The sequence below is a fragment of the Xenopus tropicalis genome, chromosome 6, assembly GCF_000004195.4.
Source record: "Xenopus tropicalis strain Nigerian chromosome 6, UCB_Xtro_10.0, whole genome shotgun sequence".
NCBI lineage: Eukaryota > Metazoa > Chordata > Amphibia > Anura > Pipidae > Xenopus > Xenopus tropicalis.
The window spans coordinates 58,754,214-58,898,392 of NC_030682.2; the positions used below are offsets into that span (position 1 = coordinate 58,754,214).

General features: G+C 37.4%; 4 protein-coding genes across 10 annotated transcripts in view; 3 read left to right on the forward strand and 1 right to left on the reverse strand.

Moving 5' to 3' along the window:
* The first annotated feature begins 3,818 nt into the window (after positions 1-3,818).
* On the forward strand, positions 3,819-26,771 carry slc6a19 (solute carrier family 6 (neutral amino acid transporter), member 19). The gene is given in 12 exon segments (NM_001127113.1): positions 3,819-4,169; positions 10,776-10,916; positions 13,422-13,559; positions 15,636-15,817; positions 16,139-16,249; positions 17,438-17,550; positions 19,398-19,526; positions 21,526-21,682; positions 21,966-22,170; positions 23,591-23,750; positions 25,544-25,706; positions 26,030-26,771. Coding segments are annotated over 12 exon segments (1,911 nt in total). The 5' UTR covers positions 3,819-3,967; the 3' UTR covers positions 26,240-26,771.
* Positions 26,772-41,106: 14,335 nt separating this feature from the next.
* On the reverse strand, positions 41,107-73,778 carry tert (telomerase reverse transcriptase). Of its 5 annotated transcripts, none has more exons than XM_018094976.2 (17): positions 73,694-73,778; positions 69,034-69,279; positions 64,861-66,439; positions 63,317-63,512; positions 62,255-62,441; positions 60,735-60,917; positions 59,565-59,726; positions 55,582-55,677; positions 54,290-54,375; positions 53,286-53,399; positions 52,507-52,578; positions 49,387-49,572; positions 47,737-47,863; positions 46,184-46,245; positions 44,849-44,973; positions 43,899-44,036; positions 41,107-41,350 (listed from the first exon to the last, which is right to left on the reverse strand). In XM_018094976.2, the coding sequence occupies exons 2-17, from the start codon at positions 69,259-69,261 to the stop codon at positions 41,247-41,249; spliced, it is 3,645 nt and encodes a 1,214-aa protein (XP_017950465.2). In that variant the 5' UTR covers positions 69,262-69,279; positions 73,694-73,778; the 3' UTR covers positions 41,107-41,246. The 5 variants fall into 5 exon arrangements, with proteins under 5 accessions (XP_017950465.2, XP_031759447.1, XP_017950466.2 ...); XM_031903587.1 differs by lacking the exon at positions 73,694-73,778 and adding an exon at positions 73,566-73,687; XM_018094977.2 differs by lacking the exon at positions 73,694-73,778 and adding an exon at positions 73,504-73,687 and having other exon boundaries at positions 64,861-64,927.
* A 94-nt stretch (positions 73,779-73,872) lies between these two features.
* clptm1l (CLPTM1-like) lies at positions 73,873-95,322 on the forward strand. The gene is given in 17 exon segments (NM_001126072.1): positions 73,873-74,164; positions 76,236-76,336; positions 77,573-77,762; positions 79,667-79,815; positions 80,065-80,143; positions 82,111-82,228; positions 82,667-82,761; positions 84,220-84,304; positions 86,447-86,550; positions 87,251-87,316; positions 88,606-88,656; positions 88,968-89,050; positions 90,287-90,321; positions 91,811-91,866; positions 91,955-91,999; positions 93,136-93,251; positions 94,394-95,322. Coding segments are annotated over 17 exon segments (1,620 nt in total). The 5' UTR covers positions 73,873-74,002; the 3' UTR covers positions 94,479-95,322.
* Positions 95,323-102,434: 7,112 nt separating this feature from the next.
* The window catches only part of pkd1l1 (polycystin 1 like 1, transient receptor potential channel interacting), a 75,003-nt gene continuing 33,258 nt past the window's right edge, over positions 102,435-144,179 (forward strand). Inside the window, exons 1-32 of one of the 3 annotated variants that reach the window (XM_031904004.1) lie at positions 102,435-102,563; positions 105,702-105,873; positions 107,703-107,942; positions 108,483-108,615; positions 109,951-110,157; positions 112,447-112,628; positions 115,252-115,473; positions 116,490-116,647; positions 118,329-118,535; positions 118,614-118,709; positions 119,563-119,664; positions 121,822-121,893; positions 121,974-122,135; positions 123,741-123,818; positions 125,596-125,738; positions 125,932-126,055; positions 126,717-126,837; positions 126,917-127,112; positions 130,236-130,292; positions 130,960-131,175; positions 132,880-133,116; positions 133,652-133,765; positions 134,530-134,687; positions 135,827-135,927; positions 136,851-137,046; positions 139,468-139,551; positions 140,915-141,122; positions 141,336-141,442; positions 142,202-142,359; positions 142,557-142,615; positions 143,546-143,719; positions 144,056-144,175. In XM_031904004.1, coding sequence (XP_031759864.1) covers positions 107,938-107,942; positions 108,483-108,615; positions 109,951-110,157; positions 112,447-112,628; positions 115,252-115,473; positions 116,490-116,647; positions 118,329-118,535; positions 118,614-118,709; positions 119,563-119,664; positions 121,822-121,893; positions 121,974-122,135; positions 123,741-123,818; positions 125,596-125,738; positions 125,932-126,055; positions 126,717-126,837; positions 126,917-127,112; positions 130,236-130,292; positions 130,960-131,175; positions 132,880-133,116; positions 133,652-133,765; positions 134,530-134,687; positions 135,827-135,927; positions 136,851-137,046; positions 139,468-139,551; positions 140,915-141,122; positions 141,336-141,442; positions 142,202-142,359; positions 142,557-142,615; positions 143,546-143,719; positions 144,056-144,175 — 4,197 coding nt within the window. In that variant the 5' untranslated portion in view covers positions 102,435-102,563; positions 105,702-105,873; positions 107,703-107,937. Of the gene's footprint in view, positions 102,564-103,109; positions 103,500-105,701; positions 105,874-107,702; positions 107,943-108,482; positions 108,616-109,950; positions 110,158-112,446; positions 112,629-115,251; positions 115,474-116,489; positions 116,648-118,328; positions 118,536-118,613; positions 118,710-119,562; positions 119,665-121,821; positions 121,894-121,973; positions 122,136-123,740; positions 123,819-125,595; positions 125,739-125,931; positions 126,056-126,716; positions 126,838-126,916; positions 127,113-130,235; positions 130,293-130,959; positions 131,176-132,879; positions 133,117-133,651; positions 133,766-134,529; positions 134,688-135,826; positions 135,928-136,850; positions 137,047-139,467; positions 139,552-140,914; positions 141,123-141,335; positions 141,443-142,201; positions 142,360-142,556; positions 142,616-143,545; positions 143,720-144,055; positions 144,176-144,179 lie in introns of those variants that run through there. The other 2 variants (XM_012965489.3, XM_031904003.1) reach the window with 2 other exon arrangements.

Consider the following 144,179-nt stretch of genomic DNA (forward strand, 5'->3'; position numbering starts at 1 on the left):
TACAGGCACAGCGTGTTGCTCTTAAACTGTTATTTTATATAGGAAACTAAGCAATTTAGATAGAGATTATCACCTAATATACAGCAGGAACAAGTTTCAATAATTCTGCCTGGGGCCCAGGGTCAGCAAGTTGATGTTCCTACAGCATTCTGCTGCATAGTTAATATAGGGAATTTGGGTTGAAAAAGACATCTGTCAAGTTCAGGCCTTCAGTGTATCTACTGTCATGTCTAAGTACCGTATATTCTCGAGTATAAGCCGATCCGAATATAAGCCGAGGTACCTAATTTTACCTAAGAAAACTGGAAAAACATATTGACTCGAGTATAAGCCTAGTGTGGGAAATGCAGCCGCTACTGCTAAGTTTCAATAATCAAATTATTTAATAAAAGGACACTCACAAAAAGTGTGTAAGTAACAGGAATGATACTGAGAGTTCTACAGTGTATTAAAGCTCTCAAAGATAGAAACAAAGATATTTACATGTTAAATTACACAGAACCATATGCAAAGAAACAGACAACTTACTCAAAAGAAGGTTTTGCAAGGTTTTCAGCAACCACGCACGTCGGTTGAAAGTGCATGCAGAAGAGCTTTAAGGGAACATTAAACTCTGTGTTAGATTTCACATATTCTGTGAATAGTGCATCTGTTTCACATGTTTTAGCAAATAGAACCTCCTCTCTGTTACTCTTTTGCAATGAGAGAAACTGACATTTATTAGGGACACCAATATGTATGAAAAATGTTGCTTCGGCGTGAAAAGCCATATTGTGAGGTACAGGGCATGTATGCTAAGCTTTTTCATGACTCCACTAAACTTATATTTATGTAACAGGCACATCGCGCCGCTTCCAACCGCCCACCCCCCCGTGCGTCGCCTGAGTGTCACCGAGCAATGTGCCTGCAGCGGTACTAGTTGGTAGGATTGAGAGTGAGAGTGCTCGGGCGACGCACGGGGGAGGGGGCCGTACTACTTGACTCGAGTATAAGCCGAGGATTCCTTTTTAAGCACATTTTGAGTGCTGGAAAACTCGGCTTATACTCGAATATATATGGTAATTCAATTGTACATTAAGCAAAAAAAAGACATTCATGTATATATTCATTCATATCTATTCTCTCTTCCTCTCTATCTCTAACTCTATATATACATAAAACTGTATATTTTACCCTCTTAAAAGCATTAAGTGAAAGTATTTGGATAGTGCCATGTAAGTGATTACTCTATAAACCTGATGTTCATCCCAACAGGTTTTTTAAACCTGTCCAAATAAAATCTGGTCAATATTCAGCCAGATATTGGTTGGGTAGACCCATCTGAGTGCCCCATACACGGACCGATAAACTGCTGACCGTCCATGTATGGCCACCTTAACTTCCCAGCACAAGAGTTGGTGATAATTATTAGTTGCTTCTAATTTAGTAATATCAACAGTAAAAAGAAAAAAAATGTTCTAATACAAATCCCTGATACACTACAGTGTGAGACAAATCTCTATCCTTAAATAGGAAGGTTGCCATTGCAGACCAGGTTTATAGAGTAATAATTTATGTGGCACTATCCAAATACTTGGATAGAACAGATAAGACAGATTCGTTCTTGATATATTACTTCAAATATAATCCAAATGCAATCCCCTTCTAACTATGAAAACACATGAATCTAGAAAGTAAATAATCCTACGCAAGTATAGAGGTAGTGGTGCTAGCCTCAGTGATAATGATGACTGGATTAAAGCAGGATATGATTATGGTGCCAACATCAGATTGTTAAACAATTCTTAAATTAGCATTATATTAATGAGTAGCAGCAAGTATTTTTTCTTTGGGTAACCCTTACTGAGGAAGGACTAAGGCTGATGTCCCATAGAGAGATTTAATTGCCCACAATAGATCTCTGCTACCATAGGCAACAAGTATCATCAACAAGTTTCCTCCTTCAGGCAACTTTGCGCGACTTTAGAAAACCAAATTAATGTGTAAGCCTCGCCACCAGCAATTCATATTGTGGAAATAGCAGAGATCTATTCCGAAATAACTCTCTCCATGGGACATCAGCCTAAGACTGTTTGAGCATATTATTTTTATTCGAAGATTAGCAAATATGGATGTTAGATGCCTTTTAAAACCACTTTATTCCATATTTTTACTTACTTATTTTCTGTAGAGAAAAGATCTTTACATATTTAAATATGTTTCTGTTTTCTTTCACAAGCTGTAATTGTCACTTGTTCATGACAACATAAGACAAGTTGTACTCTTGTGTTTTAAAGGTTTTGCTGTTGCAATGAATGTTCACTTTTGACTGTGACTGTAACTTTAATCTCACTTGCATTGTAATCTATATTAGATTGTGTTACTATAAAATAATAAAACAATCTTTTATAGTTATTCATCTAGGATAAGTATATAATTGAAATACATGTCTTACATAAAATAAATGAAATATCCATTTAAGGTAAGCTTAAAGTACTTGATCTTCGTACAAACCAAAGGCTTTTATGCCGTGAAAGTCTACTGGTTTCTGAGAATTATAACACCCTGTAGGTCAGATTCTTTTTTAAAGAAAAAACAATTCTTAAACACAAATCAAATTCATTATATGAAGCAAACAACAAATTTTGTAACTGCTATAGTAGTTCTTCATAATCAGAATGGTTATCTTCCATCCCTGTAATGGCAAGAACATTTTTACACAAAATAAAAATGCCATAATATTTTCATCAATTCCTTTTCCTTGTGATTGTCAGTGACTTACATCACGTGAGTCATCGTTATCACCCTCTATTATACCCTTCATCCCATCATGCCCTTTGACCAGTTTGAGCCTATTTTTCAAAACAAAAACTTGTGTAAACCCCAAACATCAAGACAAAGATACATAAACTCTCACATTGCCAGCATCTTTTCCACTAGATTCTGTAAGTACACCTTATTAAACCATAAAAGCCAAGTTTAGCCTCACTGACTAAATAGTCTCGCTACAGGTGCCCCGGGCTGGTGAGGTTTTTCTCCGAACAGGGGCACCAGCCCGGGGTACAAGGTAAGCGCTTAAAGTCACTTGGGGGTGCCTAACATTTTGGCACTCCCAAGTGACTTAGCCTTTCCTTCTCCTTTAAGCATTTTAACCCTTGGCTGAAGGTATATGATCCATGTTCTCTTATGGAAAGTAAAATGATTAAAGTTGTCAACCTCCACTCATGGACATATACTTCCACTACCATCCTCACTCAATCAAGAAACAATTTAAACTTTCATGAACAAAATCAGAAATCAGTTAACAATACATTTTAATATTTTGCTGGCACAAAAAAGCTGAAAATGCTTTATTGACATTTCATGCCATTTGGCCCATAAGTGGTTTACTGAGATTGATCAGCAACCACACTACTTGATAATACTGAGCATTTCCTTGTGCTGAATATCAGCAATATGGCAAGTGGCCACTATTGAATCATTAGATATACCACTGTTTTTTGAATACTCATAAAATAACATATTTTTAGTGCTTTTGTTAACCTGATGCAGGGCTTAGAAAAAAAAGAACATACACTTGCTCACTTTAGAAAACAGACCGCTAAGTATTTGACTAGTTTTTCTTTACATATGTTAAGGTAATAAAAGCATATAAACATGATGGGGAGGGGCAGTTATTTTTCCAAATGACTCAGGAAAACAGTAAAAGTTAATGGCTTTTGCAATGACACATATTCTGCCTTTGCAACAGTTAATTCAGCACTCAGTGAAGTTTTCACTGATAAGGCATTAATAATTATAAGAATTGCCTTTTAAATTAGAGGTTCTGCTGACAGCTCCTTTTCTTTTGGTAGTGCACACTAGGTGCCAAAGGTTTTTTCTAACTAGCATTTCCTTAAGTTGACAGCCCTTTATTAATTTTGCCACTAGCTGCTTATTTCCTTTCACCACCTGCAGCTGGAAAGGGTGTCTTGGAGAAAGGTCCACCATGGTAAAACTTGTTTTACCAAACCCAGGGCTGGAGAATAGGATACAAACATATGAAGAACTAGAAAAGCTAGAAACAGAAGAGGCAGGTGAAAGACCACAATGGGATAACAAAGCTCAGTACATGCTAACATGCATAGGCTTTTGCGTCGGACTTGGAAATGTCTGGAGATTCCCATACCTTTGCCAAAGCCATGGTGGAGGTACAGTATGATTTCTATTTCATTTTATTTGCACTAGCATGGAATAAAAAAATAAAAAATAGACGGTGTTTAATCTAACTACAAAAACATAACTTAATTATAAATATAGATATAAACTGAATTCAGAAACTGCTGTAAGAATAATGGTGCATTTAGCTTTACTTACTTTTACACCAAACCATTTGAAAAAGATTTATTATTTTGCATGCGTAAATATAATGTTCTGTCAATATGTATTAGCCTCAAAGTTTGCAAATTCCTCTAATTAATAATTTTATTGAGCACTTGCTCCTTCTTAGCATTATTTCATCAGTAAAAGGGGTAACTGGCATAAATAATGCATTGTGGTGCAAAAGCTGCTGAAGGAACTGACAGATTTGCTTGGCATATATTTATGCTGGGGAAATGTCAGTTGATGTACATTTTAAAATAATGCTGTTGTTTTAAATACTGTAGATACTGTACATCATCTTGACACATTTTAATGTTTTTATTTTTGTTTGAACAACCTTTGTTTTGCATTATGAAAAATATTATTTATATGAAAAACCATATAGGAACAGTGACTATAAATATGTAAATATTCCTTTAAAAATTCTGCTGGTTCCATATTGTATCTTGCAATCATAACAGCTGATAGTTTGTAGTACATATATTTGGTAAGTAATAAAAGTACATGAAGCTATTAAGTACTTGCTTTCGAAATTTTATGTAGGAAAAAGATTTTGATGAGACAAGCAGAAGAAGGGGTTAGAAGGGAAATTGGAAAAAATGTATTTAATGGTGAATTCTGAATCATACACATGATGTGGACCATATACTGGCATTAAAACCATACAAGGTTCTTAGTTGTTCAATCAGCAGTGTTAAAGGTGGCCATACAAGCACCGATATTATCATACGAAACCTCGTTTCGTACGATAATCGGTGCGTGTATGGTATGTCAGCGAGCCGACCGATGTCGCAGGAAGCTGCTGAAATCGGTCGGCTCGTCGATCGGCCAGGTTAGAAAATTTTGATCGGGCGCCATAGAAGGCGCCTGACCAAAATTCTCCCTTCAGAGCTGAATCAGCAGAAGGAGGTAGAAATCCTATTGTTTCTACCTCCTTACCTGCCGATTCAGCCCTGAATGGTGTGTGGCGGATCTGACGATGTTTCGTGCGACCGATGGTCGTACGAAACATCGTCGGATCGCCACGTGTATGGCCAGCTTAAGTCCTAAAAAGTAAACAGCTTTCAAATGATCACAGCTGTACTAGTTGAGTTACAATCTAAGGTCCCTATCACATTCACACACACGGGCCACAATTAATTTGCCTGTTTTTTTGGTGTGTGGGAGGAAAACAGAGTGCCTAGTGGAAAGCTAAGCAAACATTGGAGACTGTGTCCTGACTAAAATCAGACCTGCAAAACTACAGCCCTTAAAATCAAACCAAAGTGATCTAGATGGTACTGTTGCCTTAATTGGAATGCATGGGAATTGAAGCCAAAGCTTGTGTGAGAAGGGAATCGTATTTATTTTACCATGTGTAAATGATGCCCATCTCACCTTAGCAGTGAATTGATTATCTGCTATATGTGCTATTTTAAAGGGTTCCTGTTGAAATGATAATGCATTGCAATGGAACTTTATGGTGTTCAAGGGGCTACAGTAATTATTGAAGAGTGACATGTAATTCCCAAGCCTCCCTCTGGACATGTTGTTAGTTATTAGTTAGTAGTTGTTTGATTAGTCAGTTATTTTGTTGTTAAATTATCTAGCTTTCTCTCTAGCTAACAATCTTTACCCTTCATCATAACGAACAAATTGGTTTAAAACTGTTATTTGCATTTTGTTTAAATTAAAAAAAAAATCTTATATGCTCTGTTAAGACATTCCAAAATGGCTAAACAATACAGGGGATAGAGGAAGAATTTTAGCATGACTATTTCAATCAATATCCCTGTATAATATATATTACTTATTATGCTTCATAGCATACTTTAGATGAAGTGTGTTTGGTAAGGATTATAAGGTGGATAAGTTGAAAAATAAATCAACGTGGAACAAATTTTGAGCACCACTTGTTTGTGGGCTATCACTCTACAGAATTTAGCATTAGAAAACACAGGTGCAAGCTTTCGCTAACCCCCTTTCTCATGTGAGAAATTCACCTGAAAGATAAGGCAGCCCCTAAAAGCGTGAGCCTTAGTGTTTTGCTTTACAATCTAGGTGGAAGGGTGATTGCCCTCAAACAAATATGTGAGACCTCTCCCTTTATCTGTAATTGGTATAACAAGCCATGAGATATTAAAATAATAAAAACTATTGCCTTAGTGTGTTCTCTATACAAATCCTCTATATTGGGCTTGCAGAGAGGTTTATACTGGGGAACAATATTAGTAAATATACCTGTTAAATAAGTCAGTTGCTTTTGCATGTTATTAAACATACAGTGCAGTCCTAAGCTGCCAAACTTAAAGAAGACACATCTTTCTACTTCTGAATGTTTATTTGTGCCACATTTTCATAGTGAGAGAACATGCCTGTGCCCTGCAAGAGCTACAATTGTGCATACTTATTGCCAGTGGTTTGGACTCTGATCTGGATGTAAACTAATGTTTAAAACAGAGTTCCAAACATGCACAGAGAGAGAGTGATAGCAAAAAATAGCTATACCTCATAGTTGTTTGGGTCTAGGGCTTATAGGTAAGGAAAAAAAAAATAATAGGGTCCAACAATGAGGGAGAATTTGATCAAATATCATGAAATGAAGTGAATGTGTATCGTACCACAAGTAACTATGTGCTTTTCTGAGATGCATGTCACTGGCATTTAGTTGGTTACTAAGTAATGATTTCATGTCATGCCATAAAATGAACATAAAATGTTAGGTACAAGCTATTAGGCCAAAGTACAACAGTTCCCCCACCCCTCCCCACACACACTTGTACTATTTGTTTAATTATTACAAAATCCCAGCTTGTCATTTCAGCAAAGAATTTTTTCCTGGAATAAGATGGCATAGCAGTCCTTTCCCTTATCTGTTATTTCTCTAAAATATTTAATTACTAGTCTAATAAAACACTTTAATTATGGGTCAGATATTTTCTGAGGAAGTGTTCTTCTGTTACCCCTTTCATATAAATTGTAATATTTAGTTTAGGAGAAACCAAACTAAAATCATAAGGATTATGCCTGGAAAGTGATGGCAAGAAATGACCGGTAGGCATCTGCCCATTGCCGCTGGAGCTTTCAGTACAAAACATATGAATTATTTTTAGTAGTCAGAAAGGTCAAGCAGTAGAGTTATGATATCAGTGTGCTCAAAGCCATTGGTTACCAGTCACAAATCATTAATAGTTACTAGTTTCTTTTTAACACTTGTGTGTGGATTTGGTGTTAGGGTGGAAATGTTTTTGTTCTATATATATGTGCTTCATTATGTACGAAAGGTTCCTCTCGTGTTTCATGTCAAACAACCCATATACAAATACCCTGCTTCATCCAAATAATTTTTTTTCACAAAATTTACTTTTTAGTAGTATGTGCCATTAGGTAATTCTAATTAGCAAAATACGGGACAGCCCCTGGGATCATAGTGCACATAAACAAACCAAGGACACACATACATATGTACTGTAGGTCACCCAATTGATGTTGGAGTAAAAGGTCTGTCTTACTCCTACACATCTTCCTGTTACATTTAGAGCTGCTTTATTTCTGGTCAGGTGATCTCTGAGGGAGCACAGAGCCCATCACAAAATGGTGGCTCAAGGGAAAAGATGTAAAAGGCAATATTTACCTTCTGTTTTGGAATGCTTTGTAAGAACCCCTATATGCCAGTTATCACAAAAACAGATGTCTCATAGATATTTCAGGATATATAGCATATAGCTCAAACACAGAAAGAGCTGTGCTTAAGTGTCATCTATTGTACTTAGTACAATGGGTGTTTTAAAATGAAAGAACTAGAATAAATGCATTTACCATTGTTCTAAAACCTCTAAAATATTTCCAAACTGTGAAAATTGCAAGGAACTTCATTGCTGGTCTTAAAACAAGCAAACTTATTGTTTCATTACAAATCCCCTTTTTAACCAAAGAAGTGAAGAACCTCTTGTTTAAGCAGTCAATAAAATATTCTGTTTATTATTTGACTGTGATTTGTTTTCTAAATCTAATTGTTTAAAGGAGAAGGAAAGGCAGTATCACTTCGGGGGGGGGGGGGTGCCAATTTGTAAATCACTTACCTAAGACCCCTGGCCAGTGCTCCTGTTTGCTGATACTGCACCAGCCCGGGGTACTGTAGTAGGAGTGCCACGTACCCATCTTCTTCCACTGCATAGATCCTCTGTAGGGCCCTGGGCAGTAGAGCAAAAAGCCAGCTTTTAAAAAAGTTCAGCTTTTCAATTCATTCCATTACAAATGTGTACGGTGAACATTGGCCTCAGAGGCTTTCTAGGAGATAGAGGAAGATTGCAACATGATTCTTCTACAGTAGTACTACTATAGTACCATAGTACTAGTGTTGCTGGAAGGGATTGATGTGATTTGCAACTAATGAACATTTTGATCATTTTTAAAATCACCATACAAAGACTATGCTAATGTTGCTTAGCAGACAATATGTCCCCTTTAATTTCCTTACTGCTTAGTGCGTCCATGTCTGTAGTGACCTGGAAGTGGACTTAATAATCAGTGGGGTCATGAACAAAAGCAAAAAAAAAACAGTAATACAATAATAACAAAAACAAACTCTCACTTAATTTCCTCTCTGGTTTCTGAGCTTTGTCTATCAACAGAATTCCAGATGTCAAATAGAAAGTAAACAATACAGACCATTTGCTAAACCAGTAGATTATAGAGAGTATATGCTTTTAAAGTCATGTGAGCAAACATGTCTAATCCAGTATTGGTTAGAGCCAATTTTTTTCATAGCAGATAATAGACAAGCTATTTAGCATGACATCGTTTTTATAGTTTTACTACCTTAGTGTAGATAAGAAAAGGTCAAATGTCATTTTTGGCTTCAACACACTTATTGGCTGAAGACAATTCTTTTATAAGGTGGGGAAAGAAGTTGTTGAAAACTGAGACTGTCGGTGAACCAGACTTTATTATGGCTTGTTCTAAAGTATATTCCACCAAATATCTTAATATATTTATTTGGTTTGGTCTGGTTTACCTTTGTTTACATCTGAGTTAACTTGTAGTTGTTACATTGAATTAATATTCAATCTTCTGTTTTTATAGATTTCAAATGATTGGCCTTTTTCATTTGCCTCTTTCCATCTCATTAATTGAGGTCAACATCTGTTTTACTTTTTATTACTGATTTTTTTATTCAGGCCTCTACTATTTTCTACTAGTCTATATTCAACTTTTAGCAACCAGATAGCTGCTAAATTTCCAATTTGGAGAACTGCTGAAGAAAAAGTAATCCAAAAACCCTAGAAAAGAAAATTGCAGATCAGTAGCAACGTATACCACTGCCTACTTTCAAGGACAATTCCGAGGTTGGCTTTCTGATTCTGAACCCCTTTGCCTTTGCACCTGATGTTTAGAGCTTCGGCATAGGTCAAATGGTGTTGCATCTATAGTACAGAGAGTGCAAATGTTCAAGCCAACTGATCAAGTTAAATCCTTTAGTGTCTCACAGTGCCACATTAGGCAAAAAATAAGTAATAAAACCAGACAAAAGAACACAAAGCAATTCAGAAATAGGCAATAAAATTTAAATGAGAGGGTAGTTTAAAATATACAGCTTGGCAAGCTGAAATGTATTGCCTAAGAAAAGAAGTTCTTATAAATAAAGTGATTACAAATGATGTGGATTCCCTTTAGGCAAGCAGTACAGCCATGGTTATAATATCATATAATATTAATGTAGAGTACTACATTTTTATTCAAACCAGTGGCGTAACTCGTGGCTCACCAGTGAAAAAGGTTGTGGACCACTGCTGTATAGCATAGAAATTGCCCCTCCACAGCAACTGAGCATCAGGGGGTGGATGCAGGTCTGGGGTGTTATGTGCCCCAAACCCCACCGTAGGTTTTTTTTCGGGGGCGGAGGGGCCTGACGCCCTCTTCATACGCCACTGATACAAACTCTACATTTACCCAATAACACTGCATCAAGCTTTCTAGAACAGTGAAATAAAAACAATTCATTATAATATAAAATTTCCTATTTAAAAAACTGAAAAAAAAACTTTTGGACCCACTATTCTAGTACACAAACTTGGGTCAAGAGCCATTTCAGTTGAGATTCATAATTCAAGATATAAAGGAGAAAGGAGTCCATTTGTGCCTTGGCAGAACTGCAAGCAAGCCTTATAGTTGACGAAACACTGCTCTACAAGGTAGAATCCTTGCAACTAGAGACAGTGTTAAAAACCTGCTTAGTGATTATCATTATGTGTTATTATTAACAATACTTTTACTTTCTTTTTTAAAGACATGTTTCATAAGATGTATCCATAATAAAAACAATGGTTCATTACACAGACAATGGATGTTACTGTATTAGCTGAAATAAAGCAGTATACCAATCTGTTTTTATTGCCACTCATCGATCTAAAAGACACTAAACAATCAGATATATTTGTCACCTTTTTTTGTAGGTGCCTTTATGATCCCATTTCTTATATTACTGGTATTTGAAGGCATACCTCTGTTACATCTGGAATTTGCAATTGGGCAGCGCCTAAGAAAAGGAAGTGTGGGTGTTTGGAGCACTATTCATCCAACCCTAAAAGGAGTTGGTGAGTATTACTGATGCAAATCCTTCAATATGTTTGTAAAATGTAATCATATTAATGTAATTTTATATATATATTAATGTAATTTTTTCTTAATTCCTGAAATAAATGTAGCAGCTAAAGCATAAAGACATACTGTATATCAAGTGGTCAGACTAATGGAGGGGAAAAAGATTTCCCACAACACAAGTACTACAGTTGCTCCAAGTGGAAGTGACCAGAATAATTCCAGTTTATATATGGTTCTTACATATGAGTGATCTTACATATGCTCCTGTGGGATGGCTTTTGTATGCATTCTGTTCCATGGGAAAGCATGAGTTAACAGAGCCCCAAGCTTTGTTCTGTCTATGTTTGTCAGTTAAGTGCTGTGCAGTAGATACAGGCATCAAGGAAAAGAATGGGCTCAGTTTACTGATATGTTCCCAAGCAGGGGCTCCCTTTCACCTCTCTATAGGTATGGTACAAAGGCAACGCAGTGCTCCAGCATTTATACTTTTATCCATAGGAAAATCAACCATACAGACTACATTTATACATCTGGTGCACAAACCACACAGTCTTTATTTAAGTGGCAAATACTGTAGGGGGCTGATTTATCAAAGTCCGTTTTTCTTACTTTAAAAAGTATGAGTGGGGAAAAGATGTTCAGATCGCATCGTGGTTGTTCGAAATTATTGTGGTACGATCCGAAAGTTCCGAAATTTTCATATCAAAATGATCGTAAATGGCGCAAAAAACTTTATGATTTTGAACCTTCAGTGCATGATTTTGGAAGCCTCCCATAGGACTCACTTACACTCTGCAGCTCCAACCTGGCCAAAGGAAAGTCACGATACCGAAGCTTGAATGAATCTGAAACTTTCATACTCGTTGCGACAAATACGATTTTGTCGCATAAATTGCTGCAAAGTACGAAAAAATCACAGAAAATACACACAGTTCTAAAAAATTTCTAATTGTACCCAAATGTATAAACAACCGCAAAAGATCCTCTGCACTCACCCATTATCAATATGTAGAAATAGGACATTAGGACATTTCTGTGCATTCAGCTACTAAGAAATGCCTTCCCCCCCCAGACCCAAAAGAGGGATTGTTTGTCCATACATTGCAATATACTTCAAGCTGGCCAACTGCGTCAAAGTCATCCCTTCTGGCCAGTCCTACCCTAACTGACCTATATAAGTAATTTAAGATTAGTACTGAGCAAAGGGACTAAGTTTTACCTGCAACATGCTTGCTTATAAGGTTAAAACTCCCATATGGTTGCCCTTTTATTGGCTCCATTGGGATCACCTTACTGTAGCTGGGAAGAGTGGGGGCTACAACATGGAGCTGGCCACTGCTCCTGTATAAACAATAACATGAGAAAAAGGGAAAGTTGTGCTCAACCACTAAATTGTAAACCGTTAGGCAGGGGTGCAATGAGGCTGTGACCACAAAATACATATAAACAACCGCAAAAGTTCCTCTGCACTCACCCATTATCAATATGTAATTGTACCCAAATGTACATTGATAAATGGGCCCCTAGGTGTGGAGGTGCCTACTAATTCAATATTGTCAATATGCCAGGGGCAACGTAAACAGGCAGTGTTTATAAACTGATATTCTGAACATTGTACAAAAGAAGAATGATCTGAAAATGAGGGACTATGACATTCTGTATACTCCAGTTATATATGTAAATTCCGTTAAAACAAAGAATTATATTTTACACTTACTCAATCATCTATACAGTTTTTGTGGCACTTTTAAAAGACTTGGCAAACTCTGTGTACGCCACATCTTCTGCAACAGTGAATTAGTTCATCATATGAAGTAATTTAAATAATACTTTTTGTATTTTGTAGCACTATCCCTATTTATGTCCATGAGGGGAGATGTAGAGTGCCACTGGAAGGCTAGAGTCCTATGAAAGGCTTCCAAAATCATGTATCGAAGTTTCGAAGCCAGAAAGGTTTTAGCGCTGTTTATGATCATTTGGATACTAAAATTTTATGACTTTCGGATCGCAAACAAAATATTTTCTACAACCAATTTTCGCACATCAGAAATTATCGTGGTTACTCCAAATTTTTTCCAATCGTGCTTTTAATTGGCAAAAATTTGTGGTTTCATGAATGGGCCCCTTTGTGTCAGAATTATATTTTTCCCCTGATCTGTAAAAATAAAGCGGTCTCTCCTATATAGTTATATTGCCCTTCAGTCTCCTATTTTTCCTCAAAATAAAATATGGTGAAAGGCCTGCAGCCTAGTTCTACCATAGCAGAAACAAAAACAGATGGTATTGCTCAGACAAGAAGGTACAGATTCTATCTTACTTTTTTGTATTTTATGAAGGAAAAAATCAGGTGAGACTGAAAATGACAGGTGCCCATTTTCAGTTTAGATAAAGTATCATTCAAAACCTACTTTATTTTCTTCTTGCATTGGAATAAGCTATTTAAATATGGCATGATAAAATGCAATAATATTTATAACATATATATTTTGATATTTCAGGTATTGCATCAATGCTGGTATCATTCTTGGTGGGTTTATATTACAATACCATTATTGCTTGGGTCATGTGGTATTTTTTTAACTCCTTCCAAGAACCTTTGCCATGGAGCGTTTGTCCACTGAATGCCAACAGAACCGGTAATTTGCTTTTCTCTTCTTTTTGTGCATGTGTGTGTGTTTGATACTTCTTTGCTTAAGACAAGGGAATGCAGTATGTTTGCAGGTGGTGTGGCAAATGGATAGAGTTCCGTACATCCCGCTCTTCTAAACTTTTCCCAGGCTGATCCCCGCTAAGTACAACATTATGATGCATGTGACCTTGACAAGCAGGTTTCTACTATGTGAGAAAAGAATATACAAAATGCGTATAGATTATATGTAAATATGTATGTAAAGTGCCAGACATTCTTGATATTAATCCGTCAGCATTTCACAGGGGATATGCACATTGGTGCTTTAACTATTGTACCATCTAGTGGTGAATATTCAGTGTGACATAGTGAGGGGCTTGTTTTCAATATGAATTACTACGGGCAGTTACCATTAGTATGATATTCTATTTTTCAACATAGAAAAAGAAATCTGTGCAACTTTACAATATAGCTTTATTGCAAATTTTAATGTTTTCAATGCTACTTGTAAATGTTATTCATATTGAAAGCAGTATATCTCTCCCATGGTATTATCTGCATTGCTTGTGCATATTGAAACCATGTTGCAGACACCAAATGACAGAGCTTTACAAACAATTAGAATATGAGAAAATTTGTAATTAATGTAGATGGGAAAGTTGCTTAGAAATAAATATTTTTCCACTAGAAAATCATTTTTGAGGGTTTACGTCTCCTTTAAAGCTGATATAGTCACTTTTCAACATCGGTAAGTATTTAAGATATAGGTAATAAATATGTAAATGGTTACTGGTATTGATCTGTTTGCTGTTGATATTAGGATTACATAATAGCTGGTTAAAATGTACTCTACACCATGATGAAACCCTGCATGAGGTATAGTACATACATTTAGGGCTATAGTCTAAGACAGTGCTGTCCAACTTCTGCGGTGCCGAGGGCCAGAATTTCTCTCGCATACATGGTGGAGGGCCGCTAATGGAAGCCAGTTTTGACCACTCCCCCTTTAAACCACACCCACTTCAAACCACACCCATTTTATCACAATGGTGGTAGTGCAGCAAAAATCCAAATGCTTCGTCCTCACTGCAGGGATATCAACCATCATTCATATGTGAAAGAATTATATTATGTCATATTAAGACGTACCCTTAAATCCATATGCCTCCTCCTCCCCTGTGGATAGCACAACAACCCCCCAGCATATAATTACACACCTTAGGGACCATTTAATCGCTATTTCCAACTGCTAACAAACTCCCAAAACAAACCCCTGCCAGGTTTACCTCCCACAGGCAGCATAGGGTAGGCAGAGTATGGCACACACAGGCAGCACTCTGCCTGCCCTATGCTGCCTGTGTGTGTCATACTCTGCCTGCCCTAAGATGCCTGTGTGTGCCATACTCTGCCCTATGCTGCCTGTGTGTGCCATGCTCTGCCAGCCCTATGCTGCATGTGTGTGCCATACTCTGCCAGCCCTATGCTGCCTGTGTGTGCCATGCTCTGTATGTCCTATGCTGCCTATGTGTGCCATACTCTGCCTGCCCTACCCTGCCTGTGTGTGCCATACCCTCCCTGCCCTATGCTGCCTGTGTGTGCCATACCTTCCCTGCCCTATGCTGACTATGTGCCATACTCTGCCTACCCTATGCTGCCTACAGAAAGGCAGCATAGGCCAGGCAGTACAGACAATGTGTGAGATGTGAACAGGAGAACAATGTGGGTGATTACAGCTTGAGCCTGAGGTGTGAACAATGCAGTGGGTGAACAATACAGAGATTAAAAGGTGTGAACAGTACAGGGGATTACATTTTTAAACAATAAGGGGAATTACAGCCTGAACCTCCATGCAGGGGGCCAGTTAAACTCAGTACTGATACTGATAAATTAAGCCATCAAAGCAGTCAGACAGGTGGGGGGCCACACAGAAGGGGGTCGGCCGCCAGTTGGACAGCACTGGTCTAAGACATCCACTCATGAGCTTACAGAGCAATGAAAATTTACCTAAGCTTTAAAAAAAATAACAGAACTGCACTTTTCTATTAAACAGTATTAGGAACTAATTTGTGCGTCTTTGTTACAGAATATGTATCAGAGTGTGCAAGAAGCTCTTCTGTAGATTACTTCTGGTACAGGGAAACATTGAACACCTCCACAAAAATTGATGACTCTGGCAACCTCCAGTGGTGGCTGGTGCTCTGCTTAGCCTGTGCCTGGGGTGTTCTATATGTGTGCACCATCAGAGGCATAGAAACAACAGGAAAGGTGGGTTATTTTCTTTATATATTAAAGGGGTTGTTTTCCTTTAAGATAACTTTTTGGGGCATATTTATTAACATTTCAAACAAACATCACCTGTGGTGTTGCCCATGGCAACCAATCAGCAATTAGAGTTGAATGGTCAGCTACAAGGTAAAAAAAAACAGAAACAAAGATCTGCTGGTCAGTGCTACAGCATAGGAGCTTTGTGTTACATCTAAATTCCCGAGGTAGTGCCTCTGAGCTTCAGTAAGAGATTTAACCTGTTTGAGCTAACTAGTAATCCTGCATTACTTTTTATTTTATTAATACTTTTTTGTGTTTCAGGCAGTTTATGTAACATCAACTCTACCTTATTTGGTACTTACAATTTTCTTGATTCGAGGTCTGACACTGAAAGGATCAGTGAATGGAATCATATATTTGTTTACCCCAGATGTAAGTGATCCTTTTCCCCTTGCTTTAACGCACATACTGCTAAATATGATTCTCTCATTAAATGACAACATTCTGAACAATATTTGAGAAAGCATTATTAATCTTCAGAGGTGCATTGTCTCCATGCCAATTAGGTGATTATTAGCGCAAGAAGAATTTCATAAGGATGCAAGGTGGAAATTAAATATAGTCCCCTGGCCCCAAAGCTTATGTATATTCTAATCAGTTTTTTCTATGTTGTCTGCTTTATTGGCAGAATAGAAATAAGTATTTTTTCTTTGTTTTTTATGTTTTTGAGTACAGGTATCGGACCCCTTATCTGGAAACCCATTATCCAGAAAGTTCCAAATTATGGAAAGGCCATCTCCCATAGACTCCATTTTAATGAAATAATTCACATTTTTAAAAATGGTTTCCTTTTTCTCTGTAATAATAAAACAATACCTTGTAATTGATCCTACCTATGATATAATTAATCCTTATTGGAACCAAAACAATCGCATTGGATTTAACTACTGTGTAAATAATTTTTTTAGTTGAATTAAGGTAGGAGATCCGAATTACAGAAAGACCCCTTATCTGAAATACCCCAGGTCCCGAGGATTCTGGATAATGGGTCCCATACCTGTATTAAATTTAGAACTGATACATTTCCTAACATGAGTGATCGGGGCCCATTTATCAATGTACGATTGGGTATGATTCTGAGATTAGTATTTCCAGAACACCTGGAAGACTGTAGTAAGATATGTTTTTTTAGTTGGAGATACCTTTCAGGCAGGTACTGTATATTAGCTCTCTATACAATGAGGGTTATATTGTTCCACTCCAGGCATGTTTAAGACCATTATTCATGTTATGATTTAATGTGAAGGCTTTTGATCTCTTGCCCGAGCAGAGCAACATCAGTACACTTCTCTGTTTTCCTTCTAAAGGTATATCTCTGCACAGATACAGGAACTGACCATGATTATATTGGCAGTTAATAAATAGTTAGATAGCTCTGAAACTGGAAAAAATAAAGAATTGATGTAAATTGCAAAGTGTTTAGAAAAGCACCCTGAGCAAATGTATATTTAGATTTTAAAGTCTACTTATCCTTCAACAATAATTTTTTGGCAGCAAATTAATTGTAATTAAGTAATGGCTTTACATGCAATTATTTTAAGAGTGTGTTATTTATTCCAGATTTCGGAATTGGCAAACCCAGTTACTTGGCTGGATGCTGGTGCCCAAGTTTTCTACTCTTTTTCCCTTGCTTTTGGTGGCCTTATTTCCTTTTCAAGTTACAATTCTGTTCAGTAAGTACAATAGCAGGATAACATATTTTATATGTATACATGTATATAGGTACATGCAGAATATAGGTAACACCCTTACCCCTTACACTCAAACCCTTACATACATTGTCAGGTGTGTGTGTGCTTAATGCGGTTCATAATCACTCATTTACAAGAGCAACAGTCATACAAATACCGAGAGTAGCATCAGCATTTAGGATTCTGCAACAGCAATGCAGTTTCTCTTTGCAGGACTGTGTTTATATATAGGTATCCGAGGGCCTGTGCCTAGGGCGGCAGCTTTTGGGGGGGGCAGTCCTTGGGTGACGTAATGCGCAAAGTATTTCTGCCTAAATAGAGCCCTGGCTCTTTGGTTACAGTACTCACACTTTGGCTCCGACAAGCCTACAACCTTTGACTATGTATCTTTTATATATGAAACGTGTCAGGACCTTCTTTGTTTTAAGATCTCTACAATAAAGACAAGTGTTAGCGGAGCAAGGCGTATGTGCCATTTCTCTTCCAACAGATTACTAATCTACTTCCACTTCGTGGTGGAGCCACAGTAATATAAATTTTTAGCTCTTTATACTGTAACGCAATTTACTAAACATTGCAAGAAGGTATTATGTTGCCTCTCATTTGGAGGTGCTTTCTAGCAAAATGTGTGTAAAGCCAAAAGTGGCACATAATGCAGCAAACTTAAAGGAGAATTATACCCCCAGGTGCTAAAAGCCCCCTTAACTATCACTGCCTTGACTCCCCTCACCTCTCCCTTATCGCATAGTTCTTAAGTTTAAACACTGTCCCTATCGCTAAGCCCTAGCTAAAAATGCAGAGTAGTGCAGCAGCGTACCTGGCCGACATCTTCATAGCAATTAAAGACACTTTGGGTCTCACCGCTGACACGGATCCTGCTTGCGTACGGGCAGTTGAAGCTGATTTCCTGCTACCTCCAACTGCGCATGCGCAAGCAGGTTCGTATCGGCGGAGAGACCCAAAGTCTCTTCAGTTGCTAAGAAGATGTCGGCCAGGTACACTGCTGTACTTCTCTGCATTTTTAGCTAGGGGTTAGCGATAGGGACAGTGTTTAAACTTAGGAACTATGTGATAAGGCAGAGGCAAGGGGTGTCAACGCAGTGATAGTTAAGGGGATTTTAGTTCTCCTTTAATTAGGGTCATTTATCAACACTGGGCAAATTTGCCCATGGGCAGTTACCCATGGCAACCAATCAAATTATTTCATTCATTTATGGAAAAGGCCTAGCACTGATTGGTTTCCATGGGTTATATCCCATGTGAAAATTTGCCCAGTGTTGATAAATGAGCCACTGTGTTTACAGAGTCTCAGTGTCTTTACTGGGAAATATGGCCCTGGGCATAAAACAGGCTCTCCTCAATTTAGGAGTATGACATTCTGTGGGGCTAAATGACTTGTCTAATAATTTGCCTTCTACAATATTTTTGTAGTATTTTCCATTGGTGAACCAGATTAGAAGAACATTAATGTGTTTCTTAATGGAACACAGTCCCCTTATTTAGGCTTTTTACCTGGCCAGAGCACATATTTTCTTATCGCTACCTCTTTTATAGCTATAATGATGCAGGATTTATAAAAGAAAATGCTATAAAGACTACTGAGTTGCTCTGATCCACAGTGTATATTTATAATATTTGCCATAAAGGAAACAAATTGTTTTTTGATTGCAGAAGGGAAAAGCAACACCACCACTAAACCATAAAAAAATAACCCCTTTAAGTTCTGAAAGTAAACTAAAGCGCCAAGAAACAGGAATTTAGACTAAATAAAATACTAACCATGTCTTTGACATTGCACCTTACTGTACATCTTGAATTTCTATTTACAGTAACAACTGTGAAAGGGATGCAGTTATCATTTCTGTAATAAATGGCTTCACATCCGTATATTCTGCTACTGTCATCTACTCTATTATTGGTTTCCGTGCCACCGCCAGATATGATGATTGTGTGGACAGGTAAGTTTTTCTTATTAATGTTCACTTGCCAAAATATAGATGGAATCTGTCAAACTCTATGAGTGGAGACCATAGCAGTGGATATAGAATTAAAGTACATACAGTAACCCCCTTATGGTTGTACTTAGCATTATTATAATAGAAAGTAAAAAACTGGATGAAACTTTCCATGGTTTCTATGGCCCTTGTACTGCCCAAGATGTCTTTTATGATAAACTAGAATATATTAGAGCCTACAAACCTGCACTGACATTTGGTAAAACTAGCAGGAAAAATACGCTAGTGTTTAAAACCCTCATAAAAAGAGCTTCAGTGTATGGTCATACAAGTTAGTGTGAGACTACTGATTACATATATTACTGGCTACCAGACATTAAATATATTATTGAGGTAGTGCTCCTCCCTGGACATCAATTTATTGCTGCCTTGAGAATAATTTCTAGGTGATTCCAAACTGTTGAATGCTATACTGTATATATATATTGTGACATGCTGAATGCCTGTACACGCAATTTTGGGGGAATTAGCAATGGTAGGCAGGTAGGCTTACAGAGGATCTGGAGCATAGAGACAGGGACACCAAGGGGCTGATTTACTAACCCACGAATCCGACCCGAATTGGAAAAGTTCCGACTTGAAAACGAACATTTTGCGATTTTTTCGTATGTTTTGCGATTTTTTTGGATTCTTTACGAATTTTTCGTTACCAATACGATTTTTGCGTAAAAACGCGAGTTTTTCGTATCCATTACGAAAGTTGCGTAAAAAGTTGCGCATTTTTCGTAGCGTTAAAACTTACGCGAAAAGTTGCGCATTTTTCGTAGCGTTAAAACTTACGTGAAAAATGCGCAACTTTTCGTGTAAGTTTTAACGCTACGAAAAATGCGCAACTTTTTACGCAACTTTCGTAATGGATACGAAAACTCGCGTTTTTACGCAAAAATCGTATTGGTAACGAAAAATTCGTAAAGAATCCGAAAAAATCGCAAAACATACGAAAAAATCGCAAAATACTGATCATTACGAAAAAAACGCAATCGGACTCCATTCGACCCGTTCGTGGGTAAGTAAATCAGCCCCCAAGTCTTCAGGCAAAACTCAGGTTTATTTAGAGCCAATTCTTCCCAACAGAAACATAAGACATAAGTTCATAAACAGTTCAGGGTTGTGACATGTCCCTTCTTCAGGGTTCTCGCCTTCCAGGGTTGGTTCCACACTCTGGAACACTCAGGCGTCACATTAAGCCATGCTGAGCCCTCTCAGCACTCATCCACCTGGTCAGAACTCCCTCTGCTCCTCTCAGTGGCAGGTGGCACCCCCAGCTCCTCTGGGAGTTCCTGACACAGGCAGCCTTCCTGCCCTTTGCCCTGCTCTGAGAGTGACCTTCACTCAGTGAAGGTTCAATTCCAACTCCTTCTCTGTGTAAATCAAACAGCCCTTTTATTGGCTGCTCACCTGCAGCCTAATCAGGCAGGTCCCTACAGCTGGCCAAATCAAACCTTAAAGGGAGATTTACTCCAACTCTGCATTACCTGCTGTAAAACCAGGTATTTTACCTGGTGCCATTTGTATCCCACCTTAAACACTGGTGGAAAACACACCAAACAATGATCTTTGTCATTGCATCTCTCACAATATGTATATACAGGCAAAAACTAGAATCCCATCATTGATAAAACATTAGAAGCATAATTAAAGCATTCTTACAGAAAACATTCATAGATAGAATCTAAATGAGTTCACTCTACTTGTCATGTCACTTTGCAACTTTCAGTGCACATTTATTTGCATATCTGTATTTTAGCCTATAATGCTAGCACAGCCCTCTTATTGCAAAAAAGATGTGGCACAATAATGTAAAAAGTAGTAGTGACACATTATGGGGGAATATAATAGCCAGAGCTATCAAGAAAATCAAGAAATTGATTATTTTTAACCCATAATGTTTTCTTTGAGGCACACAGTCACTGATGTGAAATGATTTTATTTATTTTTACAGCAATATCCTTTCTTTGACAAATGCATTTGATTTGCCTGAAGGAAATATTACACAGGATAACTATGACAGCATGTTGAATCATCTAAATCAATCAAATTCAGATTTGGTATCAACTCTCAAGCTTGAAACCTGTGACCTTGACCAAATTTTGTCAGATGTAAGTACTAGAGTCAAACCTATAAAACGTTTTATGTAATGCAGAGAAAATTAGGAAACATTTTTAGTAAATGTTGCTTTATTACATATTACTTCTTTTAGGCATTTGATTTATTTTCTTCTTGCAGTTGTTCTGAAATGGGCACAACTGAAACAAAAACAATGTCTTACTAAAACAAATTGGTCCCCTGATTTAACGCCATGGGGATTCAATTCTTTTGAAACAATAAAACATACTTTGATATATTTGAAACAGTAAGCTTACATTTTATTTTTTTCTACAGGGTGTGGAAGGAACTGGTTTAGCCTTCATTGTGTTCACAGAGGCTATTACAAAAATGCCTATTTCACCGCTCTGGTCTGTACTATTCTTCATCATGCTCTTTTGCCTTGGACTCTCTTCAATGTTTGGTAATATGGAAGGAGTACTAGTACCACTGCTAGATCTAAAAATAATCCCAAAATCCTTTCCCAAGGAAGCTGTAACAGGTACATTTGCATGTTGTATTAAAAAGACGTTATCTAAAGATGTAAAAGCATACATTATAAAGGACATGTATTATTCATTTTATACTTCTCAAAGTCTCATCTTAAGCCAGTGAACTAATAAATGTATTCTAATAATCAGTTTGGTGACCAAATAAATGCAAATGTTGAATTTAATAAGAAGGTATTAGAGTATATAATACATAATTAGGGCCATATTTTTTAAAATTTGAGCTGGTGGAAAAAAACACTAATGCGGAAAAAAAAAACTATTAACAAAATGCAAGCAACTTTTCTTTTTTCCTCTAACAGTACCGTATTTAAGAAAAAAAAGTGACAGAATATTCTCAGGTGCATTTTTTTCACTGAAAAAAACTTGCACACAAGTGAGAATCACCATAAACTGGAAAAATAAATAAATTAAAGGAGAAGGAAAGGCTAAGTCACTTGGGGGTGCCAAAATGTTAGGCACCCCCAAGTGACTTAGATCGCTTACCTTTTACCCCGGGCTGGTGCCCCTGTATGGAGAGAACAGCACCAGCCCAGGGTAGCTGTAGGAAGCGCATGCGCAGTAGAGTGAAAAGCCGACTTTCTTGTTTAAGTTCGGCTTTTCACTCTACTGCGCATGTGCGTGCAAGCGAAAAGGAAGGAGGAAGCGCTCACTGCTACCCTGGGCTGGTGCTTTTTTCTCCTAACAGGGGCACCAGCCCAGGGTACAAGGTAAGCAATCTAAGTCACTTGGGGGTGCCTAACATTTTGGCACCCCCAAGTGACTTAGCCTTTCCTTTAATAAATAAATTATTAAGTTCCTAGAAAATATTCCCATTGAACAGGAATATTTTTCCTGAACAAGTTTGTTTCTGAACTATCCTGTACTTGCTGGTAAATTTGTAATGGCCTATAAATCACTCCCTTCCCTGACACTCTCTGCTGCCAATCACCCTTTATAACTATGGGCCCACCTCTGCTTCACCTCCAACCCCACCCAGTCTGCCCATTTACCATTAAACTTTCCCCCTTCCATTTCCCTACCCTTTACATCATACCCACCCCCCCCAAAATGATGTCACGTCCTGCCCCCCAATCCAAAGGCTGGTATATGTCACAGAAAAAGGTGACATACCTTTTTTATATCTATTATGGGGTCATAATGACCTCTGTCACCCTAGCCCTAATGGACAGATGTCAAAAGATACTCAGGCTCATTTATTAACATTGGACAGTAACCCAACGCAACCAATCAGTGAGAAGTTCTATGTTCAGACAACTACAGGAAGAATAATGGACACAAAACTGTTATTGGTCGCCAATAGTTAGTAACAGTAAATATATATATATATAAAAGCTCATCAAAATATATATATTATACAGCAAACCATTATAAATTCTATACTATATTGTTCTACATTCTTTTATTCCATAGGTTTGATTTGTGCAGTATCATTTTTAATTGCACTTATATTTGTGCTGGAATCTGGGAACTACTGGCTTGCATTATTTGATGGCTTTGCTGGATCTATTCCACTACTCATTATAGCATTTTGTGAAATGTTTTCAGTGGTCTACATATATGGTATTGACAGGTACGTATTAAAGAAATAATACAACACAATAAAAATGTAGGGGAATCTGAACAAAAGTATAGTAAATGACATGCTGATACTATTCTGCAGATCTCTTTTAAAGTTTTCTAAAGATGGCCATACACACTAATAAAGTTTTGGACCGTGTGTGGGCTCCAAATTATTGCCTCAATAAATTTCGTACCATGGCGATCAGCCGTTGATCGGACAGGTTAGATAATTTCCAATAACGATCAAATCTGTGCATGTATTACGATACAATATCCTTGGGGGACCTACAATGCATTTCCAGGAATTCACTTTTATATCATTGGTGTCTGCCAACTATTTCTTGTTCAGAACATCCTCCGATTTGTTATCTTTATGGCTTTATCCTACAATTTCAGTATGAATGTTAGTTTTAGATCGTTTCATTTAAACATACAATTGATATCCAAATGTTAATTGGAAGAAGACTAAATACTAAGATGTATAGCCACCTTAAAGGAGGAAAGGTAAAAACTAAATAAGCTTTATCAGAAAGGTCTATGTAAATACAGCCATAAGCACTGATAGAAACTCATAGAAATAGAGTTCTCTGTCAAAAGAAACAGGATTTGTTTTCTCTTTGTTTTCCTGAGCCAGAGACACACAGCTCTCTCGTCTCCTGCTTCCCCCTCCCTCAAGAATGCTAAGAATTCACTCCCCTCTCTTTGAAATGTGTGATCTGAGCCAATCAGCAGGAAGCTGACTCATAGTCTTAACAAACTGCACATGTGCACCGGTCTTGGTGCAGGAGCGTGGCATTATGGGAACTTTTTTTACGGAGCTCAGCATGTTTTTTTCCTATGAGGCTTCTGATCATCTGAATGGTAGAAATATGGGGAGACTTAAGAGCACTATTGAGAGAACTGAAGGTATGCCTGCAGCTTGAGATTAACTCTTTATTAGCCTTTCCTTCTCCTTTAAAGCCTATGGCACATAGGGCATAAAAAGAATTTCTACTGGGGATAGCACTCCTGTATGGGCAGTAAATAGCCATCAGAAGGAAAAGGACAATAGCACCTATGCACTCCCATGATGTACATGTGACTTTGGGACCTGAACATTCTATTTTTAAACATGAATCTTGGCTGATGTTGTTTTCTCTGCACTAGCAAACATCAGATTGCTTTGGATCTACCCCACCCCCCTAGTGGCTTGGTCCATGGGGGGCATTTTCATTACTTCCTCCAAAGGCCTATGCCTTGACCTTGTAGTCCTAACCTAACCCTATATAAGCTACACGGGGGCAGATTTATGTTTGCTCCAGCCTCAAGCAATCGGTTACTAAAACCACACAGAAGTTCCTTCAAAACCCAGCCCCTAAGTTACTATAGGTGTATTGGGGGATACTGTAGATAGCTTTAAGAAGAGGTTGGATGGCTTTTTAGCAAGTGAGGAAATACATTGTTATTGAAAATACCTCTTAGTACATGTTGATCCAGGGAATGGTCCAATTGCTAACTTGAATTTAGAAAGGTTACCTTTTTCCACTCTGTGATGAATTCAGAAGGGTTTTTGCCTCAAGTAGCAGTTAGGCAGGTTTTATATATACATCTGTCTGAAGTCTGAAATTGATGGATGTGTGTCTTTTTTAAAACATTTGTAATAGTTATTATATTACTACTATGGTACACAGAAACCTTTACTAAAACCTATTAGTTATTAGTCTTTAAAGCACAGACCCAATGGGGGTATTGCTACATGTATAATTCTATAATCAACTTAAAAATTATATTTTATTTTATGTATTTCTTTTGTTTTCTGTTTAGGTTTAACGAAGACATCAAATTTATGATTGGTCATAAACCAAATATATTCTGGCAAGCTACATGGAGAGTTATAAGCCCTCTTCTTATGTTGGTTATATTCTTATTCTACTTTGTGGTAAAAGTCACTCAAAAGCTAGAGTACATTACATGGGATCCAGATTATGTAAGTAATGCAATGAACACAATATTTTACAGTCAAAAAAAAGTTTTCTACCAGTGGAAATATCTCAAACAATGTTGTTATAGTTAAAACTCCTGCCAACCCTGCTTACTTCTACCTTACATCTAGATCAGAATGTAGGAGGAAGCTGGCAACCCACTCCCAAACAATACAAAATCCCAGCTTTTGCCAAATTTGAGAGCAGGTTGTGGGCTCTACATAGGGCAGTGTTTTAAATGTCTATGGTTCATAAACAAGCCTGTAAATAAAAAGCGAGAGGAGAACTATTTTACTGAACTCAAATTGCCCGTTTTCTTTTCTTACAGGAACAATTTCCAAAATCAAAGCCAGAGTCTTATCCTGCCTGGGTGTATGCAATCATTGTAATTCTCGCTGGAGTCCCAAGTTTAGTAATCCCAGTCTATGCCATTTATAAATTCATCAGAAACTGCTGCACAAAAGATGAAGACCAAAGAGAAATTATCAATGCTGTATCTGTGGCATCACTCAATGGAGACACTAAAAACCAGGTGTAATGTAGGGTTCGATTATATGCTATCAAGGTGCAATAAAGGTCGGGGAGGCCGATTTACCAAATTTTGAGGTCGACTAAACCACTAAAACCACGAAGCAAAGAAAGATCTTCCAGTTGTAAAATGGACACCTGCCATTAACTTCTACATGACTTTGACAGCTTTTAGATGACGTATTTTTTCTTTTGGATTTGTCCCAGTTTTGTCACATTAATGACAAAAAATTGTGTTTTATTTCCGCAACAAAAACATACGAATTGTGAAAAATAAACATTCCTAAGTAAATACCCCCTTGGTGTTTTTTTTTAAATAAATTCTGACTAATCATGGTTTCAGAAAATATTTGGACGTATATTTGTGTTTTTTCTTGAATCGAGAAAAAAACACCAACCCAATTTTTGATAAATCTGGCCCTTAGTGTTGTACTTGTTTGTTTTCAGTTTTCATGAATTTATTCTCCCTCCGTTCACCCTTTATTCTGTATTTAGCCAGTGGCATGAAAATTAATGTTAATATAATGTATACTAATAAAAAAAAAACATTTACATGAAAAAATCTACAGTCTATGCTTTTATAATAACTTTTAAGTGCTGGTGTTAAACATTTATTTGTTTTGGGAGGGTTATTTAATATGATAGAAAAGTCGGCAAAAATTGTTCAGTGAAATATAGGAGGTCTGCTGGAGAGGCTGATTTGAAGTTACCAGAGACTTTGAAAAGGGTTTGATCTTTGCTACTGAATTGTTTTAAGTTAAGTGTAAAGAAGAAATGTGAAGGCATTGTTTCTTCAGAGTTTTTACAAAGCATATTTTGCTCATTCTTTCAGTTCCATGTGTCCATCCGTGGCATTAGTCCATGAAACATGCAGTGTACTTGTGGGACATGCACATAGCACCTGTCATGATGTGCCAAGTATTCCAGGAGATGTACATATGTTGCCCACATACTATAGTCCACCACAATCAGCAGTGCTACAAAAAGCAGTAGCATATTTATGCAGGAAGTATATAAAGTAACACAGAATTGCAAAATATAAGCAGATACACCAAAGATATTACCTACTCGCCCTTAAAAGACTGGTATGCTGAGGCTTGTTTGAGCACTGGTAAATGGTAAATGGTAAAGCTGAGCTCAGGAGAAAAAAACTGAAGCAGTCAGCTAGTGCTGAGTCTCTATGGGAACCAACAATGCCATCTCTTTGAAATATTTGTTTCAAATATTTGTTTAAAGCAAATTCCTGAGGGTGGGGGCGAGTGGGTTACAGGAGGAGAAGGAAATCTAAGTGATTAAGAGGATGTTGCAGTCTTACTATTAACCTCTGGACAACCAGAGTGGCAGGTACTGAAATATTTCAAAGAGGCTGTTTACTGATTACATTTTTGTGTGTGGGGTTTACATGTCCTTTAAAGGAAAACTATACCCCCAAACAATGTAGGTCTCTATAAAAATATACTGCAACTCAAATGCAAAACCATGCTTCATCTAAATAAACCATTTTCACAAAAATATATATTATTTAGTAGTGTGTGCAATTGGGTGATCCTAAATAGAAATGTAGGGGATCAGAGAACTCTTTCCCCTGTTTCTCAGTCTGTGACATCATCCCGTCCAGCTACAGACTGGGGAGGAACCCGATTGGCTTGAGGCCCCAGTGCACCGTTGGGAGAGAGGAGGTGTGCCTAGGTTTGGAGCAAAAAATCAGGGGCGGGCCCAGAAGTTTATAAAGGGAGCCCCTGTTGTTTTGCCAGTACTTTGAGACTGAGAGACCATCTGGGAAACAGTGACAGTGTAAAGGCTGAGGGGAGCTCTGCTTAGCAATTAAGTGCCATCCTGTAAAGAGAGATCTGCTACACTGCTGTTAGAGGCCTTTACCCCCTGTGGATCCCCAGTGAGTGATCCACCTGAGGAAAGGTATTGACAGTCTCTGTGTGTCCCCTGGTGAGGACAGGTGTTTTCCGTGTGCCTGCTACGTGGGAGCAACTGAAGAGCTACCTGGGGAAACTGAAATAGCTCTGGCGAAGTGACTTTGCCAGGACTAAACTGAGAAAGGGTATTTCCTCCAGTAGTGGAGTGTGGAACTGTGTCCTCAGAGAGACTGAGCCAGTAGTGGCTAAAACCACACAGATTTCCAAAGCAGAGTTTAATACTGTTGCATGTTATAGTTATTTTATTTTCACACCGCTATATAAAGTTGATATTTGCTGCAAACTGTGTGTGATTATTTTCCTAGTGGAAATCCTCTTGAGGTGTGCTCCTCAGTGTCCACTAGGTGGAGGCACTGAGCTGTAAATCCCAATTCCCAGTACCTTTCACTATTTGCAAAGGGAACAAAATCTCCTGTTAATCAAGTATACAGCCCAAAATAAGCCCAAGAAAGGGTTACAGAAAATTACCATGTTAAGTACTAAGAGCTGCCCCTGGGGTCACCGTGCACATAAACAAACCAAGGGCCCTTGGGATTCACAGTGCACGCAAACAAACCAAGGGCAAACATCCAGTTCATGTTAGGCCACATCAGCCAATTAATGGACAGATCTCAGTCTTTTGCTCTCACACTTCTTCCTGTTAATTATCATTATTTCCTGTCAGGTGATCTCTGAAGGAGCACACAGACTATCACAAATGGTGTCTGTACTGATATACTGTATATATTCCAGTTTTGTAAGATTCTGTAATACTGTAGGCCACCTAATATGATATAAACTACCAGTTGGTTATGTATTCTTTCTTGGGGTATAGTTCCCAAGATTCCAATTAATAATTTGCAGCAAAAAAATGTTCTCAGTATGGCTGCATTTAAATCTTAAAGCATTATTGTTTCTTGCAAATTCGGAAAAAAGATAGTTTTGTGACAGTTTATTAAAACAATCTTACCCATCCATGCAGCGTTCAACTGTTTGATGATCAGCCATTACATTTCCTATGTAAAGGCTCTGGCACTTTGAGGAGATTTGTCGCCCGCGACAGGGGAAAAATGTAAATCGTCAGTGGGATAGCATACGCGGCTCCGCAATTTCCCCGAAATCGTGGAAGTTGCCTTTAGAGGAAACTTCTGCAATTCCGGGGAAATCGCGGCGCCGCGTGGGATAGCATTTCGGGGAGATTAGTCGCCCGCGACAAGGGAGATTTGTTGCGGGCGACTAATCTCCCCGTGTGCCAGAGCCTTAAATGTGTAGTATCATTTGACTGATAAAGACCCGCCACAGTCTGGGAATTCTCTGTAGGCTTGCTTTTTAATTATTAACTGTTAACCGATTAACAGATCTGAAAGCGTTAAGTGTATGTGCAGAGAACAGATAAACAAACCCTGCTTTGAATTGCAGTTGCATTTGCAAATAACTTTGAAAACCTGAGATTTATTTATTAATGTATATTAGAAAGCTGATTAGAAATGCATTTCATTCACTATGCAAAACACAGATTCTGGGTGGACATCACTTACAATATTCACAAAAATATTTTTTAATATTTTTTTAATTGCTATAAAAAAAAAGACAAGAAAAAAATGTTTTATTTTTTTGGTACAGAAAAATATTTATATTTATATATAATTTCTATTTAAAAGTTTGCTGAAGCAATACTGAAGAAAACATTCACCACTTCCAAGTTACTGTTCCACATAATAGCCAGAATCAGTGACTTGGGGGGGACATAAGGGACATAACTGTTCAGTTAGTTTGTTTTTGACTCTGACCTGCATGCTCACAAACTAACTGAACAGTTATGTCCAATGTGGCCCCCTAAGGTCAGTGACTGACTAGGAGGTTAGAGAGATGAAAGCAGGAAATAGTGTTCTGGCTATTATGTTAGACATCTGCTCACTCACATTTTTGCCTAACAACATTAGAAATATTTTGCGCAGTCTATCTATTTTACACAGTTTCATTTTTACACTGAACTCTTTCTTTAAGAGTGAGCGACCAGGGATAATGCATTAATGAAGACAAGACAAATACTGTGTGAATCATTATAATTTTGCAATACAGTCATACTTAATGGTTTTTATTGAAATGTTGCGCATTATTATAGGATTTATACAAATAAGAGCCTTAACATATAAATGTAAAGACAGACCCAGTGGCTGCTCAGGGGGGTGGTATATATAATTATACCAGAGACTGGTGGATGACCTGACTGCTTACTTACAGAACATGTGTAGAAAATAGATAATATTAAACAAGATTTTGTCATTGGTGATATTTTAGACTCCAAAAACTTTTACTTTTCATGTGTCCACCAACATGATTGATAAAAGTTAAGAAGTCTGGTCCCATACCAAAGAAGCTGATAGAGAAAACATACCCCATTTCGCATGATGCAGATGACAGGTGAGTTGTGGCTAGTAGAACTCTAAAATGACAGAGCAATAAAATCACTTAAGGAGAAAACTACTCACACACAACTAAAAACTTTTTTACCAAATAAAAGAATCATAATTCTAAACAACTTTGCAATATACATTTATTACAAATTTGCAATGGATTTTGACCTAACTGTATACAGACCTGACTGTCTGCAACATTGTTTAAAAAGTAACAACCAGGAGTTCAGCAAATCCCTACTCCTGAGGAAGCGTACCGTAGTACGAGAACCGCATTGAGTCTTTTTATGCACCTGTTTATACTCTACATCCTGTAAGTAGCTCATTTTTAGCAGAATTCATGTAATAAATTATGTTACACTATTTGCTGCTTTTCTCTTTTTCTGCCTAAATTGAGGACTCGGTTACATCCCATTTTCGGACATCTGTTGTTGGGCTTGAATATATCGCCATCTGGTGAGCCTTTAGCATTATTGCACACGGTGGTTTTATTGACTAATATCTTATATTATACACATTTGGTGATTGGATTTACTTTGAGATTACACGTCAAAACGTTATTGCACTATTAGTTGTTTTTGTTTTATATATTTGTGCTCCTACCACACATTTCTGAAAGGAGTTCAGCAAATGCTGCTTTCAATAGCAATTACATTTACAAATAACTTTTACAGCACTAAAAATGTTCAATAACCTAATATTGGAAAGTTGCTTAGATATGTTTTCTTTTATTAGGCAAAAATTTATTTTTGGGGTTGACATGCTCTTTTATTACATAAGGCATATACAGAGAAATTAGGAAAACTTTTTCACCTAAAATTTTTTTTTTTTCTTTCCAGTTTCTTTCATTTGGTGGTCTATCATTACCATCAACAAGAGTGTTACAAATAGTGATGAGCGAATTTTTTCACCAGGCATGGATTTGCAGTAAATTTCCACATTTCGCCATTGGCAAATTGTTTTGCGAAACTTCCGTGAAAATTCGCCACGGAAAAATTCGGCGCACAAAAAAAAATTCAGCTTGTGCCAAATTGGGCGAGGTTGTGTAAAAAATAGGTGCGGCCGTGGCAAAAATGGGTGCAGCTGTGTTAAATTGGGCGCACTCGTGTCAAATTGGGCATGGTCGTGTCAAAAAAAGACACGGGTGAAGAAAAAAAGACGCGGGGCGACAAAAAAATTGCACAACAAATGTGTTTCGCTAATTTTTCGCTTTTTCACAAATTTTCTTGCTGTTTCGTGAATTTTATGGTGAAGCAAAACGGGACAGATTCGCTCATCACTAGTTACAAAGTAAATGAGACATTCTATTTGCTATTAGTGCACTTAGCATGAGAATATGCCCTAGCCCCAGTGCTCTGCACTGCAAGGTAGAGATGTAGCGAACTGTTCGCCGGTGAACTAATTCGCACGAAAATCGGGTGTTCGCAAGTTCGAGAACTTTTAGCGATGTTCGCAATTTTGGGTTCGCCTTAGCTGGAGCCAAATTTTGACCTCTCACCCCAGAGCCAGCAGATACATGGCAGCCAATCAGGCAGCTCTCCCTCCTGGACCACCCCCGGACCACTCCCTTCCATATATAAACCGAAGCCCAGCAGCCATTTTACATTCTGCCTGTGTGTGCTTGTTAAGTTAGCATAGGGAGAGAGCTGTGCAGGGGTTTGAGGGACAGTTTAGGTAGCTTTGCTGACTAGTAATCTACTTTCTACTGCTCTGTATGTAGCTGGAATGGGTTCGCGAACTTTTTTTGTGAGGTTCGCTACATCTCTACTGCAAGGTTGCACCAGCAATTCCATAGGCTTGAATGCCATGTGGGTGGGATCTGCACCCCTCCTGTGTGTCATGCATTATTACTTTATGAGGCTAGAGTGTGCTTGGGTATACTGTTAGTCTCCAAACTTCTCATAGTTCATTATACTTATAGATCTTTTATGTACAAGACCACTAAGTTAAACATGAAGATTTTACTTTCATTTGGGTGTCTAACTTTTCTTTTTTAAACTCTATGCACTTATACTTAAAGGGGCAGTTCACCTTTAATTTAGTCTTCAATATTATGTAGACATTGATATTCCAAGCCAATTTGCTATTAGTCTTCATTTTTAAAAAAATCTATTGTTTTTTTTTTTGTTATTTAGAATTTTGTTCAGCAGCTCTCCAGTCTGGGATTTCAGCCACTAACTGGTACTAGGATCCAATTTACCCTTAAATATTGAATCTGAAATATGAAAAGGAGCAGGCATAAATACAATTATGTATGATAAAAGGAAGCAATAAAGTTGTAGCCTCACAAAGAAATAGTTATTTGGCTACTGGGGTCAGTCATTTTCTTTGAAAAACTACAGCGAGGCAGAAGAAGAAGGCAAATAATTTAAACTGTATAAAATGCAGACCAATTGAAAAGTTGCTAAGAAGGACATTGTATATCATCATATTTCATACTAATTAACACTGTATTCACTATTCAACAGATCATTAACAATTATTTATTATCAGTGTACTGTGCCAACCTAAACTAGAAATAGGAGGCTGCCAATAGGAGGAATCTCACTGGAGAATTTATCATTATATATGAATATAAAGCAGTTAAATTATTTTTTGGGAGGTTTAGACTCCCTAAACATCCACTGTTCCCGGCCTATGAAACTGAAACAATGCAAAAAGGGTAAATTTGTTTTCACTGTATTATATTTTTCCCACTTAATACATTTTTATTAGACCATGAAACAGTGATTTTCATAGTTTTGAATTGTTTAGATTATAGAGGTACAATGTGATCTAAGAAAACTATGCCTGGCATTTGGCAACAACATGCTGAAAAAGCCCATCCCTAAAACAGCCTATGGAGGTTGTGGCATTATTGGCATCCTCTGGGCAATGGTGATATTTGGTACATCAGCCTCAATTTAGCAGCAACATTGCTAGTGGATTTTTAATATTTCTCCTGACTGGTGTGGATTCTACAGCAGATCTTTAATCCTATGGTCTCTGACACAAAGATTTCATACTGTTTCCAAGATGTCATGGGATTACGGTTTGATGTGAAATTACAATTTAATCCATACCATGTATGGTAATGTTTTAATCTGGCACACACTATCCAGTATGTTCAATTACCATCTATCATCAAACAGACTTTTGTAACCTACATCTAAATGTACAGTCTGTAATGGGAATACGAAAAGTAATATTATATTAAGGCACATGTGCTTCCCACGCCATCCACTCCCACTACAGATGACTGGGAAACTGATGCTATTTACCACTGGAGTACAAAAGGGTCCATCTGGAGGCAGTGTCAGACTGCCCCACAGGGATACCAGGGAAATTCCCGCTGGGCCCAGGTGTCCGTGGGCCATCCTGCTTCTAGCCATTTGGCCTAATTCATGGTCATTACTTATTATTCTATGGCAGTGCTGTCCAACTTCTGCGGTGCCGAGGGCCGGAATTTCTCTAGCATACATGGTGGAGGGCCGCTAATGGAAGCCAGTTTTGACCACTCCCCTTTTTGAAACCACACCCACTTCAAACCACACCTATTTTATCACAATGGTGGTAGCACAGCAAAATCCCAAATGCTTGGTCCTTACTGTGGGGATATCAACCATCATTCATATGTGAAAGAATTATATTATGTCATATTAAGATATACCCTTAAATTCCATATGCCTCCTCCTCCCCTGTGGATAGCACAGCAACCCCCATTACACACCTTAGGGACCATTTAATGGCTATTTCCAACTGTTAACAAACTCCCACAACAAACCCCTGCCAGGTTCACCTCCCACAAGCAGCATAGGGCAAGCAGAGTAGGGCACACACAGGCAGCACTCTGCCTGTCCTATGCTGTCTGTGTGTGCCATACTCTGTCTGCCCTACCTGTGTGTGCCATACCCTCCCTGCCCTACCCTGCCTGTGTGTGTGTGTGCCATACTCTACCTGTCCTATGCTGCCTGTGTGTGCCATACTCTCTCTGCCCTACCCTGCCTGTGTGTGCCATACTCTGCCTGCCCTACCCTGCCTGTGTGTGAACAGGTAAACAATGGGGGTGATTACAGCCTGAGCCTGAGGTGTGAACACTGCAGGGGGTGAACAATGCAGGTATTAAAAGGTGTGAACAACACAGGGGATTATATTTTTAAACAATACAGGAGGATTACATCTTTAATCTGAGGTGAGAACCATGCAGGGGCCAGTTAATCTCAGTACTGATACCATTTAAAGCTTACACAAAGGTAAACCATCAAAGCAGCCAGACAGGTGGGGGGCCACACAGAGGGGGGTTGCGGGCCGCCAGTTGGACAGCACTGTTCTATGGGAACAAAGCAACTAAGTATATAGAAGAATAGATTATAGTATGTAAACATAAAAAAACTAGGAATATATAAAGACTGAGTAAGAAGTGGATGAAGAATTGTTTGGAGAGTGGGCCCATGGCCTAAGGTCCTCTGGTGGGCCCCTGGTATCCCAGTCCGACACTGTCTGGAGGTCTGGTGTAGTTTAAATCAAAGGTAAACAAGCAGCTACGGATGCCTTGCTGGGATTACAAACTTTAGAAGTGTAGTAGCAGGGGAAGACAGGCTGACATGCACATTACACGCCCCTCTCACTTTAGCCTGTGGACCTCTGAAACGCAGCAGGTCTTTGCGCGTCAGCGAGCTGCAAACTTCAGAAGGAAGAGCAGGACTTGGGTGCCCGACCTCCCTTTCTGCATCTCTATTAAATCAAGAAAGCAAAATACATAATGAAAATCAGCCCTACGTGTTTCGACCCATAAAGGATCTTCAACAGGGGCAAAAATATATGAAAAAGGTAGAAAGATTAGTGACAGCACAAACAATATATACCTGTATGTGATAAGAGGAATGGAGCCAACTTCGGAGTACCTGCACCTATAGTTATTTAGCTGTGTGCTACCTGCCTTACATGCTACAGTTCCATCAGGTGCAGAGTTATTGCATTAAGCGCTGCATGCTTGGTTACATTTACAGAAATTAAGTGCATTGAGCAAAGTGCAATCACCATGTTTTTTCCCCACAATGCTGCATTTACCTCCAGAATCCCAGTGTCATTGAGGTTGTAAGGATTCTGGAGGTAAATGCAGCATTGTGGGGAACAAACATAGTGATTGCACTTGAAATTGCACTTTGCTCAATGCACTTAATTTCTGTAAATGTAACCAAGCAGAGAGGTATCAGCAAATGTTCAGGTTACAGACAATCACATGGAGTATATCTAGGCACAGGTTTTGTGTTTATCACGATCGACCGAATACAGTTTATTGTGTCCAATGTTATGTATGTAGGACATACATAACATAGCCTTTCAGTGCCCTGGATTATGCCCCCATGAAGGGATTAATCATGGTAACTTGAGGCCTTTTTTCACCTAGTATATCTGACTTTCTTACAAGCTATGCCCCCCAGTACTTATTTTTACTGCTTCAGGAAGTGGCCAGCAGATGGCAAATATCTCTTTTAGATCAATATGATGATAAGGAAATGTGTCTAAAATCAGATGAATGTGAGCGTAGGACTGGCCAGACCAGGGATGACTTTGATGTAGTTGGCCAGCTTGAAGTATATTGCAATATATGGACAAACAGTCCCTGTTTTAGGGCAGGACATTTCCATTAGCTTAATGTGCAGAGTGTCTTAATGTCTTCTATATATATATATACAGTGGTGTGAAAAACTATTTGCCCCCTTCCTGATTTCTTATTCTTTTGCATGTTTGTCACACAAAATGTTTCTGATCATCAAACACATTTAACTATTAGTTATTATGGAGTGAATAAACCCTCCTGAACCCAGCGCTTCTTGATGGGGAATCCGTGTGTGTGAATCTTCAATGTAGTGAAAGGTCAATGCTGCTTCCTCCTGGTGTCAGCTCCCCTTAAGATGAGCCTCAGAGTATATGTGCAGTAGTATTGGTGGAAGCGCATAAAAATAAAAAGAAATATATAGTGCAGATCAATATAATAAAGAAATCCAAAGATTGATGAAGGAGGTATGTGCTTAATTAAAACACCAATGCTTAGGTAAAGTGGCCCCAATACCATAGGCTAATGTAGAATCTATATCTGCTCACCAGATCAACTTATAAAAAAGCATGTAGAATCATCCCAACCGGGCATTGATAGAAGAGGGATCCAATCCACAATATATATAGGATGGAGAACAAGGCAAGATATAGTGTAAAAACGTTTATTATATTAAAATCCTGAACAGTGCAGGCTACTTACAATGTAGTAGACATTGTAGTACTTTCAATGTACTTTATTTATATTATTTACATTATTTACACTATTTGGTTATGGGTCTGACACACATTTATGCTTATTTCTCTTATGCAACACTTGTATTTTTAGTTCTATGTTAAAAGTCATTTTTACGCATGCATTTTGTTTTGTTTTACAGATAGCGTTTCTAACAGTTGCGGTCCTAGCGTTTCCTAGGTTACGCGTTCCTTATCTAGTGAGCGGCCCTCTCTATAGATAGCTCGCTCAACTATTGCAGCCCAAGCGTCTCCTGGGTTACGCGTCCGTTACTTTATTAGTGGCTCCCTACGTAGTGCACGTGTCAGTGTTGCTATGACTACGTGTCTTCGCTTCAGCGAGTCACACTTCCGGGTTCCGGGTTCAACGCGTCTCCTAGGTTACGTATACCTTCTTGGGCGAGTGACCACCCCCACTTTAGGTGCGACATAATCGTCACTATTACCACCTGATACATACACTTCCGGTTTCATACCGGTGCTGCCGTTTAGGGTTGATTAACCTCGTTTATAACATAGTTTATATGGCCATTGTTGGGACATTTTCTGTTTGCTCCTGAGGAAGCGTGCAGTCAGCACGCGAAACGCGTTGAGCTACCATTGACTCTTCTTCTGTTCCATGTTTTTACATGTCTACTACATTGTAAGTAGCCTGCACTGTTCAGGATTTTAATATAATAAACGTTTTTACACTATATCTTGCCTTGTTCTCCATCCTATATATATTGTGGATTGGATCCCTCTTCTATCAATGCCCGGTTGGGATGATTCTACATGCTTTTTTATAAGTTGATCTGGTGAGCAGATATAGATTCTACATTAGCCTATGGTATTGGGGCCACTTTACCTAAGCATTGGTGTTTTAATTAAGCACATACCTCCTTCATCAATCTTTGGATTTCTTTATTATATTGATCTGCACTATATATTTCTTTTTATTTTTATGCGCTTCCACCAATACTACTGCACATATACATTTAACTATTAGTCAAAGATAACACAAGTAAACACAAAATGCAGCTTTTAAATGAGGGTTTTTATTATTTAGGGAGAAAAAAAATCCAAACCTACATGGCCCTGTGTGAAAAAGTAATTGCCCCCTGAACCTAATAACTGGTTGGGCCACCCTTAGCAGCAATAACTGCAATCAAGCATTTGCGATAACTTGCAATGAGTCTTTTACAGCGCTCTGGAGGAATTTTGGCCCACTCATCTTTGCAGAATTGTTGTAATTCAGCTTTATTTGAGGGTTTTCTAGCATGAACCGCCTTTTTAAGGTCATGCCACAACATCTCAATAGGATTCAGGTCAGGACTTTGACTAGGCCACTCCAAAGTCTTCATTTTGTTTTTCTTCAGCCATTCAGAGGTGGATTTGCTGGTGTGTTTTGGGTCATTGTCCTGCTGCAGCACCCAAGATCGCTTCAGCTTGAGTTGACGAACAGATGGCCGGACATTCTCCTTCAGGATTTTTTGGTAGACAGTAGAATTCATGGTTCCATCTATCACAGCAAGCCTTCCAGGTCCTGAAGCAGCAAAACAACCCCAGACCATCACACTACCACCACCATATTTTACTGTTGGTATGATGTTCTTTTTCTGAAATGCTGTGTTACTTTTACGCCAGATGTAACGGGACACGCACCTTCCAAAAAGTTCAACTTTTGTCTCGTCAGTCCACAAGGTATTTTCCCAAAAGTCTTGGCAATCATTGAGATGTTTTTTAGCAAAATTGAGACGAGCCTTAATGTTCTTTTTGCTTAAAAGTGGTTTGCGCCTTGGAAATCTGCCATGCAGGCCGTTTTTGCCCAGTCTCTTTCTTATGGTGGAGTCGTGAACACTGACCTTAATTGAGGTAAGTGAGGCCTGCAGTTCTTTAGATGTTGTCCTGGGGTCTTTTGTGGCCACTCGTATGAGTTGTCTCTGCGCTCTTGGGGTAATTTTGGTCGGCCGGCCACTCCTGGGAAGGTTCACCACTGTTCCATGTTTTTGCCATTTGTGGATAATGGCTCTCACTGTGGTTCGCTGGAGTCCCAAAGCTTTAGAAATGGCTTTATAACCTTTACCAGACTGATAGATCTCTTACTTTTGTTCTCATTTGTTCCTGAATTTCTTTGGATCTTGGCATGATTATTAAGTTATTGTTTAACAAGGGGGGCAATCACTTTTTCACACAGGGCCATGTAGATTTGGAGTTTTTTTTCTCCCTTAATAACGTAAACCTTCATTTAAAAACTGCATTTTGTGTTCAATTATGTTATCTTTGACTAATAGTTAACGGTTTTTGATGAGCAGAAACATTTAAGTGTGACAAACATGCAAAAGAATAAGAAATCAGGAAGGGGGCAAATAGTTTTTCACACCACTGTATATATATAGCGAACCCAGGGTGGCACTCTGCTTCAGCTCTTAGCTCGGGTGCAAGGTAAATGATTTAAATATCCAAAAAAGACCTTGAGAAAGGTCCCGATGGGGACCGAAACGTAACGTTGGCTGTTCATGCCTTTTTAATACACAATTGATTGTTTTTGGAATATAACTCGGTGTTGCTGGTCTTTTTTGGATATATATATATATATATTGATTATGGGTGAGTGCAGAGAATTTCTTTTGTCTGTATAGGAAATTTGTGGTCACGGCCTCTTTGCACCCCAGCCTAATGGATTCAAATTTACTGGTGAGCCCAACTTTCCCTTTATTGCTATAGTTTTTGCATGAGCAATGGCCAGCTCGATGTTGTAGCTCCCATCATTTCCAACTGATGCCAGTGGAGCCAATAAAAGGGCAACTATCTGAGAAATTTTAACCTTAAAAGCAAGTTGCAGGTGAAACGTGGTCCCTTTGTTAAATATATAATGAAGCAGTAGAATTCTTAATGAATCAGATGAAAGTGAGTGTAGGACTGGCCAGACCGGGGATGAGTTTGACGTAGTTGGCCATCTTGAAGTATATTGCAATATATGGACAAACAATCCCTGTTTTGCTTAAAGGGGAGGGTATTTCTTGGCAGCAGAATGCCATAGGGGTATATTTATCATGCTGTGTAAAAAGTAAAGTGTGAAGCATTACTGGTGAAGTTGCCCAGGGCAACCAATCAGCAATTAGATTTTAACAGTTAGAAAACCAATGCAAAGCATCTGATTGGCTGCTATAAGCAACATCCCTGGTAATGTTTCACTTCTCTTTTTACACAGCATGATAAATATACCCCTTAATGTCCTATATATATTGGTAATTGGTGAGTATAGAAAATCCCTAGTCTCTGTCTGTAGTGTCTAAATTGGTTTTACTGTAAGGCCCAGTAAGTTCTATTGTGTCAAGTTCAGGTTCTCTAAAATGGACGCAATAGTGAGAGCATAATGACTCAATTTACTAAGGTACTTGTACTTGCCCAATCCACTTTTCCTACTTTTAAAATGCAGTCCCCCAGTGACCAACTCTGCAAAGTTTGGGGACTCAGGTGTAAAAATTGTGGGATTGACAGCATTTTACATTTCACCATTCAAAGTAAATAGGATGAAATGTGATTGGCTGTTGGTGGTTTCGCCCACGTTTTATAAATTTGAACAGGAAATACTCAGTGACTAACTTTGCAAAGTTTAACAACCCTGGGATTAATACTTAAATAATGGCATCGGTTTAAATATAAACCAGTGATATTTAATGGTTAGAAATGGATTGGTTGTTGGTGGCTCACTTTTTCTAACCCTGAATAGTGTCTGAATGGCAGCAATTTAAATTTCCCCGCTGAAAGTCAATGAGTGACATCTGATTGGTAGCTCCACCCACTTTTTCTAACCTGGAACTGGAGTTAACCAGTGACAAACTGTGCAAAGTTTAGGGACCCTAGGATTAATAGTTAAAGAACGGCAGCAGTTTACATTTAAACCAATAAAAGTCAATAGGTAAATGGTGGTTGGTGGGTGTGCCCACTTTTTCTAACCTTGAGTTGAAAGTCACCCAGTGACAAACAGTGGGCACCCTGGCATAAATAGTGTGAGAATGACAGCATTTTAAATTTAAACCAATAAAATTCAATGGTTGAAATCTGATTGGCTGTTGGCAGCCCAACCCACTTTTCCTATTTTAAACTGCAGTCCCCCAGTGACCAAGTTTGCAAAGTTTGAGGACTCAGGCATAAAAATTGTGAGACTGACAGCATTTTACACTTCACCATTGAAAGTAAATAGGTGAAATGTGATTGACTGTTGGTGACTCTGCATTGATTTTGAAAGATCAATTTCTGCAGGTTTTACTATATAAAGACAAACATAACTATCTGATGTATAATAGTTTTATTGCATGGTATTAAAATGAACACACAATACAGTCAAACTGCAATATGAGATATGTGAAATGCTATCAGTCTACCAATACAGCATGTGTCACTGCTATTTAATAGAGTTGTAAGAGAAAAACTAATCCATTATACATGAAAAGTCTTTGTGAAGAGAAGAATCTGTGACAGCTTTTAGAAGATCAATAGTATACTGCGATAGTCTTCTAGATAACTGCATTTTACCTGCAATAAAAATGAATGCAAAAAGGACTTGAATAAAGGAAAGTATTAAAAACAAAATTCCATTTCAGTATAATATTAATATGATGATTTAAAACATAATAGGAATATATACACATAATATACACAATTTTTAATATATTTTCCTTCAAATATAGAACTGTATATAAGAACTAGAAAGGGAAGTTTGAGAACAAACGTCATGTTGGTTTGAAAAACGTGAAGTCACTGAATGAAATCTGATCTGTTGCTGGCTCGGCCCACTTTGTCTACTAGTTATATAGTAAAAACCACTGTGCAAAGTTTAGTGTCTGAATGGCAGCAATTTAAATGCCCCCACTAAAAGTCAGCTAGTGACATCTCATTGGCGGTTGGTGGCTCCGCCCACTTTTTCTAACCTGGAACTGCAGTTACCCAGTGACTAACTCTGCAAAGTTTAGGGACCCCAGGATTAATAGTTAAAGAACGGCAGCAGTTTAAATTTAAACCACTAAAGGTCCCCATACACGGTAAGATCCGCTCGCTTGGCGAGATCGCCATGGGGCCAAACGACCGGATTATGTAGGCGGCAATGGGGCAGTCGGTTCGGGGACTGCATCAACGAGCCGATGCGGTCCCCGATCCGACTGGATTTTCTAACCTGGCCGATCGATATCTGGCCAATTTCAGGCCAGATATCAGTTGGCCAGCCCGCACGTTTCTGCCCCTACACGGGCAGATAAGCTGCTGAGTCGGTCTAAGGGACCGATATCGGCAGCTTCTATCGGCCCGTGTATGGGGGCCTTAAAAGTCAATAGGTAAATTGTGATTGGTGGGTGTGCCCACTTTTTCTAACCTTGAGTCGAATTCACCCAGTGACAAACAGTGGGTACCCTGGCATAAATAGTGTGAGAATGACAGCATTTTAAATTTAAACCAATAAAATTCAATGGATGAAATCTGATTGGCTGTTAATGGCCAACCCACTTTTCCTATTTTTGAACCCTGGGGTTAATACTGTGAGAATGGCAGCAGGTTGAATTTCCCCATTGAAAGTCAACAGGTGAAATATGATTGGCTGTTGGTGGCTCCGCCCACTTTTTTCTAACCCTGCAAAGTTTGGGGACCCCGGTGTTATTACTGTGAGAATGGCAGCAGGTTGAATTTCCACCAAGTCAATAGGTAAAATCTGATTGGCTGTTTACAGCTCCACCCACTTTTGGGCATCCAACAGTCATCATATTTTCATTCAGGCTGACCCCATGACTAATTCAAATTTGGGGAGTGCAGCCTCAAAGCTGTAAAATTGGCAGCAGTTTCAATTTCCACAGAAAAGTAAATGGGTGAAATTTGATTTGCTGTTGTTGGCCCCTCCCACTTTGGGATCATCCAACAAATGTCGCTGTTTCATTCGGGGTGACCCCATTATTATGTTATTCAAGTTTGGGGAGTGTAGCTTCGAAGCTGTAAGAGTGGCAGCAGTTTAAAAATCTTCCCTGTCAAAGTCAATGGGAAAACTGGGGTGTTCGGAGCGGCGTCACAAAAAGGCGGGATCAGTTAGAAAGCACAAGCAACCTGCTCCGCTATAGGGTGAAGAAGTGTGGAGAGTTTGGGTGTTGTACGCCTAAAACTGTAGGAGGAGCAGTGTTTAGAAAATGGGGGGCGCTAAGAATAATAAGAAAAAGCGGAAGAATAAGCTGAAGTCGAAGAACGGTATGTTAGGTTTTTCAACCCAACATAATTATCGTACCACAGTTATAGTTGAAATTACACTTGCAGTTGCTGGGTATTGTATGCATTTAATGTATTTAAAAGAAAACCATACCCAGCTGCAAACACAGGTAAAGATACACTATCAAAATAAAAATGTCAATACTTAAAAAGGAGGTGTTTTCTTACATTTAAAAAGGGGGTGGGGAACAAAGGGACAGACCTCTGGCTATCTGGCAGTATGCTTTATAGGACACTGACAGACAAACTTACTAGTTATAATAAACCACATGGTGTTTTGGCCCACACAAATTTAGTAAACACTTCTTATGTTATTGACCAGAGACCCTGGCGTTTGCTTGTCTAATATTTTATTATTAATGATATCACTGACTCTTTCCCTTAAAGAATTTTTGGATCTGTTGTTTTTCAGCTGTGCTGCATCTTGCCCGCCATTGCTTGCTATTCTTGTCTGTTTCTCATGACTTATTAACCCTGGTTTTTTATTTCCACACTTCTTTGCTTTAAAGGTTCGCTACAGATCTAGTCACCCATAGCAAACTAATTGGGAGCATTTATTAAAAGCAAACAGGTTGCTATAGGTTACTAGTTTGATGAATGTAACTCTAGACAGGTTACTGTCAAATTTTATGCCCATTATTATGTATGAGGGAAAGTAATCTGACTGACTGTTCTTCTTCTCTTTTACAATGCTATGCTTACATACAGCAACAATTAAAATTTTATCCATACACAGAGGGAGTTAAAGGATAGCTAAGTAGGGGGTATCAGGCATAGGTGGTACAAAGCAGAAACCATTAATCCTAGAAAAAGATAATTAAATACCATATCATTCACTCACAGTTATGCAGTGGCCCAATAAGACATTTGTATAATATTTTGTGATTGCGAAGCTTAGTAAGAAAAGCTTGATAACTGAGCCACTGGACTGCTTCAAAGTTAAACTGGCAGCTCACATCCTTGTACCCACGTGTGACATCTGTAAATGGTAGAACACAACGGTTACTGCTGTAAAAATTACATGTAAAAAGAAGTATTTACATGGTTGGCTGCATCCATAAGTGTGGTCGTAAATGAGGCATTGTAATTTTAATTTTATTATACAGTTCATACAGACAAATATATTTTAGCTAACCAAAATGTTAGTGGATGCCTGGCAATAAGATAAGATGGCTGTGCAGCTGTCATTTTTTACATTCCTGTCATACCCTGTAGCCTTCTACCAGTAAGAAACAATCTATGCTTTAGGGCATCTAATGGGCTTCAGTGTCAATGTTATTGTGATGTATTTTACATTGTAAAGCATTGCACTTTGAGCTTACAGTAACCCTTAGCAACCAATGACCAGTAAATCTACCAGGCTAATTTTTGGCTATGGGTTAATGCATCTGGGAAACTTACCCCAATATGTAATAAAAAGCACTACGTTGCTCAGATACCCAGGTGTAGTAATCCATAGCAAACTATAGGATTACTGCTTTTAAATAGTAAATGCTTCCTGTGAATAATTGCTATATGTGATTAGACCAGTAGCAGATGTTGAACCTTTTCTTACAATTTTTATTTGTGTCTCTAATTGTATAACCCTGTTAAGTGTAGCATTGGAAGTTTTCAAAATCTTTGTTCAGTGCCATCTTAAATGTAAAGCTTTCATTATTCAGGATTCTTGCTTAATGACACTATGTGGTGATTATAGTTTTTAACTGCTACTGATCACAGAGTCAGAATGGAGTGATGCAGCCATTTTAATTTTACTGCCCTTTTGTGACAGTTTCCTATACTTATACATACCTTTGTTTTTGGACTTAAAAGTAGTGTAAAAGCAAGGTGCCATATCAGAAATCACAGTAAGAAAAAAAGGTGGATTATTCATTACACGCTGGCCAAATGGAAGCTGAACAACACAAGCATGGAATCTGAATAAAAACAAAAATAGGCAATGTTTTTAAAAAATACACCAAAACCAGCATTATGTCAAGATTCCCAGCATTCATTCTTTTGAATTCTAACTTCTGATTGTAAAAGGCACAAAGTTTGCCCAGGTGCAATAACCCACAACAAACAAAAAGATGTTTGCTATAGGTTACTACAGGTGACTTGAATTTTTGGATTTTGTGTATGGATTAATGAAAAGGATCTTTCATAACATGGACGTATGTCTTTTTTCAACCCAACTTACTATGTTACTATGTAACACATCTGTATCTAAAACAAACTTATCATAATAATTTATTAAAAGGATACGGTCATGATTTTTACAGTATACTGTTTATTTCTAAATTACACTGTTTAGCAAACAATTCACTCCACCAATTTAAAATGAGCGTAGTGTGTAGTAGTGTGTAGGCAGCCATCTCAGTGCATTGTGCCTGAGTCTGAGCTTTCAGAAGGAGCCAGCGCTACACATTAGAACTGCTTTCTGGTAACCTGTTGTTTCTCCTACTACCATGTAACTGGAGGAGTTCCAGGCCGGACTTGGATTTCTTACTATTGAGTGCTATTCTGATATCTACTGGGAGCTGCTACCTTGCTAACTTCCCATTGTTCTGCTGATTGGCTGCAGGGAGGGGGGTGATATTACTCCATCTTGCAGCACAGCAGTAAAGTGTGACTTGAAGTTTATCAGAGTACAGGTCACATGGCTGTGGCACCCTGAAAAATGAAGAATAAGGCTAGCCCCATGTGAAAATTAAATATAAAAAAAATCTTCCAGGATTTCAATGCAGGATGCTGCTGGAGAAGCTCTCTAAAAAAACATACAACCAATACAACCAATGAGAAAGTAAAAAGAAATTTTGCGATTATGAAATATGTGCCTGATATTGAAAATATATTATTTGAACTTACTGTAGATCGTGACATCCAATCATTTCATTATTATTTCAGCCACTGAGAAGCATCACTCCTTAGTAAACACAGCAGCTGCATTCATTTTGGCACAACACAAATTGCAGCAATAACGGAAGATGAGTTATACCTAATTTTCCCATTAGATTAATTAGGCTTAATGTGGAGTCAATGGGAGATGGCCTTCCCTTACTAAGCATTCTACAGATCCCATACCCATATAATTTATATGACAGCATTTTATAAATTAACTTAATAGCAATAAATTAGCACACTAACCTGTAAGCTTGAAGTAAGAATATCTTATAAGTATTGATGAAAACTGTCCTTAAACTATTTACCTGTAGAAAATAGCAGAGACATATTAATATTCGCAATCACCAAATAACTATCATGGCAACATCATACAGAAGAACTTCAATTTTATGTTTTTTAGGGGACCAGGAAAAATGAGTGTAAAACCAGTGAAATGTGTTAAAGCATCAATCCTAAAAAATAAGTGGCTCAGTTATATGGTAAGGGGGAGGGGGAAAAAACTTATTAAAAAGACTTTCTAAAGCCCTTTTAACGGCTCACCATTAATGAATGTGAGCCCAGGTGTATAAACCCCAGGCTCTCCACCAAAACCTAATTGCAAATAACGTGATGATAGGCTCACCCAGTAAATTATGTGGTCCGGGTGTACGAACCCCAGACCCTTCCCCTCCAACACACAGCTTCAAAACACTCCTGGCAAAATTATAGGGAAAATGCACTCACCAAAAGCAAGTCGTGGTTCTGGTGCAGCACCCTAAACCCGTAGCCTGAGGTATAAATGAACATCAATTGAAGGAGAAATGGCACGCACTCCTAAGTCCACTAAAACTTGTCTTAATTATAGAGATCTTAAAACAAAGAAGTCCTGGCGTGTTTCGTATTCAAATAATATGTAGTCATCGGCACGTATGACTACGTATTTTTTGAATACGAAACGCTTCAGGACTTTTTTGTTTTAGTGGACTAAGGAGTGTGTGCCATTTCTCCTTTAATAAATGTGTTAAAGCAACTTCTTCAAGTACTCTAAAGCTGGCCATACACGGGCAGATCCGCTCGCTTGGCGATGTCGCCAAGCGAGCGGATCTTCACCCGATATCCCCACCTTCAGATGGGCGATATCGGGGAAGCATGTAGGCGAATTCGATCATTTGGCCCTGGGGCCAAACGGTCGAATTCTACACGCGGCAATGGGGCAGTCAGTTCGGGGACCACATCAACGAGCCGCATCTAACCTGGCCGATTGATATCTGGCCAATTTCACGCCAGATATTGGTCGGCCAGGCCCTTCTGTTCTGCCCCTACACGGGCCGATAAGCTGACGAATTGGTCCAAGGGACCGATATCGGAAGCTATAATCCGCCCGTGTATGGGGACCTTAAGGCTATAAGCACAGGAGTCAGTTTGACTTTAAATAACAATATTTACTGTGTTAATGACAAGGAGTAAGAAGTGCAACATTAATGTTACACAATGGGGGGGGGGGGGATTGATTATCATTAATAATTAGGGATGTATCAAATCTAGGATTCGGTTTGGGATTCGGCCAAGATACTGCCTTTTTCAGCATCCACAAAAATAGTGGAGTCGCTGCATCCCTAGTAATAATAACATTCACAGAGGACAAACAGCCATTTTTGTGAAAATATGACAAAATTGATATGTAAAAAAAGTACTCATTGAAATGCATTATATCGGTGAGACCACAAAAAAACAATGTAGAATGTAAGAAAAGGTAAAATCAGGGTGTGTAGTAAAGTTTCACTCTAGTTAAAAGTATTTGACATGCTCATTTTTACCTGTAAATCAAGAAAGAGACTGTGGCACTTCAATTTAAGGACTCTTAGAAGTTTTTGTTTCATGTTTTTTCCTGCTGCAGAACTGTGACAAAATGTCATACTTGATCGGATTGAGGTACAGGCATAACTAATGAGAGGAGAAATATTCATAAAAATAATGCAATTTCAATTCACAGACCATAACTGCCTTACAAATTCTAAAAATAAATTTTTGCATGATGCACTTCTCCATCAGGTTCAAATAATAACATAGTTAAATTAAATACACTGCTCAAAAAAATTAAAGGGAACACTTAAACAACAATGTAACTCCAAGTTAATGACACTTCTGTGAAATCAAACTGTCCATGCTGTTGTGCAAATGGAATAGACAACAGGTGGAAATTATAGGCAATTAGCAAGACATCCCCAATAAAGGAGTGGTTGTGCAGGTGGTGACCACAGACCACTTCTCAGTTCCTATGCTTTCTGGCTGATGTTTTGGTCACTTTTGAATGCTGGCGGTGCTTTCACTCTAGTCCTCAGACCCCTCGTGAGACCATATGCTGGGGCGGTTGGCCCTGGGTTCCTCCTATTGCAAGACAATGCTAGACCTCTTGTGGCTGGAGTGTGTCAGCAGTTCCTGCAAGACAAAGAAATTGATGCTATGGACTGGCCCGCCCGTTCCCCAGACCAGAATCCAATAGAGCACATCTGGGACATCATGTCTCGCTCCATCCACCAACACCACATTGTACCACAGACTGTCCAGGAGTTGGTGGATGCTTTAGTCCAGGTCTGGGAGGAGATCCCTCAGGTGACCATTCGCCACCTCATCAGGAGCATGTAGGGAGGTCATCCAAGCACATGGAGGCCACACACACTACTGAGCCTCATTTTGACTTGTTTTAAGGACATTACATCAAATTTGAATCAGCCTGTAGTGTTTTTTTCCGCTTTAATTTTGAGTGTGACTCCAAATCCAGACCTCCATGGGTTGATAAATTTGTTTTCCATTGATAATTTTTGTGTGATTTTGTCAGCACATTCAACTATGTAAAGAACGAAGTATTAATAAGAATATTTCATTCATTCAGATCTAGGATGTCTTATTTTTGTGTTCCCTTTATTTTTTTGAGCAGTGTATAAAACTTGGGAGCAGATATTTTGTGGAAAAACCTCCAACAACTGTACAAAGAATGAAAAAATTCTACATCCAATAGGCTTTTAAGACACAATACAGACTATGTGAATATAAGAAAAAGAAAAAACATATGCACATCAATGCACAAAAGTAAAAAACTAAAACAAAATGAGAGCCCAATTGTAAGGAAGTAACAAGAGTTGAAATTGTTACCCCAAACAAGACACTTTCCATTTACATAAGACTGATAAGTTATCATGCATGGACATTAAAATCTGTATCCTGGAGTATTTCTGGTGAAAAATCACTTGTCAGGAAACCAATGCTGACAATGCTGTCAGGAAACCAATGCTGTCGCTAGGGGAACAACATCACTTGTCTAGATATTAAGAAAAATTGATACTGCAGCCAAAATCTATATATAAACCCAGGAACCCATTAATTTAAACTTATTTTTTAAAATGCATTAAAAATAATAAAGCAATATCGAAAATAAAATCAAAAGTAAAATATTGTATAATCCAAACCTTGAATAATCATAGTAAACATCCAAAGTCTGAGTGTCCAGCAAAAGACCACACCACCGGAACAAGCAGTGAACAGGTAATTGTTCCACTTCAGAGCATGCTGGGATGTCATCAACAGGAAAGTTTACCACTGTTTTTTGAGGGCTGATGGAGCACCCATATTGGGGAATTCCTTCTGCCAGAGTCCTGTGGTTAAAAATACATACATTTAGTATATCAGTTATAGAGCCCCTCTGCATCCAATAGTAGTCATGTGAGCGCTTGTATCTGGTTTAAGTGCAAAAGATGTTTCCAACCTGAAAATTACGCCTTTTATATAGTTACATAGTGTTGAAAAAAGACCAGAGTCCATCAAGTTCAACCCTTCCAAGTAAACCCAGCACACACAAACCTATACTTACCAATCTATACACTCACATACATAAACTATATATACAGCTACTAATACTAACTGTAGATATTAGTATCACAATAGCCTTGGATACTATGCTTGTTCAAGAACTCATCCAGGCCCCTCTTAAAGGCATTAACAGAATCTGCCATTACCACATCACTAGGAAGGGCATTCCCCAACCTCACTGCCCTCACTGTAAAAACCACCTACGCTGCTTCAAATGGAAGCTCCGTTCCTCTAATCTAAAGGGGTGGCCTCTGGTGCGTTATCTAAAACAAATTGTTGATGTATAGTAATTTTGGCAACTAATGGCATTTCACATGCCACCTGGTGTTTCATTCAGCAAGTTAGTAAGCATTTGTGGACAAAAGATACAATAGGGTTGTGATGGAGTGAATTTAGCTAAAAAATTAATTAATTTTACTGGCCAGTAATTCATTATTTGTGTAAACAGCTATGTGTATAATCCGTATAAATATGTGGTATATATGTGTTAAAAGTGGAAACTGAAATAGTATTAGCTTTGGTTAACAAACTGAGGCCTACTTTGTTTGAAGCATGTGCCTCAGCTGTGCTGAAAGTATGTTTTAAATGGTGCTGAAACAACCGCTTATAGAAAGCTATGTTTGCCACAGTGTGTGCATAAAACTACTCAGTTTCTATACAGAACATTGCAATTGCTTGTATAAAGTAAAGTTTAATAAAGCACTTACTGTACCTGGAGCTCTCAGAGAAGCCACTTCTTAAAGGGGTGGGCAGCCTCTCTGAATGAATATTTAGAGTAGATGCTGACCACCGGGGGCAGAATAGAGCAGTTTGGAGGCTATAAAAGCTGCAGTCTGGTTTCTTTTGGGAGTCTGTGTTAAGCCTTTGTAAGAGGCAGTTATAGAGCTCCAGGAGTGTGCTTGCAGGGCTACTGTTGACCCCCTTCTGGTAAAAGTCTGTATTGCACATTTGCAAATACTGTTTTTTTCTGCATTTTATAAAAATAAAGCACAATATTTCCACTGAAGATCTGTCTGGCTACTGAACACGCACGCGCCCAGTGACAAGGGTCCTTTAATTAACTGATATGGTAAAGCTAGTGCTGCCTTGTATCCAAGTGCTGACCTCTTTACCTCACAACAGATTTCTAATCTGGCAGGAGGTGCAAATCAAATATCTATGTTCCGGTCACAACTGATCAGTGAATGAGCAGTTAAGGGGCACCCATTTTTTTGTGCCACCAGGGTATTTGTAGATCACTCCTATGTGGCGCTTTAAGGGCAAAGACACACTGACTGACAGAAGACATGCTACTAGTAGCAGCTACTTTTTCCCAGCTACTAAACTCCAGAAAATACCTTGTCATAGACAATACAGGATGGAGGATTGCCCCTGCAAAAGCACAGGTAAAGACAGTTATCAGTAAACGACACTGTCTATTTCTGTAGCTGTTACAAGTAGCTGCCACTAGTAGCTCTGTGTGTCTTTACCCTAAAGGGTTTTAAAGGGCTTAAATGCTAAAGCCATATTGTAAAGCGGTTTGTAGTATAGAATTTCTAACTATGACTATTAATGCTTGCTTTTTGCTAGTTCCAGTTAGAAAAGTAGCAAAACCAAAAAGAAATGTAGTTTTATCTTATCTTACGTGCACCCATTTTTCATTTTGTATGTAACAAGAAACTACTGCATATTCATTCAAAATATCTCTTATTTGATTCTCCTATTTTTGTTTGTCCACTACCATACAGTAATCATTCCTTATATACTTATTATTTTATTTGATTTAAACCATTTGTATTGTACCCAAGTTTTTTGAATTAACTGCCTTTTTCTTAAACTGTTTATTGGTACTACAGGTATCGGACCCCTTATTCAGAAACCCGTTATCCAGAAAGCTCCGAATTACGGAAAGCCCGTCTCCCATAGACTCCATTATAATCAAATAATTCAGATTTTTAAAACTGATTTCCTTTTTCTATGTAGAAATAAAACAGTACCTTGTAATTGATCCCAACTAAGATATAAATAATCCTTATTGGACACAAAACAATCCTATGGGGTTTAATTAATGTTTTATTGATTTTTTAGTAGACTTAAGGTATTAAGATCCAAATTATGGAAAGACCCCTTATCCGGAATACCCTTGGTCCCAAGCATTCTGGATAATGGGTCCTATACCTGTATAGATACAAAGGATGCATAAATATTGGCCTTTAGAAATGCTATGTGTACTCTGCTAGGATGTAGCTTGGCTTTTCTACTAAACATTTTACAGTACAGTTTTGATAAAATAAGGCACAATATTGTGATAGAATTTTAATTTCTATACTTTATTACTATACAGTTTGTATTAAACACAAGTTACCAGAATGGATCCCTCTAAAATTTGTAGAGAAGCTCAAAAAAACAGAGAATACTTTAAAAAAGGATTATAAACACAAAAAATCTAACTATAGGAAAAATACTTGTTATGTTATGTATTATGATACATAGGCACAAATATACATAGACTGGCAGGGAAAATATTTGAGTATACTACTTATTTTACCACTCAATGCAAAAATTACAGTCACTTGACCCTGCTATCTTATAAGTAACATGGAAATGCAATAATAATAATAATAAGTCCATGAGAATGGTTAGAAGACTGCAAGAGTTACTATTTGCCCCTGCAGTATTGCCCCAATACAGTATTTTCCTAACCTTATACAGATCATCCTGATTTCCCTTAATTTACATACCTTAAAAATGTTTTTGCTTGGTTAAGATGAGGTGTTACAAACAAAAAATCATCAATCAATCGCATTAGTACCCTACAAAAATTCAAAACTTGTGTTAAATTTATGCGAACATTGTAAATATATAATTAATGCAACTGTTCTGTTTTTTTAATTTGCATGTGTTTTTTAGGCAGATGTCAGAAATAAAAAAAAAAAATGTAAATCTTTATTGGGCTCATTTAAAGACGTTGAATATAAAATGTATGCAGCTCCTACATTAAGTTTGCATAAGTGAAAATTCTACTTATTAGGTTCTATGTTTGTATTTCTATTTAATAGCAGAAATTAATCATTATGCACAAAGATAATATGTAGCTACTTATTGCACTAAAAACACATTCATTTTGTGGTAAAACCATGTGCACTGATATGTGATGAGTTAACACTGATGACCTATGTAGAATTTCATTTAAACTGCTTTACCTCTGTGAATTGGCATTAATTACCCAAGTGTCTAAGTGCAAAGTGAGACAAATGATGCAAAATTACCTGTACCTTACTCAAAAGATTTTTAAAAATGTTAGTTTTAAATGGGAACTCTGGCTTCTGAGCCCAAATTTGTTGAAGAGCTCCACACAACACAGAAACTCCTAATATACCTATCACAGTAATCTGTTCCTTCAAAAAGGTATGAATACCATTGTATATGCTGAAAAAACAGTTCTTCTCTTTCTGCACATTTGAAATCTGTCTCTCTAAAGTGTTTATATTTTGCATGTTAAAAAGGTAAAGCAACCAACCCATTTTGCTGTATTCCTCCAAACAGTTTATTTTCCATGTCTCCATAGCATAAACTGCATAGGATTGTAGATAACATTGAACCCTGTGGTATTCCACAGCACTGCATGTAATATCTGAAGATACATTGAAAGAAAATGAAAAGGTCATTTTAACACTCAGTAATGAAATATGCCTGGTGAAAGAAAAGCTATCGTGTACCATACTTAACCTACCTATTTAAGAAATACAAATTGTAATTCAAAACTACTGAAATGTTCATTAACTATAAACTAGTTGTGACACTGGTGGCCGATTCAAATATGCTACCATGCAATGAAGGTTTTACAGGCAAAGCAAGCAATGAACCACAATCTGAATATGAAAAATGCAGAGAAAACTGATTAAAATACATCATTTAAACTAAATAAAATAATTACATGCCGTGACTAAAGATTTGTTAACCCTTAAAATTAAGTACGACATAGACACTGATATTCTGAGACAATCTGCATGTGGTCTTCATGTTTTATGTCCTTTTTAGCTAGTTAGTTCTTTTGTTCAGCAGCTTTCCAATTTGCAAGTTATCTGGTTGCTAGGGTCTTATTTACATTAGCAACCGGGCAGTAGTTTGAATGAAAGACTGAAATACGAATAGGAGAAGGTTTAATTTGAAAGATAAGGAATAAAAAGTAACAATAATAATACAGTTGAAAGATCAAAGAGCTGCCAGGGCCACTGTCCGACTTGAAAGCAGGATAGATGTAGCAGAGGAAGGAAAATAATTTGAAAAAAAAAACTATTTAAAAATACTAACCAAATGCAAACTTTCTAGGAACAGGACATTTTCTAACACACAAAAAGGTGTGCTGACCCACCATTTTAAGAGCATTTTTACTGTGTTACCAGTTGATTTTTCATAGGTTGAACACATCAACTTGCATGAGTAGATACTAATTCAAAGAATAGGCTGTGTTTCATATAAACCTACACATTTCCTTTCTCAAGGGGCATAGTTTTTACTTACCGATCTTCTATTCTTAAAATATGGGATCTGATCATTTGTTGAAAAACAGCAAGAAGTTTGACAGAGCTCTCATTCAATAAAAGGCTCTAACAATTGGAGAAAGAGTATTGTTTAGATCAGTGCTGTCCAACTGGTGGCCCGCGGGCCGACCCCCTGTGTGGCTAACCACCTGTCTGGCCACTATGATTTACCTTTGTGTAAGCTTTAAATGGTATCAGTAGTGAGATTAACTGGCCCCCTGCATTGTTCACACCTCAGATTTAGGCTATAATCCCCTGTATTGTTTAAACATGTACTCCTCTGTGTTGTTCAAACCTTTTAATCCCTGCATTGTTCACACCTTTTAATCCCTGCATTGTTCATCCAATTCATTGTTCACACCTCAGGCTTAGATTGTAAGGCTCCACATTGTTCATCTGTTCTCACCTCATACAGACTGTAGGAGCAGCATCAGCATTGTGTCATTGTATGCACTGCCTGCCCTATGCTGCCTGCGTGTATGGCACACACAGGCAGCATAGGGCAGGCAGAGTATGCACACACAGCAACGTATAGCAGGCACAGGCAGGGTAGGTAGGCAGAATATGGCACACACAGGCAGTACTCTATGCTGCCTGTGTGTGCCATACTCTGCCTGCCCTATGCTGCCTGTGGGAGGGGAACCTGGCAGGGGTTTGTTCTGGGAGTTTTGTTAGAGTTTTTGTTAGTGTGTAATTATGTGCATAAAAATGCTCTAAGTTTAATGTATGTTTTTAGGGTAAGAATAGACAGTACTTGCTGTGTCAGGCAGCTTCAATTTACATACAACAGTGAGAAGCAGAAGGTAGTGGTATGGAATATACAGTGAAATGGAGTGGCGACTTTAGCCCCCCAAAATGCTCCTGTGCCCCAACCAATGGCAGATTTGAGAACAGCACCAAAGCAGGAGAAATAGAACCACAACTTTATGACTTTTCCAGATACCACTGAATAAGAGACACAATAGCTGCCTTAAAGCTGATGCATTGTGTAGTTTTGGCTCTTTCCGAAAGCTCAGAATCAGACAAAATGCACTGAGATGGCTGCCTACACGTCAATATTACAACTAAAAAACAATACATTTATTGGTTCAAAAATAAAATTGTAAATGGTAGAGTGCATGATTTGCTATGTACACAGTGTAATTTAGTGATTTGCTATGTACACAGTGTAATTTAGTTATTAAAAAACAACATAAAATCATGACCGTATCCCTTTAACAAGAACAACTGTTGAGCCAAAATAATTAAAAAAAAAAATACTTAAAACATTACCTGTTCCACTAGAATTGTGTTACGTGTCAAGTTCTTTTCTTGTTGCTTTGAAACAAACTGTTTCATATTTGGAAGAACATCTGCTAATGCAGATACCTTAAGGAGAAAAAAATACATAACATACATACCTACATTACTTTTTGCAGTGTTTAGGTCAAAACATAAAAAACAGATTTTCTTAAGACTCTGTTTTTTTCAAGGGTTCTACATTTCAATTTACAGTGGTTTGTAACCCTATTTTAAGTGTGTTCTGAGATACTGGCATCATTTAAGGTTGTTTCATACTGCTAGGCAGGCTTTGGCTTAATAGATTTATTTTTTTTAACTTTTTTTTTATTGTTTGTTTTTCAACAAGGTAGGTTACAAATAAAACGTGTGTGGGGGGGGAAGATAGAAAAAGTAAAGTTGAGGTCGGATAGGGGGTTAGGGTGGGGGGGTTGGACTCTCGCCTAGCCATTATTATAGGTATAGTCCATTTCTTTTGTTCTGGGTCTGACGTCTGGGTTTATTTCTTAACCCTTTTACTGCCAGCCATTTTGGTCAAAGCGAAACGTGTATTGCCAGACCATTTTTGAACATTTTGCACTCTTTTAATTTAGGGGCCTTTCCGGGGGGGGAAGGACTTTTAGTTTACCCAGGAAAACTATATATTGTTTTTTTCAAAAAAAGTTATATTTCAAGGCCAAAAATTACACTAACAGAAAGTTTAACCCAGAAAATTATACATTTTTGGAAAGAACAGATTCTGTAGGTAGAACTGTCTGTCTACTCCAAACTACCAAGTTGCAATGCTTTCCTAAAGTTATTGGTTTTTATAAAAATTTGTGAATTTTTTGAAAAATCGCTTCAAAGCTTCCAGTCTATAGTACCTTTTCTCCTACAGGTCATAAAGTAACCAGATAAAACACCCTAAATTTGAACTCCAGGGGTCCACTGAACAGTTTGAGACCCAATATGTATAGGTTTACCTAAGCATGTGGCATGTAGGAGCCCCAATGTGAACATACCCCCATATGATCTATCAATTCTGTCATTTCAGCTCCTGCAAAATCAACACATTTATATAATTTCATGTGAGATAAAGCCACAAAAAATTATGCTCACCCCAGAAAGCCATATATTTTTGGAAAGTACACATTCCCCCCAAATCCCCCATGTCTTTCTATTCCAAAGTACCAAGCTTTCCTAAATTTGGCAATTTTGATGACATTTCCAAAAATCCCCTGAAAGCTTCCATTTTGCAGCATCATATCTCCCACATAGCATTAGGTACCAAGATAAAACACCCTAAATTTGAATGCCAGGGGTCCACTGAACAGTTTGATGCCCAATATGTATAGGTTTACCTAAGTATGTGGCATGTAGGGGCCCCAATGTGAACATACCCCATGCAAGCTATCATTTCTGTCATGACTTTTCTGGAAAATGCCTAAAAATGTTGCAATTTGCCACATTTATCTTACAACATTTCTTACATACAATGACACATCACCCTAAATATGAATGCCAGAGGTATAATGAACAGTTTGGTGCCCAATATGCAAAGATATGTGGTGTACAGAGGCACCCAAATGAAAATAGTGCATATGAATTTTCTCAGCTGTCAAAATAGTCCAATGACTCTATATTATGTGCAGGTTTACCTAAGTATGTGGCATGTAGGGGCCCCAATGTGAACATACCCCCATATGATCTATCATTTCTGTTATTTCAGCTCCTGCAAAATCAACACATTTATATAATTTCATGTGGGATAAAGCTACAAAAAATTATGCTCACCCCAGAAAACCATATATTTTTGGAAAGTACACATTCTGACAAATCCAACAAGGGTAAAGAGTCCTTTCTAAACCAAAGTACCAATCTGCAAAGCTTTCCTAAAGTTAGTGGTTTTTATGACATTTCCGAAAATCGTCTAAAAATGTTGCAATTTGCCGCTTTCATATCACACAATTTCTTGCATACAAAGGCAAATCACCCCAAATAGCAATACCAGAGGTCTACTGAACAGTTTGATGCCCAATATGCATAGATATACCAAAGTCTGTGGTGTGTACTGAACCCAAAATGAAAATAGCGCATAAGGATTTCTTGCCTGCCAAGTCAGCTTTTGCACACAGTGCCCCGTCAGTGTATTATGTGCCGTAACACCCCCTAACTATACAGAGACCCCCCAGAAAATCATATATTTTTGGAAAATACACATTCTGAGAAATCCAACATGGGTAAAGAGTCTTTTCAACACCAAAGTACTAATCTGCAAAGCTTTCCTAAAGTTAGTGGTTTTTATGACATTTCAGAAAATCGTCTAAAAACGTTGCAATTTGCTGCTTTTATCCCACACAATTTCTTGCGTACAAAGGCATATCACCCCAAATAGGAACACCAGAGGTCTACTGAACAGTTTGATGCCCAATATGCAAAGATATACCAAAGTCTGTGGTGTGTACTGAACCCAAAATGAAAATAGCGCATATGGATTTCTCGCCTGCCTACTAAGCTTTTGCATACAGAGCCCCCTAACAGCGTATTATGTGCCGTAACCCCCCCCTAACTATACACAGACCCCCAGAAAACCAGAAGCTAAAAAAACAGATCAGGAACACTTATACAGGGATAAAAATGCAATAAAACCACAAAAATTGTGCAAATTAGTGAAACAGCAAAATAAGTCACACAACAGTGTAATTAGTGGTCAGAATATCTGATCCAATAGTCAGGCTGTCAAAATAAACAGTTTTTAGGAAAAAAACAAAGACAAAGGGGTAAAATATAAAATAAATAAGTAAAAAAAAAAAAAAAGTGTTTTTGTGTGTTTGTGTATACTTTGCGATAACATAGTTGTGGTTTGAAGAGGGTGTGGTTTAAAAAGGGGGAGTGGTCAAATTGCTTTCATTAACAGCCCTCCACCATTTAGGCCAGAAACATTCCAGCCCTCAGTGCCACAGAAGTTGGAAAGCACTGACAGACTATATACTATGGTCATTTTTAACAGGAACCCTTTAACATACCTGTATGCATGAGAGGAAACCCACACAGGCAAAGAAAGTAAATACAAATTCTATAAAGGTATTGTACAAGTCAGAATCAGCCTTAGTCAGTGTCGTACCTATTTAAGGACAAGTACCGTATATACTCGAGTATAAGCCGATCCGAATATAAGCCGATCCGAATATAAGCCGAGGTACCTAATTTTACCTAAGAAAACTGGAGAAACTTATTGACTCGAGTATAAGCCTAGGGTGGGAAATGCAGCAGCTACTGCTAAGTTTTAATAATCAAAATAAAAACCAATAAAATTACATTAATTGAGGCATCAGTGGGGTATATGTTTTTCAATATTTATTTCAAAGAAAAACAGTAAACTAGCTCTGTAATTAGAGAATAGGGTCAACAAAAACAATATGAGTACTACCCCACGCTCATTGCATATTGGCAAACTGGCAGCAGACCCAGTCCCGGAGGGATGTAAGGGGAAATAAGTAATGCTAGTGGGAGCCTAGGCCAGGGCACTGGAGGGTCTGGTTGCGGGTGGCCTAATTTGCACACAAAGGACAGAGGGTGCTAGTCTAGAGGGACCCATGGCACCCGACTCGAGTATAAGCCGAGGGTGACTTTTTTCAGCACATTTTGGGTGCTGAAAAACTAGGCTTATACTCGAGTATATATAGTAATTTCCTACCCTTAAACAGAAATTGCCAAAAGTAGGTATTTTCAGCAAGATGTAGAATTTGCACTTTACCTACCTGTTTTAGGTAAGCCAGGTTGAAACTAAACACGTCTCATATTTATAGTGGGAAACATATTTTAAGGCTTGTTTACAGGCAGAATATATAGACTCATAATTCAAACACCATACAATATAATTAGTGAAGATTAAAAAGTTTCTTAGAATAGTTCCAACTTTAACAGACTACAAGTTAATTTACAGGAGAACTTCTGATTTAAATCTGTTGTAACAGTTTTCATATATATGTTCTTACATGTCTTTTGAAAGATTTTATAATGCGTCCAGTTGAATCCACTGAAACTGAGGCATAACGTCGTATGCAATATACTTCATTTGCATTTGGATTAATTACTTTTAAGATCACTTCATCGAGCTTTGAATGTGGAATGGTATCATATGCTCCCTTAACATCTGTCTAAAGAGAAAATTCCAGCACAGAGATTAAACTGTAAATCAGAAAGAATGCAGTACATTACATTTGTGTTTCCTGTTAGTATATAGCAATATTATACAACAAAGTGCTTGATACTGTTTGATAGATTCATTAAGTAGCTATATCAAACCACCAAATTTGTGTGTGTACATGGAAAACAGTTTGGCTGTGCTGAGTGAATGAGGAATACTTGTGAAGGATACATTTCCTATAAAAGGCTACTAGTGCTATACACATACTCTCTATAATTCTTCTCTCAAGATAATTAATTGGATCCATGCACAGTTTTATTCAGTGATAAACTGGCTTTTACATGTGACTACCGTAGGGTCTACAGCCAATGACTGGCAAGTGACATTACCGTGCATCTCAAGCACAAGACTCTGTCAAAGAAACTGAGGTTAGATAATTGATGTCATTGTAAACAGGGAGGGATGTAAAAGGAAAATATATACATATACCTGTTACTCTCTCACATTACCAAGTGACAAATATAGATCGCTAAGTGTATGATATTTAGTATGAGGACTTGGATGCAACGCCACTCACATAGCACTCTCAACACAGAATAACTTAAGTATTTCAATATGCAGCACTGGAAGCCCTATAAGTGAATTGATACCAATGGAAACAAATTTGAAATAGAAAAAACACCAGTGTCCCAACCTCATAATTCAACTTTTGCTGTGAATATTCTGAGCCCTGGTTACTGTGTCTGCTCAAATACAAAATGTTAAATACAGATGTTTCCTAGGTCAAACTAGTGATGACAGCCCAGCCAATCATTTACTTGTTACCTCTATAAGAGAAGAGCTGCACTGACTCTGTACAGTGTAGCTGGCTCAGAACTAGATTGATAGCTAAAGTTCCTCTCTCTACCATTTAAGTATGTTCTATTCATTATTAATATAATAACAATTATCATTAAGAATTAACTTTACAGGTTTAATGATGGGGAGAACATTTAACAAGATGTTTGTTTTTACTTACCTTCACAAAGTAAAATTTGCCTTTTTCAGCTCTCGATTTTTCAAAATCTAGCACAAATTTTTTCCACTGTTTGTATATATCATCCATGCCAAAAACAGATGAGCCAATTAGGCTGCAATTTCTATTCCATTCATAGTTAAGAACACTAAAAAGGTTTCGAACCCGAGAGGTAAAATGTTGAATCTGCCACATAAAGGAAAAAAAAATTTGAAATAAATCAAAAGGAATCTGTAAAATGTCAGCATTGTTAAACTGCTTAAGGTACTATGGCACTAACAAGGTACTAACATATGGAGAATTAAAGCAACTGCAATACACAATTTACTAAAGCAATTGCAATACACTAGCTTAAAGGAGAAGGAAAGGCTAAGTCACTTGGGGGTGCCAAAATGTTAGGCACCCCGAAGTGACTTAGATCGCTTACCCCGTACCCTGGGCTGGTGCCCCTGTTAGGAGAAAAAAGCACCAGCCCGGGGTACCTGTAGGAAGTGCTTCCTCCTTCCTCTTTCTTCTGCGAAATCCGTCGGCCGGCGCATGCGCAGTAGAGTGAAAAGCCGACTTTGTTGTTTAAGTTCGGCTTTTCACTCTACTGCGCATGCGCACGCAAGCGAATAGGAAGCACTCGCTTCTACCGCGGGCTGGTGCTGTTCTCTCCTAACAGGGGCACCAGCCCAGGTTAAAAGGTAAGCGATCTAAGTCACTTGGGGGTGCCTAAAATTTCGGCACCCCCAAGTGACTTAGCCTTTCCTTCTCCTTTAAAAATGCATGAGGAAAATCAAGAGGTGCTTGCAGTTCTGGAAACAGTGTTTCACTGTTAAATGCTATATAGCTTACTTGTATGCTTTAATGAGCCAAGCTAAAATAGGGATGGAAAATTGTATTACAGAGAGGAGTAAATAAACCCAAAATCATTTTTAAATATGTAAATAAGTGGAACCCTTATTATCAGAGGAAGGTCAGTTGTTCAATGAGATCAGGGAAAAAGCAGAGGTTCTGAATTGTTATTTTTGTCTGTCTACACAACTGAAGAGCCAGCTAATGAAGGCTTCCCTTTTAATATGCCCAGTTCTAGTAATATAGCTACTCATGCATGGGTCACTCGGGAGGAATTTCAAAAGGTAAACAAAGGTCCTGGACCGGATGGTATTCATCCCAAGGTATTAATAGAGCTTAGCTCTGTGATTGCCACTGTAGGTTCAGAAGGTTACTGCTTAAATTAAGGAATACTGGCCTGGAACATATTTGTAGTTGGATAAAAAAAACTGGCTAAAGTATAAATTACAAAGAGTAGTGGCATCTCCTAATTGCTCCAGTGTTGTTAGGGGTCAGTTCTCCTATATATACGCACTGGGGTTTGTTTGGAGGGGTTCAATTTGATGGACTTTTTTTCAACCCAACTTAAATATGTAACTCTATAGTGACAACACATTTATGCAGTGCTTTACAGAAGTTTATGGCATGGGAATGTCATGGGTTTGCAGACACATTGGCAACAAAACACATACACGCACAGAAGATACCTTCTTCTCTTGGTTTTCTTTGCTTTGTTGGCTACCCAAAGTACTGGATACTCTAGATATTGGACGTAGTCCATTTGTTTTTGGTATGAATCTGAGCCTGGAAACCAGTGGAATGTTTTTCCATTGTTGCATCTTTTCTAGTTCATCGCAGGACAATGGACGCAATTTCACCTTCTCTAGATGTTTTCTAAAGAGAAAAATAGGCCTAAATCTGTGCAGGACCTTGGATCTTACAAGATTAGACCTCCCATATGAAATCAGGCACTAAACATTCTCTAACAAACATGTACACTTGCCAACTGCTGCTGTGTTGTTTAAGAAGAGGTAAAAAAGTTGCTGATTTCAGTTATATTTTTACTTACAAAAACTTAAAAGGGAATCATAAATCAAAAGGTGTATAAGACTGAAAAGCATATGTAAAATAAGGCATTTTTCTAAATACATTCTAATTTCCATTTAAGAGATAATATATTCGTTTTGGCATTTACACTGTTGACGTCAATGTTTTACCTTTGTACTGGCTACCTGCCAATTCCTCACTGACTTGAAGTTGTGAAAGATATATGCTTCAGCCAATAGCGGGATCACTTTGATGGACGAATCACAGCACTTCTCACATTGTTTGGTTTGTGGTACTACTGGACATCATAATTTAGAACCATATGCCGGTAATTATTTGGCCGATAAACACTGCGCAGGGCTCTGCACGAGGTGATCCAGTAATATAATCATTCTTTGCTACTTCTCGCCAGAATGCATTTACACGATTGAAAGGCAGCACGGAGCGATTATAATAGTGGCCAGGATGAAATGATAATATTACTGGATCATCAGGTGCACAGCCCTGTAGCGTTTATCAACGATTGAAAGGCAGCACGGAGCGATTATAATAGTGGCCAGGATGAAACGATAATATTACTGGATCATCAGGTGCACAGCCCTGCAGCGTTTATCAACCAGGGATATAATGTAAAATGATGATGTCAGATATCATAGATATTGCATTTTATGATTTCAAATGCAATGCCTTTAAGACTTCATAGTTCTATATTCATAGTTTACCTTAGACCTAAATTTTGAAGTTTCTTCCAAATTCTTTTTCTGTAGAACAAAAGTCTATTCTTCTGAAACATGGTTTCCGTGACAAAAAAAAATGATTTCAGCAACTGTATGACATAGGTGTCCATTAGCCAAAAGATAAATTTGGCAAGGATTCTCTCTCGTAGCAAGTGTTCTGAAGCAGGAACAAAGTGATCACCTGCAGCATGCATAAAAAAGTGTTAATATTTTATGTAATAAAATCCACTGAAAACTGAATAGATGAAAATACGTTAAACTAATAAAAACCTCAGAAATAAAGTCACTTAAGATGGCCATACACAGGCCAATAAAAGCTGCAGATGGTCCGGGTCAGCACATTGTATGAGCCCAACAGCTGTCAATTAGACAAGTATAAAAATCCCTTGGGGCGAAAAGCACATCTGCGCTTCCATGCAGTCCTCGTGGCGATGGCCTGTATTCCATCAATGTGATCTGATATCGCCCACTTCAAGATGGACATGTCAGGGAAAGATCCGCTCCTTTGGCGACCTCACCAAATGAGCCTATGATTAAGTACCATATAGGTACAAAACGTATAAGGCTTTGTAGCATTATGTGTAACTTTTTTGTTTTTACTATAAACTTTTTTGAGCCACTATTTGACGTTCATTTGGAGTTACGGAGTGCCTGCCTTTTTCGTGTTTTGACCTCACCAAATGAGCAGATCTCTCGGTGTATGGGCACCTTTAAAAACTTTACACTTTTTGCAGGTGTAGATCTATTGTCCAAGGGAATTTGTTCTTTTCGCTATCCATGTTAATGAGCAAACCACTGCAGGCTGGGGAGGGGCAGTAGCATGGATAAACCATTCAAAAAATCAAAACCATCTTAAAGTAGTATAGATCATCTTACAACTCAGAACAATTAAGTTTAAAGATGAGGGTTTTGTTTCCTTTTTAACCACATATCCAGCAAAATAAACTAGACTAGTTTCAGACAAATCACTCATCAGTTGCTATGAGCAAATTTGCACAGCGTTGGCATTGTATACCAATAACATGCTTAACTGCACTGCAACTGGGGGTGTAGCCAAGCAATCACAGAACACATAACAACCTGGAAGGGTTACATTGATTTGAAACTTTTATACAAGTCCTGGTCAGTGAAGTATTATATTAAGCATAAAATAATGATCTATGCTATCTGGATTAAATTAACTTAATCATAAACAGTGAAATCCTCCACAGATAACTCTTTCAGCAATACTTAAAATACTTTATAGTTCATACATCTTTTTAGGCATGTGTGCGCTTTTACTTAAACTCACACTCTCTAGTTAAATGGATTAGTTACACAAACAGGAAGCATTTAAGATCAACAGATTTGAATCATGTAGATTCATTAGACACTCTACTTATCCATATTTGCACATCTGTCAACACTGGCTTAGCACAATGTTGATAGATATGTAAAGTACACATTAATAGCTTTAATACTGTACGTAGCTTAGTTGACAGATCTGCAAATAAGTTCAAAAGAGTTTAAATACTTTATAGTTCACTTACTTTTTCGTAGACGAATCCAAGAGCAGTCTTCTACTTTCATCTTCCACATAAGCTCTAATAAAGAGACCTTGCCAAATTTGCCAGAAAAAAAAAGAAAAGATTTTACATTTCTAAGGAAACGGCACTTGTTGTGACTGGAGCCCCATATGAAATCAGGCACTAAACTATTTAAACATTCTCTAACAAACATGTACACTTGCCAACTGCTGCTGTGTTGTTTAAGAAGAGGTAAAAAAGTTGCTTCGGCTGGAACATGTTTTAGCGGCTTTTCATCATTTACAATTTTGTTTTTCATAACTGAGGTATTACTTAAGTCACAAATTGATTTATCCATTTTACATTTATTCTTTTTCTGCAACGCCAGTTTGTGTGAACAAGCCATTGAAGGCCTAACAGGGCAGTGTTTATTCAAATATACCAGATAAGGGAAATTCTTATGGTTCTGTATTAATTCTTGGAAATATTTTCTCATTCTCCAATAACGTTTGGGAAGTTTAGATCTAAAGTTTTCATCCCGTTTTGGCTGGTCAAAATTTTGCTCAGTTAAAAAGTTGTTTAGAAATATGGTTTCCACTAATTTTTGGCTCCCAGAAGGGGTACAGTCTAAACTGTTAAGTATAAAACTTTCAGAGAAGCCCTTCTTGAAACTAATACTTGAATACAATGTTCTTCCAATTTCAATAAAAATATTTGAAAATGAAGTTTTGCTTTGTATTGTAGGGACAGAAGCATTGGTAATAAACGTATTAGCATTATTTTGAAGAGTTACATTAAATTCACCATCAACTGAGTATGAAGTCGATTTTGGACATTGAATTTTTGTTTTTTTTCCATATCTTGAGGTAATAAATTCCGTTGCTTGTACTTTAGCTTCAGGGCACACATTTGAGAAGGAAGAAAGACATGCAGACGTAAAGGAAACGTGGTCCATTTTATCATCTTTGTCCAAGTTGACTCTGCGTTTCTTAGTTGGAATGTCACAAATATCTGTAGTACACATCTTCCTTTTGGAATGTATTTTTGTGGTAACTTTCATAGATGACTCACTACAAATAGGCAATGCTGATGTGGACTTTTTATTTTGCCATGTTAGCATTTGAGAAGTCTTTGAATGTTTTTCTACTTTGCTGTTTAACACCGTTTTCCACCATTTTTTTGGCTTCAGATATTTTTTCCGCAAGAAAAAGGCATTTCTTTTAATGTACTGCAACAAAACATTGCTATGCATAAATGACTGAGATCGAAATGAACACATACTATCATAGGGTAAAGTGTAGATTGGCTGCCCACTGATTTGATAACAACAACTAGGTGGCACAAATACAAAAACTGAGCATTGTTCCAGCCAATACATCATAACATCATCACCTACTCTAGTAAGCAGAGTTTCCCAAAGAATACTTGTGCTGATTGTTGTTGTTGTGGAATTAGGAAAATAACTGCAAATATTTGGAGTCAATCGAATATTCAGAGAGCTATTTTCATCAACTAAGCCATAACCAAAAGCAAGAACATTTTTTCTTTTCTTTTCACAAATCCGCTGAATTACTCGCGCCACTACTTCTCTCTGAGTTGATAGCTAAAAGAAGAAGAGAAAATATATTATGTCTAGGGATGAATGAATTTATAGTATTTTCATGAAATAACTGTTCTTCTACAAATGCTTTCAATGTAATATTGTGGGTAATCAAAAAGAAGTTCTCTTACTTAATGATATAACATTTAAAGGCTAACCTATACAATCATATATTTAAAATAAATAAAACTCATGCAAACTCCTAAGAAAACTGGAAAAACTTATTGACTCGAGTATAAGCCTAGGGAGGGAAATGCAGCCGCTACTGCTAAGTTTCAATAATCAAATAACAGATAAATAAATAATAGATAACTTTAGGTAAAGAAAAATGCTACAGCAGCAGACAAAAGCAAGTTTGGGAAGGCTAAGGAAGCTGCCATACTAATTATCAAGTACTTGCCATCCTGCTGTGTGCTTTGTGCTCGTCCCATTGGTTCTGTGCGCTGTGTGCGCTCCCATCATTAGTGAATTTCCATTACCAAAAATAATTACTTACAAATCCTAAGTAGGCACAGTGCATCATTGGAACTTTTTTATTTCTAAAGATCTGTCCTTAAAAGTTTTTTTTTTTATATTTTTTTAGTGGTCTTTTTATGTGCCTTTTTTAGTGAATGTGTGCCCCACTGTAACGCGCCACGGCTTGATGTGTGTCCCATCGGTTCGGTAATTAGAAGCAGTAACAGAGCACGTACGTCCCTTAATGGTGCAGCGCGTGTCGCGCATGATGGCTTTAAAATCAGAGATCTCGAGTTTTAAACTTTTAGGTCAAGAATTCAAGAACCCAAATAATCTGAAAACCCCTGGATTAGTGCATTATCATATAACTAAAAATGTGCAGTCTATAGTGATTGAGAGCTCACAACTTCATTGTCATGAGTTTTATGAGTTTGTAGCTGAGCTAAGTGTAGTTGATTGTGCAATTCATCATAAGGCAATGCAAAAAAGAACAAAAACAAATGTTGGCTCATTCTGGAGCTTCTTTGTCATCATTAATGTATGCAGGTTCTCACAGCTTAATCACTATCCGATTAAAAACAAGATTTTCATTACAGACAGAAAATACCTAAGCAGCCATGAGACAGAGCTGACAGGTCGCAAATGCATGTGGCATGAAGCAGTAACAGAGTGCGTTTGAAGCAGTAATATAGTTCGTATGTCCCTTCATTGTGCACCGCGCGACGCACGTCTTGCAGTGCGCGCGCTACACCATTAAGGGACATACACTTTCCTTCTGACCTGTCGGCACGAATGAATGTGGCGCGCCGTGGCTTGATGCACGTCCCATCGTTCCGGTATGTAGAAGCAGTTACAGAGTGCCGCGATGCCGTGCGCATGCGCACCGCGCGCTGCACTGTTAAGGGACATTAGCGCTCTGTAACTGCTTCTAAATACCGGAACGATGGGACGTGCATCAAGCCACGGCGCGCCACATTCATTCGTACCGAAAGGTCAGAAGGAAAGTGTATGTCCCTTAATGGTGTAGCGCGCACACTGCTAGACGTGCGTCGCGCGGTGCACAATGAAGGGACATACGAACTATTTTACTGCTGTATGCCACATGCATTCGCGCCGTGCGTCTGCACGAAGGGAAGGTCGGCCGGGGGGTGCGCGCAGTGCTGACTACCGTAAACACTCGAGTATAAGCCGAGGATGACTTTTTCAGCACATTTTTTGTGCTGAAAAACTCGGCTTATACTCGAGTATATACTGTACTAATCCACGAATCCGAATGGGAAAAATTCGGATTGGAAAACGAACATTTTGCGACTTTTTCGTATTTTTTGCAACTTTTTCATAACCATTACAAATTTCGTGAATTGTCGCGACTTTTTTCATAGCCATTATGACTTTCGTGAATTGTCTCGACTTTTTCATAGCCATTACAAATTTCGTGAATTGTCACGACTTTTTTCATAGCCATTATGACTTTCGTGAATTGTCGCAACTTTTTCATAGCCATTACGACTTTCGCGAATTGACGCGACTTTTTCGTATTGAACGCTCGAAAAAGTCGCAAAATACCGATCAGTACGAAAAAAACGCATTTGGACGCTTTTCGGACGTTCGTGGATTAGTAAATGTGCCCCCTAGTGTTGACTAGTGTTCCCAGCAGCTCTACTCCTAATTATGAGTGCACCAACAGTTACCCAAATAGTGATACCATTTGCTACCTTATCAATATATAAAAAAGGGTGGGGACTTTCAAGATTTAAAAATTATTTCTACATGTATATACTGTATAGCAATACTATACAGTCTACAAAACTTCTTGTATAATATAATTTTTGACTATTACATTGAGAAACCTTGCAGTTTTACATAAACCAGCTAGCCCTAAATGTTACCTTGAAATATCCTTGTTTTTGGCTTAAACCGTACAAGTACTGCATTATCAAAAATGCCCTGCAAGGGCAGGTACCCAAGCATGTTCTATTAGATGGCAACACATAACAGTAAGATTCCAAATATTAAAATTCACTACAGGGGATGCAAGTGCGCTTTAAAATATACACAATTTGGCTTGGTATGACCAGTTTTAAAATGTATGGCTCCTACTGCCCACCCATTGCTCTGCCAATACAGATTGCCATATTTACCTGAAGAAAGGAGACAGGGGACGGAAGCGACTTTGTTCCTCTTGGAATGCACAGCATCAGTTCCGCAACAAATGACTTGAACTTCTCCGGGTCTCCCTCTTGCAGCACAGGCACCTTAATGCCGCCGGGAACATGCAGTGAGTCGATATATTCCACAATCCCAAGGACCTGGCCATAAAGGCTGTGCAAAATGCTCAGTAGTTCAGCTCCTCCGGTACACAGAGTCATGGCCAACACTGGGGCATACTGAGCAAAAATGCAAAAACCACTAGTTAATTGTAATGCTAATAGATCATTTCTTCAAAGAAATTTGGCTTTATTTGCATTGTACTGGCAGCAAAACATCCCTGGAGCTTTGGAACAAAATAAAAAAATATTTGCAATATAGTTAGGTAGGCAAAAATGTGAGCAGATGTCTAACATAATAGCCAGAACAGTAATTCCTGCTTTCAGCTCTCTAACCTCTTACTTAGTCAGTGACTTTAGGGGGGGGGGCACTTGGGATATAACTGTTCAGTTAGTTTGTGAGAACGCAGGTCAGATTCCAAAGCAAACTAACCGAACATTTGTGTCCCAGATGGTCCCCTCAACTGATTGGTTACTGACTGCTAACAACTTAGAGAGCTGTAATGGAGGAAGTTGTGTTCTGGCTATTATGTTAGACATCCATTCACTCCAACCTTTATAGATTACATTTTTGGATAACTAACTAAATTGAAAACATTTTTTATTTGTGCATAGTCTATTTTACTCACTTCCATTTTTACACTGAACTATTCCTTTAAGCCACCTTTTATGCCATAACATACAAATTAAAACTTGCTAAATATTTGTAGATAGCCTATAGGCAGAGCATACGTCCTGCTTCCTACCCTGCAGATACACCAAAACATGAGATCAATCACTTTCAGCACCACATGACTACCTATGATATGCCCATTCTAGCTTCTTGTCCCAACCAGTTTGCAGACAACCAGTGTAGAGGTGGCCTGGCCAATACCAGGCTCACCAGGGTAATGTATGTAACACAAGCAGTATACTGTATTTGTGGCGAGCAATGGTAGCCTCAAAGGGACATTGTATAAAGCAGGGAGGCATCAAAATGTGCCGAGATGTGTTTCAAGGCTTACTGGAACAGTTAAAGCGGACCTGTCACCCTAAGAAATAAGTCCAAATTATTTTCTATATTGTTAGTTGAGCAAAATAAACTTTATTACTCTATATAAATAATATAAATCTTGTTTCCTTCCGTCTTGGCATTACTCAAACAAAGCAAGCAGGAAGGCACCATTTTGTGGACACTGTTATTAAGGCAAGCTTTGTATCATGCCAAAATCTTATTTCTATGTCAGTATGGAGGGACCCGATACCCATATCCATGCACTGGCTACACAATCAGATGAGGAGGAGGGAGAGGAAACGTTAGATGTGCAGTGACATCTAGGAAGTGCTGAATGGAAAGCTAAAGTTATTGTCTGACCCGCCTCTATGCCTAAGGCATAGAGGCGGGGCAAGCAATATATGATTGACAGCTGTGATTTTTAAATGCCTTTATAATGGGTTTGGATGTGTTAATATAAAAATGAATTTGGCTTTCATGTTTAATTTGAACAGGATTTTTATTATACAGATTTTCATGTCTGGGTGACAGGTCCACTTTAAGTAAAAGAAACCGCAAAAAATAATTGAAATACAGGCCCATGTGTCATGACAGTATTTGCGCTACAGATGTCAGTCAATGTAGTGCCAGCTACTAGGCTAATTTCTGCCATACTGCATGAATGGTTGGTTTTGTATATTGTATGGCAGGTCAGGGTGCGATTTAGACTGATAATCCAGTGATTTTGATAAGTCCTGATGGAAAATTCCCCTCAGTCAGCTACTTCCTTCCCTGTATGTGTGCTTCTCGACCCCTTTGTCTTTAATTACTTATTTTTATCATTTTTAATTCTCTGATCCTGTCTCACTTAGTTCTGGTCTCTCCTCCCAGATTAATGTGAAATTAAGAAAAGTCTTATAAAGAATGCAGCTATCAAATATGCAGCATGCACTGATGTTACATAGACTGCATGTGCACAATCCATCCTTAAGTTTGGAACCACACTCTGAACAAGTGCGTAACTAATAGATGTCAATCAGTGACCCACTAAAGAATCTTAGCATTTACACATTAGTGCTCCCTCACTGATCACCTGACATCTAAAAAAATGAAGATTCCAGCTACAACAGGAAGATGTGTGGGAGTAAAAGATACAGCTCTGCCAATTCATTGGGCAATGTAACTTAGCATGTAAGCCTGCCCTTGGTTTGCAAATAAACCAGAGGGTGGCTTCTAGATATTAAATACCATATTTTTTTTTATTATGTGATTTTCAAATTATGAATACTAATAGAATTATTATGTGCTGAAACATTTGCAACTCCAAGGCAGGGAACATGCAGTCTACCATGTTTATAAACAATACTCATGGGTCTGTTAGAATGCAGTCATTTCACCTACCCAGTGTGAAAATCAGGCATCCTAAAGAGCACTTTCTAACTAGGGGTCATCTCCTTGCCCCTCTTACTTATAAGGCAGACGACAACCACCAAAATACCAATTTATATACAGTAATGTATATAAATACATAATGTATTTATAAAGTGCCAACATATTCTGCAGCACTGCATAACAGAAAAGTAAATAGAAATATACAAGATAAACACCCCCCCTTCCAACAAACTTAACTCATTAATGTGTATAAGAAATGTAAAATCGCATCTTTATTAGGGCATTGTTAAGAACAAGAACACTAGTCTGCAAACTGAACATATTCCTGATGAGAATACCCTATACAGTGTCATGGTGCGATTTTGTACCCAAAATGCTTTTCTGCACAAACAGATCTTATGGGGCTTAATGTGACCTGACACCATAGCACTGCTACTATATACCTGCAGCTTCTATTTTGGACAAATCCTTCTTGGCTCTGTATACATTTGCTTATTCTATATGTACTGTGTTGCATATATCTTTAATATATTGTAAAGCTTAAGCCTCAATTTGTGTGTTGGTGTTCTGCTCTTTAGGGCTCTGGCACACGAGGAGATTTGTCGCCTGCGTTTTTTCCTCCTGGACCCACGAAGAGATTTCATGCGAGTTGAGCTCCAGGCGATCTGCTACCCATGGTACACTCAACAGTTAACCCCCCCTCATGTTTACTCAAGTCGCTCAGAAAAGGGTCTGTGTGCGATTTGAAACAGCAGGTGATTTGAAGTAACCTTGTATGTTTTGACGCTGGCGATTTCCATTGATTTATTTCTTGTCGCCAAATCGCTCTTTTAAAAATCGCCGGCGACAAATCTCCTTGTGTGCCAGAGCCCTAAGGCTCTGAGCGACTTGAGTAAACATGAGGGGGGGTTAACTGTTGAGTGTACCATGGGTAGCAAATCGCCTGGAGCTCAACTCGCATGAAATCTCTTTGTGGGTATTGTCGTGGCGACTTGTCGCCAAAGCTCCAGGGGGAAAAAACGCAGGCGACAAATCTCCTCGTGTGCCAGAGCCCTTAAGCCCACACTGAGCATTCATATAACATCAGACAAAAGTAAAACCAACTATGAAACTTGATTAAAATCAAATGCTATTTACAAGTCACCAGATTGGTCTGAGGAACTATTGGAGCCCATTTGCAAAGCACTAGTGAAGGTAACAATACAGCCTTTCTTTGGATTAAATATATATATATATATATATATATATATATATATATATATATATAGAGGATAAGTGTGTGCATGTCACATTACACAAATTACAGGTGGTGTAACTTCCCAGTTAGATTAGCTGGCTTCCAGGCTATCACATTGTACATTTAGCTGGGAGAGTCATGCAATTAACTAGTAGAAGCTGAACAATATATATTACGTTCAAATAGCCAGCTAAAACGATATGTTCTGAAATAGTGTACATGTACTTGGGATTTCACTTCGAGAAATGAACATACTCGGCTTTTCCTAAAGCGGACCTGTTGCAGTTGTGGCTTAAAAAGTCTTAGGAGTATATTTATCATGCTGTGTAAAAAGTGGAGTGAAGCATTACCAGTGATGTTGCCCAGGGCAACCAATCAGCAATTAGATTTCAACAGTTAGAAAATCAAAGCAAAGCATCTGATTGACTGCTATCAGCAACATCACCACTTTTTACACAGCATGATAAATATACCCCTTATTGTAGTAATAAAAGTGATAAAACATTTATAAACCAATATTAGAAATTCTGCAGTTGTCGTGTCCATAGCTACAGTTTTACTAAGATAAACTGTGATGCTCTTAATTTATTGTAATGCTAAGAGGAACCGGAAGACTAGGCACTGCTAAAATACTAATAGAATAGCCCAGACTTGCAACCCATGATGCACGCATTGATCAAATAAATGCCCATGACAGTCCCACACTAGTGGATCCCCCAAAAGGAAGAGTAGACCCCCAGACCTGTGGCCCCCGCTGCGCGCATTGATAGATCAGTCCCATATCAGTGTTAGACAATATCAGACCTCAGCTAAACAGCGGGGGGCGGGGCAAGTAAATAAGATGCGACGAGCAAAAGAACGCTGCTGCTCCGATCTCTTCCAACCGCGAGTTGAACAGACTAGATGCTGCGGCACCAAACGACGCGACCAACCTGTTCATTGGCAGAGGGGAAACTGTAGCAGAACGCTGCTAGCGCGTAACTCGCTGCTGGCCGGTGACGTCACTTTCGGAATTAGCGTCACGAAACCAGGAAGTTTGGACTGAAGGTTCCGGAAGTGACTGACGGCGGCGGAAAGGGCCGGATAGTGGCAATATTACATAGAAAGAAGCGACCGATTTTGATATTGGTGTTAATATGATCAAATCATACCATTGTTTTGTTCTTACTTTTATGCAGGGTTTGTTTTTCTGTACACCTGGATATCTATTTGCGTTGCTGTAGTACTGTACTGTCTGTGCAATGCTGAACAGGAGCTCTTTCACCACCCTGGTGGTGGGTGTTTTTATCGTATATGTGGTGCATACATGCTGGGTGATGTATGGTATTGTTTACACAAAGCCTTGTGAAAGTCACAGTGACAACTGCATCAAGCCATACCTTTCAAAAAGGCCCAAACTACAGGTCAGTAATAGATACAACTTGCATTTGAGCTTATATTGTGAATGAAAAGTTGTGTAAAGCTAGACATTGGGTATGAATTATCCGCTGAAACCTAAAGGTTTCTTATTGTTATCTAATTATTTTTGATATTCTTAAATATTGCTATTAGCTTAGCATGCATAGTAATTTTTATTTTTCAAATTCTCTGCATTGATCATCGGAGAGTCTGACTTTCTGGTATACAACATGATTAACAAGACAGCTGTTAGCAAATGTGTTAATTTTGCATGCACATGTTTCCTTCAAGATGATTATCAGTCTAAATTGTGTGCCTTATTGGGAGAAAGTTCAACACAGTAAATCCAATAAGCAATAATTCCCTCCTCACACACTCGTATTCAAGACTTTGCAAGGGCTGCCCCCCTTCTCTGGAATTCACTCCCACAAACTGTCAGACTTTCTCCCAATCTCTCTGCCTTCAAGAGATCTCTAAAAACACATTTATTTAGAGAAGCGTACCCTAATCTAGTTTAGCAATACCCTGTGCCACACCTCTCACAACTCTGGTCATGCCCATTCCCACACCTTGTGTCTCAACCCTTTCTCCTTGTAGATTGTAAGCTCTTTTGGGCAGGGCTCTCTTCACCTCTTGTATCGGTTATTGATTGCTTTATATGTTACTCTGGATGTCCAATGTATGAAACCCACTTATTGTGCAGCGCTGCGGAATATGTTGGCGCTTTATAAATAAATGTTAATAATAATAATAATAAGCCAAGCTTAAAACATATAGTGTACATTTAGGGTGGTGCTAAATGTTAGGCACCCCCCCAGTGACTGTAATCACTTACATGATACCCTGGGCTGGTTCTCCGGTTAGCAGAAAACTGCACTGGCACTGGGTTCAAGCAGCCGAGCAATCCTCTTCCTTTCCTTATCTATCTTCAGAATCTTGGGGCCGGCGCATGCACAGTAGAGTAAAAAAAAGTTAGACTTTTCACTCTACTGCGCAAGCTGCACGAAGGCAGAAGAAGAAAGAGGATCGGTTGATCGTAGGTACTCTGGGTTGGTGTGGTTTTTCTGGTAACAGGAGCACTGGCCTGGGGTATGTATGTATAACTTTATTTATAAAGCGTTACGAGAATACGCAGCGCTGTACAATCTTACAATATACACAGTTACACACTGGGAGGACAAGTGTTATAATAAATACAATAAATAAATAAGTATAAATACACATAGATTAAGTGCAATGTGGTGTGAGACACAGTAGGAAGGAAGGTCCCTGCACCGTAGAGCTTACAATCTAAGTATCAGGTAAGTGATTGCAATCACTGGGGGGGTGCCTAACATTTTGGCAAACCCTAGTAATTGAGACTTTCCTTCTCCTTCAAGTTCTATGAACCATATACAATATGATGGTACTATTAAACTATGGTAGGAGCAATCACACTGTAGATGCCACGGATCAGTGTCTGTTTTTATTACTTATATGCTATTCTGTTCATCCCTGTGTAGCTTGACCTCTTTTGTTTGGAAAGTTTGACTCAACTGAGTGTCAGGGACCTGCACTGTAATCCAAAAGAATGTCATTATTTGGTTTGCTATAACTGTTTTCATTTTGGCAGTCCAACACATGTGGCTGAATGGCTCAATTCACTTTTAATCCGCCATTGTCAACCATAACCTGGCAGACATCATAGGTTTTAGTGGGTAAACTTTGCCTCAGATACAGATAGACCATTATTACAAGTCATCTCTTGAGTTCTGTGACCTAAATAAAATCACTGTGTCTCCATGTTTGTGTTAAAATATTTTTGCCTACTTTCAAGGTGTTTTTGGTCTTACTGTGGCCCTGTCTGTTGGACAAACCAGCTGTGATCTGATTATGGCACATTTCAAACCTACCTTCTAAGGTTGCTATGTGAACAGAACTGTAAAAAATTTCTTTTATAGGATATTTAGGCTTTTGCCCTACAGGTTTGGTTGACAGCTATTCCTAACAACCTAAGCTTTCTAACAACCTTATCTTTACTCATGTATACCAATTGTACATATCACCTGTCACAAAGGTAATCTCTTCCTTTTGCAGCTAAGTGTATACACAACAACAAGGACTACAATTTCTGCAGAGAATAATGTTGATTTAGTTCTGAATGTTGACAACTTTGATGTGGATTCAAAATTTGAAAGGTAAGCTCTAAAACAAATTTACCCAAAAGCGAAACCTCCATTGCAATGAATATGTGTACAGAGTATTGTGTTATACTTTCTTTATTGTGTTATTCATTCTTTGATCAGTTGTCTTCTTTGATATACAGTTACATGCAAAGTTTGGGCACTCCTTGCCAAATTACATATTTAGTTAGTTTTGTATTGAAAAGTAGTAAATGATTACTGCAGAAATCAGGGCTGTGGAGTCGGTAGATAAATTCTCTGACTCCGACTCCTCAGTTTCTGATACTTCCGACTCCACGACTCCGACTCCTCTGTTTTTAATATGCTAATGTATTTAGTGAAGAATACAGTCAATGAAAAGCTTCATGGTCACTCAACGTGTTCGTTTATGCACTGCGTGCATTGGGCTTTATTCTTATAGCAGAGAAGTAATTAATTATGACTGTTTGTGAATTGGGACATTTAAACTTGCTTAATTTTTTTTTTTTTATTCCCATTTAAATTTAGTAGGAGTCGGACTCCTCCGACTCCAGGTACCCAAAATTGCCTCCGACTCCTCGACTCCGACTCCATAGCCCTGGCAGAAATCAGTTTGTTAAAAAAACAACATATTTGCAAATTTTAATAGATAATTACATTTTATTCCAACAACATTAAAACATTGGAACATTTGCTTAGTGGAGCCCGTGGTTGTTGCGTGGCATCCCAAAGTTCATTGTGTCAAATATTTTATAAAGCTCTGCATTTGTCAACTGATCACAACTCCTAATGGCTATTAAGGACTAATCAGGCAAATAGGGCCAGGAATCTTGCAAAACAGTGTTTGTCACTTGTGTGGAAGGATGCCCAGACTTGCACAAACAGTAGAATAGAAGCAAGCACAAAACATTTCAATGAGATAATGCATCCCTACTATTAAAATATTTTACAATAAATTATACTGTGAACACAGTATATAGCATGAACAATGTTTTAGGTGGGCTCCCTCCTTTTGCTCATGCCACATTTATTATTTTCCTTGTTCCTATCTTTGTGAAATAAAATGTATATCCGTATGAACATTTGCAATTTAATTGCTTTTTACCACCTGCAGTAGTTGTTTTCACTAATTAAATATATAACTTGCCTAGGTGTGCCCAGACTTTTTCATTCAGCTGTAAGGGTAACCGTTAATCTGTGATTGGTTTGTTATCCTAATAATTTAGGGTTATATTGTGTCTCACAAAAAATAACTGCAATATTCTTTTTAAGAACTGTCAATGTTACTGTACCGAAGAAAACTAGAAACAATGGTACCTTGTACGCATATGTATTTCTTCATCACGCTGGAGTCTTGCCTTGGCATGATGGGAAGCAGGTGCATATATTGAGCCCACTTACTACGTATATGATTCCCAAACCAGAAGAGGTTAATTTGATAACAGGGGAAACAGGTACACAGGTAAGCAAATCCTCAATATTTACTACTACCATATTTTCAAATATAGGTATGGGACCTGTTATCCAGAATGCTCCGGACCTGGGGTTTTCTGGATAAAGGATCTTTCCATAATTTGGATCTCCATAACTTAAGTCTACTAAAAATCATTAAAATATTAAATAAACCCAATAGGACTGTTGTGTTCCAATAAGGATTAATTATATCTTAGTTGGGATCAAGTACAACGTACTGTTTTAGAATTACAGAGAGAAAGGAAATCATTTTAAAAAATTAGAATTATTTGCTCATTCTATGGGAGATGGCCTTTCTGTAATGTAATGTAATAACGGGTTTCCGGATAACGGATCCCATACCTGTACATGTCTTGTAAACGTGTCATCTTTAATTCATGCAGTGGGTGAATTATGTTTAGAAGATAAAATGTATTCTGCATCTTTAACAAAACATTTTAAGCAGAGAATATTACAGGAAAATTCTTTAAAAATGCAGTATTTATTTTATCCAATTAATGCAGTTGTTGGTTTTTTTTTTTTTTTTTTTTTAGAATCTCATTGTTAAATAATATTAAGCAATTGGTTTGTCAAAAGAAATATATTTATCATATACATTTAAATCTAGTACTTAAGTTTGTACACTTGAAGTCAAACCAGATTTTGGCTGACTAGCAAAGTTTCTTAAATTATTCCCTATGGCATACGCCAAATTGGTATGTACTGGTTGCTATGATGTCATGGAATGTTAAAGAGGCTTTTAAAATGTATGTTTAATGTATATTGTGAGCAGGACCTTAAAGGACACGTCAACCCCTAAAATAAGTCTTTGCCTAATAAAAGAGAACATAATTCTAAGCAACTTTCCAATATGAATTTATTGTAAAATCTGCTGGCTTGTGTTACATTGGCCAGAGCCACCAGGGCAGAGAATAGAAATGACAGGCAGACACTGCTTTTAATAGCAGTTATATATACAAATAACTAAAAAAAACATTAAAAATATGTAATGAGTGTATACTGCAAAGTTACTTAAAATTAAGTTTTCTTAGGCAAAAATTTTATTTTTGGGGCTGACATGTTTTCCCATGATATACATTTTTTTCAGAACACATCAGAAGCAGAGCTTCTACAGCAGAATCCTGTATTGAAATCCGTTTTTCAAAAACACAAACAGATTTTTTTTTTATATTAAATTTTGAAAATTTGAATGCCAGAGCCATGTTACCTGTGCTCTGATAAACTTCAGTCACACTTTACTGCTGAGCTGCAAGTTGGAGTGATATCACCCTCCCCTCCCCCACCCCCCCCAGCAGCCGATCAGTAGAACAATTGGAAGGCAGTAAGATAGTAGCTCCGAGTAGATATCGGAATAACACTCAATAGTAAGAAATCCAACTCCGGCTTCTCATGGCAGTAGGAGAAACAATAGGTTACCTGAAAGCAGTTATAATGTGTAGCGCTGAGTCTTTCTGAAAGTTTTGAATCAGGCACAGTGTACTGCCTACACACCAATATTACAACTAAAAATTTGTTTTCAAGTTTTTGTTGGTTCAAGAATAACATTTTAAATGGCAGAGTGAATTGTTTGCTATGTAAACAGTGTAATTTAGAAATAAAAAGTATACCATAAAAATCATGACAGTGCCCCTTCAAGCAACTGACTACAACCTGGATCACATGCAGTGAATTATCACAGAAGAAAATGGGAGTTAATGGGGGCATCTTTAGTGTAACACATATTTTTACTAGTAAAGGGCTGTGCACAGAAGCCCAAAGATGTATGTTGAACTTTAGTTCAATATTTGTATATAAATACATTATACGGATAAGTAATTCAGTTTTATCAAGTAGAATTGCCAAAACAGAACTTTTTATTCTAATCTATTCTTTATTTTTATTGTTAATATGAAGCAAATTGATACTGATAAGAAAAAGGAAACGTATGCTTTGGATGAGCCTGTCTCACACTGGAGATCTCGACTGACGCTGAATGTTATGGTAGAGGATTTTGTTTTTGATGGGTCTTCTCTTCCTGCTGATGTTCACAGATACATGAAAATGTGAGTATCCACTTGTTTCAATATATTAAACTGCATATACATTCATGTATACGATAATATAAAGCCATGTAACTGTAATAACAGAAAAAAAACATTCAGTATGCACAAGCAGATCCACCCAGTCTATTGCATGGGCATAACACTCAATAATAATCAAGATGTTATACAAGTAAGGCATCAGGCACAGAAAGAATCATAATGAGACTATATACATATATTTAATGTTTTTATCAATCTTTCTTGTTGTAGGATACAATTGGGAAAATCTGTTTATTATCTTCCCATAATATTTATTGATCAGTTAAGCAACAGAGTGAAAGATTTAATGGTAAGTTATAAGAGCTTCTATTTATTTACTTGATTATTTTTTGTTTTATTTTGTCATTTGCTTCTTTCTTATATAATTAGCCATTGAGTTAAAGTTCTTCAAAACTACTAAAACAATTTTTTAAAAGTGGGTTTTGTTTATGGTGTTTAGTGCAAAGCAGTGAAATATTTAAAAGCTTACCTTTTTTAATGTTTATCTTTGTTTTCTTGTATTTGGGAAGCTGCTTCACAGACGGCTGAGTTTTGAGTGATTGCCTTCTCCACCCTAATTTTGTTTTTAGGGGTTTTAGAGATTTAAAATTTTCCTCTGCCATATAATACCTACAACACTGAAACTTACACTTGGCCTACAACAATACTACCTGGTGTCTGTAGGCAATAATACCAGTGGCATTCATTTGTCATTGCACAAGTAACACAACAGGGCAGAATTTGGCCCAAAAACACACAAGTGTGTTCAGCCTTAGGACTGTTGTCTTACTATCTTACCTGTTCAGGAACCTGCATCTTGTGATAGCTACTGAAAGGTTAGAGTAGAATCGAGGATGCTTAATTTGAAAACAATACCTTGTAAAATACAGGCAGCAGTTCTCATTGTGTTTATGGAGGGTCAGCAATTGCTTGAAACTCAGCAAGTATTTTATAACATGGTGTGATGACTTCTGCTGTTATTCCCTGACCGATAAGTGTGGTGATGAGAGCCTTATGCTGCCTTTGATCAGCAGTAATTGGGTTAAATCTTGTTAAATATCAGGGTAAATGGATGGTACAAAATATAAAGCACTGTGAATGAACACTGACGTGTCTCATTGACATCATACTATAATTGTCCACTAAAGGCAAAAGGAGTGAAGAGTAATTCATTCAACTCAGAATCTTTTAGATTTCATATTCATGTTTTGTGTTTGGCACATGGATCTAGAGCACTCTAGTACACATTTTCGGGCTAAAATTACCAGAAAATGCCAGTATCACATTTCATAAATCCTCATTGAATACAATGGGAGGTGGTGGAGTCGGAAAATGTTGGCAACTTGCCAAACCCACCCATGACAACTTCTTTCTGTCACATAGGCTGTAAATAGAACTTGCTGGATGGTAACAGTGGGCTTCATTTATTAGCAACTTATGGCAACTAATCAAATGTTTGCTTTCATTATTCTACTTGCAGGTGGCTAAAAATACTAATCAATGATTAGTTGCTGCTGGGTTACTACTGAGATGCAGATGTGTCCAGTGTTCATAAATGACCCACATTAAATTCAGTTTCTGTTTAAAGGACCTGTTGCAAAATAAGTTGTTAAATGTGTGCATGTCTTGAACAGATTTCCTGATTTTTTTTTTTTTTTAAATGACAGTGGAAGTCATATTTACTGGGAAGTGGCACTTCCCAATGAATATAATCTCAAACCTGGTACTTCAGGCTAGTACTCCTCTTGAAAAATGCATCAGCCTGGGGAACCTACTATGCTAGCTCCTGCAACACCATCTTTTATACATTTCCCATGGGTTCTTTGCAAAAATCCAGGACCGGCACATATGTAGTAGAGTGAAGTTAGACATCTTACTAACTGTACTGCCCATGTACTAGACCTGGACCACGAAACTGATGTAAGAGAAGCACAATTGTGTGCATTTCTAGCCCATGGAACCCCTGGGAAACTCACAAAAGATCGTAGTGTGGGAGCTCACATAGAAGGTGTGTTTTTCAGTGAAAAGGAGCAACTGCCCAGTGTCTCTGGGGGTGCCTGAGAAGTTTTCTCCACCCAAGTGACTATTGGCTTTCCTTGTCCTCCAACAGGCGCGCTTTTTGAATGCCAGTGCAGAAAATTTGTATTCTAAGTTAATCCTGTTTTTAGAATTTATAGCCTGGTGCTAACATTCAAACAATAATATCTACATTGTAATGTTTATTTCTAGTGCTATTTTCTTTATTTACATACCAGCAATAATATTTCTTTTAAACAGATGATAAATCGTTCAACTACAGAGCTCCCCCTCACTGTGTCATATGATAAAATATCGTTAGGAAAGCTTCGATTTTGGATCCACATGCAAGATGCTGTATACTCTTTACAGCAGTTTGGTATGTTGACTTTACTAAACATATACTATTATTCGATTTATATATAACAATTTACTTTCTAAAATGGATAAACCAGTTGAAATATGGTTTGTGTACTCGAACACAAAATATTTCCTTTTGAAATGCATTGAAAAGTATAGAAGACTTTATGGTGAAAAATATACATAACAGGATTGTAGCACAGAAGGCTTTTGTTTTAAATAATATACTTGACTGAATCTGAACACCTCCAGCAAACTCCAAACCTGTAAATACAGAATGTTAGATTTTATTAGTATAATGTAAGATATTGTATAGCTTATTTTTTTGCTTATTTTCTATATCAGTACCAGTTAGTGAGAACAGAGAACTTGGCTGCAACCTTTAAAATAAATAATCATTTATGGAAAAATAATACTAAAGAAATATAACAGGATTTACTTTTTTTTTTTATAACAGGGTTTTCAGAAAAGGATGCAGATGAAGTTAAAGGATTATTTGTTGACACAAACCTATACTTTCTGGCACTTACGTTTTTTGTTGCAGCTTTTCATGTAAGTTAAGAATAATTATTATTATTTTTTTTTTGTTTAAAGAGACCATATAATCAACATATAATCCTCATGCATGCGTGCTGTATGATAAATGTCATAACTATACCATATTATGACAGAAGTAGTAGTTTGATGCTGTTTTTATATTTGACTTTTTTCGCTCTTGTGAATTTCCACTTTAATTTATTTGGCTTAACTATTTTAGGGATAGTTCACCTTAGCTTTTAGCATTATGTAAACAGCGATCAACCTGAATTGAAGTGGTTTAGCAGAGTACCTGAAATAATTCCACAGCATAGATAATGAATACAAAGTGGGGTGTTTATCTACAGTGCCTTGAAAAAGTATTCTTAAGATGGCCATACACATTCAGATTTTAGCCTTCTTGCAACAAACATTTGGATATCAATCATACATTTAAATGCAACAATCTAAAACTAACATTTAAGGGCAGATTCATCAAAGTACGAGTTTGAATCCTGAAATGGGTAAAATTTGGATTAAATACGATAATTTCTGATGATTGGAAATGTCACGAAAATGCTTACGAAAAAATCATAATAGTCACAATATTATCGTAATTGTGCTCCCTAACTTTTCGTATCCGGACGATCATAAACGGCGGGAAAACCTTTCTGACTTTGATCCTTCTGTGCATGTTTTTGGAAGCCTCCCATAAGACTCAATGGCACAATGCAGCTCCAACCTGGCCCAAGGAAAGTCACGATAAAGCTTTAATGAATCCGAAACACTCGATTTTGTTGCGCAAATTGTCGCAAAGTACGAAAAAGTACGACAAATTTTTTGTATTTGGAATCAATCATACTTTGATAAATGTGCCCCAATTAGACTGAAATTGTAGTATAAAGCCCCAAAAATAACAAATCAGAGGATGTTCTGAACATGAAATAGTTGGCAGACACCAATCGTACGAAAGTGACTTCCTGGAAATTCATTGTAGGTCCCCCAAAGATATCGGCAGATACAAAATACATGCACCGATGTTATCGTTATCTGACCAAAGTTTTCTAACCTGTCCAATCGACCTAATGTACAATGGTACCAAAATTATTGAAACGATAATTCTTAGCCACAAGGTCTGAAAATTGTACAGAACAGTGTTTCGTACGATTATATTGTTGTGTGTATGGCCAACTTTACCCCTGACCTGTATGTTGTTTGCACTGTTGGGTGCACAAATAACCTCAACTAACCTGAACAGCTTGCAACAAATTGCATGTTATGGTCCATAATCATCAGCAACAGTGTTTACTGGAACAGTACATCCTTAACCCCCAAAGACTTAAAACTGTTATTGCTGCAAAAAGTAGATGTAATAAATATATGTGGGTGTTATAAATAATAAATAATTATGCAAAAACATATTTAAATTAAATTCTAAGTTTAGTTTTCTAACATTTTTATATCAATCATTTTTAATGGTATTTCCTCTTCTAGCTTCTATTTGATTTTCTTGCATTTAAAAATGATATCAGCTTTTGGAAAAAGAAGAAAAATATGGTTGGAATGTCTACAAAAGCAGGTACTACAACTTCCTAAGTTTAAAGCAATATGTTTTAAAATGTTTAAATCAAAATAGCGATCATTGTAGGTGATGGCAGTTAAAATTGGGGCAATAAAGCTACAAACAGGCTGATATTGTTTGCCATGGTCAATTTTGATAGCACCCAATCCGACCTAAACCAATATAATTTCAAGGCCATTTTGGAATTAATTGGATTCTAATAATATATTTTAGAAATGCGGTTTGTAGACATTGTTCAGACTCTGCCTGAGCTGCAGTAAAGAAATCCAGTTGACTGTATTTCTAACTTACAGGCACAGGATGCCGTAACTGTGTCCACTGCACAGGGTATACTACACTCTACAAAGCTTCATAACTTATTCCTAGCACACCGTCTTAATGCTCTAGATGTCATTGAGATGGTACAAATCTATTGAAATGTAAGAGAGCAACTCTGGACACAGATCCTGGATAGAATTGATATTGTATCTCCTAAGAAGTTTAAAAGTCAGACTTTTGTTTGTTTTTATATAGAATCCTTTCTATTGTCAGAAACATTATTTCAAGTCATTATGATCACTGGGTTGTGGCTAACATTTGGCATGCCCCCAGTGATTTAAGCTTTTCTTCTCCTTTCAAGAACCAACTTATTTCACAGCTCTGTGTAATAGAAGGGTGTATGTATCAAACATAAAATACAGCAAATAACCAATACAAGAGGAAATTAGGGCTCTGTTCAATATAGCTTATCAAAATCAGCTATTTTTAGGTTTAACCCTAACTCTTCAGAACTGTAAGGAAAAGGTTGCTATATACTTACCACCATTTATTGTCTATGTAATGTAAAATAAGGGTGCAGTAAGTTCTGTGCAGTGGTTTTGTTGGGTTTTTTTTTCCCCATTTGGTGGTGAGTAAATTCCCATGTGTGGCTTTTGTTCTGTATTAGATAGTTAATGAGTGATCATTTAAGTAATGTATTTTTGACTAGTATAACCAGTGACAAATAATTATTTGGTTTCCCAGTGAGATTACTGAGGGTAGCATTTGTAATGTATATAGATACTTCCTAGCAACGCTTTGATTGTGTTATGGAACAGTGGTTGCAAGGAGAGCTCACTCTGAGACTTGAGTGTTGGGTCTCTGAATTATAGTACAAATACTGTATCTTGAGAAAAAGTAATTGCAAAAATAAACAAAGAAAGAAAAATAGTTTAAAACTTGTCAAACTGTCAAGTGAATGCAGGTTTAAATTGTCCACGTAGATACTGAGCAAAATGAGAAGACAAAAAAAGGGATTGAAATTTTAAAAAGTTGTAGTAAATGTTTGCATCATGATTTCATCGACAGGTGGGAACAGGTGCTGGAGTCTGTGAAAAATAATGTGAACTGTGAACTATGATTAGATAAGTCCAAAATTGAAATCTGGTTCTTCAGTATTTCATATCATTATCAAAAATAGTTTTACTGTCCCTATGGTGATCTTTTAACTGACTTGTATTCGAAAAGAAGGGTGATGGCACACAGGATGTTTTTTTGCTTGCACATATTTAGTGGTGTCAGTGTGAGATAGCAGCATAAGTGCTGGTATGTGCAGAGAAAGGCAGATTCTGGTGCTTATATAATGCATATGGTTTGCCACCGGAGAGTCACACCAACACCAATGCGGAGGTATCTTTGGGCATTTGTCATCTACACTGAAAGAGATTTAGCATGAGTAACAAACAGTCCTTAGCCTTGCCAGGGTGGTATGAACCTATGCCTGTCTTAATTAAGCTTAGGGTTTGTCAATAAAAGCCTATCAGTATCAGGAAGCAAATTTTGTATTTGCAGTTGGCAATAACTGGACTTGTCTCAAAAGGAGAGCAAGAATAAATACAGTAATGACGCAGAGGGAGACAAACATTACAATAAAATACAGAATATACAAGCTAACAAAATTAAATATACACAATAACAAAGTTTAAGTAGACAGTTCAAGTGGCACATGAAGTAGGAGTTTGTCCTTGCCAGTGTGCTGGTCATTTATGTTTAGTGTATGAAATTAAAGGTGGTCTGTTCCTAAGCTCACTTGGTGATGAATACTAATGTATTAGAAGTATGTGATAGATAAAGAATTTTTTTTAATAATAATGTTTTTTGTTTTTTTTTGCCCCATTATAGTACTGTGGCGTTGCTTTAGCACTGTGGTAATATTCCTGTTTTTGCTGGATGAACAAACAAGTTTATTGGTACTTATTCCAGCAGGCATTGGAGCTATTATTGAGGTTTGTTTTAACATTTTTCTAATTTACATTTACATCTCTTAATTGTTATTAATTACATTAAATTCAATTTTAGACTTTTTTTTCCCAAAGGTCCTTATAAATTGAATGTGTAGTATAGGGAATGGAAAAAATACCTTTGTTATATATGTTCTAAATGTCTGTAAGTATTAACATCAAATATGTATTCCAGTTATTATTATGAAATTTGCCAGTCTCTTCAACAGTTGTCACATTCAGTAAAAGTAAAATGTTGTATATTGCATTAAAAATTAGAAACATTTCATTTGGTAATCGGATGATAAAAGTAACTTTACTGCATAGGTATTTATGTACCCATTCTCTACAGTGGCTTCCAGCAGCAAACAGAACATACACTCCGCAGCAAAACCTACTGCCTTGTACACAGCGGCACAATAATTACAGTGAAATTACCTGCCCTGTGTCAATTGCTCAAATTATGTAGCTACAGAACAGTGTTTGCAAATAGCACTGTATCAGACTGACTGGAAAGCTGTAGGATAATTGTCTAAATATTCTCAATATATGGCCATCTTAAATGGGATTAGATGAAACTCCTTTGATAACACAGTCTGACTTTTGAGTCCTGGAGGATGTAACAGGATATCATCATGTGAACCATGTAAAGCAAACAATTTATGAACATAACTTAGTTAACTTGGCTTATATTTTTAATCTACAGGTATGGAAAGTTAAGAAAGCTTTGAAGATTTCCTTTCGGTGGAATGGGCTGATGCCAGAAATAAAGGTAAACGTTTTCTTGTTCCATGTGTTTGTGTGTGACCAACAGAAGTACTAAAGGGGAACAGCTATCCTACTTACCTCCACTTAATCTCTTCTAGTAATATGATTCAGCTTTATGTCAGTAAAAATATTGTGGATGGAAAGCTTCCAAATCATGCACTTAACATGTGAGAAGAGCAATGGCTGCTTTTCCTGGTTTTCTGAAACAGAAAGTTGTGTTTTCGAACCTCTACAGTGCTTATCTGGGTGGCCAGACTATTCATGTGATATGTTGAAGTGCAGGTTCAAAGGAAATCTATAATCATGAGATATTAAATAATTTTGATCTAATCTTTAGATTACCTTCTATTTATTATGTTATAAATGAGCCTAGTCTAAGCAGCTTTTTAGTTCTTAGGTCTTATTTTATTTAATATGTTTTTTTGCATTATCTGCCTATTTCTGGCTTGCAACTGAATATGCTATCTGGTTGCAAAGCTGGGCATACACAAGGGGGCACATTCATCAAAGTACGAGTTCGGATTAGATACAATAATTTCTGATGATCGCAAATATCACGAAAATGCTTACGAAAAATCGGAATAGTCACAATAATATCGTATTGGCGATCCGAAAGTCCCAAAATTTTCGTATCGAACGTTCGTAAATGGCGGGAAAACCTTTCTGACTTTGATTTTTCTGTGCTTGATTTTGGAAGCCTCCCATAGGACTCGATGACACTCTGCAGCTCCAACCTGGCCCAAGGAAAGTCACGATACCAAAGCTTGAATGAACGCAAAACTTTCTTACTCGGTGCGACAATACGATTTTGTCGCATAAATTTTGTCTCAAACGACGAAAAAGTCACATAAAATACGCACAGTATGACCAAATATGAATTTTTTGTATTTCGTACCTGTCGTACTTTGATAAATGTGCTCCAAGATCTGCATGTTTAGCACAATTTATTTAGCAAGATTTCTTGTCCCTTTTCCTAACTGCTGGGTGGTTTCTAGATTAATAAAGCCATAGCTCCTAGTTCCCAGATAGCAGCTAAAATAAAAAAAAAAATAAAGACTATTTGTATATTGTCTTAGAAAAGTGCATTCCGTGTCGTAATTTTAAGGGGAACTCAGTAGTATCCATAAAGAATCTTTTGTAGTTAATAAATGATGAAGTAAATACAAAATCTTTTTATCGGTTTCTAGCATCTGTGAATATTTGTAGTGCAAAATTGCTAATTCTCATATTTTATTATGCTTAATGCTACATCAACAAACAATACTTTTTCATGTATTTTTTGTTTCATATTAGTTTGGCGCTCACAGTGAATCTGAACGAAAAACAGAAGAATATGACACACAGGTATGTAGGATCAATCAAGACAAGGCATAATTATTTGTCAGTAGCTTACTAGCACAACAGGGAAAGTATACAATTTGTTCTAATTATGAAGATCACTAATTAAGGATTTTGAGGCTTGAGAGCACAGTAATTAATACTTCCTAATGACACACGCTTGAATTCCTTGCATGCCATTTGTTATTACAGGATTATAAAGAGGTAACCTGTGCTATTAGTAAAGAGCCACATGCATAATTTGACAGGTGGTAGTCAAAATTCATTGCTAAAATCATAAACTGTAGATTAGTAATAATGTAATTTACTGTTTTTAGGCCATGAAGTACTTGTCATATTTATTATATCCACTCTGCATTGGAGGAGCAGTTTATTCACTTTTGAATATCAGATATAAAAGGTAAGATCCTTGTTTATTAGCCTTGATACCTTTGCTAGATTTATTAAGTTATGATTCAACACTTTCTTTTTGTGGTATACCTGTAGAACATCCCCAGGCCAGGGTTATTTGTCTTGCAGGAAGTCCATTAGTGTACTCTAGTATTTATTATATTTATTGTTCCCTGATCCAGGTACATGTGTTGTTACATTAATTTTTTTGGAATATCCTTTCATTCCCTTTGGATGCTGCCTAACCTACAAAATATTAACCTTGCTCCTTAATAGCCAGGGACTCCTATTTGTGTTTTAGAGAGACTATATTTCTTTATCTGTCTCTCTCTTTTCAGCACTCCCCACCCCCTAACTTAAGTGCTCACCCCCAGAGGATCATTATATTCTTACACACCTGTTGGGGCCAGAGAGTTTGAGCCTCTTGTCAAGTTGGTTATTACTGGTGTAAGAATCAACAAGAGTCATCAGTAAATATTGCCTTTTTACATTGAGCCACCATTTTGTGATAGGCAAATAATGCAGCTCTAACTGTAACAGGAAGACGTGTGGGAGCAAAAGACAGGACTTTAATTAGCTAATGTGGCCTAAAATGTATGTGTGCCTTTGGTTTGTTCGTGTGCACCGCAAATCATATGACACCAGGAGGCAGCTCTGAGTACTTAAAATGGCAGTTTTTAATTAGGTTTTTCCAATAGCATATACTGTTAGAAATTTTTTTTTTTATTAGAATGGTTTATTTAGATGAAGCAGGGTTTTAGATATGAACTGTTTTATGCAATATATTTTTATAGAGACCTACACTGTTTAGGGGTATAATTTTCCTTTAAAATAGCAGTTTACCATTAAGTATTATGCAATAGTACATACTGTGCTATTAGTATATATTGGTAAAATTAGTTCATTTTTTAAATGAAGTAGTGTTTTGCATATGGGCCGTTTTATGCAACAATATACTTATATCATTAAAAAAAATCCTGAAGCCTGTCTAATCAGTAATAGTAGTAAACCTTTTACATATAATATAGAAACTTAGCTACTGGCAAAAAAACATTGCTTCCTCCAGTAAAAATAGGCCTCTGCATGGGCAGAGGCAGCATCTGATGCTTATCAGTTTTATTAAATTATTAGCATAATTGTGTCTTTATTGATATCAGTTTTTCTTATTTAATTACTGGAAAATGTTTCTCTTTTGATTGGTTGCATGACTGCTTAAACCCCTTCTCATCTTTTTTTCCCATTTCAGCTGGTATTCTTGGTTGATTAACAGCTTTGTTAATGGTATGTATTGATTCAATATATATTTGTAACCATTGTTTCTGCCTCCAGAATGTAACCCATATATATATATATATATATATATATATATATATATATATATATATATATTTTTTTTATATACGTGTGTGTGTGTGTGTGTGTGTGTGTGTGTATATATAATATATATACATATATATGTATATATATTATATATATAAAATTGTCTCTTAACAATCCATACAAGTCACTTGATTTATTAGAGGTTGTTTGAATAGCTTAGAAGAAATGGTAGTGTTAGGTGCCATAAGTGGAATGTCATTTTATAAACATTCCACTGTAGGCTGCATTTTCATGCTGCAGCAGTGCACAGATACCTTAAGAATCTTCATCTTGAATGTATCCTTTCATTTATCTACATTGAATCTTATCAGCTGCTGCATCATTTTACAGATCTGGGCAACTAAATTTATACAATTTGTAATTGTGAAAAGGAGTTTGTGTTGAGCGAAATCTTCTGTGCAGCATTGATTTGGATGAATCTAATCATTATGGAGACCTATTATCATTTAATCATAACTTACATTAAAATGACAATAGCTTTTACATTCAGATGCACATGGTTGTGTATCTTTGTTATAAAAATACAATTATTTTGGAATTTACGCCTTCAGTTGTATTGTGACATACAATAAAGGTTTGGTAAGCTTTAGCAAAAACATGGAAAATAGAACTGTTAGGGCAATGGCACATGAGGAGATTTGTTGCCCATGTAAAATTTGTGCTATTGCCTTGTCATCCTTCAATTACTGTGATTAAAGGAGAAGGAAAGCCTAAGTCACTTGGGGGTGCCAAAATGTTACGCACCCCCAAGTGACTTTAATCGCTTACCTTGTACCTCGGGCTGGTGCCCCTGTTAAGAGAAAACCGCACCAGCCCAGGGTAGCAGCAAGCGCTTCCTTGTTGAATTTAACAACAAAGTCGGCTTTTCACTGTACTGCGCATGTGCCGGCCCAGGGATTTTTCGGGCAGAGGAAACACGGAAGAAGGAAGCATTGCTACAGGTACCCCAGGCTGTTGCGGTTTTCTCCTAACGGGGGCACCAGGGTACAAGGTAAGCGATTAAAGTCACTTGGGGGTGGCATCCCCAAGTGACTTAGCCTTTTGTTCTCCTTTAAAGCTGCAATTGTAAATGTGGCAATCTAAAGGTTAGTGAATGGCAAGGCATATTTAGATTTGATATTGAGATTTGACGCCTGCCAGTATCACAGATTTCCTGCAAATGACGAATATCGTGTGCCATAGGGACATGACTACTGATATGCTCCACTGAACACAGAAGTAGCACAGCATCAAGGAACTGTTTCTATAAAGAAAACTTGTGTATATTACTTTGAATGTTAGAAATATTAAACTCTCACTCTTATACACTCTTATATAAGAATAAAGTAATATGTTTGTTTCTGTTGGTTTATAATGGCTGTGTTAATTAACCTCTCCCTTCATAATCTAGGAGTTTATGCATTTGGATTTCTCTTCATGTTACCACAGTTGTTTGTAAATTATAAGGTAATATATTTTTTTTCTTTTTTATATAACTGATTTATTTCACTTTAATTTAGTATCATTATTATATAAAATACATTTTAACTTACAGATGAAGTCTGTCGCACATTTACCTTGGAAAGCATTTACATATAAAGTAAGTAAATATAGAGTTTTTTGGTTATGGCATTTTCCTTTTTATTTGTAAGACAATATTCCATACCTTCAGATCCAGAAAAAAACATCTTTACTGTGGGCATTATGTTAGCTGCATTTTCTTCAGCATGATTTATATATCTTAGTTACAGGAGGCCATACTGAGAGCTGAAAGTGGATATATAGATTAGTACTGGAATGTTTAGCCTGGAAAGAGTGGAGGAGGGTTTTATGAAGTAGCTGAGAGGATTCCCTGAGAGAAAATTAAAATAAATGATTAGCTATGTCTCGGACATACATTTAAATTTGAAATAGGAGCTGCCATCTGTGGAACTGGCTAAATAATCGCTTACCACAGTAGAGCTATGCTTCTAATGATGTTAGCCATGTTCCTGGCAAAAACTGCAGTCATTGCAGTGCTGTAGGGCAATAGCACACACATAAAAAAATTGTGTGTCTTTCCCATCAGTTGTTATGTCTTGCCGCTCTTCCTGTTTCAAGAAGAATTTTAAAAAAATCATCTGGTAGCATGTTTTAATCTAGAGATTACCTAGTCTGTTAATGAGAGCAGCTGCCGGGAGCCTCAGTTTCATTTCAGGTTTATTGTTCAGTATATGCTGGTCTTGTGTGATAGTATTAGCTTTACAGTGAATAATCTTGTAATTTAAATTTAGCAACATCTAATCTGATCCCCACCAATTTATGTGAAAATATATATCCCATAAAACAAATTAATTTTGGTTGGCAAATTAGGGGAGATTTATAAACATTTGAGTGTTTGTTTTTTTTTCTCAACTCGAGTTGTGGTTCAAAAACTCAATTGTCTGGTATTTATTAAGTGCTAAAAACTTGAATAACTCGAAAAACGGGAGTTGTCCTAGGCAAAGTCAAGCCACATTTTCAATTTTGTAAACTGAAATATTCGAGGTATTCATGTTTTTTTTTTTAATCGCTCAAGTTTACCACAATAAATAAAGCAAGCATTCGATGTGCAGATTTGTACGATGTAGAAAAATAAACTCAAATTCACAAACTCCAAAAATTGATAAATACGCCCATAGGTGTTTCTATTTTAAGATAATGTTTTAATGTTTACCACCTAAGTTGTAATTTACCATTTCATTTGTCCCCCTACAGGCATTTAATACATTTATTGATGATGTATTTGCTTTTATTATCACAATGCCAACATCGCATAGACTGGCATGCTTTAGAGATGATGTGGTGTTTCTAATATATCTTTACCAGAGATGGTAAGTTAACTTTGTTTTCTTTTTTGTTTGTTTTTGCTTTTATTTCAGCTCTCAGCTCTTAACACATTTTGTTTTAGTAAAATATATTACATTTTAGTTTAGTTTAGAACCCCTTAAAATATGTATGCCCCTCAATTAGTTGATTATTGCATGATAAACACCAAAATGCATAACTAATGCACATATGATGCATACCTGGATAATGCTTCCTATAATTGTTATTCATTAAAATGTCTCCAGTGCTAATGTTTTAAAATTGGTGGGTGAACATGAAGAACACAAAAAAGATAGAGCAAATGAATCTACTGTTACCGGAGGAAGTGTAATCTTCAAAACCATCAGAAATTGCCAGAAATATCCTATGATTGAGTGTCTTGTGGGCACAACATGGGTTTGTTGATTTTCTACTTTTGCTGCAATAAAATGGGACCTAGATGCAGTCTTTATTTTGAGATGTGAGATGTACACTTCTTTCATTCTACAAAAGCAATAATCTATTGTGGCTGATATTTGTAAGTGGAAAGCACTTTAGGGCACAATATGACATATATTTACTAGCTTTCCTTTTAGCCACACCTAAATAAACTGAGCATTTGGCTTCTATCATTTCACAATGATAGAATTGGGAATGATGTATAATCGTTATGTTCATGGCCTGCCTTTAGCGAAGCTAGATAAGATGCAGATCATACATAAATAGTAGGATTACAAAGACGATATACAAATCTCAGTAAATTGTAAATATTCCATTAAAAAACAGGTAATATCTTTTTACATTTTTTAAACATTTTAGAACAAAGTAAAACAATATACTAAGTTTGTAGGAATATGGGTTGACAACTGAGTATTTAATTTGTTTAACGATTTCATTATGCCATCAGCTCTACGAGAATATAATTTAACTTTGCATTTTTTAACATAGTTCAAAGCCTCCCATTCAGGCCAGGCTTAGTAAGAAGCTCTGGAAACCAAGTTGCTGCCTTCTGTGCCGCATAGAAGCCTGAAACTGTTGTCTTTTGAAAATTGTTGATTGGGATGACATGCCAGTGGTTTTTAAAATTTCATCAGGATGCCTTAATATTTTTTTTTTTTTTTTTTTATAACTTTCAATATGATAATTTTTTGTTTTGTTTTCCCACTAGGCTTTATCCTGTGGATAAGAGTAGAGTGAATGAATATGGTGAATCTTATGAAGAAAAGACGAAAAGGAAGCCACATATAAACTAGTTATGACTCACTTGGGCTACATCATATCCCATACTTGAAAGATACTTTAAAGAGTGCTACAAAGGAAGTTGTTAACAACGAGTATTTCTGAAAGAACTTTCTCAACAATATATAATCTACATTGCCAAATTCCTGGAATGTTTCCTTAAAATTATTCCCATTACTTTTTCCTGTGTCTGTACAAAGTAATGAACCAAAATATATACATTTTGGTTTGACACTTCTGAAGTTTATCTTTAACTTTGTGATATCTTGATTGCCACCAATAGTGCCCAGGGACTATACATTCCATCAGAAATGTTTACTTTGGTCCATTGATTAAGGCCAAATGTACATACTAGGTAAGTTAAACTAAGGTCCAAAAAGCTGAACTGTACTACTACTATATGAATTTAAGGGACCAGAAACACCAAAAATGAAAATTATTCATTTGCATTGACATACAGTTTACTATGTTACTTTGATGCTTAAATCCTGGTCTCCTTATTGAGCCATTTTTTATATACTGTATACACAAACCCTACTGGTTCAGTCCCAGAACCCAGTTTCCCAGTTTTCTTTTGAGCATTAGATAATAAATGTTCATGACCATAGCCCAGGAGCCCTGTGAAGTAAATGTAAAAGTATTTTAAATGACGTTATTTTGTTTTCTAGAACTGAAAGCAGACTGTGTATAATATGTATAAATGCATATGGAACATTTTCATTTTTTGTGTTGTAATTTATTAAGCAAGTTCTTGGAAAATGCTTTCATGTACTTCTTGAATTACATTTTGTACCTTGTCAGATCAAGAAATGGAAAACTGGAAATTATTGAATTAGATATTAAATATAATGAAGTAAATATGAAGTGTTTTTTCCCCCTTAAACTGTGTTTTTTATAATTATTTTTAAAAACAAAAGAAAAAAGGTATTGGTAGAATACGAAAGAAAGGTACGGCTTTAAATGTACAGATAACTCTAGGTCAGGGATCCTCAAACTATGGCCCCCCACTACGTCCTCACCCCTGGCAGCGGGAAGCAGGAGGGGGGAGCTGGGAGAGGGAGGACAGGCGATGTGGGGGGAGCTGGAAGAGAGAGGACTCAGCGGGGAGCTGGGAGAGGGTGCACAGACAGAGTGGGGGAGCTGGAAGAGAGAGTATGCCGGGGGGAGATGGAGGATGCAGGAGTGGGCCATAGTTTGACCCTGGAGCAGGGGGTTGGGGGGGACTATAGTCTGGCCCCCAACAGGCTAAGGGACCATGAACTGCTTAAAAAGTATTTTAGTATTTGGTATATGTGTCAGATTTAACTCCACACTGGTGATTGAAGCATTGATCAGTAGGTGCGGACACAGGTGGACCCTTGCAAACTAGGGGAAACAGAACCCATCAAAGGGGATTTTTTATCCAACCAGGAAGTGGATTTCATTCCTAGATACAGGTATTATTTGTTTATACTCACCTTTATCTTTGTACAGGTATGGGATCCATTATCCAGAAACCCATTACCCAGAAAGTTCCAAATTACGGAAAGGCCCATAGACTCCATTATAAGCAGATAATTCTAATTATTGAAAATAATTTCCTTTTTTCTGTAATATTAAAACAGCCAAGTACAAAACTTGTACTTAATCCTTATTGAAGGCGAAACAATTCTATGGGTTTATCAATATTTAAGTGATTTTTAGCAGACTTAAGGTATGGAGATACAAATGACAGAAATATCCCTTATCCAGAAAACACCAGGTCCCAAGCATTCTGGATAACCGGTCCCATACCTGCATAAGAACCATCTAAAGGTGGGGATAGTAATCTGGCTATTAATTTACCCTCACCATTCATTTACTATGGTGGGAAGGAAGGGGAGTTATTTCCAACATCTAGAAACACTTGTGTTGCAAAAAATAAAAAAAGAGGAACAAAACCTGCAGTGATTAGCCAGGTAAGTCAACAAAGACATTGTCAGCAAAGTTTAAGGGCTCTGGCACACGGGGAGATTAGTCGCCCGCGGCAAAACTCCCTGTTCGCGGGCGACTAATCTCCCCGAGTTGCCTTCCCCCTGCCATCCCACCAGCGAACATGTAAGTCGCCGGCGGGATGGCAGACGCGGCGGCGCGAACAGGGAGTTTTGCCGCGGGCGACATCTCCCCGTGTGCCAGAGCCCTAAAAGTCAGGGGCAAAAGCATTGGTCACAAGAAACCCATTGAGGAGAGGCCAATTAAAAGCGGTTTCCTTGTTCACATCTTTTTTTATCAGTTAACATAATTAGCAGTACAATACAAACATACAAAAGGAATACTGTCATAGGAAAACTTATTTTTTTTTTTTAATGAACATTTTTTTTTTTTTCATAAGGCATCAGTTAGTAGAGCTTCTCCAGCAGAATCCTGCATTAAAATCCATTTTTCAAAAGTGCAAACAGATTTTTTTATATTTAATTTTGAAATTTCACATGGGGCTAGCCATATTCTTCATTTTCCAGAGTGCCACAGCCATGTGACCTATATTCTGATAAACTTCAGTCACGCTTTACTGCTGAGCTGCAAGTTAGTGTGATATCACCCCCTCCCTTCCCCTCAGCAGCCAATCAGCAGAACAATGGGAAGGCAGCAAGATAGCGGCTCACAGTAGATATCAGAATAGCACTCAGTAGTAAGAAATCCAAGTCCGGCTTGGGACTCCAGTTACATGGGAGTAGGAGAAACAATAGGTTACCGGAAAGCAGTTCTAATGTGTAGCACTGGCTCTTTTTAAAAGCTCAGACTTAGGGGGAGATTTGCTAATCCACGAATCCGAATCCCAAATGGGAAAAAAACGGATTGGAAACGAACATTTTGCGACTTTTTTTGTATTTTTTCCATCGCCGTTGCGGCTTTTCCGCAAATTGTCGCGCCTTTTTTGTCGCTGTTACGACTTTTTCGTATTGAGCGCTCATAAACGGCGGGCAAACCTTTCCAACTTTGCATGATTTTGGAAGCCTCCCATAGGACTCAATGGCACTCTGCAGCTCCAACCTGGCCCAAGGAAAGTCACGATACTGATGCTTGAATGAATCCGAAACTTTTGTGCTCGGGGCGACAGTACAATTATTTCGCGACGGCGACGAAAAAATTTGTGACGGCGGTGAAAAAAATCGCAAAAATAACGATCAAAAAGAAAAAAACGCATTAGGATGCTTTTCGGACTTTCGTGGATTAGTAAATGTCCCCCTTAGGCTCAATGTGCTGAGATGGCTGCCTACACACCAATATTAAAAAGAAAAAAAAAATACTTTTGTTGGTTCAAGAATAAAATTTTAAATGGTAGAGTGAATTATTTGCTATGTAAACAGTGTAATTTAGAAATAAAAGATAAAAATTATCATGACAATATCCCTTTAAAGGAACAGTAACACCAAAAAATGAAAGAGCTTTAAAGTAATAAAAATATAATGCACTGTTGCCCTGCACTGGTAAAACTGGTGTGTTTGCTACAGTAACACTACTATAATTTATATAATAAGCTGCTGTGTTGCCACGGGGGCAGCCATTCAAGCTGGAAAAAAGGAGAAAAGGCACAGGTTACATAGCAGATAACAGATAAGTTCTGTAGAATACAATAGTGTTTTATCTGTTATCTGCTATGTGCCTGTGCCTTTTCCCCATTGAATGGCTGCCCCCATGGCTACACAGTAGCTTATTTATATAAATTATAGTAGTCTTTCTGAAGTAAACACACAACTTTTACCAGTGCAGGGCAGCAGCACTTTATATTTTAGTTACTTTTATACACTTTCATTTTTTGGTGTTACTGTTCCTTTAAGGTCTGAGGTCGTTTGCTAGTAGAGGAAGATTTTCATTGACCTGTTGCTGTCTTGTATGTGACATAACCAACTATATTGTAACTCTATAAACTGTGCATTGAGTTGGGGTTTCACCGCTTCCTTTTTTCTTTCTCCGCCTATTTTTTTTTCTTTCTTTCCTTCTCTTGCCCATATCCACCTGTCACTGCAAAACACAAAATATGTAAAAAAAAGCAGATGGTAAAATTACCACCAATAGGTTGTGATCACAAATTTATAGATGTCCCATTTTATTTTCCAGTAACTGCTTTATAGTTTAGGTATAGAAATGTTCCATACCATTGTGGTTGTTAGCTAGCAAGAATTCTCTCCAGGACCACAGGCAGTCTAGGCCAAAATGTGTGGACCAATGGCATAACTACCATACAGCAGGCCTGGGTAACAGCTGGGCAGAATGGTTGCAGGGGTCTGCTGAATGGTTCTCCTTCCTTAGGTCCTACCACTGCCCTTTTCCACCTGCCACCTGGGGGGCATGGGCAAGGAGGGAGCATGCACAGTTTGAGTCAGGCCCCCCTGGAGGTTTTTTTTGCTTGGGGGGAGCCTGGCTCTGCTTAGATACAACACACTTGTGGGTTCAAGAAGAAGCAGGGTAGTAGGAGTTGTTGGATACAGTCCAATTGTTAAGTTCTATAGACAAGGGGTCTTACAATAATTTAATGAGTTACAGAATAAAAATTGAATCAGATGGCCATGCTTACAAGACCTTACTTCTTTATCTAAATTTGATTACCTTGGCACAGTAGGGTTAAGTATTGAGGGAACAAGGCAGTGCCAACAAGCATTTTTAAGGTGTATATAAAAGGGGTGATTCAACTTTAAGATAACTTAGTATGTTATAGAATGTAGTATTCTTAGCAGTATTTCATAGTTTTTGAATTATTTGCCATCTTTGCAGCTTTCCAACTTCCATATGGGGGTCACTGACCCCGCTAACCAAAAAACGTTTTCTGTTTATGGCTACAGTTTTATTTTTATTGTGTTACCCTTTATTCCTCTCCTATTCATATTCCAGTCTCTCATTCTAAGGTAAACAAGACCCTAGCAACCTGATAGCTGCTGAAATTCCAAACTGGAGAGCTGCTAAACTAAAATTTAAATAACTGAAAAACTACAAAAAATGAAAACTAATTGCAAATTGGTTCAATGGTATCAATGTCTGCATCATACTAAAGGTTAATTTCAAGGCGAACAACCCTTTTAATTAAGATTTAAATGGTGTCAGTTAAACTTCGTTGTTTTACATAAAGGCTATGTTTTAATATATTAGGAACATTATTTCACACAAACATCTACTGAACATGTCTATATGGAACTAACACAAAGCAAAAAAGAAAACTAAAGAGCACTAAAAAATTCCTAAATAATTGCAAATAATATCCTCCATATGTAGTAAGGCACTGCCTTTGCCCAGTAGCTGTAACACATAGCAACCAGTATAATGTTTGCTTTTCAACAGGTGACCAGTAAATTCTACCTGCTGATTGGTTGCACCTAGGCAAACTTTGGTGCTCTTTAATTCCATTTGGGTTGTTATGTAATAAAAGGCACTATCAACCTGAAATTGCTTTCCCCACCAGCAAATAGCCCCTTATTGTGCTAGGCTGCCTACATCAAGCGCCGGATTTGCATTTGGGGTGTCCAGAGGCCCCCCCATTTGCCGCGCCCCTCCCCCCCACGCGCATGCATAGTCGCATCCCCTTTTCACTTACAGAGAACTGGGGAGAAGATGGTGAGCGGGAAGTCTCGCTTATTATTCGCATGCACGCTAAATAACATGGCCACCCACATTGGGAGCTCCCTCCCGATGCGAGCAGCCTAGTGCTGTAGGGGGCTATCTATTTTTTTCTTATTAAAAAACTTGTTTCCTACGACCAGAGGGCGGGCTCTATTAGCCCACACTTTTGGTGGGGAAAGATATTTCTAACCCTTTAAAGTGTCAGAAGAACATTACTATATACAAGAATCATCACATAGACATGGATGAATGAGTCCCATTTTTTATAGCTAGTAATATATGGGGTGGAAAGATGAAAGTGAACCAAGGTGTGCTACAAGTTGTCAAGAATAACTGGAGAAACTTGACTGTTAATGCAAATATAAAACAGCCAAAACTGGGTGAAGTTCTAACTGTGTAGCTCATTTTACCTACCTAAATATAAAAGGTGACACATAAAGAAATACTTTAGCAATAAGAAGCAGGGTTTTGGGTGCGTAAACCAAAATCTAAACAAATTAAAAAAAAACAGCAGTTATTTGACAATTAGACTTTTTGGTTGATACTGCTGAAATGCATTGATACAATATCACATATTTAGGCAACAGTGATCATAGCATTATATTAGTTTATACATATTATGTGGAAGAAGGCGTATAACACTGTTCCCTAAAGAGTTGTGATCTCAAAGGTCAGTCTTGGTCACACACTGAAATGATATTGAGATGTTCAGCAAGTTCAGCATATTCTACTCTCTTATCCACCACATACATACGACTTTCAAGAGAATATCACATTTTACATTGGTATCCCTTACTTTGGGAGACTGTCCCATGATTTAGCTTCCTCTTTCTCAAAGGTACTTGAATATGTAAGAATACAAAAAATAATCCCTCAGAGACACAGATCTGTTTAGTGTCTCACTTCCCTGTCCAGGAACTACTTATGCGCTAGGTGGAGTAATATCAGGGCAGGTAAAGCCCTTGCAGCTACCAGACTCTGGACCTTGCAAATATGTCAGGGCTGGTGAAGGCAATGGCATTTGCACCTGCCCTGTGCCACAGAGTTTATTTACTCTTCTTGTCTTCAGGGAAGGGGAAAAAGGGGTTAGGTTATTAGCACAGTTATGGGGTACTGGCCAAGATCAAATGGATCTAGGCGTTAAATGGGAGTATCATTAAGCTGGTATTGTTGTGGTACAGCTTAAAGGGGAACTATTGTGAAAAGTTTTTTTATAATATTGAAAATATAAAGTCTAGACAAACATTTTGACAATTTATAGCTTTTAAAAATTTTGCGCCATTACAAAGTTAGGGCTAATTATTAAAGCAGCCTCCCATCCCCCACCCTCCAGAATCTCTGGCTCACTGGTCTGCGTCAGTGACACAGAAATGTTTGAGTGACAGAGCAGAGTGAAAGCTGATTTGCTGTGGCATGTTATGAGGCCACACCCCAACAGCAAACATGTGCAAAGGGAAAGTAAAGGAATGGAGCTGGGCTGGGCTGGGTGCTGATGAAGCTGCATTTGTACATAACAGTAAAGCAGCTTATTGTTTATATCCTTTATGTCCACATATAAACTGTATATATATATATACATACATACACAGCCCCGGATTTTAGTTTGAGGCTCCCAGAGGCCGCCTCATTCCCCTTTGCCGGATCACGTGCATATGCATCCTTATCAGTCAGGTACGGAGGAATGGGGACAGGGCGCACTGAAGTTTTTTTGCGCGTCCCGTCCCCAGTGCTCTATATCTGAGCACATTTCCCCTGCGGCTGGGCGGCATGCCGCCCCAAAATTTATGCCGCCCTAGGCCAGGGCCTTTGAGGCCTCGCCACAAATCCGGGCCTGTATATACTCATCACTTCAGGCTGAGTTTTGGATTTTGTGCTGCTCACCCACAGGCTTAGATCCGTGGTCAGTAAGCCTTCTGCAATTTACACAGACAGACACAAATCTTACTTCAATAGCCAGATACAGGGGTAACAAAAGAGTGTAAAAAAAGAGACTTCCTCCATACCAGTGACAGTGCCACATTAATTGCAGCAATATTACAGACCTCTGCACATACAGCTGTGTGTGTTCAGGCAGATAGACTTCTGTGCAGGCACATGTAGCCCTTTTTCACATAAAAAATCACATTTTTATGTGGTTATTGCCTACATGTGCCTGCACCCAAGCATATTCAATTCATTTAGGTGCAGGCACAGGTAGGGGGAGTTTTAAGCATATGGAGCGTATTCTCAGCAAGTGTTTTTCAGCTTGGCGAAAATATTCGCCATGTGCTTCTTTTGGCTTTATTCTAAGAATACAGGGACTGGCTATAGCAGAGTAAATGCTACAGACTGACCAGGTGGGACTGATTAGACTCAGCTGGCCAATCAAAAAGCTTGAATGCTTGGCTAGTGAGTCTACAGAAGAACTCTTACTGAGAGACATAGAGAAGTGTCTATGAATCCAACATACAGAAGACTATGTGCCTGTACACACACATGTATGTGCAGAGGTCTGCAATATTGCTGACATTGATGTGGCACTGTCACTGGTATGGTGGAAGTCTCTTTTTTAAAATGTTTTTGTTACCCCTGTATCTGGCTATTGAAGTAAGATTTGCATCTGCATGTGTAAATTGCAAGAGGGTTACTGGCAACAGATCTAAGCCTGTGGGTGAGCAGCACAAAACCCAAATGCATAAGAGCCTGAAGTGCTGTGTATATATATATATATATCCAGTTCATAGAAAGCACCCACGACATAAACAGCGATAAACCAAGTCCATTATTCAGGCGTAATATCTACGCGTTTCGATCCACAAGGGATCGTCAGTAGGATGTGGATTGAAACGTGTAGATATTATGCCTGAATAAAGGACTTGCTTTATCGCTATTTATGCCATGAGTGCTTTCTATGGACTGGATGTGATTTGTGTGTCACAAATCACATGGACTTGTGAGTGCCGATACTGGGAAATTATATATAATAGTCAATAGGGTGCACACCATTTGCAGCAACAAAACCTCGATGCTACCCAAAAAAAATGCACTGGAACAAGGGCAGCACTCCTAGGATTTAAAGAATTGTGAGCAAAATGTAAATGCAAAAATAGGCATTGGCTCCATGGCTTGCCCTATTCCAAAAACAGGCAAATATGTAGGGAAATTTCGTCTGTATGGAACAATGTGAGAAGGAGTTAACAGCCGAGTATTCTCCTGTTTACAAGCGGAACCGCTGTGACAGGACCTGTTATGAATCCTCCCACTTGTAGGCGTATTTTTAAGGCTTGGGAAAATCACAATCCTGGCAATTATACACAGCAACAAAGGAAAACCCTGCGCAGATAACTGTCCTGTTATCTGTCCTAGTAAGTGCAATAGCAGGTACAAGAAAAACTTAATTCGGTGTGGCGGAATGGGCACTTTGCAAGTGCTTTTCTGCATTTATTTGAGTACCCCCGCCGTATTCAGCAATATACTCCAGAACAGTAAGTTTATTTAAGAGTTACGGTATTCATTTTTATAATTTTGTTTTAATTTTATGAAGAAACTGTATGTAATCAAACTGTATGTAATGAATCAGTTAGAGAAGGTCTCGCTTTGCGCAGTGGCGGATTGCAGGTGTGACAAATTAAGTGACTGGGGATCCTCCCTGCATTTTTTTTTAATTTAATGCATTGTAGGTATATTGTAGGCATAGCGACTCTCTCTGTTGTATTGCAATATTTTGTACAAACAAGCATAAATAACTAACTATTGGATGCTTCTGTTTCTGCCTAATCTAAGCTTTAGCTCTGTGTTTTTAATTAGATGCAAGTAACTCTGCAGTACATGTTAATGAACCTTTCCTACTTCACTCAACCACAATCTGATCCTGAGAATGCACATGATTATTTTAGGGCTCATTTGCAAGTGTAAAGCTCTAATATGGCCACATATTTCAATGTGGTTGACAAAAGGATTTGCTCACATGGACTTCAGATTGTAAGCTGCACTGTTGCAGGGTCTGATGTAATTCATAATGTCTGCAAAGTGCTACAGTACTATTTAAAGTAAGGACAATTATATTATAGTGTATTCCTAGAATAGTTTTTAGGACAAAATTTAGGATTTAGTCAGACCTTCTAGACAACAAACAAACATCAGCATATAATGACATAGGAATAATGAAACAAGTAGAGTGGCCTGTGGAAAGCAACGCCAGGAATTATTTTTAATGTAATGTAATAATATGGTATGGAACAGTTACCTAAGCCTAGCATCCCGATCTCCTGCTGATATGGCTGACATGCTGTCTGTAAGCTGTAAAGAAGTTCACAGAAGTATATACTGTATATACATATATTATGTATGTCATTTACTGATGATGTTAGGAATCCATGTATAAATGGTGCTTTTAAAAGAAAGATTAAAGGAGACAAAAATTATATAAAAATTAAGAATGTACCAGTGAATTATAATCCTCTAAATTTAGAAGGATTGTGCTTAAAAAAGTTGTGTTTCGGACTGATTTATTGAGAAATTCCACCAAAACCCCACTAGTCCCACCTATCTGTTTTCTCTGGATATGCAGGGGATCCGACAGCTCTGAGTACACTGCACTGTAGGATAGGAACCAATCAGAGGCTAGGCTGACCTGATAGGGAACAGAAGCCTGTCTTTGCTTGGCTGCAAGGCTGTGATTGGCTATCCCCCTCCTGCTGTGCTTCTGGCAGAGACTGTTAGGACACGCCCACCCTTCATTTGAAACAGGGACGGAGAACTGATAGGATCTATAGGGAGCTCCAAAGAGCTATTTTTACAGATAGGATTAATTTTTAGCCCAAAGTGGAACCAGCACCGTATATTATTCATAATTGCCTACAGGATTAGGGTTTTTTTCCATTTATCCAATATGTCCCCTTTAAGTCATATTATATATTCCATTCCCAATGCTTGGGTGCCAATTTATATGGGTTCTTCCTTCTCTGCCTAGACAGTATGAATATTCTGTATGTTCTTGTAACCTATACTATAAGTTAACCGATGGCACCTCTGTGATTACCATTTTAGGTTACACAGAATTGTATTATGCATTTTAATATATTAAACTTTATAGACAGAAATGAAACAGAAGGATAACACCACAGATCGTTTGTTGAAGTTTTATAGGGTGAAGAACAATTAGAGGCTATACTCACAATGGTGACCTATTTTCTTGTTTGTGACTAGTCTGATGGTACACATGGCAGTTTTAAAATGACTGAAAAGCGCTCTTAAACGTTCTAGCACTGGTGTGTCATTTGTATAGGGCATTCAGTCTGAAAAGCAGCATTTTCATTTAAGTGGGAGCTGTAGGAAGTGATTGTTTTCCCTTTTATAACCCAATCGCCCAAACTGATTATTATTTATTATGCATAGGACTCAACAAACTTTTTAAACCGTTGTCACACATCTATATTTATTTAAAATATAATTGTTAATTAAAATCTCAGATGCATGCTAACATATTCCCATGTGTAATTTGACTGTGTTCTGTTAACTATAACTGGGAGAGACGGGTAACAATGCTAGAGAAAAGTTGCTGCAACTTTGTAAGAAAGTATCGCCAAATAAGATATATCTTTTGTCAAATACAGTTCAGAATATTTGCCTCTGAATTACTTAAACTGTAAAAGTACATTTACACATATCACAATTTACTCCTGCAGCAGTTTCCATTGTCACAAATGGGACCTTCTTTTCAACTGAGACAAATATTATTTTCAAAGCTGTGACTTCCGAAAGTGGTCCTGTGCATTTTGTTTGGAATTTTGGAGACAAGTCACTACCTGAGTCAACATATAACAGTGTTATTTCAAAAAAATACTCTATCCCAAACAGGTATGTCTCACTGTTTTGCAAGTATTTACAGTAAAACTGGCCACACATAGCTAGCCCCAATCATTTTGATACCATTCTTTAAGCAGTGGGTGCCCCACACTGGTTCATTCATAACACTATGTAGTTCTTTGTTTTCCATCTGGCCCAATCAGTAACTGACGGCACTGTTTGAGGAAGTTATTTCTAGCCCTGAATTTTAGGTGCCTTAAGGGCAATGGCACATGCGGAGATTAGTTGCCTGTTGTTAAATGTCAGCTGGCAACAAAGTGAAACGCTGATGGGAAGGCATATACGGCACTTCATTTTCCAAAGTCACCCAAAGTTTCCTCCCACTGTGCTATTGCTCTAACTTGTAATGTAAAGGTTTGGTAAGAGGTAATTTTCCAGTAAAGTTGTATTCATTTCAGTCTGTTAGGGTTTAGGGAAGGAGTAGTTGGGGGGGGGGGGTAGTGAATGTATAGTCCTTATTGAGTCCCAAAGCCACACAGACCAGATTTTGTTAAATTTCTTGGGCCAACCTCTGCTTAGAAAGTTACGTAACATGCCTAGGACTTAAGTAACTTGTGTATCAAGCAAAAGACAATGCAGAGAAGCTTTGCAGGGACAAACTCCACTGACCCCCAATGAATTAAAAAACTTAAGGTAAATTCCACTGCTCCCAATAATTTACTAAATTATATCAGTGTCTCCTACATGACATATCCAGCAGGGGACCCAAAGCAACATCATTGGGCCCCAACACTTATGCAATTTATGTAACTTATGCAAAAACTTATGTTACTGAATGTAAACTCCACTAAGCCCCCCCCCCACATTATTAAAGTGCTGACTTATTAGCACATTTATTATTTTTACTATTTTTATTAACTACTACTGACTAGTTATTTTGTCCCACAACAAGATCATTGGGCCCCTAAACTTATGCAGTTTACTTAACTTGCAAAACGTACGTAACTTTCATATCAAGCAGTGAAAGCACAGAGCAGGGGCACATCGGTGGGAAGGGGTTAAACTTAAGGCAATCCCCACTGACCCACAATAAACTGACTGAATGACTGAATTATTAGCACATTAATCAATGGAACTTATTCAGTTGAACTCTTTATATGAACTGCTTATTATAGAGTAACTTCAGCTGTTTATATTGCACACACAAGGGGCATGGTCAGTATTTTGGTACTGCACACTTGTGTTCATGGGGGGCCTCATATAAATAACTTGTGCGCAGCCCCAAAGTTTCTGATGGCCCTGCCCACACTGACTTTCACTGTAGCTGGGAAGAGAGGGTGCTACAACATGAAGCTGAAAAATTTATATTTAATCACAAGAATTGTAGTGTAGGACTGGCCAGACCGGGGATGACTTTGAAATAGTTGGCCAGCTTGAAGTATATTGCAATATATGAACAAACAATCCCTGTTTTGCTTAAAGGGGAGGGCATTTCTTGGTAGCTTAATGCACAGATGTCTTAATAACCTATACATATTGATGATGGGTGAGTGCAAAGGATCTTTTGTCTTTGTCTGTATGAATTTTGTGGTCACAGACTTATTGCACCCCCACCTAATGGTTTCAAATGAAGTGCTGAGCACAACTTTCCCTTTTTATCTATCTATCTTTACTACTAGAAAAATATATTTTTATTAAAGTAGTGTTACACATGGGCTGCTTTGTACAGTATATTTTCATAGAGCCTTCCAATGTTCAAGGACATAGTTTACATTTCAGTTCAGATTGAATCAGAATACTAAGTGTTTGCACAATGTCCACAAAGCTTAAAACACCTACAGTGTATTATAATTCAAATACTGATTATTTTCAATTTACAGTTATAATGTAATTGTCAATGCTTCCAGTCCAGTTGGAACCGTTGTTTCTGAAGTCTACACAATTTTTATACAGAAAAAGGTGATTCCCAACCGACTTATTGCTAGACCATCTGTACTGATTAACTCCACTGTGACATTTGAATGTAGAATCAACTCTGGGACAAATATAAGTTATTTGTGGAATTTTGGAGATGAAACAATTAGATTTGGAAAGATAACTGACACACATGTATATATGAGGTAATACTCTTTTAGTTACAGTATTCTAAATGTGGTAAAAAAAAATGCCTTTAACAATTGTCTATGATGTAGAGTAAGTTCAGTATATAAAATACAGCTTTTCTAACTGTATTCATAATAATAGATACATTTTATGTTCATTTTGTTTTGTTTGCAGTGTTTTGAAATTAGCATCACAGAGAACCACATTTCTGTGTAGGAACTGCCTGTGACAGAGGCAGCCATTTCTGCATGCTGTTTGCCTTTGTGTGTTCCTGAGCAGTAGCATGCGGTGATGGGATTGCCGCCATTTTGCCATAGTCCTCTGCTAGAAATCCATTGTTTGAAGAATGCTCTTTGTTCTTCAAGGATTAAACACATTTTTTTTAGCATATCGTTATAGTTATATTTTCCTGTGATTTACTGAAAACATGTAATTCAAGGCATTACTTTTTCATGTGTACAGTAAATAAAAAAAAAAAATGTACTGATATTTGAATATTCAAAATGTACATATAACCCATATAAATGTACTTATAGTTTATCCTCCTCTTATTTCAGAGAAGGGGAATATACAGTAAATGTGTCGATCTTCAATAATGTTAGTGCTGCTTTCCTAACAAAGCAGATTTTTGTTGTCAGAGAGCTTTGTCTTCCTCCTCCAGTAAAACACATGGGTCCACAAAAAATACAGGTATAGTTTATATGATTACAATATAAGATCAATGAGGTTGTTGTCTTTTGTTTTTCATTAGGACTTGAAAATGAAATGTACTACAGGTATGGAGTCCATTATCCGGAAACCCATTATCCAGAAAGTTCTGAATTATGGGAAGGCCATCTCCCATAGACTCCATTATAAGAAAATAATTTTATTTTTTAAAAATGATATCCTTTTTCTCTGTAATAATAAAACAGTACCTTGCACTTGATCCCATTTAAGATATAATTAATCCTTATTGGAGGCAAAATAATCCTATTGGGTTTAAATCATTTATTAGTAGACTTAAGGTTTGGAGATCCAAATTATGGAAAGATCCCTTATCAGGAAAACACCAGGTCCCAAGCATTCTAGATAACAGGTCCCATACCCATATTTGCAAAAATGCAAATGTAGGTAGTTATCATGTTCTACTTTAATTTATAGAACATATTTGTTAACTATATTTGAGTGAGATTTCCTCTCACTCAACAGATGGCTTTATATAGTGCGGTCTACCTTTCTGATAATTTTCAAAAATCAGGCCAGAGTGGATTCTAAACGGCATATTTAAAAAAGCATTTTAAAGTCTGACACATTCCAGGTTTTAATAGGAACCAAACACTATGCCTATAAATACCTGCCCAGCACTCAATTACTGGCCTGTGTTGGTCACCAATGCAGCCATAAGGTGGGCATACATGGGCAGATTTCAGCTGCCGTTTTGGGCCAGATGATTGAATCAGCCTGATATCGCCCACCATAGGTGGACATATTGGGAGACGATCTGTTCGTTTGGCGACCTAGTCAAATAAGTGGATCTCGCGTGTATGGCTACCTTTAAGGAAACTGGTCTTAGGTTTAAAAACTTACTTCAGGGAGGAGCAAAATTTGGAATGGTTTACTTTCATCCTATTGGAACTTTGCCCAACCCCCCTCAAGCTTTATACCATTTTAAGACCATTCTGCTTAAAGCTGCTTTTGTATTAAATAACTGGGATCTGGGGAAAGGCAGAGGGGTACCTTTGCAAAGGGAAATTAGCATTGGTCCGGTTTCTGTAGGCAAAGGGCTACGTTATTGTTAAAACCTGAAAAACAACTTTATAAAGGTATCAATGTAAAGGCTCAATGTAAAGACTACAGTGAAGCTTTATAAATATGCCATGTATTTTACAATTTTTATACCTTTTTGTTTTTGTTTTTGCCTTAAGTTACTTTTACACACTTTATAGAAAAGTAATGAAACCCTGTTGTTTGTTCTTCTACTTGTTTTTCTGTGTTTGACATCTGTGGTTATGCTCTCAATTTTATTTTTTCATTTTAAACTAGATACGAAGATATGAACAGCTATGTCTTGGAGTCACATTTGAAGCTGAAATTATGTGTAATATATCACAAGGTCTTCACTATTTCTGGTCTTTTGTTAAATCTAATGGAAATTCTGTAATTCTACCAAATTATATAAACGACAGGAAGCAAAAAATTACAGTTCCAGGATTCTTACTCGAGTATGAAAACTATACTGCTGTTGCACGGGTATGTTTGTACAGTTTAATTAACTTATTTTACGAGAGAAAAGACTGACAGAAGTTCAATAGGAGGTGTAATCTGCGATCATTATGGAAGGCAAAAACACTTGTTTAAGCAGTCTTGTTGAACTTGGCAGGCGGAGCCCCCTGAATTTCCTCATAGACAGTATAGAGTGATTCATACAGCTTTGCCAATATAGGTATTTCTTAATGATAAGTGTAAGATTACAGCAATAGCAAGCCCTCTTAATGTATTAACAAGTCAGAAAATTGCCCCTTCAATTCATAAATAAATATATATTCAGCTATAGTATGTGTGGAATACTGATCTATAGTACGTCTGAAAACCGTTAAAACAGATTTCAGGGCTTGGAAAGACATTATGGCTTGATCTCAGTTAATCGTTTGCAAGACTGAGCACAATTGTTGGGAAATACAGCTGATTGCCTAAGGCTAATGCCACACGAGGCGTAGGGCGAATATTTTCGGCAAGCATAAAAGCGCTTGCTGAAAATTCCACCCTACGCTCAGGTGCAGGCACATGTAGCCAATAATGCAAAGTCTCGCGTTTTTATGCGTATATTGGCTACATGTGCCTGCATCCGAGCGTATCTCATTCATTCGGGTGCAGGCACAGGTAGGAGGCCTAGGGCGGAATTTTCAGCAAGCGCTTTTCCTCTTGCCAAAAATATCCGCCCAACGCCTCGTCTGGCATTAGCCTTAGGCACCCATGGGACTAGCCACAAGTGTGGGGACAGTGTGGACGTATCTTGAATCAAGTGCACGTTGCAGTTTTGGGGAATTAAGACAGGAATTATCTGACTCCAGGATCTTATGTACCAAACTGTGTTCATCTGGTGGTACAGTAGATGCACTTGAAGGAGATTACAGGATATTGAGGAAGAGAAGTCAGAACAATTAATATTTATGAACATCTGTGACGTATTTAGAGGACATAGGATTTTTTCTTATTATTTAAAGTGATACTGACACCAAAAAATTTCCTATAAAAATATGAACCTACTTCCAAATCTAACTATAGGTCATGTTGACTGTTTTTTCCTAAAAGTCCTGTTTCTCTACATAAATCCTACTGAAGATCCTGAACCTGACTGTCTGGCAACCAGACTGTAGCTTCTTAATGTGTCAAAAGGACTACATCATAAACTGGGAGGATTCAGCTTGCCGTTTGTTTCAAAGAGTTCCCCCTCCCTCGCTCCTCGCATTGCATTGTGAACTAGATAGCAGGCAGGCTTGATCTTTCCATTGCCTGCCTGCTTCAAAGGGCTGTGTCCCCCCCTCTCTGCTCTTTGCACAAAGAATTTAAATATCAGGCCAGCTTAAACTTTCCCATGCCCCCCCCCCCCCCCATTACACATAGACAACGGAGCTGAGCTTGTCACACACTGGCTGAAAGCAGAAGGGGCGTTGCAGGTTTGTGATTGGGTATATTTATTCACTTGGGAGGCATTTCAATTAAAACTCAACAAGCTACACCTGCACTTCGATACAATTGTAACTAATAAGCTAAACAGGTCTCTTGGAGGAACTGAGACTTGCAGCCCAAAGGGCTATCTCACCTTTTTTAGCAAAACTTTAATAACACATAAAACAAGACCCCAAAACCCCCAGAAATGTGTTCATACGTTAAATAACCTGCCAAATTTTGTAAAAAAATGAGTGGTATTTAGGGTTGTGGTTGCAACAATGGGCATGGTCAAAAGAATTTTGCTGCTCTGTGCACAGCATTTTTTTATGTCCGTCTTTACAATTTTCAAATGTGGTTTGGCATACACAGGCTAGAAGTCAGAGCAGGCAGAAGCAGAGGCATTTTTGATCATGTCTAGGAAATGAAATGACTGAGCACAGATAATAAAGTGAGTCTGGCCCATATAGACATTTGTTGACTAGATTGCTGGCACATGATTTGAGCAAGGTTGGAGGAAGAACAGTTGAGAAGCTGAGGTAGTGGATGGGCATTTAGGATTACATATAAGTTGAAAATGTCTCCAGTGGCTTAATAGGTAAATGCAGTAGCTATCAGTCACACAATCCAGGGTTTGAATCTGGACATGTGTTGATATGTAGTTTTCTTCTTACCTATGGAAGTTTGTTGATAGTGCAGACTTGTTAAGAATAGGTTATTGCATTAAACAGTGTCTACTTAATGTGTACTCAAAAGAGGAACTTTGCAGCCCATTCACCCATTGCAAAAACATTGTTTTCAAAAGTTATTGTTGTTTTCAATGAAACAAAAATGTTGGTTATAAATAAGTGGGCTTCTTTTTACATTTAGGTCCAAATTGTTGGCAATGTGGTATACAGTAACTACACAGTTCTGCTAGAAGTCCTTCCTAGTGACCCAGTCAGTGTGATTGCTGGTGGAACACATTTTCTCATAGACAAAAGTACTGTGACACATTTTAAACTTGATGGAAGTGCTTCTTTTGACCCAGACTATCCTGAAGCCTCTTTGAGGTATGTTAATCTGTACAAAAAAACTGTAATTGATGTATGTTGGTGGGGGCAAGTGGGCGGTACAAAATTCTAAAAAAAAATAATTTTAAGCAACACTGGAATGTATAAAGAATAAAAAGTTGAAAGCTATTGATTTATGCCTTTAGTATAAGGACTCTCTCATTGGTGTATTTTTATTAGGTGGGACTCAAAGGTTTCTTGCTAGTCTCACTAGAGCTCCTGAGTAAAATAAAAGTTAGGTAATGGAAGGAAATGTGCCTGTAAGAAAGGGCGAACCTCTTTTTCCAAATAGCTCGCAGAGCTGTAATGTAGTCTGTCTGAAATCTGTTCATATACAGTTTTAAATATTATTCTTCCCTTTGAAATAGAAATCCTAAACTAAAATTTTCTTTCAACACTAATATTTCAGTTTAAAATTACAAAAATCGAAGACATGTTTTGTTAGAAAAAAAAATCATATTTAGCCACCACATTTAAAAGATTTTAGAGCACAGTTTGCAGCAATAAAATATTTTTTGATAACTACACACTATTTTGGGTGTAATTTAGGGGTAAATTCTCATCCAAGATTTCCCAGACTGTAACAGAAGTACCCTATTTAAATAATCCATTTCTGTAAATGAGTCTTTCAAATAGTCAGGTTTCAGTCCTGGAGGAAAGGTGGGGTTGTTAAAAGGGAGGGGTATGTAGTAAGTAAGTATTACATGATAACATTTGTCTCATATTGTTATGGTGTTAGAAAGGAAAGGGTGGAGTCAGAGTATTCTGTCCTATATGAACAATCAGTCCATGGTAGATGTAGTATGCATGAGGATTTCTACCAAGTATTTTGTATTCACATGATGTGACCAGTCTATAATTCCATATAATAGATCTAATAGATGTATAACTGTAATTGTGGTAATTAGATAGTGATACCTCCTTTACTTTTACCTTTAATCAAAATCTTATAGCAGATTCTTGTTTTTTTCCCTTGCCAAATAAAGTGTTGTTTTTTTGTAGTATATTAGTTGGGAGTCTGCTACTGGGAGTGGAAGTGTTGGGAAAAATGTCTAGAATTTGGGGCATAATATTTATTTATTGGTTTTCATTCACCTGAACCACTTTTTTTTTATCCTTCCGAGCTTTTAGGTGATTTTTGATTGTAGACGTAATAGAGTTTAGGTTAAGTTTGTTTATTTGGATATAATAATTCCTAGGTAGGTAAGTGAGTAGTTCATTTAGTGTAGGCATTCCAGTGAAATCCGAAAACAGGTTCTGGGGATGAATACTTATGAAAGACACTTAAAGGACATTTAAAATGTATTCATGTTTTCTTTACAATAACAATGAAATATTCTGCCCAAAATAGTTTTGGATCAATACAATCACCCACTTGTCCTAATTTATAAGGTCATTATACATCAGAGCAATATTCCATGTATCTGTAACCTTTTACATTATTGTTAATCTCCTTAGTGACTTCCGATAACCTGATACATTAAAGAAATTGCCACATGTATAGGATATCTTATCTGGCAACTTGTTATCCAGAAAGCTCTAAACTACAGGAAGGTCTTCTCCACAAGAGTACATTGAAAGCAAAAACATTTTATAAATGATTTCCTTTTTCTCTCTAATAATAAAACAGTACCTTGTACTTGATCCTAGCTAACCGGCATGAATCCATATTGGTTTTTAAAATTGTTTTTTAGTAGACATAAAGTGGTAGTTCACATTTAACTGTAGCTGTATGATGTAGAAAGTGATATTCCAAGGCAATTTGAAGTTGGTTTTAATTTTTTTTTAATTATCTAGATATTTGCTTTTGTAAAATTGTAGCTTCAAAGAGAAATAGTTTTGTGGCTGCCGGGGCCTTTGACCAGTGGCATAACTACAATACAGCAGAACCCGGAACATTGGGTCTGCTGCATGGTAATTCCCCCTCCCCAGCTGCTACAGACAATTTTTCAATACCAACTGAAAAGCTGCTAAGATTAAGCTATTCTATAACATACCAAATGTTAACTTGACTACCTCTAAGGCAGTGATCCCCAACCAGTGGCTCATGAGCAACATGTTTCTCTCCAACCCTTTGGATGTTGCTCCCAGTGCCCCCAAACCAGGTAGTTATTTTTGAATTCTTGGCTTGGAGGCAAGTTTTGGTTACATAAAAACAGATGTACTGCCAAACAGAACCTTATGTAGGCTTCCAGTCCATATAGGGGCTATCAAATAGCCAATAACAGCCCTTATCTGGCACCCCAGGAACATGTTTTATGCTTGTGTTGCTCCCCAAGTCTTTTTACATTTGAATGTGGCTCACAAGTAAAAAAGGTTGGGGATCCCTGCCCTAAGGTATGGTGATACAACTTATTATCCAAGAAAATGGATTCCATATATGTATTTGATCCACTACATACCTGTCATTCTCTGGTAAATCCTATAAGAACTTATGTCCCTAAATGAAAAGTCTTTGTGTTTAAATATTATACTGTATTTGTATTTCTAGTCTTATCTCTTATAAGTACAAGGTCATTCATCTAACCTCTCTCAATATGTTTCTATTTATTCCAAGCACTATCTTCAACATATTGTGATTATGCTGCCTGAGCTTAATACTTTTCCTTTTTCTCTGTTAAAGGTTTCATTGGAAGTGCATTCCAGTAAGTTTATACTCAGATTCATGTTTTAATACTGCAGCCCTTAACCCTCTTCAGACTGATGGTTCAATAATACATTTTCCAACTGCTCTTCTTAATGAGAAATTTGATCAGTTTCTTATTAGCTTAACTGTGTCCAATGGTAATCGCAGATCACCAGTTGCCCAAGCTGTCTTATCTATAAGTTCAAGACCGAATTTCAGGTAGGAATTCAATCAAATTAGGAGGTTTAATGTAAAATTTCCACTAAAGATCTTTTTTTATGCACCGAAATTAAATATATATGGCTATATAATTTGTAATTTTACTTTATATGGAGTTGCCAAGCACACACAGCACTGCACTGAGGTGCAACTTTTTGGCACAACAAGTTATGCATGTTAGGGGCAGATGCAGCACTTTGCACCTTTTCCCCCTCTTCCCAAAATATATGAACTAAGAAGTCAGACCTGTTTATATATATATTTTTTAAGTTCTGTGTTCTTGTGTGATTTTTTGTTAAATAATTTGTCCTCCTTCAAGCTTCTTTTTCTGTATGTTTGAATATATGTTCCTCTAGCTGTAATAATTTTCAGGCCTGTGTTTTTCATGATAATATGACCCTGTTGCTGGCTCTGTTTTGAGCGTATCTATTCTGAGTGCATTCCCTTTTTTCACATTTCACTCCTGAATATATTCCAGTTACACAAGTGATAAATACAAAATATTGTGTTCATTTATCTAATATATTTCAAATGCAAAATGGAAATGTACTTCTGCATACTTTTATTTTTCTGTAATGTTAGTTTTAACCTTTCCTTCTTCTTTAAAATAAAGTAAGCTTTATCAGAAAGGTCGATGGAAATACAGCCATTTATTATGCTGTGAATGAAATTTGCTGTAAAACAAAATAAGCTGAAGAAACAGTGTAAAAAGCTGTGTAAAATAAATGGTGAATTTCTACATCCAAATGCCAGATTTTACACTGTTATAGTAATGTAAGTTCCTGCGGTAGAAAAATCATTAAAAAAAATTACACCATTGGCGCAGCCTGGCAATGTGTTGCAAATTTTATCACCTTTTTTTACACAGCATAATAAATAGGCCCCTTACAGTGAAAACTCTGCATTTCCTTTCTGCTTTTGCTGCCCCTGGTAACTGGCAGCTCTCTGCCTTCTGAGGATCTTGCCTCATGGCAGGAGCGGCCCTGGTTACTAACAACATTTTGTTTTCTTTTTAGGGATGTTCAGATAATTTGCATTGAATGTAAAGGTTACACTGTTAACTGGAACGAGAAATTTTCTGTTCAAGTTGTATGTACTGAGTGCAGAGAGGCAGAAATATCATATTCTTGGGAACTGTATTCAATAAATACAACAGAAGTGGAGAGTTCAGATGGTAAGAAAATAACTATGATGTACATGTCTTAGAATATTTGTAATATATATGGTCTAATATGTTTTTATATAAAGAAGGAAGTTTATTTGTTCTTTATGTGTTTGCACATGGTACACTTCTTGGGACCAATCTTCTTATCCACGAAGCCATGTAGTTTTTGGTTAAGAAATGCAGTGGCCCAACTTTGTGTTATTTTATTATTGTTATTTTATATTATGTTATCACAAATCATTGCAGCACTGTTTACTCCAAAATCACATGCTTCCCTATCTGTGATATTGTGCATTGTGAATAAAAACTCTACAAAGGGTGATTCAAGGTTGCTAAACTTCAATCGTCCTTCTATTTACCACATTGCAGTATTCCATAGCTTTGTAGACATTTTGGCAAAGGATAAAACATGCTGCTAAGGGCGGTCAAGGGAGCTGAGCGTTGATCTACCATTTATTCCAAAAAGTACGTTTGCACATTGTAGCAAGGAGAAACCATATATGTAGGGGTTTTCAAAGGTGCCAACTTTGGTTATATGATCTGTTTGCCTTTAAAACTGATCCATTTACCAAGCCAGTCTGACCAGTGACATTGCAAAGCATTGGAGACGTTTTCAGCAGTGCAAATATCTTGCAAAGAAGCACCGCTTTTTACAAGAAATAACAGGCAAGAATGGCTATCAATTATTGATCAATTATTGAACTGTGGGTGGTCTGTTGATTATTCCCTGTCACATCCCCTGCTTGCAAGTGCTTTGTGTTAATTTATCATAAGCCCACCGTCCTGTTTGACTTTCCAAGTGGCATAACTACTCACAAGTCTGCTTCCCCTGCACCTTGCATTTCCGCAATAAAGGATTTTTTAAGGGCAATGCCCGTATGTAGCTCTTGAGTGCCGTTGCTGTTTGCTTGTTTGGAATCTGTGGGGAGAGTGCCGATCCCTCTCTAGCATTGTGCACCGAGCGGTGAGTTTCCGTTGGAGGGCTGAGGGAGTGCGGGTTTGGATTCGTTGTTTCCAATGCTGTAGATGTGCCATGACAGCAGTGACTGCTTTCTGATTAATGATCATAAATACAATTAAAACCCTCGTTTAAAATTCTAAATGTGAAGCTGCTCATATGTTAATATGGATTAAAGAGGAAAATGAATACCAAAAACATTTTACAGGAGATGTTAAGTTGAAAACAGGGCTGGCTCTGAGGAGGAGTGGCAGGAGTGCGTGAGGAGAAACTCCTGCAGAGATGTTAAGTTCGGCAAAGGTGTTGAGTCAGCAAACAAATTGTAGTCAAGTCCAGGCACGAGATTAGGGGCAGGCAGCAAGCAGACAGGATCCAAAAACATAAGCAAAGGTCGGCAACAGGCAAAGAATCAGTTTATAGCTTTTCCCTAGCTGTGATACTAAGCTAAGATCACTCAGCAAAGTTTTTCTGAACGCTGGTGTCATTAAAAGCAGAATGCACATGTGTGGACAAAACCAGAAGAGCGCGCACGAAGGGAGGTGCCAAGCAGAACATGGCGGTGTTGGACCAAGCTTGTCTGACAATGTTAGTGCTCTTATTCTTGTATGTTGCGTCTTTGAGTATCTTTTTGTATGTGTTTGGCAATAAAATACACAGTTTATTTGTATTTGTACAGATACTGCAAAATAAATCCAACCTTTTTCCTAAAACTTAAAAGCTTTTTATTTGCAGGACCATTCTGCAGTGTTCTTGAAATATTGGGGTCATCCAGTCTATTTGGTACACCTCTACCATCGGTTGAAATATTTACTGATCCCCCCATTACACAAATTATATCAGGGGATATTTTTGATGAACACCGGTTGACAGAAGAAGCATACCTTAGGCTTGACCCGTGTCCAAAAACTGTACCATCTGCACCCATTCATGGTATTCATGGTATGTATATAAAAATGACTTATAGAAAAAGAAACTGATTATTTAACGAAGATGATAACCTGTATTTTTTGCTTTTAGGTCTGTTAGAGGAAATTTCATCTGGAGGTAGACCATCTAGAAGCAAAAGATCAGAATATACCACTGCTTTAAGAAATATAAGCCATGAACAGTCAGGTATTCATAATTAATCAAGTAAATGCAGCTAATTAAAGCAAAGTCTAACAGTTCCTTTGTCAGGTTGGTGGCCTGCTTTTATAAGCAGTGGTGACTTGCTTTTGCTGTGACTAAAGGTGCCCATACGCCAAGCGAGCGGATCTTCTCCCAATAACCCCACCTACGGGTGGGCGATATTGGGGAAAATGTAAGCTAATTCGATAATGGCGGCAATGGGGCAATCGGTTCGGGGACCACGTCAGCGAGCCATTGCGTCCCCCGATCCGACTAAATCTTTTAACCTGGCTGATCGATAGCTGGCCAATTTCAGGCCAGATATCAGTCGGGCATGCCCCCTCGTTCCTGCCCCTACATGCGCAGTAGAGTATGCCCAAGATTTTATTCTACTGCACATGTGCAGAATGCCAGGCACCAAGGAAAGTAAGCACTGATGTAGGGAGATGACAGAGTGGCGCTCAGACAGTTTTTTTCCAAAGGCTGGTGCAGATTTCTCCTAACTGGAGCACCAGCCTGAGGATAAACTATCTATTTCACTGGGGGGTGCCTAACATTTTCATGAAATAGACTTTTCAGGTACTTTTTTCTTTTGCTACCCGATTCATGCCTGTCTCAGCCTTACTGATATGGAGAAGTTCATTATGCTGGGGGTTTAACAGGAAAGTGTATAGTATGTAGTTTGAATAACCTTCCCATCTTGCTACAATTGCTGAAGAACCCCATGAAAATTAAATAAAAGAACTTTGCTTTCGCTTTTCTGCAGCTGTTGTTGTAGCTTGTTTTTACATATTTTGTGTGAACATAAAATTTACAGCATCATATTTTTTAAATAGTTCTTTTATATGTTGAATTACAGGAGAACAAACAAACTTTAATGGAACATACAGTGGTTTTTTAATTGGTGGAGGAGAAGGAGGGGCAGATTTATTTAACCTAACAGAGGTTCCAACACATTCAGGTAAGTATTGCCTTACAGTTGATGAACAATGTTCTTCTCTCCACTCACTACTTAAAAGCATTGACTTGCAATTTAAGAGCTCTTCCTTAACTTATTTACCCAAGCTGGAAACAATCTTGGGGTGAACCAGCTAAGAATGACCAAGTATTACACATCTGCCTCCTCTTTGAGCTTATCTACCCATCCACATTACTTGCAATACATTTTTAATGTAACATCTACTTTTGCCAGAGTTTGGCATCCCAAAGACTTCCCTGGGGTACTTCTACTCCAAGTCTTAGAAAACGGTTTAAAAGGATTCTGTCAAGGCAAAACACATTTTTTTTACAAATTAATCATTTAATAGTGCTCCTCCAACAGAACATTGAAATAAGTTACATAGTAGTTACATAGTTACATAGGGTTGAAAAAAGACCATTGTCCATCAAGTTCAACCCATCCGAGAAAACCCAGCACACAACCTATACTAACCAATCTATACACTCACATACATAAACTATATATATACAACCAGTAATACTAACTGTAGATATTAGTATCACAATAGCCTTGGATATTCTGCTTGTTCAAAAACTCATCCAGGCCCCTCTTAAAGGCATTAACAGAGTCTGCCATTACCACATCACTAGGAAGGGCATTCCACAGCCTCACTGCCCTCACCGTGAAAAACCACCTACGCTGCTTCAAATGGAAGCTCTGTTCCTCTAATCTATAGGGGTGACCTCTGGTGCGCTGATTGTTTTTATGGGAAAAAAGAACATCCCCCAACTGCCTATAATCCCCTCTAATGTACTTGTACAGAGTAATCATGTCCCCTTGCAAGCGCCTCTTTTCCAGAGAAAACAACCCCAACCTCGACAGTCTAACCTCATAGCTTAAATCTTCCATCCCCTTTACCAGTTTAGTTGCACGTCTCTGCACTCTCTCCAGCTCATTAATATCCTTCTTAAGGACTGGAGCCCAAAACTGCACTGCATACTCAAGGTGAGGCCTTACCAGGGACCTATAAAGAGGCAAAAATATGTTCTCATCCCTTGAGTCAATGCCCTTTTTTATACAAGACAGCACTTTATTTGCTGTAGTAGCCACAGAATGACACTGCCTGGAATTGGACAACTTGTGATCTACAAAAACCCCTAGATCCTTCTCCATTAAGGAAACCCCCAACACACTACCATTCAGTAGATAGTTTGCGTTTATATTATTTCTACCAAAGTGCATAACTTTGCACTTGTCAACATTAAACCTCATTTTCCAGTTTGCTGCCCAGTTTTCCAATTTTGTCAAATCGCTCTGCAAAGCGGCAGCATCCTGCATGGAACTTATAGTTTTGCACAATTTAGTGTCATCAGCAAAAATAGAAACGGTACTCTCTATGCCCACCTCCAGGTCATTAATAAACAAGTTAAAAAGCAAAGGACCAAGGACTGACCCCTGCGGTACTCCACTAACCACACTGGCCCAAAAATGAGCTAACAGATTTTTTTTTTTGTATTTAATTTTTAAATTTGACATGACATATTCTTAGTTTCACAGGTACCCACAGTCATATGACTTGTGCTTTGATGAACTTCAGTCACACTTTACTGCTGCACTGCAAGTTGGAGTGATATTCCCCCTCCCCCCCCCCAACAGCCTCTTAGCAGAATAATGGGAAGGTAACAAGATAGCAATGCAAGTGTCAGGGAGCTGCTAAAAAAGCTCCTATGCCCTGCCTAGTGGTAGATATGAGAATAGCACTCAATAATAAAAATCCAAGTCTGGTTCACTCAAGTCATGACTCTTCCAGTTACACTGAGCAGGAGAAAAAATATCTTATCTGAAAGCAGATGCATTGTGAAGTGCAGGCTCTTTCTGAAAGCACAGGATCAGGCACAATGACCTAAGATGGCTGCCTACACACCAGTATTACAACTAAAAAAATATATATTTTATAGTTCAACATTTTAAATGATAGAATAAATTATATGCAATGAAGAATCCCTTTCAATAAACCCTTTAAATTAACTGATATCGCCATACTATTTTTGCCTAAATAAAGTTAAGCAATGTTGTGGTTTTATTTCTTGTTTTATAATTTTTTTTGTAAAAGCTGTGGGATATGCCTGTGCAATGTAAATAAAGGATAATAATTTTTTCTTTTGAACATCCTGGCAGATCTTGAGGTACACTGTATTGGCATCCAGGAAGGTAAAAAAGGTTCAGGTGGCAGGCCTGAAGATCCAGAAGGTAGGATCTTTGAACAATATGTATATGTAGTTAAACAATGTTATGTAGATATGATAATATCTGGTTATTTAACTTTTAAGGTGAAAGATATGGCAGTACAAGACCACATGAAAATGAAGACCAAAAAGGAGATGAAATTTTAAATCCATCAAAGGCAGCTGCTGTGTCTCCTGTCACATCCATGTTAGACTGGAAAACACAGCAAATTAGCAAAAGCACATTCAGAGGTTTCGTAACAACAGGTATGCATCCACCCAGGGCTGGGCTGCCATTAGTGCTCCAGGTGTTATACAACTACAGCTCCCAGAATGCCTTGCTCAGTTCCAAATGTTGACTTAACTCTGATTTCCACTGAACAAAAAGATTTAACTGAGGATATATTAGTTAGAAAACACAAATGCTCTTGTCGAATTTTACTCACTCAAGCAACATTATCAAACCATCATAGCACCTACAAAATTCCTTGCAGAGTTTCATATACTATTTATTATACTACCAAGTACCTACAGTAATTTAATCCCCTTTGTCACAAAAGCATTCATTTTTAGCCTGGTCTCCACTTGGTGTAGCTGCACTGAGGCCGAAGTTGTGCCTATCAGTGCAACTAGACACAGGAGCATATAGGAGCGGATCTGCTTCTCTCTGCCTGCCTACAAGTTGTAGGCAGAGAGAAGTGGACCCTATGCTTAGAGGCAAATTTAGCAAAGTAGGAAATTAGATATTACCACTGAAAAATTCACTCACTTTCTATTCATTCCTATGGGATTTTTAGAAGCCTATTTATCATATGGTGAACCATGGTAATGGTAAATTTCACCCATTGATAAATATGCTTTTGAAAATCCGATAGGAATAGAAATATGTGATTTTTTCTGCAGTGAGTTCTAATTTTGCACTTTGATACATATGCCCCTTAGTGTGCCCTTGCCCTTAGCCATCTTTAAAAAGGTATTTTGCCTTCCTTTCCCTCCTTGCTTCATACTGCACACGTGTTTCATTCCCCCATCCCCCCTGGCAGATCTGCTTCTGATTGGCTGGTGGGCATGTGTAGCTCAGAACAGGAGACTGTATCAAGTTACACACATGTGCATTGCTATAAATTCTGTATATATATTCTCTTCTATCTATAATTCCGACACATACTAGCAATTAAGGCATTATACAGAGCACGTTATTTCAATTTCAGCTGTATTGCCCTTTTAATTAGTAGAAATATTTGTTACGCATCAGCTTGATTTTAATTTTACATACCCCCATTTTACATTTTCTTAGGTTTTTAGTTGTTTTTTTTTTACTATCCCTTCATGTTCTAATCCTTCTCAGTGGGAGCAATTCCTAAATTTAAAGTGTTTTCTCACATTTTATATGATTATTTTGCCCCATTTTCCTTAAGAACCGCTGTTTTCCCTTGAATGTAATTTTTTGCACATTCTAAGTTTTTTTTCAGTGTGCCATTTTTACAGACCCCTAGAAAATGTAAAATCAGGGTCTGACTGTAGCTTGAAGGTAATGATATTCTAGTTCCCTGTATTGTACCATGTATAGACTAATGGTGCGAGGGTTGTTTACTGCCTTTTCTGGTGTCAGTATACCAGCTGTGAAAACCACATCTGCTGCCATCCACCCCAACTATGCATATTCACACTCACAGTGGATTTAAGCATGGAAATGCTATAGTATGCACATTTTTCCAGAATTGAGTTCAGACTGATCCCCTGCCTGTCAGAGCACCTATATACAAGGGATGGATGAGAACCTGTGTGCTATAATCCATAGCTATCAAAGAGGATAAAGTTAAGAGTCATTTTTATAATATTGTTATCTATTTTTTTTTGTATTTTTAATAGATCTTTCGTCTCAGGTTCTTACATTCAAGCCTTTCTCTCTGAAACCTGGCAAGATGTATATGCTTGATGTCTCTCTTGGTATGGCAAGTTACTATATGTATATTATATCATACAGTATACCGTATATGCATAAAACAAGCTTCATGTTTCAGTTTTTCTAATCTTATATTTTAAAGTAGAAAGAAAGGTTGCACCCCCATTGACTGTATTTACTTTCTTAACACTCCGGGTTGGTGATCCTATTAGCAAAAAACTGCACCGGCCTGGGGTACATGCAGGTGATCGATCCTCTTCTGCCTCCTTTCTTCACGCTGGCTGCGCATGTTAGAAAATCAACTGCTTCCTTATTTTTCAGACGCACTGTCTGAGAAACGGATAATTCATGGACTTTTATCTTAAGGAACAGTAACACTAAAAAATAAAAATGTTTTAAAATAATTAAAATATAATGTACTGTTGCCCTGCACTGGTACAAGTTGTGTGTTTGCTTCAGAAAGACTACTGTAGGTAATAGAAATAGCTGCTGTGTAGCCATGGGGGCAGCCATTTAAATTGAAAAAAGGAGAAAAGGCACAGGTTACATAAGAAGATAACAGATAACTGTGTAGAATACAATGGGAATCTATGCTACTTATCTGTTATCTGCTTAGTAACCTGTGCCTTTTCTCCTTTTTTCAATTTAAATGGCTGCCCCCATGGCTACACAGCAGGGTATTTATATAAACTGTAGTAGTGTTTAAGAAGCAAACACACAACTTTTACCAGTGCAGGGCAATAGTACATAATATATTAATTATTTTTATACACTTTCATTTTTGGTGTTACTGTTCCTTTAAGACATGTAAACCCTACATTTTTCTACCATGTATATGAGTTAGGCACATCTCCCCCACTCAAGTGACACCATTTGTATTGCATATACCCTCTGTTTGCCAGCACCATCACATTTTCCTAAAACAATTAACAGCTTTCACCAGACAACCATTTTCCTTTTACACATCTTTAGTGAAATTTGCATCTGCAAACATCATATTTGCTCTGTAAAGTTCATGCAATGAAAAATGCAGGCTTACAGAGGCAGAACTTACTTTCATAAAAAAAACATCCTGATTGGATTGAGCCCTTTAATGGTTACACTGAGCTCAGGACAGGAGGTAAAATAAAAAACATGTTCCTCCAGCAGAGGCACAGCTAGAGCAGAATTTTTTATGGAAATCAGAGGGTATGTTTGGTAATCTGAATTGAAAAGAACAGAGTATGCTCAGTTAGCCAAGAGCCAAGTCAATTTCTTTGGGGGGAGGGCCTAATGAGTTAAAGGAGGAGAAATAATCCCAAGTGATTAAGGGGATGCTGCAGCCTTACTATCAACCTTTGAACAACAGGAGTGGCATGTATTGAAATATTTCAAAGAACCTGCTTATTGATTAAATAACATAGAATCTGCATGACACTCAGTATGTGAATGTGTGTCTCCTGATATTCACACGTGCATAGGTATTTTGAGTACATTTGTTAAATTTCTGCATGTGTATGTAATGGCCATGGCTATCCCATGCACATTTTTCACCATATACTAGTGTGCCTTGCCTGCCATTTGGGTGACCTTTAACAATTTATATTATATACACCGCACACTTGCCTATAAAACCGTCAATATTTTTTCCACTTGAAAATGAGGTGCTACAGGTTAACAAACATTATATTAAATAGGCACAAAAGTAAAATTGTTCACAAAAGCAAAATATTGTTTGAATTGCTCACTTTGTTCCATTGTAAATGAAAAGAAGAGCAATAAACTGATTCCAGTTGCTCAGTGAATCGATTTTAATTATTGTTATTATTATTTTTAATCCAGCCTCTAGGGGAAATGAAATAGGCAAATCACAGCTCTACTTTACAGTTAATGAAATGGCACCAAGAATGACCTGCCAAGTGCAACCAAACGAGGGAATGGAATTATACACAGTTTTCAGCATATTTTGTACTTCAGGAAAAGAGGTAAATCATAAATTGATTATTTATTCACCTAGTAGCATGGACAGGATAAGGGACCAAGTTGCTTCAATAGCTTCTGTAGATACTTGTTCATCCTTGTTCATCCCATGTCTAAAAATAAATATTAGTTTCTATTTATTCAGCAAATGTAAATAAGGTAGTGCATAATTTGTTTCTTTTATTATGTATTGGCCAGGATCTTTATTATGACTTTAGCTACCAAGTTGGGAGGAGATCAGCTAGGAAGAAACTGTATGAAGGAAGAGACATTCAGTATTATTTTAACTTGCCTGCAGGTGATCAAACAGATGGATATCAAGGTACAAAAATATACATAATTACAAATAATTGTAGAAATGCTATTGGAGCTTTCCCAACTGAATAATGTAATATGCCAGTTACCTTCAGTTTTCTCCAGTGCAGTGTCCTTCAAAAAGTTACCATGTTATCATTTGTCTTAGATAGGACAAATGGCAAAGCATGAAGCAGGCATATTCTTGTCCCTAAGGGCAGGGGTACATGGGGAGATTCGTTGCGCCGCGACAAATCTCCGTTGTCGCGGTCGACTAATCTCCCTGCAATGCCATCCCACTGACTAGAATGCAAATCGCCGGTGGGATGGCATACGCGGCGCAGCGATTTGCCAAAGTCGCCGAAGTTGCCTTGAGAGAGTTAGAAAACGTAAAATCGTGTCTTGTGTTTCACCTAATACGCTTGTGGTTTGTACAGTCTTAACATATACTGATGTTTATAAGTGCAATTAAGACAAACAAGCTAAATAATCTTGTCACTGGATTGGGTATCACTGATATCCAAGAGCATATTAGATCTGAGAAAAAGCAAGGTATCTTTAACTTTTATAGGAATATAATATAAATAAATACAATTTATAAGTAAATATGCTAGAAATAGAAATTTGTAAAGTAAATACAATAGGGGCAGAATTGCGGTAATTTTTAGTATATGTTTTCTTAATTTCAGTTACTCTTTTCACACAAATCACAAATATGTATGGATCACAAACAAAGCCATGTCCGGTAAATGTAACTGTATGGCCTAGCTTTGGGAAGAATACCTCTACTGACTTCATTGCAGAACAACTGTAAGTGATTAGTGCATTAAATTTAAATGTTTTTGCTTTTTATTTAAAAGTTATAATTCTTTATTTTTTTTTCTTAAAGGTATCATCATGGCTTGAAAAATCTTTCTGTACTTTTACTTATGGAAAATCACATAGAGATAAGAAATTACATTACATTATTGACAGTGGTACTCAATAAATTATATAGTGAAGAAACTAAGACTCCGTTTGAACTGCAATCAAAAATAAGAAATGCACTGATTTCAGCTCTTTGTAGTATGTCCTTCCAGGATGAGGTAAAATGTGTTACTTGAGAAAGCTGCATTAGCTAAATTAGCTAAAAGAGAAAAATTAACAGGCCCTTAAAATTCCAGTATGCTTAGTCAAAAAACCGTTAGTGGTCTTAAAAAGTTAAAAAATACTAATAAAGTAACATGCAAAAATATAACAAAAGACCCAATCAATTTTTTACTGGGTAAGCCAATAAGAGAGCTATCAAGCTCTTCTCAAAAGCTGGTTAAAGGAACAGTAACACCAAAAATTTAAGATTTTTAAAGTAAATTAAATATAATGTACTGTTGCCCTGCACTGGTAAAAGTTGTGTGTTTGCTACAGTAACTCTACTATAGTTTATATAAATAAGCTGCTGTGTAGCCACCATCTCTCAAACTGTTATCAGAATAGCATCATGAACGAAATTTACCAAACTACAAGTAGAAACATAATGACTATCACTGCTTGATTGTTTAATTCCCCCCGCCCCTTTTTCTTTCTCTCTCTCTCTCTCTCTCTCTCTCTCTCTCTCTCTCCCCCTCCTTCTTTTTATAGTTTTTTTTTTCATGCTCTTTATTTTTATTTGAACAGGGGAATCGATAATAAAGCAGCTCATGTACCTATTATGTAGGTTTACTACGCATCTTTCTGTCTAAAAATAACCCCATTCAATTGTACTTTATATGCATTGTTTGTATGATTCTCTTTCCTTTTTCTGGAAAATTTCTAAATCAATAAAAAGTAAGTTACAAAAAAAAAAAATTCAAAAATACTGTTTTTTGAGAGGTACCCAAAGAGATCATGTTTAAAGTAACTAAAAGGTAGAATAGTCTAATATGTTGCTCACCATGTTGGTAACTGCACCAAAAGTGTAATATTATTTGAAACATGCAAACTAGAAGTCCCAAAGTTAAGAGACTTAAAAAAAAAAGCCTTAGGGGCTGATTTACTAACCCACGAATTCGAATCCGAATTGGAAAAATTCCGATTGGAAAACGAACATTTTGCGACTTTTTCGTATTTTTTGCGATTTTTTCGGCGCCTTTACGACTTTTCGGAAATTATCGCGACTTTTTCGTTACCAATGCGATTTGCGCGAAAAAACGCGACTTTTTCGTAGCCATTCCGAAAGTTGCGATTTTTTCGTAGCGTTAAAACTTGCGCGAAAAGTTGCGCTTTTTTCGTAGCGTTAAAACTTAAAAGGCGCGACGTTTTGCGCAAGTTTTAACGCTACGAAAAAATCGCAACTTTCGGAATGGCTACGAAAAACTCGCGTTTTTCCGCAAAAATCGTATTGGTAACGAAAAAGTCGCGATAATTTTCCGAAAAAATCGCAAAATACCGATCATTACGAAAAAAACGCAATCAGACGCATTCGGCCCGTTCGTGAGTAAGTAAATGGGCCCCTTAGAGCACTTATACATAAGGGGGAATTAGGGTACAATCATAATAAAAATATTCCAAGTAAAAGAAGCTGGCAGTCTACTAGAGAGAGAATGCCCTTAAATTTTTCTCAGAGTCTCTATTTGCTTTTGAGTTTTAAGGTTAGTAAATATGAGAAGGTCCAGAAATTTTGAGGCTAGAAGTAAAGTGGACAGAGGACATTTTGTTATTGAATACAAAAAACTAAGTTAAGGAACAAATTCCATGTGTGTTTAAAAATAGAAGTAAAATAAGCTCAAAATATTGATTGTTAAATAAGAGCATTTGTTCTGCAAGCACACATTTCACTTGGTTTTGAATAATGTCTACAATGTCTTCAAGTGAGTGTTGCCCTAATATAGCAGATTTGACTTACAATGGGAAAATGAAAACAGTCAATCTGTAAAATAGTTATTCTGCACATCAAGGAACCTTAGTACAGGTATGGGATCCGTTATCCGGAAACCTGTTATCCAGAAAGTTCTAACCTACGGGAAGGCAATCTCCCATAGACTTCATTATACGCAAATAATTCTAATTTTTAAAAATGATTTCCTTTTTCTTTGTAATAGTACCTTGTACTTGATCCCAACTAAGATATAATGAATCCTTATTGGAGGCAAAACAATCCTATTGGGGTTATTAAATGTTTAAATCATCTTCAAGTAGACTTAAGGTATGGAGATCCAAATTAAGGGAAGATCCCTTATCCGGAAAACCCCAGGTCCCAAGCAATCTGGATTATGGGTCACATACCTGAACATACAGAATGCTTATCTGCTTATCCAGAATTTGAATCTCTATACCTTACGTCTACTAAAAAATCTTTTTAACATTAAGTAAACCCAATAGGATTTTTTTGCCTCCAATAAGGATTAATTATATCTTAGTTGGGATCAAGTACAAGGTTTTGTTTTAATATTACAGAGAAAAGGAAATCACTTTAAAAAATGTGAATTATTTGCTTATAATGGAGTCTATGGGAGATGGCCTTCCTATAATTCAGAACTTTCTGGATTATGGGTTTCCAGATAACCATACCTGTACAGCTTAGCATGTTTACTAAATTCATTCAAGGACAGGAATTAAGAGCACTGCTATTAACAAGTTAAATATTAACTAAGGTTAAATGTAGTAAAATCAATTTTATAAAACTGCATATATGCAAAGCTAGGCAGCAGCCAAGGGACTCTAGGAAATACTGGTAAGATGGGGGCATGGTGCTTGGTTACAAACTAACAAGGAGGCTGCTGTAAGGAGAGGGAATTAATGCAGTACACTTTGATGCGCTAGTCCTAATAATGGTTAAAGAAAAATGCACCACTTGTGAATTTTTCTAGAGGAGTACCAGTTTAGGGAAAAAGTTAGTCATTTCATTCACTGGGAAGACGTTTAACATAGTGGCACCCCAAAGTGAATTAGACTTTGCTTGACTGTTAAACAATTATGGGATTAAGGAATAAGCAGGTTTTAGGTGTTTTAAATCTGCATCTCTTTATTTTTGTAAGATTTTAATATTATTTGATGTCCGTATCTGAACTACTATTTTGACAAATTTCGGATTTTGGAGTGTCTGGGCACATACAGTATTTGTGAGTTGGCTTCTCTTTTCTCTGAAAGGCAGATTAGCTATACCCCCATTCAAACTTTTGTTTTAATTTGTTTATTTTTCTGTAATTCTATGTAATATAAAAACTGCATTTAATTGTGTTTCTTTCTTGCAGGATGAATTTGATGAGATAGTGTCAATGTTAATAGACCTTCTGAATTATACAAAGCAGGTAATGGAAATAGTTTTTTAAAACTTTCTTTCTTGGTCTTTCAGCAAAGACACATCTTCATAATCTGTTTAATTCTATTAAAAATAAGGGTTGCTGGCTTCATCTGCCCACCCTTGCCTCTTGGACTGGGAGCCTGAAAGGGCTAATGGATTCCCCCCTGATTGCAGCCTTGTATACAAGTTCTCTCTCTAATTCCATATGTACTGTGTTACTTAAACTACAATTTCATGCAATTTGTTAGACACACCCAGTAAATATAATTGCTTATCTAAGTCCATTTTGTGTTCGTTTAAAAGTTACTGGCCGGGGTGTACTACTGTACATGTGCCATATCTGCATCATCTTTTTCGTAGAACCTGTATGGCCATAGACTGGGTGTGCATGCAAAAAGAAGGCTGTGCGTTTATAATTATTGGGGGATTCCTAGCAAACTGGCATCCATCAGTGAGTAATCACACTGGTGAAATGTAGCACCTATGTTATTAAAGCAGCTTTACACCACTATTCCCCCTATTGTGGCTTATAGGGGAAATCATCTGTCATTATGCATAGGTCTATGGAAAAAGAGCCACCTACAGAATTTTGGCTTTGGGAACATAATGCACACCTGCAAGATCTGCACTGTATGTCTTAAATGTTTAAATTTTGTTCCCTTCTTTAATACCAGGTTACAGCTAAGAGCGCAATTCTCGTTGTAAATGCTACTAAAAAAATTCTTAAAAGGTCTGTTGACTCTGAAGACCATAGCAGAATATATCTGCAAAGAAATTCGGTTGAGAAAATTGTCTCCTTGATATCATATTCCATGGAAGTATCTATAGGGTATAATGAAAGGAACTTCATTGTGCTTGATGGCATGAACATCATAAGTGATCTGATGCTGGTGAGATAATATTTGCAATATATTTAATCATAGGGTATTCCAACCCATGGTAGAAGTACAGCAACTGTACTGTGTGATTTATCTGTACCTCCAAAATGGTCCCTTTCCCAAGACCTTTCATGTACCATGCAGCCTTGTACATTCTTATTGGTGCCTGGTTAACTGGTTAAAAATATGTAGAGGCCAAAATCCTGCTTAAAAATCCTTCAATTCATAAAGAAAACCATCCCACTGTACATAGAAAATTTACTCCATGCACTCATTCCTACTCCTCCCATCTCCTGAATACTACCATTCATTGTGATGTTTCAAAACTAGACTCCGATAAAATACACGTTGCATGATTGCATCATAGTCATGCCTCGCACAGAGTGCTTAATATTAAATACCAGTCCACTTAAAGACTTTAGGGATGTTTATCTTTGGACAATTGTTTGAAATAAAAAGCCAATGTGGATTAATGAAATATAAATAAGGCTGAAAGGGAAAGGTATTATTACATTGCTGCCCCCTTTCCCGAGGGGAGGAGAGAAAATTTGGGGATTGGGGATCCACAGCTGTAATGGTATTTATCTTGATGTGATAGCTTGAAAAAATGAACATGATTTGAAAAAATGCTTTTTGTTGTCATGGGCTGTTTATATTTTGACAACTGTCTGAAGATGAACATCCCTTTTAGCACTTTGTATTAGGAACAATGAACTCTTCCTTCAGACAGAACAGTTGCAATTCCTTCTCCTCCCTGGAATGCAGAGTTTTGAGGGACAACCTTTACCAGCCAATGTTTGGATGATGTGATATAATCAGCATTTCCTGACAATATGGCAACCATGACATTAAAAAAAGGTTTTGAAAAGTGTGTTCTTTTTTTATTATACTATGAGCTAACTTATCAATCTTGGCACTCCTAGAAAAGTGTTCAGAGGGCTCTGCCTCCCTCTGAATGCAGTACTGACTTTTGTATTTACTTCAAATTTGTTGCAGCAGACTAACTGGCACAGCATATAGAAGTCATAGTAACTTCAAGGGAACCCTGAGTTGTAGTCTCATAATTCATATCTATGGAATGTAACAGTCTGGAATGATTCCGTAGGCAGGGAATTTAAAACTCATTCCATGGGATACTGTATCTGGTTCCTTGTTAGTAGTAGATAGAGATCCTCTCAAGTAAAGAAGAAACATTTTAGGATCAGCTAATGTTTTGGGCAAATATGTTCTGACCAGTCCTTTAGCAGGTGTTCTTAATACAGAAATGTTTGGGTTCTTCTTTCTTGAGCTCTTGATCTTGCTGATCAATCTCCAATGAACCGCAGCTCTAAAGAAAATTTCCCACATTCCCAAGTAGCTTCATAAAAGCTCTGGCCACTGGCACCCCTCTTCAGCTACAAAAATGCAAATAATATTTAACCTAGAAGGCAATGGAGGTATTGGTCTGCCATAGACTATTGCGTGTTGGTGCCTGGATGTTGAATTAGCACCCTTTCACTCTAAAGGTAATTGGATTTCTAAAAAGCAGGTTGCAGTCCATTATAGATACTAATATATGGCTTACATATCATTTTATATTGGTAATTATTTAGATATATATATGTAACGACATTTAGCTGCATTTAGTAGCTTGTACAAATTACTGATAGCAAAAAAAGCTGCCTAGTGATGTTTCATTGTATAATTTTATTTGCTAATTTTTTTTCTTGTTTCCAGGAGTACATTGCTTTTAATAAGAAACAACATCTTGGCCTAAGTACAAATCTGATTGATTTCCAGACCAGTACCCATATGATGCTTCAGAACAGCATCCAGACAATTGGTTCAACAAAAGTCTACCTACCACAGCTGCAGAGCAGTCACTTGGAAACAAAACTAAGTAACCGGTGTTACATTAGTCAGCTGGTTTATTTCAAGAAGAATCCATACCTTTGGGCAGAAATTTCATCTCAGGTATGAGGTATAGCATTTGTTTAAATAACTTTTAATTTTATCAACTGCTAACCAAGGCTAATGATTTGGCCATTAGCTGGGCTTTAGCAAGTCCTTTACCAGTTTGCTTTGTACTGCTATGGGTTTTGATCAGTACAAATTGCATCTGTAGGATCTACTTTAGTTAGTGTCATATAGTGTTAGTGCCCTATATTCTACAATCTACTGTTGCACTTAAGGGTTAAATATCAGTCTGCTTTTCATGTATACCAATTTGACAATGTATATATCTCTATATTGTGAACAAAAATGACATGATGTATATTGATATTATGAAAATTGTTACATTTTGTGTATTAGCTGTTAAGCATTGATAGATCATTTTTTTCTGCATTTTGAAAGCTGATGTTTCCTGAGTTTCCTAATAGTTTCCCAACAGAAAATGCCTATTAACTGTTAAAATTATGTGAAATTTCTCTGCGTTTTGAAAAATATTTTAGGATAAGCCGTTGGCAGTGAGTGGGTTAATCAATATTTATCTATTGTGGTTTTTCAGCTTCAGGGGGAGTTTGCTGGTGTTAGTCTTTTCAACTGCTCCAACAAAAAGAAGATAAATGCAAGAGAAATTGCAGCACCGGTAATGATGGAATTTGACATGAAAAGAAATCATGTAAGTGTCCCTTAAAGCTTCTGCTTATTAATAATTCCTTATAGAAATAGAGACTTGAAGATATATTCTTTTCTGACAGATGTTACTAAGGAGATTATGTAAGAAAAGTTTGCTACATGTCTAATCAACTATAGCAACCAATTCGCAGGTAGAATTATGCAAACCTGTTATTGGTTACTGCACCTAAGCAAACTAAGAGGCCTGTTTATGGGATAAATGGGTAAATCTCTGAATTTGATTACAACTGGATAAGCAAGCACAAATGACTTTTATTACATATCACAAGTTTGTTTAGACAAATGTAGACAATGTCCTTTGTAGTAAATTGCCATTTGGAAAGGTTTAGGGGTTAGGATGTTCTACTCCTTAATATTTTATAGTGGAGCAGTTGCTGTACCTTCTGATGTCATCTCTGATATTAATTGGTTTGGGGGTGGTTACAATGCAGCAGTAGATGTAGGGTTGTCACTTGTCTGATTTGACTGTGAGGTACAAAACATATCATAGTTGGTATTAAGGCAAAGGTTTTAATCAGAAACTTAGGAGATGGTACATCATTTCTTTTACTAACTAGTTAGTGGTTCCTTGTGAAGGATTATTAAGGATGCAATAATAATTAAGTGATTGAAGTGCGTTGAGATATTGGAAAAAGTCAGATGGGTATAAGAGATGCAGGGAACTGTCCAGCAGCTGAAATAGCTGAATAAGCAATTTTTACTTCTTACAGGATTTAAAGCTGAATAAGCAGTTTTTATTTCTTACAGGATTTAGAGCTCAACAAAAACCTATTTTCACTTTATTGGGACAAAGTAAACTTTCACAGATTTCATACAGTTTCAGTTAACAGAGATGAGGCATTGCTTATAACAGTTACATTTTCCCGTCCTAATTTGAGAGCATTTCCTGTGTTGCTACTTGTAAGGTAAGTTGCACGGCTAAATGTGAATGTTTTAAAATGTAATGGAATTTGGCATCTTGCAACACAACTGCAATATGACAAAGGCTTTGTGGCATACACTGCAATGCAGAATATTAAAAGAGCTGGACACACTCTATATAACATGCAGACAGGAGCTTATAGGACAACTAAACCTTAAAAATGAATATGGCCATATTTTAAATACTAAACTGACTGCACTAGCCAAAAGTTTCAGCATCTCTATAGTAGCAATGAATCTAGGTCTTTACAGTTGTCACAGGAGCTCCTCATCTTGGATTCTGTTAGAACTGTCCAGGACACTGCACATGCTCAGTGCGCTCTCAGAGCAGCTGTTGAGAAGCTAAGCTTAGGAGTCATCGCAAATTGTCAAGCAGAAAATGAGATATAAACTGATGTTATGTGGCTGATTATTAAATTCTTCTGCTAATTGCACTGGTTTCAAAGCTGGCATGTAATGTGAAAGTGATTAAATTACTAATCAGCTTTTATATTGTGTCATTTATATTCTATATATACAGTATGTTGTGAATGGGACTCTAAGTTCAGTAACTGACAGCAGCACAGAACATGTGCAGTGAACTGGGAAAAAAAGCTGGGACATCTTCAGAAGTACAGTTCTCCCCTGCTGTGGTTGCCTTGGGCTGGTGCAGAAGCCCAAAACATAATCTACAACATTTCTAGCCCATTTCTTTAGTTAACTTTAGTTCTCGTTTAAACCATTTAAAGTGTTTCAGAGGGTAAACACTGATGAACACATGGTTATAATAAATGGGGTAGGCTCTCCACCAGCATGTTGTTTAGAGTCTGTGCAGGTCCTACTTCAGTCAAAAGTCATAGCACATGAAAGGTCTAATTGTGGCAAATGGCCCTGGGAGAAATGAAGTGGTATTACAGTTAGAACTTAAAAGGCTAACTTATTTTTTTTGACTGGTGACCAATAAATCAGTTGTATATTTGGTATATTGGAGACCTAATGATAAAGAGTCTCAACATGTTATGCCAGGTTTGCATCCCTGTTTATCATCATCATCATCATCATTTAAACCTAAATAGTTAACAAGTTAATTATTTAGGCAATGCAGTTAAAACAAATCATTTTGTCTTAACACTTTTATCAACAGGTACTCTGATAAGCCCAACACTTCTCATTTTAACATAAAAGAAATTTACACTTGGGAAGGAAATTCTGTTCAAATATTTATTCCTGCTCATTCCATTAAAGGTATGTATGACACAATGGAGTTTTGGGGGCAAAGGCATTTATTAAATATGCTGATCTGTCATCTGAATATTAATACTGGAGTTCAAAAGTGGGAAGACTGACATTTTAATAAGTTACATAGTTACATAGTTACATAGGGTTGAAAAAAGACCAGTGTCCATCAAGTTCAACCCATCCAAGTAAACACAGCACACCCAACCCACACCTACCAATCTATACACTCACATACATAAACTATAAATACAACCACTAGTACTAACTGTAGATATTAGTATCACAATAGCCTTGGATATTCTGATTGATCAAGAACTCATCCAGGCCCCTCTTAAAGGCATTAACAGAATCTGCCATTACCACATCACTAGGAAGGGCATTCCATAACCTCACTGCCCTCACCGTGAAAAACCACCTACGCTGCTTCAAATGGAAGCTCCTTTCCTCTAATCTAAAGGGGTGAACTCTGGTGCGTTGATTGTTTTTATGGGAAAAAAGAACATCCCCCATCTGCCTATAATCCCCTCTAATGTACTTGTACAGAGTAATCATGTCCCCTCGCAAGCGCCTCTTTTCCAGAGAAAACAACCCCAACCTCGACAGTCTCACATCATAGTTTAAATCTTCCATCCCCTTAACCAGTTTAGTTGCACGTCTTTGCACTTTCTCCAGCTCATTAATATCCTTCTTAAGGACTGGAGCCCAAAAGTGAGGGCATATAAAGTTATGGTTTGGGATGATTGTTTTTTAAAAGTAGAACTTATCCATAGATTTGTCTGATTACCATTTTGGGGTTAAAATCAAGTAGGTGTCCTTCAGGAGGTTGGGGATGGACAGCTTGAGAAGGAATTGCATTTGCACGTAAAGCATTTAAAAATGTTTGCCCTTAATGGATAGTTTTTCAGTCTGACTTTGAAATAACCTAACAGATGGTGATAACCCCTATTTGGCGATAATGGACGCAGACTATAATAGACAACCACGAAATAAATATCTTTCAAAGATGATCAATTATACTCTTGAAACCCAATGGACAAAGTGTTTGTACTGGGATTACTACAAACAGTGGAATTCAGAAAGTTGTTTTCCTCAAAAAGGAACACTGTCTACAAACATCATATGCAGGTAATCATGATTAAAAACAAAGCTTAATGTATTTTCTATGCAGCACAATTTTATCTGCATTGTTAGCCTGTGCAACTGCTAAGTACAATACTACAATGAATTAACATTAAATATTATTAATGTGCCAATATTGTCACTTGTGAGTGAGCTGTTATGCCCTAGTATTTTGAGTTTAATGTAAAAGATAACATTGTAACTTGTGCTAGGTACAAGGCAGGGTTGTTCCCTCTCACCCATCCACCTTGTTCTTGCAATCAAGCATCTAGCCATACTGCAATTGGCAACATCTCTCTCTTTGTTTATGATATATTGTTATATTTAGCTGATCTAGCAGATCTAACAGATCACATCTTTACTTGAATTAGTTGACTTGTTTGGCTGTTATTCAGACCATTGAATATAATTCAACGAGATGTAGTGGATTACTAATTTAAGAGTTTTGTTATCAGTAGACTTATTGTAACCCCCATGCAATTAAAGTTTCAGTACCAAAAAAGTTATTATAAAAATTAGATAGGGATAACATTACCCCTATTCACCAATTAGTTCTGTAGCTAATAAAAGCACTGCCTCACAACTTTACTAATGTATATTCTTTACAAAATGTCTTTCGCCCTCCACTAACCAAAACAACCCTCATTTACTCTTTATAAACTGGGACTCCACGGGCTTGATCTCAGATCTCTAAAGAGTCCCAAAACTTTAAAAATCTAATAAACTTTCAGCACATTTCTTTTTAAGTACATGTGTATTGTTTGGTGTTCTAGTGAAGGAGACATAATGCCTAAATTACAATCGCAAGCATAAGGTGCTAAAATTAATGCAAAGTTAAGCATACTATGACATCATTCATAAAAGGTACTTTCAAATTTCTATGCTGGGTACTCATTCATCCTGATATGACGAATAGTGTGGGTAGCATTTATTGAATAGGTGGTACTAACTTACGGCACTCAAATAGCATGCAACTTAATGCCTTGTGCATGATTCAGAGCTTAGTAGCTTTTACACTGACACGAAAAGTGGCACTTCTTATCATGTGCTGAATTTGTATATGAGCTTTTTAGTTAGTGAGCAAGAACATTTTTTATTATTATATTAGACATCACTACTTCTTGTAGGGATTTACTGAAAATTTCTCCAAAAACACTTAGCAAGCCTGGTGGCACTAGTTCCTGTTGACTGACTTCCCAAGGCAATGCAGGAGAGCTATCCATACTCAGGATTGGTAACCAATGTGATCTAGTGGTTGCGTAGTTAGCAGCTAGACAGACTAAATAGAGAACTAGAAGTTTTTCTTTCCCTGATATAGCTACCCACATCCTACCGTGTTTCTGGGAAGGGGTTGCTCAAACACTGCTCATTTGCAAAACACAACCAAATATATAGGGTGCTCCATAGAGGTTTTTAAAGGAGAACTAAACCCTAAAAATGAATGACTAAAAATGCCATATTTTATATACTGAACTTACTGCATGAGCCTAGAGTTTCAACATCTTAATAACAGCAATGATCTAGGACTAGGGGCGGGCCAAGCTGACCGGGCACCCTAGGCAACCCGGTCGGCCAACTCTGCCCACCTCCCTGCCCCCCGAACGGCGCATGCGCGCCAAAGCACAGGAGGCGGGGCGGGGCGATTTGATCGGTCATTGCCTCCGCCGCTAATGACAAGCGGCGGAGGCAATGACAAAGTATCGCTAGGGGTAGGCAGGAGAGGCTCCTGCCTGGCGCTCCTCAGTCGTTGCGCCCTAGGCAGCTGCCTCTTCTGCCTACCCCTAGTTCCGGCCCTGTCCAGGACTTTAAACCTGTCACAGGAACTCCCCATCTTGGAAAGTGTCTGCGACACTAACATGCTTAGTGTGCTCTGAGCAACTGCCTAGCTTAGGGGTTGTTGCCAAATTATCAAGCAGAAAATGAAGTTGGCCTGTAATATAAGCTGATACTGCAGGGTTGATTATTAAATTCTGATGCTAATTGCGCAGGTTTCTGAGCTGCCATTTAATAATTATCTGTATTAATTACTAATCAGCCTTATATTGTGACATTTATAGTCTATACAATATATTTTGTCAGCCCCTAGCTAACTGACAGCAGCACAGATCATGTGTAGTGAATCAGCAGAAAAGAAGATGGGGAACTATTGGGGCATCTTTGGAGGCACAGATCTTCCCTGCTAAAGAGCTGTGGTTGCCTTAGGCTGGTACAGAAGCACAAAGCATAATTCACATTCTGCCCTACTTCTTTAGTTAGGCTTTAGCTCTCTTTTAAACATAATGATTCTTTATAATTAAAATTCAAATCTGCTGTATACATATTATTATTGCATTCATGATGAGGATGATATTTTAAAAAAAACTATCTACCCCCTTAAAGATACAATCTCTTTATGAAATTATAATTTCCATTAAATTATGTCTTTAGCTGCAAACATCTTGGCATATATACCTACCTAAGAAGTCCTGTGAACACTAGCATCAACACTGAAGAGATTTCACAATATCTGCTGTAAGTTTTTGTACCTGCTTGAATTTTATTCCAGCTGTTTGTAGGCATATGAAAGATCATGATTATGAGCCAACAGAAGCCACATGGACTTATTGCAAGTTTCTGTGGAATACCACAGACTGATATTTATGTATTATTTGACAGTTTCTGCCAGTGATTGTTTACAGTAACTCACCATATCTATTTAGCTATTTATTACTAATGGGGCAAACAACAAAAGTATACTATTCCTTACTGTGGTTCCACAATTCTCAAGGTTATGTTTTAACCTAGGGCAAGTTAATATATGTGTTTGTGTGAAAGCACACCACTTAAGAAAGGTCTCTATTAGAAAATGCATAGGTTTACAGGATTAAATGTATTCTTGATAAGTGCTTAAATCTTATCTTTAAAATATGAAATATATATATATACAGGTATAGGACCCATTATTCAGAATGCTCGGGACCAAGGGTATTCCAGATAAGGGGTCTTTCCATAATTTGGATCTCCCATACCTTAAGTCTACTAAAAAAAATCAATAAAACGTTAATTAAATCAAATATAATTGTTTTGTAGCCAATAGGGATTAATTATATCTTAGTTGGGATCAGTTACAAGGTACTGTTTTGTTATTAAAGAGAAAAAGGAAAACAGTTTTAAAATTCTGAATAATTTGATTAAAATGGAGTCTATGGGAGATGGGCATTCCGTAATTCGGAGTTTTCTGGATAACGGATTTCTGGATAAGGGATCCCATACCTGTATACAGTTTAGGCATGGGGGTCACTTGCCTACTGTCTTTATCCTCATTCTAGTATAGTTAATTAGGATAGCCTAAGTAGGCAGATTATGGCTTGAATTAAATTAAAATACATAGAAAAGAAACCTTACCCGCAGACCAGACAAATTAGCAAAGACACTATATTAAAGGCGAATCTCTAATGTGACAGGAAATCAAAACACTATTAAAATAAAAAACAAGAAATGTCAGGGTTTATCATGTTTTCTGGAAAATAGTTGCTCTCCTAGCTCATTTTCTATACTTTGCACATAATTGCATGATGTAAATTATATAAGTAAACCATTTAAGAGAGTGATTTGCAGTAAATAGTTTCCTATAGAAGGGGGAGTGGAAGTATAGAGAATTTCAGGAATAGAGAGGCTGGCTGACCATTGGCAGAGCAGAAAGTTTCATGATAGAAATGTTGGAACTCTGATCATTTGTTTCACTAATCTCTGAGTAGGGTTATTTTGCTGACCATGAATAAGACACCAAAATAGTTGCTTTTTAAAAATACATTGTTAACCCCAGCAGTGTTATCTCATGAAAATATGTTCCTTTTATGAAGCTCACTTGCTAATGATCTCTGTACTTTTGCAGGACCACCAAAAATGTTATACCTTGTACTTTTGTTTTGCTTACCGTATTTGTATATACACTACTGGCAATTTACTACAAATTTAAGGATCGTCATGAAGAGAAGAAGAATGGTGTTGTATTCCTTCAGGATAACTCTCCAAATGACCATCAGCATTTTGCCATTGTAGTTGATGTAGGTTTGCGATCCAGGCCAAAATCAACAGCCAAGGTATTTATAAATGAACTTTCACCATACCCATTATGGTTATTCATCTATCAAATACCAAATATAAAGTCTTTCTTTGCTAAAGATTAGTTCTATACGGACGGGATATATGCCCAGCTTTCTTGGACAGAATTAATTTATTACTCTTTTTTCATTATTGTGAGCTGTAATGTGATATTAAAAAAGAAATACATTTTTAATGTATTTTTTTTTCAGGTTTATGTAGTTCTACATGGTGAAGACGGTGTGTCTGAAACAAGAGAACTTTACTTTCCTGACAAACCATTATTTGAAAAGAATTCACGACAGGCATTCGTTATGAGGTATTGTGAAAATGAACTGCAAGTCTGTGGTTTCTGCAAGGTGGTATCTTTTAAAAGGTTGCCCTAAGGTAGCCATACACGTAGCAATTCCTATCTTTTGTGCAACCATTGGTCGCACGAAAGATCGTTCCCACCCTCCACTAAAGTTCAGGGCTGAATCATCAGATATGAAGGTAGAAACAGTAGAAATTCTACCTCCACCTGCTGATCCAGCCCTGAATGTAGATTTTCAGGGCACGAAAGGGGCCCGAAACATGTTGTGTATGGCATAAAAATAAAAGCACTTTTTTGCAGCAATTTTGCACTTTGTCTCGTGCTCCCCCCTACATATATTTTTTGACAGAACATTGAGAGTGCGGCTCTATTGCTAGGGGTTTGATACATGAGGTCTGGAAGGCTGGGCGCAGAGGACCTATCTAGTCAGGTGTACAAGTAACCAATTTTTCAAACTTCTTTATTAAATCGACTGATTCAGAGGTAGAAATCCCAGCTTCCTGTATCTCAGTATAAAAAGCAATTTTCCATGGGCAGAATTAATTTGCACACCCTGTTTAAAAGAAAAAAATCTACTTTTTATTTCCCATGTGTGAGAGATGCAATGAATAAGAAAGTTGGTGTATTTTCCACCAAGCAATTTAAAACATTTTTTTTTCTTTTAAACAATTGCTCAATGTCTTGAATTCAGAGAGAAAATGTGTATCTATAATAGGGAGATCCTCAAAGGAGTTTTTGTACATAAGTCTGTTTTGTCTATTTTAGTGTTTCAGAAAGCCTTGGGCCCATATGGAAGATTCATATTTGGCATAACAACAGTGGCTACTCTCCAAGTTTGTATCTGAGTCACATAATTGTCAAAGATTTACAAAGTGGTCACAGTTATTTTTTCCTTGCAGAGTGCTGGCTTGCTATGGATGAAGGTACAGTACATTGTTATTATCCAAAAAAAAGTTTATCAAACATTGACCAATCATTGTAAACATGCTGTACACTTGTGTGCCTTGATCGTTGGCTCTGTGTTAAGGCAATGATTTCTACAAATGATTTCTATTCTGTGTAATTGCTATGGGGTTTCAAATGTCTAATCTATCATTTTTCTGTTGCTCCATATCTAAAGGTGATGGAAAAGTGGAAAGGGAGCTGACATCTGCTGTACATGGACTTGAGTTTAAAAAGGTAATTTATATCACTGTGCAGCCTACATTTTCAATAGCTTTCCTGAAATTCTCCTATATTATTTAGCTTTAAGCACAATGAATACCACTAATTAAAAGAGAATCTAAACATTTGTATTGTTAAGTACCCTGTTAAGTCTTTGCAATAACCACTGTTAAATAAAGCAATAGTGTTTTTCTAATTATTTATTAATGAGTAAACTTGTTTGAATAAAAAAAACTTGAATATGTCCAATCTGCAAGTTTATAGACATTGAAAAAAACTCAAAAAACTTGAATATCTCAATTGAAAGTTTCTTGACTCTACTTAGGATGACTCCCATTGACTTCTACATAAGCTTACCGTAACCTTAATAAATATCAGACATTTGAGTTCTTGAACCGTTTCAAGTTTTAGCGCTAAAAAACTTGAATTGTGAAAAAAATAAAACTTAAATGTTGATAGTTCACCCCCCTAAGGCATTCAGATCATAACTAGTGTACTGAAATATAAAGGTAGACATATATAGACAACATGTAAGTGTTTTGAAATGTAGATATCGTATACTAGTAAGCCGAGTATGTAATTTGGTGAGTAGTGACTTGCATACTTGTACCAAAGATACAGTATACCTGCAGTGCAGAATGCCTTATGCTAATGGCTTATGCAATATCAGCAACATTGTCAGATTATTGCCAAAATCAGTAAGAATTCTGTGAAAATATTTTTTCTGAAATGCTGCCTCTGTTAAAAACCTGTGCTTATCATACTTTTTATTGCCTATTGTAATTGTACTATTTATTGTCTATTTTATTCCACTGAGCTCTTCCTTATTATTTTTAGACTTTGATGGGCCTTTTACAGATTATGTTAAATCCATACTAATACTGTGTGAGTATAGTTCAATAATAGTATAAAAATAATAAAAATAAAATAAATTTTTTCTAACAGTTGTTTTACTGCAAGCTGACGGAACTTTTAGAGGATTTACATCTATGGGGATCTTTATTTAGCCGTCCTTCTTACAGCTGCTTCACATACACTCAACGAATAACCGTTTGCCTTGTCTTACTTCTGGGATACATGTTTTTGAACAGTGTTCTTATTCACTGGGAAGAAGAACAGGTATGTTGTTTACAATAGATAAGTATTGAACCCACAATGAAGTTTCATATATATGTGAAGACGGAACGCTAAAGGAGAGGTGCTTCTACACAGGTCATAGATCATTGAAAGGATTCCCTAATAGTGCTATACATTAAAACAACACATTAATGGCAGTTCCCATGAATACATAGCCTGGGAACGTAACATGTGTTAACAGTATGTTTAATAATATTACTTTAGAACTCTGGATTTCTGAGAGGCTCTTATTGTAAAATAATATTAACATACAATTACTGGTATTTTATATTAAAAGAAAAACTCACTCTAGTTTTTAAATGTTCGTTTTTTGTATAGCATTCGTTTGAACATGGTCTTCTCGATGTTTCTCCAGTTTCCATGATATCAGGATTTCAATCAACATTAGCCCTTTATCCACTTGCAGCATTAATCTCACTTCTCTTTAGGTTTAGTGAGGTAA

What these genes read in the sequence shown, in the direction of transcription:
- tert (XM_012965490.3), bottom strand. Translation starts at nt 73,542, where the DNA reads ATGGGACTGATCTATCAATGCGCGCAGCGGGGGCCACAG. An exon ending in TTGGATTCGTCTACGAAAAA is followed by an intron (nt 63,513 to 64,860) that starts GTAAGTGAACTA and finishes TGCATGCTGCAG; the next exon opens with GTGATCACTTTGTTCCTGCT. An exon ending in TAAAATCTTTCAAAAGACAT is followed by an intron (nt 55,678 to 59,564) that starts GTAAGAACATAT and finishes TTTCTCCTTAAG; the next exon opens with GTATCTGCATTAGCAGATGT.